Below are 142,555 nucleotides of genomic sequence, written 5' to 3' on the forward strand. Positions count from 1 at the left end.
TTGAAGGGAAATGGAAAAGTCTCCCCATTGTCTTTTCGTTCACAAACCCTATCTTAAGGGTATGTCTGTGTATGAATAGGTTGAGCCTGTGACCTGGCTCAGGAACTAAGTATTTATCATTGCAAAAGACTGGCCAGGCTCCCCAGGGTATCCAATCAAGTGACCATTAACAGGTAACCTGCCAGACAGGAGATAAACAATGCACTCAGATTTCTGTTGTAGACCGCCTTTTCTATGATGTAGGTATGATGTATCTGGGGGGTGGTCTTGGGCTACACCCCTCCTGTGATGTATGTATGATATTTCTGGGGGTGGTCTTGGACTGCAGGGTGGGCAATTTAAAAGGGCGGGCACACTTTTGTTCTGGGTCCTCCTCCGTCTTCCTGCGTGTGAGGGGAGCACCCTGTTGCAACACCTGTAATAAAGATCAGGCTTACTAGCTGCTTTGCTTCTCAATATTCTCTGGTTGGCCTCTGTTATTTTCTCCTACCGATAGGGAACCCACTTAAGGACTCTATAAGGTTTCTTGGATACCCCATAAGGGAAGGAGGGCAGATTTTGTTTACAACAGGGGTGTTATTGGGTTGTTGTTACTTGTTTTTTTATTATGTATTTTGTGATTTTATATATTCATTTTATTCTGTGAACTGCCCTGAGACCCCTGGGTATAGGGACTTATATAAATTCAATAAATCAATAAATAAAATAAGCTACAAAAAACCCCACACACAAATTAAAAAGGTAAAACAGCTAGAACAAACAATCAAAAAGTTAAAATGCTTAACATAGTATTAAACATTGTATTAAATATAGTATTAAACAATTTAGAAGTTTATTTAAAAAGCGTAATTAAAACATTCTGAAATCTATGTTGGAGCAACGTCTTTATTAGGTTAATGAAAATGTCACAAATTGGCATGCGAGCTTTTGAGCACTCCAGAATTCTGCACCAGCGAAGATGGTCAAGATCCATTGCAAAACTCCAGTTTCCATCAAAATCTGAAAAACTATTCACCTTAGTGAAGAAATTGAAACTTAAACTTCAGTTTGAAACTTTTGTTCAGTTTGCTGACCAGAAGTTTTAATTTTGCCAAATGGGACATGAAGTCAAAAGCAATCTTTTCATGATGGGATTTACCATTTCAGCAGAAACCACCTTTTCCATTTGAAAGCTTTTTTGATGAATGTTTTCCCTCAAAACAGGCCTAATTATGAGCACACAGAACATCCTCAGGGGAAGCAAGTACATCTTTTATTAACATTTTGTGTCAGATATTTTTCAGTCAGCTGCATAGTTAGTATTGTGTTAGCATTCGGGGATATACAGATTAAAAAAATGGAAGGTGAGGGAGAAATGGAAACTGATGAGGCATGCAGTGCATGTCAGAGAGGATGGAAATCAGAATAAAAAGGATAAGGCACTGTGCTGGCAAGAACCATCTCACAAATAAATGGGAGAGCAGTTGTTACAATAGACAGCATGTCTGATTTTAGAAGCCCTGTGTCATAGCACATGAGCAGCAAATGTGTAATACATCTCTGACACCAAGTGGCCAATCTGTAAAGTTGCATTTGCACACGGAATGTTTTGCATGTCCTCCAGCCATTCGTCGAAAATAATTGGCACAAAATCTGATCGCATTATGAAAGTGCCCATCATTTTTATGACAATTGCGGCCTGTGCCTCCAGGAATTAAGAGCTGCAAAGGCATTTACCTGGGAGTAAGCCCTAGTGAATTCAGTTGAGTTTACTTCTGATTAGACTATGCATCTATAATTGTCAGTGTGTGTGTGTGTTTCTTGTCACAACTGTTTTGCTAATTGGTTTAGGTTTTAGTCAAGCTCATGCTGAGGATTTGCAGCAGATAAACAATTTTTTAAAAATAGAACCAAATTGGAGAGAGGGGAAATGAGGGGGGTGGGGTGGAATCCAGTGAGATGTTAGAACACACTAGGAAAAGAATTATCCCTTATTGAGCTTCAGGATAACTTCAAACATTCTCCTGTATTTAAAGCTCTAATGATTTAGGTCCCCAAAATCCGAAAGACTGCCTCCATCGCTATGATCCCTCTCAGGTGTTAAGATAATTAGAAGGGAATGAGAAGTGTGAGTAAAGGTGAGCTTTCTCTGTAGCAGCCTTTAGATTGTGAACTCTTAACATTTTCATTGTATAGCTTTTAAAAAGGACTCCTGACCATTAGGTCCAGTCGCGACAGACCCTGGGGTTGCGGCGCTCATCTCACTTTATTGGCCGAGGGAGCCGGTGTACAGCTTCCAGGTCATGTGGCCAGCATGACTAAGCCGCTTCTGGCGAACCAGAGCAGCACATGGAAACGCCGTTTACCTTCCCGTCGGAGCGGTACCTATTTATCTACTTGCACTTTTACATGCTTTTGAACTGCTAGGTTGGCAGGAGCTGGGACTGAGCAACGGGAGTTCACCCCGTTGCGGGGATTCGAACCGCCGACCTTCTGATCAGCAAGTCCTAGGCTCTGTGGTTTAACCCATAGCGCCACCCGTGTCCCACTAGCTTTTGTCATATACCAAAAATGCACCTCTTTAGCCTAGCCAGTAACAGTTAAGGCAGTTTGTTCTGCGGGATCCACCTGTTTGCTGAATTTATACTTTTCTGTTCTGGCTTAATCAGTTTACACACACACAAATATAAAATTTTAACTTGTTTTCTTATAATAGGTTTTTGTTGTTGTTGTTGTTATCAATCAAAGTACAAACCAGTGGAAACGTAATTACAATAACAAAGAAGAGACACATGAATGATATAAAAATGCATACAGTAAACAAAAGTGATTCTGAGAATAACAAAAACATTCCAACAATACTGTTTACCTGAACAGAATACATAGCTACTGAAGTGACTCAGAACATCTCTAAAAGTATGCATAATTTTGCATTTTCTGTATGTTGCACTAATACATACTCCACTTTCCCACAAAGCAATTTTAAGGCTGCCTCCCTTCTTTTACTCTGGCGAGATCCATTAAGTTTATATTTACAACTTCCAAGTTTTGAATATCCAGTCTTCCACTGTATTATCCATTTCATAACTGTATATTATATCATTGCAGCCTGCCCAGAGATTTTATGGTGAAGTGCAGGTAGGAAACATTATAATGAAAAAATAAATAATCAGTTTGCTGCACACAAAAAACCTGTATGTGTAGGAAGAACTGTGAAAATTGTTCATAGTTCAACATGTGTTAAGCATGCACGTTCATCTATGTCACTATGCATGCTACAAAGTTGTGGGTTATGTGCATTCAGCAGACTAGATGGGCTAGATTAAGAGAATTTCACTTGCATAGTACAATGGGGCTTGATGTGCAATTGCAAAGATTTTTGACTCTCAATGGTTTTTTTAATAGCAAAACCAAAAAACACTCCACATCCTCAAACTTCTAGATGAAGCTGTTAGAATTCCCGATTCTTAGAAATTCACACGTAGATTTGTATCTGCAGCTCATCACCACACACACACAAGACACAAACACAAATAAAGAGTTTGTGTATATAGTTTGTGTATATTGACCCTGATGTTTCCCTCCCCTTATGGTTTTGACTTTTAAAATGAGGCTGCATTTATATTGCATTTAACTTGTATTTTAACTTGTTTTTCTTTTTTTTCTTATTATGTTTTTACTGAATTTTTTTTGCTGTTAGCCTCCCTGAGCATGGCTCTGGCCAGGGAGGGTGGGGTATAAATAAAAAATTTTATTATTATTATTATTTAGTCTGTGTATATAGTTTGTGAACTACACCTTCACATCTTATCATAGATCTCATATCTTTTGCCCCAAAGTAGGCAGTTAATTTATGTTCTGACCATGACAGGAATCTTTATCAGTTCAAATACTCATTACCAGTTGAGAAGAAAGTTTCCTAGCTTCACACATGTTAAGATATCACAGAATAGTTAATGATACTTTAAACTAGAGGGGTTAGGAAATCGTTCCAACACTGTGCAAGCCCCTTGTAAGAAGTGACTGAGCCATGTTTGCTGATGTGTGTGTGTGTAGGTTTATTTCCTGAAGCCAATTAGAAAGGGCAAGATATAGTGGGATTTTGTGCATTCCAAGTGGATGCTTCAAATATGGATCATTTAAATGGATTTCCCTCTAAGCAAATAATCTTATCTCTAATGCAATTTGTTTGAGGCATCCGAATACCGCCAAACATTCATCCGAGTCAGCTGAGCTTAATTATTGTACTCTTTTGTTTTATTTAAGTTAATTTTATTCACATGGTCTGGAGTAGCACTATTTTTAAAGCACAATATTTTGCCTTCATTTTGCTGTAGTTGTTCTCTTTAGTGTTCACTGCAAAGATCAACGAGTCCCTTTCACTGATAAAGTTTACACTGAATTGCCCCATATCTTTTTGACATTATCGTTCTGCAGCACTTTTTTAAACAGGAGTATTGGATAAGATCTCCAGAGGGCCAATCCAGGTCTTACTAAACAGATTCAGGAATGTGCATGCCGCACATAGCAAGCAGGACTCCAAGTCTCCTTGACGACAGGGGAGGAAAGCAGGATAATAAAATGCAGCAAGTTCGGAGTGGAAATGCCCATTTCTAGATAATATTCTTCTGGTCATGGAGGTCATGTTTCAGAGTAACTCTTATCAGAGTTACCGTAGATCAGATTGCAGATCCAGCAAGGCCCAAACAGAGAAATTTTGCTTCTGGGGTGAAGAAGCAAAAATGTTATTTCTCCCTCCCTAAAGAAACTGGCCGGAATGAGCATTGAATCTTAATTCATCACTGGCAAGAGGATTTTTCTCTACACTATATTTGCGTTCATTCATCACCACACTGGTGGCTGAGTGTGCATAGCAGGTGGGCAGCTCAGGCAAGTCTCCCCTCACCCCTAGTTGTTGCCGTCACCTCACCTCACCTTTTTAACTGGTTATACAAGTGTGTTTTAAGTGCATTATACAAACATGACACTAGATGGCAATGGTGAGCTTCTGGCAAATTCAATATATTTTTCAAAACATTTTTTAAAAAATCATTTTCACAGCGTTTTTTATATGTGTCTAGATTCCACCTGAGCTGTGAAAGGTGGGGAGGTGTGCCTGCCCTTTTAAATTTCCCTGCCCTGGAGCTCAAGACCACCCCTCCATAAATCATACATACATCACAGAAAAGGTGGTCTACAACAGAAATTTGAATGTTGTCATTTTTCCTGTCTGCTAGGTTATCTGATAATGCCTTTCCTGGTAGTCTGCCCATTCCTTTGAGATGGTGATTACCCAGTTCCTGAGAAAATGGGAAGGTTCCCTCACCCCCTCCCTCCTTGCAGAGAAAACATTTGGTCAGTTTGGCAGTCAAAATGGTTTCAGGGCGGTCTTCCTGTGCTGCTCCAGACATGTGGTCCACATATATGTACGTGCTTGGTTGGTACATTTTTAAAAAAATGCAATTCTTCCTAAAATAGACACAATATTGCAAGTAATTTCCACTAACACTGTACCATACATTTTTCTATTTTAAAAAATATATATCGTATTCTATTCAGACTTTCCCCATCAACACACATTTCTTTATGCGCTTGGGTTTTTTAAAAATGTATTTTTATTAAAGATTTCCTTGGTTTACAAAAGTCTGTGCAATGTCTCTCTCTCTCTTTTCTCCATGTAACATTTTTTACAGATCAGTTTCATTTGTTGAGACATTAGGAAGGGGGAAAGAGGTGGAGGGGGGGGAAAGGTGAGTGCGGGTGGTTGGTACATTGATGAACATTTATTATATATAGAAGACCTTAAATTTTTTATTACAGGGCAAAAGCCACACATTCTCCACGCAGAGAAGACCGAGGAGGGGAACGCCGAAGGGCTCCCATATAATATATAATAATAATTTATTATTTATACCCCACCCATCTGACTGGGTCTCCCCAGCCACTCTGGGCGGCTTCCAACCAAATATCAAAAACAATACAGCATCAGACATTAAAAACTTCCCTAAACAGGGCTGCCTTCAGGTGTCTTTTAAAAGTAAAATAGTTGTTTATTGCCTTGACATCTGCTGGGGAGGGCGTTCCACAGGGTAGGCGCCACTACCGAGAAGGCCCTCTGCCTGGTTCCCTGTAACCTCACTTCTCACAGTGAGGGAACCACCAGAAGGCCCTTGGCGCTGGACCGGGCAGAACGATGGGGGTGGAGACGCTCCCTCAGGTATACAGGACCGAGGCCGCTTAGGGCTTTAAAGGTCAGCACCAACACTTTGAATTGTGCTCGGAAACATACTGGGAGCCAATGAAGATCTTTCAGAACCGGTGTTATATGGTCTTGGCGGCCACTCCAAGTCACCAGTCTAGCTGCCGCGTTCTGGATTAATTGCAGTTTCCGAGTCACCTTCAAAGGTAGCCCCACGTAGAGCGCATTGCAGTAGTCCAATCGGGAGATAACTAGAGCATGCATCACTCTGGCGAGACAGTCCACGGGCAGATAGGGTCTTAACCTGCGTACCAGATGGAGCTGGTAAAGAGCTGCCCTGGACACAGAACTGACCTGCGCCTCCATGGACAGCTGTGCGTCCAGAATGACTCCCAGGCTGTGCACCTGGTCCTTCAGGGGCACAGTCACCCCATCCAGGACCAGGGAGTCCTCCACACCCGCACGCCCATTGTCCCCCAAAAACAGTACTTCTGTCTTGCCAGGATTCAACCTCAATCCATTAGCCGCCATCCATCCTCCAACCACCTCCAGACACTCACACAAGTCCTCCTAACGTGACGCCTAGCCATTTCTTGCGCCAGGAGAACTTAGTCTGTTTTGGCGCAGATGGGAACATGGCGAAGCGCCCCGATGGCTGCCCTCGCCTTCCCTTCCCTCCTCTGGGCGGAGTTCCCCAGCCCAAAACAAGGGAAGGAGTTCAGGCTCTCCGCCCCGGCCGGCCTCCCCCCTCCGCCTCCCTGCCCGGGGTCCCAGCATGGCGGGCCAGGGCGCCCCGGGGCCCCCGCTGCCCGTCACGCGCCAAGTGGGCGCCCGGGTTCGCCCCCTCGCCGATGCGCCCGTGGAGCTGCGAGACGCCGCCCGGCGCCTGGTGGTGGACGCGTCCGGGAAAGCGATTCCCTTCGGATCCCTGTACCGGGAGCGGAAGGCGATCGTGGTGTTTGTGCGGGTAAGGCGGAGGGGGAGATCCACCCCCCCAAAAGTGCTTCGTTTTTAAAGGGAACTTTAAAAAGCCTTGCGCTTTTTTGCAAGACTTTCGTTTCGTCTTGCAAACAGGAAATCGGAAGCTGCGATCGCGGTCCGGATTGCAGCCGAGGCCTTGGAAGAAAGCGGGCCGTCCGATGCATATTCGTTTTACGCAGGCATTCCTCACCCCATTTACCTGGGACTTATCCTTGTTGAATTCAGTAGGGCTTTTGTTTTCTTCGTAGACGCGTGGCAAGGATCGCGCTTCAATAGCGTTGCGCTCTTACGACATACTGCAGTGGAGTGGTTGATCACTAAAGGTTTCCCCAAGAGGAAAGGAATCTTATCTTGATCTCGCTTCCCGAGTTGTAATGGATCCAATCGCAACACGTTTGTTCATGACTGAAACAATAATTCTAAATAAGGGGTGGGACTTCTCTTTTCAACAGGGCTGTAGCCAAATTAAAGGAATTTTAATTCGCTCACCTGAGATTTTCTGCCGTTCCACCTAGTAAATAAAAGGACTTGCTGGTTTTGTTCTGGAAAAGAAAAGAAAAAAACATAATGGGCTGTGTACAAAACTCCTAGAAATCACACCATTATCTTTATCTCTTAGCCCTCCCCCCAAAAGAATATTTTTCTTCCTTTTAGTTTTTTGATGCTCTGACCTTTGAGTGAACAGGTATGAAATCATTAAAAGCAGTGTGATGGATCCAGACCTCCCAGCTGCCAACTCTACTATAGATGGCTTTCTGATCTATGCTATTTAAGCCTCAGCGTACTTACCTATGCCTCCCCCACCCCCCAATTTTGAGACCTCAACACTTTTATTACAGTTGTTCTGACACTCCTCATTGTCTCTCTTCAGCATTTCTTGTGTTACGCCTGTAAGGAATATGTGGAGGATCTGGGCAAAATTCCCAAGACATTTTTACAAGTAAGTTTAAAAAAAAAAAAGTATTATATTGTGAAGTCAATACAGTATTTACATATATCTTCAATTACTTTATAATGCATGCACTGATTAATTTGTTCTCCTTCATGCTTTCTGTCATTCTTTTTAAATATCCAGCTGAGCACTCTGGAAGCCAAAGAATCATCATCGCAAACATAGTTCCTTCTTGGTTTGCAAGAATACGTATGCACTAATTTGTTATATTAATAATAACAGAATAAAAAAGGCAGACAGGTGAGGTTTCAGAGGAAACTCCTGTGATAAATATGTAGACCACCATCAGCCCCCAACCTCTTCTGTAAAGAGGAAATTCCTTAAAAAGCTGAAAAGGCCTATGCTTCAGGAATCCTGCACGGGGCTCCACTGTACAGGGTTACAGAGAAATGGTGCCAATCAGCACTAAAAAGGTTATGTTCAAATAACCAGTCTAGAAAACTAATCACTACTGTAATTAATAACATTCCAGAATTGGCTGCACAATCCAAAAACATTTCTGCCGTCCTATCTGATTCTTGCACCGTTGTATCATCACTGTAAATTGCCATCGTATCATCCCATTTTAAGAGACACTGATGGCATAGCTGTTGTGAGGTCCATCTTAAGCGTTTATTATCTTGCCACAATGAACGTGTTGTAAGTACTAGCTGCAGTTTAAAGATTTATATATACTTTTGTGTGTTTCCCCCGACACCTTCCCCATGTAGGATGCAAATGTCAGACTTGTGGTTATTGGACAATCATCACACCATCACATTAAGGTAGGTCCATGTAAGTCGGAGTTATTCTACTGGCATATTCTGAACTCAGCTCATTTCACCTCTGAGCAGGCACAGGGAAGCAAACTGGTAAATGGAGTTTTGTGCATTTCCCTCTCTCTTCACAACCAGTGTGAAGCAGGTGCTGATGTAACTGGCATCATCTATACCTGGGAGCAGATTGAAATAAGGTCTGCATCAGAAGCCCTTCTCCAGGTGCCCACATCTTTGGAGGGCACCACAGAGAAGTGTTGTTGTTTTCAGGTGGCACCAAAGCTGTGGAATATTTTTTTTACTGCTTTTGCAATATTACGTTATTATTATTTTATTTTTTAATTGTGTTATTGAAAACTGCCTTCAAGTATTGGGCAATGAGGTGGGATTTAAAGTTTATAAATAATAGTGCCATCCCATGCATATCTACTAAGAAGTAAGTCTTGGTGGCTTTACAGTGGTACCTCGGGTTACATACGCTTCAGGTTACAGACTCTGCTAACCCAGAAATAATACATCGGGTTAAGAACTTTGCTTCAGGATGAGAACAGAAATCATGCTCCGGCGGCGCAGCAGCAGCAGGAGGCCTCATTAGCTAAAGTGGTGCTTCAGGTTAAGAACAGTTTCAGGTTAAGAACGGACCTCCGGAACGAATTAAGTACTTAACCCAAGGTACCACTGTATAGGTTTGCACTTAAATAAATAAAGAGAAAAGTTATATGAGCCATGTTCATATCTGCATGATACATTTAAAAGCGCTCTATGTCACTTGAACAGTTACAACTTCCTCCAAAGAATCATGGAAACTGTAGTTTGTTACGGGTGCTGGGAATAATAGTTTTTTGGGGTGTTCTAACAACCCCCAGTACCCTTAACAAACTACAGTTCCCAGTATCCTTTGGGAGGAAACCAAGACTGTTGGCACAAGTGTGCTTTAAATGTATAGCATGGATGCTACCACTTCTGTTTGTCTAAAATATACGTGAATAAGGATGATTGGTTTCCAGTGGACTTATTTGTAAGTGTCCTTGAGGGGAAACTGTAGAGTCCCACCAAAGAGGAACTTTTCCTTGAATACACACATCTAAGCCCACAGGGATAGCTGCATTTTAAGTGTGGAACTTGAAGGTTTTCAAAATCAGAATTACTCTCTGGTCCTAAATACACTGACCTGGAAATGAGTCCCACTCATTTTAGTGACAGTTATTTCCAAACATGTATGCCTAGGGCTACATCCATACAACATAATCTTAAACATGTTGACTTAGGACAGGGGTCGGCAACCCACGGCTCCGGAGCCGCATGCGGCTCTTTTACACCTTTGCCGCGGCTTCGCAGATCCTTGGGGACCCTGAGCAGAAAAGCAGAAGCGCCAGAAAGAGGAGGGGGATGGAGCTGGGCAGCCGAGCCGGGCAAAGCAAGGCGGCGGCAGCAGCGGAGCTCGAGAGGCGGCGGCTGCTGGGATGGAGGAGGAGGCGGAGGCCGGACAAGGGCTGCTGCTGCTGCTGCTGCTGCTGCTTCTGCCGCCGGAGGGAAGTTCTGCCAGGCGGCTTCATGGCTCATAGCTTCCCCCGGGGTAGGACGGGCAGCGGCAAGGGGAAACGCTCTCCCAGGCCACGCTCTCCTCAGCCCCGCGCGCGAGGCACCTGAGGCGAGAGAGAGAGAGCGCACGCTCGAGGGAAATGGCCGGGCGGGGTTTGTGTGTGGGGGGGGTGGCAGTGGTGCTTCAGGATCCTTTTCCGTGCCTTGCTTCTGAGTGGCCGCCGAGTTGAGGGAGAGCACCTGAGGTGAACCACAAAATGGGCCCGCCCTCCCTGTCAGGGAGGAAGGGGTGAATAACGTCAGTGACGAGGAGGGGGTCCAGAGGTAGCCAGCAGGTGCCGTGATGGAGCATCTCGGCCTCAGAGAGAGGCGGGGGAGCACGAGAGCAATTGCAGAGGGAGGGGGGCTGTTAGGCACCAAAATCCTGCATGCGGGATTTCCCCCGTTCTCTCGTGCCTATGCAATTCCTGCCCTTCTCCCTTCCCCCTCGAGATTTGCTGCAGAGACAAGCAAATGAAGAAGAAAGGGAAGAGTATTAGCTGACATGTCCCCGGATCCCATGGAAAGCACCACAGATTCCTTTGCTTACCAGCTCTTTTTATTTTAAGTTGGCTTCAAACCTGTAATTGTGTAAGTGTATGTATGTATACATATACACACATAAATATTCATATCTCTTCCCTCTCACCTTCCTTTCACCCAGTTTCTCTGGCACTGGTTTATAAATGCTGCTATGTAGAAATGATGAGAAAGTTGCACCAGCAGAAGGAATGGATATGTTCTGTTAGTAAAAAGAGAGGGAGTTGAACTGCAGGGAGGGACAGACACTTTTCTATGTATTAATTTGTATAATGCCCTCTATGCACATGGTGCTTTGCAAAAAATGGATATGAGAGGTGCCATACCCCTCTTTGCTATCTGAAATAGACTCAGGGAAAAGAGAGAGAATGGGGGAAGGGGAAGAATGTGTGGTTATTTACATTTGGCTTGTTTTGCGGCTCCCAGGTTTTTTTTTCTTCGGAAACGGGTCCAAGTGGCTCTTTTTGTCTTAAAGGTTGCAGACCCCTGACTTAGGAGAAAGTCCCACTGAATGTAATGAGACTGACACCCCCTCCCCCCAAATACGTGTGCAGCCTTTGTTTTCCTGGTAGTTAGTAATTTTTTATTATTATTATTATTATTATTATTATTATTATTATACCCCGCTGATCTGCCTGGGTTGCCCCAGCCACTCTGGGCAGCTTTCCAATGCATTATTTTGATATTTACATGTTTCTTGCAGCCATTTTGCACTTTGACAGGTTATTCTCATGAAATGTATGTGGATCCTGAAAGGGAAATCTACAGGACGCTTGGGATGAAAAGGGGTGAAGCATCCGCTACAACAGGTAAGCTGTGGTACCAACTGTAAACGCAGAGGTCACAGCACAAAATGTAGTCACGTAAGGAACTATAGATCACAAGCAATTTCCCCTCCATACTCACAGAAAAACATACAACTGGTTTATCACTTATGGCAATGAATAACTAAGGATTATACCCAGTGCTAGATCCCAGTCACCAGTCTAGGTGCCGCATTCTGGATTAGTTGTAGTTTCCGAGTCACCTTCAAAGGTAGCCCCACATAGAGCGCATTGCAATAGTCCAAGCGGGAGATAACCAGAGCATGCACCACTCTGGCGAGACAGTCTGCAGGCAGGTAGGATCTCAGCCTGCATAACAGATGGAGCTGGTAAACAGCTGCCCTGGACAAGGAATTGACCTGTGCCTTCATGGACAGCTGTGAGTCCAAAATGACTCCCAGGCTGCGCACCTGGTCCTTCAGGGGCACAGTTACCCCATTCAGGATCAGGGAGTCCTCCATACCCACCCGCCTCCTGTCCCCCAAAAACAGTACTTCTGTCTTGTCAGGATTCAACCTCAGTCCGTTAGCCGCCATCCATCCTCCAACCACCTGCATATGACACCATATCTAAAGCACATGGCTTCCCCCAAAAAATCCTGGGAACTGTAGTTTGTGGCTCCGTGGTAAGTAAACTACAGCTCCCAGATCTCTGTTAAAGTAGTATAAATGTGCTTTAACTATATGGTGTGGATTTGGGGCCAACCCAGCCATGAGGGGCTGAGGCAGTTGCCTCGGGTGGTGGAAGCCCATGAAGGCAGCACCCTGAACGACACCCCCCCCCACCAGCCCCACTGCCTCCCCTGGAGCAGCAGCCCTGGTTTCTTGTGAGAGCTCACTGCAATCCCCCCAAATCTTACTGAAATCTCACAAGAGATTTCAGTGACATATCGTGGATTTTGCCAGAACCTGCTATCGCTGCCATCTTACGGGTGCTGCTGTGCAACCCAGGTAAGGAGGAAAGCATAAAAGCAGTGTGATCCTTTGTTGATGGATTATATATCAACATGTGTGTAGAGGGCGTGTGTGTTTTAAGCTTGGACTTAAATGACAACTGAATAGAAAAAATACAGTCTGTGACAATCCAATTAGAGCTTAAATATATGCAAAATGACCCTTCATAGCTGCAGTGCTTTGCGATAACCTTGCATCTGGATTCGCTCCCCTTTGAATCATTGGGACTGTAGGGTTTACAGAGAAACAATTTACGTAATACTTTTTCTAGCAGTCTGCGTTAGATTCCTATTCTCGCATAAGTCACCCTACTTGAAAACTGAACAAGAGAGGAAGGCTGCAATCCTAAACAATTATTAGGTAGTAAGTCCCATTAGGTATTATTAGGTAGTAAGTCCCGGGACGCGGGTGGCGCTGTGGGTTAAACCACAGAGCCTAGGACTTGCTGATCAGAAGGTCAGCGGTTCGAATCCCCGCGACGGGGTGAGCTCCGGTTGCTCTGTCCCTGCTCCTGCCAACCTAGCAGTTCGAAAGCATGTCAAAGTGCAAGTAGATAAATAGGTACTGCTCCGGCGGGAAGGTAAACGGCGTTTCCGTGCACTGCTCTGGTTCACCAGAAGCGGCTTAGTCATGCTGACCACATGACCCAGAAGCTCCCTCGGCCAATAAAGCGAGATGAGCGCTGCAACCCCAGAGTCGGTCATGACTGGACCTAATGGTCAGGGGTCCCTTTACCTTTACCTTTAAGTCCCATTGGGACTTCGGAGTAAGCACAAAGACAGGTTTGCATTGTTAGGCTTGGGTGGGAAGGTAGCTGGCCTTAGAAGGAAAAGTCCATTGTTGTTGTTGGTTTATGAGTAGAGAAATTTCTGCTTTTCCTCCTCAGTCTGATCACTTCCGTTTTCTTATTGGATAGTCAAATGGCTTGCTCTTTCCTAAGCACATTTAGAGAACAACAACTACCAGACTTTTAGAAGACATCTGAAGGCAGCCCTATTTAGGGAAGCTTTTAATGTTTGATGGATTACTGTATTTTAATATTTTGTTGGAAGCCGCCCAGAATGGGCGAGGTATAAATAATAAATTATTATTATTATTATTATTATTATTATTATTATTATTATTAATTCCAGCTGACTGACTTGCACAAAACTGTGCATAGATTGTAGCCAGATATGCTTGCAAGATCTGCAGAGCAAACTTAATTTCTCATGCAAAGTACGCTTTCTCTTCTATATCATACCATTTCAGTGCAAAGTCCTCATGTAAAATCCAACCTGCTGTCAGGAAGCATCAAGAGCATGTGGAGAGCAATGATGAGCCCTGCATTTGATTTTCAAGGAGATCCAGCTCAGCAGGGGGGCACTTTGATTTTAGGTCCAGGTAAAGCTGTTTGTTAAAATTAACCTTTGCCTTGGTTATGCTTACATGATGCATTTGTGCTCCTGGATATACTGATGAAAAGTGTCCGAGCACTTGTCTCCTTTTCTTCATACTGTTGAGATTTCACACATGCACACACTTAAGGAACTTAGCAGATAAACATGCTACCACCAGATAGCATGGATTTAATGGGTGGAGGGAGAGCAGCCAATCTGTGCCCTCCAGTGTGATGTAGTGGTTAAGAGCGGTAGTCTCGTAATCTGGTGAACCGGGTTCGCTTCCCCACTCCTCCACATGCAGCTGCTGGGTGACCTTGGGCTAGTCACACTTCTCTGAAATCTCTCAGCCTCACTCACCTCACAGAGTGTTTGTTGTGGGGGAGGAAGGGAAAGGAGAATGTTAGCCGCTTTGAGACTCCTTAAAGGGAGTGAAAGGCAGGATATCAAATCCAAACTCTTCTTCTTCCCCACTTCACAACTATCAATGACGTTAATGGGTCTTCTTTCTGACTTGGCCCTGGTGCTATGTGGTTATTTTGTTGTGTGACCTCTCCTTCCTTTCCTTAATGTGCTATGCTCAAGAAATGATGCTAGATAGTTGGAAGTCCAAACCCCCCACTGTGCAGGAAAATACAGCTGTCCCTTGCATGGATCAGACCTGCAAGCTTGGAATTAATCCGCACTATGCTCGAACCAACTGAGCTCTCCAGCTGGGGGAGATGTGAACTTGCGGCAGTGGGAGGAAACCTCCTGTTTTGTGGTACAGGGAGTTGTGCTGGGGACATGCCTACATTGCTGCAAGTTCGTTGTTGTGAGTGGGTTGCATGTGGGTGTCATCAACAGCACAGTCCTTGATTGGTGGGCTTTGGTGGTGTTTCTGTGGTTATTGGGGGACGCGCGTGTTTTGTGCTGTTTGGAAGTTTTCTGGTTTCTCCCCTCTGCTCCTAGTTTGAGCACATTCAGTGGTACCTCGGGTTACAGACGCTTCAGGTTACAGACTCCGCTAATCCAGAAATAGTACCTCGGGTTAAGAACTTTGCTTCGGGATGAGAACAGAAATCATGCTCTGGTGGCAGCGGGAGGCCCCATTAGCTAAAGTAGTGCTTCAGGTTAAGAACAGTTTCAGGTTAAGAACAGACCTCCAGAACAAATTAAGTTCTTAACCCGAGGTACCACTGTATATGACCGTCATTGTGCTGATGTAGCAACACTTAATCTCAATTTCTCTTCCCCTGCAACATAATCGGAGTACAGTAATCAGTAAATGGGGCGTTTTGTCATCTGGAAAGTATTCCCCCCAAAATATATATATATATGCATAGCTGATATAGAATATGCAGGGCCATCTTTCACAGATGCGGCGCTGGGGTGCAAATAGCCACTCAGCGCCCACAAATTACCATGGATGGGGGGGTGAAGCTGAGCACTGCCAGCCATAGAGGGGCACGCAACTCTCCCCCATGCCGCTGTGAGAGAGCAATCCCCACAGAGGCTTGGGAGCCAAGCTGCACGCCCGCCAGCCATATGTTTGATGGGGCACAGCTGGCGGGCATGCAGGAGGGAAAGGGGAGGCCACCGGCAAAGCTGCACAGCTCCCCCACTCGCTGGGGCGCCCCTGAGAGACCAGCGCCCTGGTGCAACCAACCACTAAGCTATATGGGAAAGACGGCTCTGAGAATATGAACAACCAGCTGCCATATCCGACACCCAAGGCACCAGACCGCATTGGCTGAAAAGATAGGTGATTGTGAATATTGGTAGCAATATTTTGTAGATAGGCAGTAACAGGCTTATTTTTTTTTCACCCCCCAGGGAATGAAATCCACCATGTGCACCTTGACCAGAACAGGTTGGACCATGTTCCCATTAACACTGTTTTGCAACTTGCTGGAGTTCAAGCAGTAAACTTCGCCAACAGATCTCCAATTATTGATGTGTGACTTTGTCAAAAGGAGAAAAAATCCAGGAGGCGAGTTAAATGATACATGTCAACAGTGTGTTCAGCAAATAATTTTGGGTGAGGTTACTGTAACATTGGAAGATTCCAGGCTACTGAATAGTTCGGTTTCCGGTGGGTAAAAATGGACTTCACACTTTATTGTTTCATTGAACACAAAGTTAAGTTGTGATGTGTTTAACAACAAAAAAAGTGATGTTTAAACTTGCATAAATATATACTTGGCATACACAGTGTATAGGTTTTATTCCATCACAGCCTTTATTATTATTAGTGAGTTCTGTCTTCTGAACCCCTGTCTCACAATGACTTAATAAAAGGACATATTTTTCTACAGATTAAATAAAAATGTAAATTTCTACTGTCTGTAGAACAGCTTCTTCGATGAGTCAAAACAAAATGGTTATGATTTGGACCCAGTGGTGGAGACTCTGCAGTCCTCTTCAAATATATTGACATGGACTCAGTGGGTAGTAGACAACTAAGTTTTATTCAGAGTAAATTCTAAGAAATGAATTAATTTGTCTGCTCTGAATAAAACTTAATTGAATACCACCTGATAGGCTGGGAGGAACTGAAACATGCAAAGAAAAGTAATTTTGTGTCCTGTCCCCCAGAACTATGTAGGGAATTACAGTGGTGCTTCGCAAGACAAAATTAATTCGTTCCGCGAGTTTTGTCGTCTTGCGATTTTTTTCGTCTTGCGAAGCACGGTGTCGGGAAAGTTTTGGAAAAGCTTCAAAAATCACCAAAGTCTTTAAAAACCTCAAAAAAGGCTACACACCACGTTCTATGAGTTGCTCCTCGAAGTCAAGTCGCAACTGTATTAACGGTGTTAAGAAAAAGGAAACAAACTTGCAAGACGTTTCCGTCTTGCGAAGCAAGCCCATAGGGAAAATCGTCTTGCGAAGCAGCTCAAAAAACGAAAAACCCTTTCGTCTAGCGAGTTTTTCGTCTTGTGAGGCATTTGTCTTGCGGGGCACCACTGTACTTCCAGACCTTGAGTTAAAACCTCTGCATTGGGGGGTGGATAGGAAAACCTGTAATATCAAATATTGTACTCCCATGTAAGCATTTAGGGCTATGAACTTTCATACCTTTTGCCCAGTTTGTTCCCCAGAGGGTTCAATACAAAATAATGTGTGGATTCACCATGGAAAATACAAGGAAGGATAGCACAAAATATGCATGCCATGTGTGGAATAAATCTTGTTATTCAGTTTTTATTTGAGAGGGGTGGTCATTGAGACCTGAGGCCTGATTTTTCACTACATATTAAATAGCATTTCCCCTTCTATTTACATTGCTATCGGTAACGTGCAACAATAAGGCAGTGCCCTCTCTCACTACTTTGCATGAAGTGAAAATTGGGCACCCATACAGCAATACAGTAAAGTGATTGTTGCTGCTTGTAGAAAAGGATAATAATAAGAGTATGATTTATGATTTATATACCACCCATCTGACTGGGTTCCCCCAGCCACACTGGGCAGCTTCCAACGAATTAAAATACAATACACACAGGGGTCAGCAAACGTTTTCAGCAGGGGGCCGGTCCACTGTCCCTCAGACCTTGTGGGGGGCCGGACTATATTTTGGAGGACAAATGAACAAATTCCTATGCCCCACAAATAACCCAGAGATGCATTTTAAATAAAAGGACACATTCTACTCATGTAAAAACACGCTGATTCCCAGACCGTCCATGGGCCAGATTTAGAAGGCGATTGGGCCGCATCTGTCCCCCAGGCCTTAGGTTGCCTACCCATGCAAAACAACATCAAACATTAAAAACTTCCCTGAACAGGGCTGCCTTCTAAAAGTCAGATAGCGGTTTATCTGGCTAATTAACCCAATGGCACCATCTCATAGATCCAGCCTAAGAGGAATGGATCCACTGGAGCAAAATGTCTGCAGACATATATTTCTGATCCAGAAATAGGCCATGGTCAATGACATCAAAAGCCACTGACAGGTCCAGGATAACTGTCAGGGTTATGTTTCCTCCTGGAGTTGGTCATCTAACAGTGCAACAAACTTGTAGATGCCAGATGAGTGTGTGTGTGTGTGTGAGAGAGAGAGAGAGAGAGAGAGAAATGCCACCATGAGTGTACTGTGTGCGCACACGTACGCACATCTATTGATGTGTATCACAAACACTACATACCTTGCTGCAGATAATAATAATAAATTTTATTTATACCCCGCCCTCCCCGGCCAGAGCCGGGCTCAGGGCAGCTAACACCAGTAAAATTAAACTAAAAACATAATAGGAAATACAAGTTAAAATGCAATTTAAAATGCAGCCTCATTTTAAGAGTAGCCCATAAATCAAAACCAAAACCTTAAGGGGAGGGAAACATAAGGGTCAGACTGAGTCCAAACCAAAGACCAGGTGGAACAGCTCTGTCTTGCAGGCCCTGCGGAAAGATGTCAAGTCCTGCAGGGCCCTAGTCTCTTGTGACAGAGCGTTCCACCAAGTCGGGGCCAGTGCTGAAAAGGCCCTGGCCCTAGTTGAGACCAAACTAAGCACCTTGCGACCTGGGACCTCCAAAATGTTGTCATTTGTGGACCTTAAGGTCATCTGCGGGGCATACCAGGAGAGGCAGTCCTGTCGGTACATGGGTCCTAAAAAAAGTAAACAATAGGGTTAAATGTCTGACATTTCTCTGCAAACTCAAATGTTTGCAGTTATGCACAGGATATAGCACAGTGGCAGAGAACATGTTTGTATGATAAAGCCCCCAGGTCCAATCCATGCATCAGGTACGGCTGGAAAGAAAGACTCCTATCTGAACTCCCAGAGATCTGCAGCTGGTCACCCAGTGCAGCAGATCTATATGGACCAACAGCTTCACTTGGTCTAAGGCTGCTTCCTCTGTTCCAGAGGTGCTGCTTTGTTAAGTCCATTGCAGCAAAAGCCACAGGGTAATCTGGCACCAATAACGACCCCTAAAGCAACATAATTGGTATAATACTTTCTTCCTGACTAAGCTAGGGTGATTGTGGAATCACCAGATGCAGCTGTTGTGGATGGGCGCAAGAAAACACCGCTTGAATTTTGCATAGATATTCCAGAGAATTAGCGACTCCACATTAAGACTGGTTGGCCCCATTTTTTATGTCTTCATTGCTTTCTGTGTACCCATGAGGGCCTTTTATGCATCTGATGAAGTTTGCTCTGTTCCTTAAAGATGCCACAAAACTGCTTTTCCTTTTTATTTTTGCTGTAACAAACATAGTTATCCTTGCAGCATTTATGCTTGAATTTTTAAACTCTGATGCTTGAAAATGAGATGAAAACATAGCATTTTAATATCCAGCAGATGGCAGACATATCCTAAAAGGGAGCAGAGAGAGTAAGCATTATATGTTGATGTGCTTATGAATAGGAGGAATGGAGGGCGAGCTACAGACAATTCAGACTGATGCCTTGTTTGTGACATGAACGCCATGGAAATTATGAGGCATGCTTCCAGGCACCTGAGGGGAAACAGCACACTCCTCACATGTTAATTCCTAGAGATTCTTGCATTGCAGGGGGTTAGATTGGATGACCCTTGTGGGGTGGAGAACCCTTCCAACTCTACAATTATATATGATTTCTTTGGCTGCCAGGACGCCAGCCAATAGCTTTCTGTACCATGGGTAGGCAAACTAAGGCCCGGGGGCCAGATCAGGCCCAATTGCCTTCTAAATCTGGCTGGCGGATGGACCGGGAATCAGCTTGTTTTTACATGAGTAGAATGTGTGCTTTTATTTAAAACGCATCTCTGGGTTATTTGTGGGGCATAGGAATTCGTTTTTCTTTTTTCAAAATACAGTCCTGCCCCCCACAAGGTCTGAGGGACAGTGGACCGGCCCCCTGCTGAAAAAGGGGGAAACAATTTATAATGAATTGGAAAAAAATGTTGAAATATACATTTATAAAGAAACTGGAGGCCTTTCTTCTTGGAATAACAGGTTTGGAATTGCCCAAGAAAGATGTTAAATTATTTTTGTATGCCACAACTGCTGCTCGTATTCTGTTAGCTAAAAAGTGGAAAACGCAAGAATTACCAACGATAGACGAATGGCAGATAAAGATGATGGATTTTTCGGAGCTAGCCTATCTAACCGGAAGAGTCTGCGACCAGAAGGAGGAGTATCAGGAAGAGTGGATTAAATTTAATGATTACTTAGTTAAATATGTTAAGTTAAATTATTTGAAAAGAGCTTGCAGATACTTAATTGGCTTAGGGTTTTATTTATGTTAAATGATGAATTAATATGTTTAATTTCATAATGTGAAGATCTAAGGATGTTAATGTTCAAGTTAAATTTTATAAGAACTGTGATTTGGAAAACTGTTAAAAGGATATGCAATGAAATTCAACCAAGGGGAAGCGAGGAAGTCACTTAATAATGTTAATAAGTGTGATTTCCAATAAGGCTATGATTTATGTTTGTTTGTCTTATGTGTTTGTTTATAATGTTGTGAAAACCAATAAAAAAAATTTGGAAAAAAAGAAAGTTTGCTGACCCCTATTCTATACGAATGCGTGGACAGAAAAAGAGGAATGTCGAGGCCTTTGTCGCCTTGACCCCGCACCCCACCAGAGGCAGGTGCTCAGGCATCTCTCACTATGACATCACCGGGGCCGAGCCTGGGGGATTATGGCGTCACGCCGCCCGGCCCAATGAGCGCCGGGCTGGCGGAGGGAGCGCCCGAATGAGGCGGGAGCGGCGCCCGAGCGCGGGAGCGGCAGCAGCAGCAGCGGCCCGCGGCCGGTTGGGAGCCGAGCGGGGCGGCGCTTGTGGCCGCCGCGTCCCGCCGCCCGCCGCCTCCTGCTCCCGCTGGGCTGCGCGAGCCCCGCGAGGGGGGTAAGCGGCGGGGATGAGCGCCGGTGCGCTGCCGCCGCCGCCTCCTCTGCCGCCGCCGCCATGAAGCGGAAGACCTCGGCGGCGGGCGGGCGGCGAAACTCGGCCCCGGCCAGCCTGCCCGACACGCCGCCGCCGCAGCCGGCCGTCAAGAAGACGCGCAGCTCGGCCACGCTGCCCGCCGTCCTGGAGGCGGACGAGCCGGCGCCGCGGCCCCTCCGGAGAGAGCTCTACCTGCAGATCACAGGTAAGGGGGCGCGGATCGGGGGGGGCGTGTTGGGATGGATGGGGCGGCTGTTTTGGGGGGCGTGTTGGGATGGGTGCAACCGGGGCTGGGGACTCGCCGATCCGCCTCCCTCGCTTGGAAATCGGCCTCCCGAGTGACTTCGCGGCGCGGATTTCTCGCCCAGGCGCGCGGCGTCCGCGGCTCTGCTTTGCGTCCGCGCGCGTCGCCGAGGCGCGGGGTAAACAATGCCCGGGCTTCCCTCGCGTCTCCAAACGTTGCGCGCTACCCGCGATCCCTTGGGATGGAAAATCTGATGCACGAGGGAGCTCCTGATTCTCAATGTTGTTGGTGTTTTTTTGCCTCCGAATGCAAATTGGTCAGACGTTCTCCTCCACACACCCCCCCCGGTGTTATCCTGATTTCTTCTTTTCCCCCAAAAAATTTTATTGGTTTTCACAACAGTATAAACAAACAAACAAACAAACACATAAGACAAACAAACATAAATCATAGCCTCATTGAAAATGATTAACCTTGTTAAGTGACTTCCTCGCTTCCCCTTGGTTGAATTTCATTGCATGTCCTTTTGACGGTTTTCCAAATCACAGTTCTTATAAAATTTAACTTAAACATTAACATCCTTAGATCTTCACATTATGAAATTAAACATATTAATTCATCACTTAACATAAATAAAATCCTAAGCCAAGTAAGTATCTGCAAGCTGTTTTCAGTTAATTTAACTTAACATATTTAACTAAGTAATCATTCAATTTAATCCACTCTTCCTGGAGGAGGAGGAGTATCAGGAAGAGTGGGTGTTATCCTGATTTCTGATCAAATCTTAGAATTCTGTGCATTGCCTTTTGTATAGAGATGGGGGGGGGGATGTTTTTCCCCCTCCTGCCGCTAGTTATGAGCCCTTGGGGGAAATTGCTGCCTCCCCAGAGCCGGTGTGCCTGTGTGGGATAAACAAGACTTCTTTATTGTTGCCTGTTCAATGGGTGCTTGTTTTCCTCTCCACCTTTTGTACAGGAAGCTTAAAACTGTCCTGATGATACAAATCCTGAGCAAAAGGACCTCCAGGTTGCTTTGCCACTAGCTCGCTGCTTTATAGAATTTTAGAGTTGGAAGAGACCCCTGGGGTCATCTAGTCCACCCCCTGCAATGCAGGAATCTCAGCTAAAGCATCCATGACAGCTGGCCTCATTTAGTCGGAATCTCTTTTCTTATAATTTGCAGCCATTGGTTCGAGTCCTACCCTCCAGAGCAAGATAAAACAAGCTTGCTCCATCTTCCATGTGGCAGCCCTTTGGATATCTGAATATGGCTATTATATCTCCTCTCCGTCTCCTCTTTTCCAGGCTTACCATAGCCAGCTCCTTCAACCATTCCTCATAAGGCTTGCTTTCCAGACCCTTGTTCACCTTGGTGGTCATAACGGTGGAAAGCACTCTGTAGCACTCTTCCGAGTAATGCAGTAGTTCTAAGCTTCTCAATACAGTATATTTTAAAAAAGGTAAAGGACCCCTGACAGTTAAGTACAGTCACAGAAGACTCTGGGGTTGCGGCGCTCATCTCGCTTTACAGGCCGAGGGAGCCGGCGTTTGTCTGCAGACAGTTTTTTCGGGTCATGTGGCCAGCAACGGAACACCAAAACCAGAAACGCCGTTTACCTTCCCACTGGAGGGGTACCTATTTATCTATTTGTACTTTGATGTGCTTTCGAACTGCTAGGTTGGCAGGAGCTGGGACCGAGCAACAGGAGCTCACCCCGTCGCAGGGATTTGAACCGCCGACCTTCTGATCGGCAAGCCCAAGAGGCTCAGTGGTTTAGACCTAGACCACAGCGCCACCCGCATCCTTCCAATAGTATATTATTATTTATTCATTATTACATGTAAAGCTCATCTATCCTCCAAGAAGCTCAAAGTGGCATACATAGTCCTCCCTTCTCCCCATTTCATCTACTCAGCAACCCTGTCAGGTAGGTTAGTCTGAAACAATTGACTTGCTGAACATCACCCAGGGAGTTTCATGGCTGAGCAGAGAGATGCAAACCCAGGGACAGTATCCAGCTAAACAGTTCCGCTAGCACAAAGACTTTTGGGTGACCCCTAAGTCCGGTGGGTTGAAAGTGGGGGTGGGGAGGGGGACCCAGAACAGATTTAGGGGTTGCATGGAGAGAGGAGAGAAAAGGATCAGGAAGTTGCATTGCATAGCTAAATGTCCCTGCACTAGTTGTTTGTTGGGGCAGTATCCAGGTAAACATTTCCACTTGTAGATATATTATAGATATATTACAATATGGCACTACACAGGCTATCACATCAGCGTGAACATTCTAAAACAATGGTAGGCTGCAATTCCTCTTTTCTAGTTAAGAGATGCCTTAACCTTATGAATCACAACATGATTCTCCATCTGCATGTTTTAGATTTCAACATTTTATTGTGTGTATATATGTTTGTACATAAAATTATACCTACAGTATAATAATATAATACATCTACAAAAATTATAATCTGCAAGATGCCCTCCCTTATGTTCTTTTAGAAGCCAGGTAAACAAACACCTTTTTGCCGGGGCTTTTAGAGGCTGATAGATTGGAAGTCCCCTTTTCATAATGCTGTAAATTATGTAACTGATGAGGACTATTATTTTTTGTTTCTATTTCTTAGGCTTTATTGTTTTCATACTACCTTGTTTTTGTAAACCACCATACAGCCATTTTTGCTAAAGGGTAGTATAGAAAGCTTGTGATAAAAAAAATTTTTTGAATCTACATTCTGATCATGGTTACAAAACATATTTTAAGGAGGCAAACAAAGGCTTGGGCAGGGTTCTGGAGTTGAATAACACTCAAGGTTCTTTTGACTCACATGGTTGCTCTTCTGTCTCAGCCTGTCATGCTGGATAGATGGGGAATCATCAAAGGCCACCAGCAAACTACTACTGAACAGCATCTCTGCTTTATTTGATTGATCTGCTTTCTTTTTCCTCCAGCTTTTTCCTGGAAACGCTGTGTATTGTCCTGATCTGATGCATACATAATTTATCTGCACAAAATGGAGTGGATTTTTAAAAAATCAAAATAAAGAAGCTAATTTTAGTTTAAATTGGATGTTAACACACATTCAGCTGTATTGAGCCTTCAATTACAGTCATTTCAGTGAAACTCTGAAAGTAAGAAACATGTATGAAAGTTTAGACTCATGAGAACAGACCCAAAGGTCTGCTTGCATGAATCAATGGCAGTTTTCCACACACACAGGGGATTGCCTTGATTTCTGCAGCTTTCCCCTCTAGAACCTGATCCTGTGCCATTCTAAATAGGTTCCCCCAACCCTTAGGAGCAGCAGGGAGTTAAAGTAAGAAAGAGGTGGGAAAGCCCTGTTCTGGGTGCAGAATTATCTGGATCCAGCCCATGATATCTGAAAACTGAAGCCATGACCTATGTGGCAAGATTCCCAAGTGATCAGAAAAGCACTTTAAATAGCAATGTAGTTTGGGTCTTATTCTTCAAGTAGTGATCTTCCTTGCACCTATATGGGTGCAAGGAGAGCCAATTTCACCATTGTTCCTCTGTCTCTAAGCAAATATAAATTCTGCAGTGCAAAAGCCTAGAAGACTAATGTACCTAGAGATTTCAGATTATACTCCTTAGTAATTAAAAGGCTCTGCTTAGTTATAAATGGATACTGCTTTGATTATCATTTCAACCAATTATTGTGTGGGCTTGTTGAAGAAAAATATAAGTTGGAAAATTAGGCTGAAACCAGTGATTTGATGTAAACATTTTCCTTGGCAGTTTTAAATCAATGTTGCAATCATGAGTTCAGTTGACTCAATTTAACCCATCTAACATACAAAGCATTTAAATTCAGCATGTCTCTGCATCTTGGGTGGAATCTACACACATATAAAAAATGTTGTGAAAATGCTTTTTTGGGGGGAAATGATTTGAAAAATATATTGAATTTGCCTTAGCTCACCATTGCCATCTAGTGTCACATTTGTATAACGCACACACCCAAAACGTTTTATTTGCAGCTGTATAGCCGAGTCCTGGGTATAAAATGGAACACTTATATTGAGAAGGCTTCATCTGGATGATGAATAATTGCACAAGTTTTCACTACAGTTAAACTGAAAATCTTTTGAGTCCAGGAAATGTGCTTTATCAGCACCATGCACCTATTTGTTTTATCTTCTTGCAAGAAAGCAGTGAAGGATTGAATTCAATATAATATTGCATTGTGGATGTGGAAATCAAACATGAGGGGGAAATACAAAATATTAGGAATACAACATAACTAAGGATGTGGCATTAAAAGATCCCTTAAACTGCTGTTGTAGCTTTTATTTCCACCCAAAGTCTTAAAAGCCTTTTTCTATCTAAACTTTGGACTGCTTATAGCTGCTGAATCGAATTTGCTGTTGACAGCTAGCTTTGTGTTTTCTTATCCTTCCACTTTTATTGTTCTTTGAAAGAGGGTATAAATAATGTTTTGATTTTTATGAACAGCATGTAATCAATGGTACATGTAAATGCCCATATAAATATTGCAAGAGTTATGAACAGCAGACTCTAGCATATTGCTTAGAGCTGGATATTTTAAGGGCTTTTCAAGCCCCAGACTCCTTGGTGCTTTATTTTTTATTTAACAAAATGTTTATACTACTTGATTGTAATAAAACCTCTTGGTGGTTTGCAAGAGATATTAAAACTATCAATGAAAAACACTTAAAACAATTAGAAACATTTAAAACAATTAAGATTGAAAAGAGATCAATGTATGTCAACAACTGCATGTCTGGCTAGGCTTGTCTAAGGAAAAATGTTTGTAGCAATGGGTAAGCTGTATGGCAATTGTACCATAGTACTAGGCTCAGGGCTGGATAAGCAATAAGCTACTCATTCTAGTCCCAGTGTTCCTAGTGCCCAGTCTAATACTATTGGTTTTTAACATTTATCTCCCTTCATTTCCCCAGTTCTTTGTAAGCCCCCACTTTGCGGGATGGCATGATGGAGGAACATCTGATGGCTGTTTCATCTATTATGTTCTCAACATGCTCTTGTATTATGCACGCTAATAAACACAGGGCTTAGAAAATGCAGTTGGTTTCAGATCCCTGATATATGTTACATATACTGGAACCTTTTCAGAAAATTATAACCTGGTTGTAAACTCCGCCTTGGTCAGGTCTCTCCAGTTGTCCATCCATAGAACAGGAATGTTACTTTCTGAAAAGGGATGCAAGGCATATGGGAGATAATTGTAAAGCGCATTACCTCTTAAAAGTGATGCTGCACAAATGGTTAGTAACAATAAGTAACAGTCTGTGAATTAAATTCCCAAAACAATTTTTGAAAAAGCCCAGGCATTATTTACTCACAGCTCTCTCTCTCTCTCTTTACATTGCTTGGCTGGAAAGTTATGTTTTCATTTACAGGGCTTTGCATTGCTCGTTCATGGTAGTACAGTGTTTACTGTGGATATTTTCTGCATTGGATATTTACAGCACTCCTTCAAATGGGCGTACTGACACTTAAAAGTGACTTTGTCCTGTCCAAATAAAAAGGTCATTTGTTATGTCAGTCTGATCCTGTGACAGGCCTAGATATGTTGTGATCAACATGCCGCACAGCAGCCATGGGCTAGGTATGCCCATTATGCAGCTTATTTCACATCACACAAAAAAGAAAAAAAAGATTGTATGTCTGTGTGCCAAATCCTTTGGCAGGCCACAGTACATAGCTAGTGGTTTTTGTTCAGCTTGGGGGAGCCTAAGTCAGGGGTCGGCAAAGTTTTTGTGGCTTGGGCCCATTCACAGTCCAGCAGATGCCGCGGTGGGCCGGAGTGCGCGCAGGAGCGCACATGCATGCACTATTTTCTTTCCAGCGCGGAGGAGGCATGCGCAGTTTGGTCAGCGTCGCGGAAGGTGGTCCCTGCTCCGCTCTGCGCTGGTTTAGCGCAGTGCACGGGAGCCAACTGAACAGGCAGCGGGGGTCCATGGGCCAGTTAAAAGATCCCCATGGGCCACTTGTGGCCCATGGGCCTTAGGTTGCTGACCCCTGGCCTAAGCAATGCATGAGACTCTTATGTGTGTAAATTCACTCCGATTGTTGCTGTGTCAGAATAAATGTTACAAAAAAGCTCAGTATAGCTGGGACGTTGCACATGTCCTGAGAATATGTCTCTGATTTTTCTTGGTGTTGAGCTGGTAATAGAAGATTGCAATGATGGACAGGGAAAGCCCTAAAGTGTGTCTCCGTGATAATCCCAATACATGTCACTCAGCAGCATGCTCCCTGACGTGAGTTATTCCAGAATCCAATAACAAATCTGATGCAAAAGAAGAACTTTAATTTGGCTAGGAATCTTGCTCTGTAAATGAAACAGTACCCAACTGCCTAAATTTATCAATACTTATTTTGCTATTTTTGGAAAGTCAAGCTTTTTCCCTTTCAGCTGGGGGGGAAAGGGCATCTTGCTAATAGTCTATAAATAATCAGGGCATGAAGGTTCCCTTTTCACATTTATTTTAGAACTTCTAAGTTCAAACCCAAGTTCAGCTGTACCCCTAAGGCTGGGTTCTTGCCTGTAGCATCTGAGTTTATTAAATGAAGTCACAAGGTCATAGAATCATAGAATCTGTGAGTTGGAAGAGACCCAAGGCCCATCTAATCCAAACCCCTGCAATGCAGGAATCTCAGCTAAAGCATCCAAGACAGATGGCCATCCAACCTCTGTTAAAAAACCTCAAAGGAAGGTTCATGAACTGCTTCACCTATAACTTGGTGATGAAATGTCAGTTGTGTGCAACCCAGACATTCTCTGAAGAGATCCCTTTGACAATCAATCAATCAATCAATCAATCAATCGTTTTTCCTATAACAGGGTGCACAAAGCAACCCCAGTTGTTTAGCTTTTCAAGGGGATGCTTCTAAGAGGCTAATCTGCATCACTTGGCATCAAAACATGCTACTTTTGCTGCAGACAATGAAAGCTGGCTTCTGTATCCTATACGCTTTAGCTAGATGCCCTCCCTTGCTCCTCTATGATTCTCCCCTGTTCCTCTAAGTCAGGCTTCCTCAGCCTCAGCCCTCCAGCTGTTTTTGGCCTACAACTCCCATGATCACTAGCTAGCAGGACCAGTGGTCAGGGATGCTGGGAATTGTAGTCTCAAAACATCTGGAGGGCCGAGGTTGAGGAAGCCTTGTCTAAGTGTTTGTTGTTTTGATTTTGGGACCAGAAAGGGACCAGCCAGAGCATTTCTAAAGGGGGAGATTTGCAGCTTTTGCTCAAATTATTTCACGTCTGCTTTGTATGAAAGACCAGTATTATCCTTATACTATTGATAGGGAGAGGCTGAGAGTGGCCTTCCTAAATATGTAAACCATGTCAAGATTTGTACCAGAGGCATCTTGACTTGCACTGCCTGTTGGTAGCCACCCTGTGTCACCTACCAAAAGACTGCAGACAGCCACGCTGTGTCACAGACTGCAGACTGCTCTGAGCACTATCTTAAAGGCCTTTTAATATTGGATCAAATGCATTTTGCTCACTGCAGAGTTTGCCTCTGTCTTGGCCTCTTGCCTGATATGTTGAAGTAAGCTGTTAAGATGGGCTTTTGAAATGGTAACACAGCAAGATACTATTGCTCCCCTTGGTTTCTGTAGGATACACCACATGGTTCAGAGGAGATCAACATCAGTTTATAAAGGAATGTTCATGTGACCTCCTCAGGCATTCAAAGGACGTGTAAGGGGGTCATGGGGCTCCAAGGGCTAGCCCCCCCCCCCGACCTATGCACCCAGCAGCTATGCTCCACCTCTCACCATCTTTTTCTTCAACACACGAGAAAGGGCTCCACACACATATCAGCATGCCTTCATAAAGCTCCTCCACATGAGGGGAATCATCCTGGGCCTGTCAGAATTTACCTTTACTATGTAAGTACATGGTAGAGAGTCCTGTGACAAAAAAAATCACAGCTCCAACCTTCTAGCCCTGTAAGAATTCTTTGTCTGCCAAGGACTCGTACTTCCATAACAGCAACATGAGCAAATCATGCAATTCTGAGCTTTGCCTGAAGTACACAAGCACATCTGGCAGGAAAGGCAGAGAGGTATCTCCTCTGAAATCTGCTTCGGTGGACTAGGAATGTGCCAGGTATCATTATCCTACCTAGGCCATCCAGGCTGAAGCTGCAGCCTAGAGGGCATCTTTTCATCAACAGAGGCAAATGTACCTGGTTTGCAGAGGAACCAGAACTGGTGGCACAGAGGACAAGGGGGCTGGAGACCCTGATTTGATCAAATATACTTACAGCAAGTCACCCGAGTTGCAAAATAAGCACCATTTTGCTGAAATCAATGGGCAAATTTCCACTGACCTTTTAAAAATGGATGTAGATTGTAGAGGCTTGCCAAAAAAACTGGGCATTGCGGTGTAGAATGCTGAGTTATGTTGCAGCTGGTGGGGCTTTTTACAAGGGTTTGAAAATATATGTATGGAACAGGTAACATACAGAAAGAAAAGGAACATGACCTGTGTAGACCCTAACTAAACCTCAAGTGCACCAAAATATTTGGTGGTTCTTTCCCCCAAGAAGAGGGCTAAGAAGTCTTTTAATATTGACAGTCTTGCCCTTCCCGCAAAAAATGGAGCCTGATCCTATGCACCTTTACTCTGAAGTACATCTAATGTACTGAGTGAGGCTTATTGCTGAATTAAGTGTGCCCAGGTTTGGGTCAGAGTGCATTTCCCATTTGTGAATATTTACTTAGTACAAAGTGTTCCATAACTCAAGGATATTGCTCTTTAAATGTCTGTTCTGATTATTACAAGGCTTTCTCATGACACCCATTAGTCACTCTCTTAACTGCAGCACTTAACCCTGTAAATATTGATAACTGCTTTACAGAAGTGCTGAAGTCTCAAAGGCACAAAATGAGCTGGAGCTCTTCCCAAATGTGTAACGAAATTAAATAACTTTCAGAATTAGCTGTGGATGGATGCAAAATGAAGGAGTGACTAGTGAAATAAGGAATGTAACTATTTGTTCCTCTTAGGCTTCAGATGTGTTGCACTATGGAAGTAGAATGTATCTTAATGGGTAAAGGTAGGGTCATATACCATTTTATCAATGTTGTGATAGTTATCACAAACACTGTAGCTTACATCCACACTTCAGTAAATGCATTAAAGTCACTTACTTTTTTAATATGGACCCTGGATCCCTGAGTGGGGTGACATTACTTGGGAACAGAGACCTTGGGCAAGTTATCTTGGATAACTAAAATAGAAATGGTGATGTTACTCAGAGTAGTCATTAAGAAAGTGGTTGTAATGATGAAAGAGATTGTGATTGTGCCAAGCCTTTAGCTTATGGTATGGTGATATATAAAGCGAGTTGCAGTACTTTTCAGTTAGCATGCTAAAACAACTATTTGATATCTGAAGAAACTGTAAAACATTGACCCCCTCCTAAAGAAAAGTGTCCATTTTTGGCTCGCCCTTTGAAACTGTCCTCTGTGGACACATCTATTACGGAAGGGTTTAAATGTTATTATTTCTACATTTGGTTTCTTTCATAGTAATAGGTGTGGTAAGGAATTGTAAAAATGTTCTGCCATGAGCATTCCTTTAAAGTTAGCACCCTAAAACAACATCTCCACACCCTGCAATTAACGTCTTAAAATTGCTAATACTTCTTTCATAATATTCTGCCACTAGCTTGGGAAGAAGCAAATCCTCAGCTTACAAACAAATAAGCACACAATGCTTTCTTTTTACCCATGGATTTTCCCTTTGATGAGCAGCAAAATGAGGAAGAGTGTGTAACATGCAAAAGTGAAGAAAACTAAAAGATGTAATTCTAAAAAGGCTGTGCTTTCAGAACTGAGACATCTCACATGCATTTCTCCCCTAGTCCGCAAATGGTATACCCCTCCCCATAAAAAGTTTAGGAACATAGGCAAGTTTCTAAGTAAGACCACCAATCAGTTGAGCTTCTATCAATGCTGGCCACCAGCAGCTTCCCAGGTTTTAGACAGAAATATTTTCCAACCCTACCAGGAAATGCTGAGAATTGAAACTGGGATCTTCACCATGAGTTATGGGGAAGGGCAGATCCTGACAATACTCCATTCATCCGTGGTGAGTCTCACAGTAAAGTTCTATAGTGTGAAAGCTTCCCTGTGCCCCTCTGAGGTCACAATTTGCCACATCTTGCTGCATTATACTTCTATAGGTTTTCTCAGGATGTGTGCATCATTCTTTAATCTGAAATAACAACAGTTGTTGTTGTTTATACCCCACCTATCTGGCTGGGTTTCCCCAGCCACTCTGGGCAGCTCCCAGCAGAATAGTAAAAACACGAGATAAACACTTGACAGTCACTTGAGATAAAACACAAAGCATCACACAAGCCAGTTTCCCTGTTGCTGACAAAAAGCCAATTCATTTATTAGATTTCCTAGCTATGGAATCACACACCCCAGTGCCATTTTCTTTTCCAGGGGAATCCATGCACTGTAAATCTCAACATGCATTATCAATTCCCCTCCTTTCTACATTTAAAGGTGGGAGTCTGATTTATGGGAAAGCAGCTCACATGTGGAAGCTTTGATAGAGAGAGAATTGGACTAGGACACTAGTTCAAACGTCTGGGTGCGCTTAGCAAATTACTCCTTATGTTTTGGAAACGTTAGCAAGCCATACCATAAAACTCTTGAGGTTTGCATAGCACTTTGCTCATGCTGAGATGCCAAAGAGGTGATACTTAGTGTTTATACAGTGCTATGAAATGTTCAGAAGTTAACCATATTGTAACTGTTTCAGCAAACCTGTAACTTTGTTGTTGGCATACATCTGTCTCTAGAGACAATGGAGTGTGCTGGGGGGGTGAAGTAAAAAACGCTTCAGTGCCTACCCCAGAAGGAGTCATCACCCCAAAGGTACTACCCCTCCCCTAACACCCCATACGCCTGTAAATTAAATCAGGGTTCTTGCCCCCATTTTACAGAAGGGGCTGAGGTTGCGAGAGAGACTCTGTGTGGCTTCCAAGGAACCATACTAGGAATTGCACTGCCCCCCTTTTATTGTGCAAACCTGTGCATGGTTCCACAGAAGTGAATCTAAACTGTACTTGTGCATTGCAACTTTTGCCAAAGCTATGCTGGAGCATGTGAAAGTGAGAGTATTCTCAAACAATATACCCAAAGTATCAAATGTGGTGACAGTAATAATAATGCAACAAAACACCACCACCACAAACTGGCTTATAAGTATAAAACCAAATTTACTAGAATAATAGCTAGAATAGATTTGTAACCATTCAAGCAACAAGCATACCGTACTAAGGTGCCATGTGCAAAACAAAGCCTGGAGATACTGTAGATACAAGCTGTACGTTTATCCACTCCATGTTTACAGTATCTCCAGGCTTTGTTTTGCACATGGCACCTTAGTACGGTATGCTTGTTGCTTGAATGGTTACAAATCTATTCTAGCTATTATTCTAGTAAATTTGGTTTTATACTTATAAGCCAGTTTGTGGTGGCGGTGTTTTGTTGCATTATTCTCCAACAATGCCTTCCAGCTAAAATGTTTTAAGGGTACAGTGGTACCTCTGGTTACGTACTTAATTCGTTCCAGAGGTCCGTTCTTAACCTGAAACTGTTCTTAACCTGAAGCACCACTTTAGCTAATGGGGCCTCCTGCTGCTGCCGCGCCGCCGGAGCACGATTTCTGTTCTCATCCTGAAGCAAAGTTCTTAACCTGAAGCACTATTTCTGGGTTAGCAGAGTGTGTAACCTGAAGCGTATGTAACCTGAAGCGTATGTAACCCGAGGTACCACCGTATTTGGGAGCTGCCTTGAGCACCTCATATTGCATAAAGGTGGGATATGAGAACTCTTACTTCTTTTTTTATTATTATTTTAAAAACCCATTATTTTGTTAAAACACACCCAAGGTTTCCGCTTGTGAAACCTTAGCCATCTGTTGCGCTCCTGTTTCAGTCTGGAACAAACCATATCCCACCGATTTCTCTGAGGAGACTCAAGATGGCTACGGGGCTGCGATAAAAATGTCACAGACTCCCACAGCCGCTTACATTCAAATCAGCAAATCCCAGCAGCACAAAAGCAAGACAGAAGTTTCCAGAATGGCTGCCTAACTTAATTGAAATTCGCGTTAGTTTAGCACAGGCCAAGGAAAGCAAAGAGGCGGTGGCGGGGGACTGTTTTTGAGTTTCGTGGCTCCGTCCAAGGCCCCTTGAAAGCTGCCAGAGCCTGCCTCAGAGGTTTCTGGCCGGCGGTGAGGTTTCTGGCCGGCGGTGCGCAAGTCTGCGCGTCGCCTCAGGCGGCGAGGCAGAGCCACCGGGCGGCCGCCCACCAAGGAATGGAGCTCGGCCTGCCAAGTCCCTGGGCGAGCCCGGCTACTGCGTATCCCCCCGCGGGCCGGACCAGCTCTCCTGGCGGCGGCTGGGCTGAGGGAAGAAGGGCCGTGCCCCGCTCGGAACGCGAAGGGCGGCTGCTGCTGCCTCCGGCTAGCGGGAGCGGCTCTGCCCCGTTCGCCAGCCAATGGCAGCCGCGGGGAGGCCCCGCTTCACCGACGGGGGTGGCTTTTCTCCTCCAGTCGCCTGCGCTTCCCCGCGGCCGGGCGAGTCCCCCACCCCTCGGGCTTAGGACCGGGCGTGCAGCGGGAGTGGTGGGCGGCGGCGGCGGCGGCGGCGGCTCCGCAGCGTGTTTCTGAGGAAAACTTTCCGGAGAGCGGAGGGAGGAGCCCTTGGCTGTCTCCCCGCAGCCATTTCCAGCGCGCTCCGCCTCGGCTTCCCCAACCTCGACCGCCTTCGCTTCGCGCCTGTAAACAATGAGCGCCGGGAAGGACTTTCGCCTGTGCGCGGAGGTGGCGAAAGGTGAGGAGGGGGAAACAAGGCTCGGGAAACGGAGCCGAGCAGGGCGGGCGGCGGGCGGGTTTCTTTGGCTCGACTTTTGGGCCCTTTAAAGACACGCAGAAGTTTCCCCGGCGAGCGTGGGAACCCGGGACGCCGGGCAGCAAGCAGGGCGACTCCTCGGCCGCTGGTGGCTGCTGGTGGTGTGGATCAGGCCCCGCCGGGGTTTATTTTTTCCAAAAAAAATTATTGGTTTTCCAAGTTTGTAACATATCCACAAACATAAAAAAATCAGCAAATAAACAAACATATATCCTAACTGTAAAAATTCCACTTTTGTTATCATTGTTGGGTGACTTCCTTGAATCCCCATGACTGAGTTTCCATATAAATCATTGTAGCAGTTTTCCAAAACTAGTTTCACACAAAATTTACTTGATCCATTAACATCTTTCTTTCTTTTCATTTTGACTTTTATCATTCCACAACATCACATATTTAAATCCTAGGCCAATCTGTTACACGCAAGTAATTCTATTTAAGTTATCTTAACATATTAACGAAATAATTTTTCAATTTCTTCCATTCCTCTTGATACTCCTCCTCCTCCTCCTGGTCGCGGACTCTTCTGGTTAGGTCGGCGAGCTCTGATAAATCCATCATCTTCATAAACCCGCTGGGGTTTATACCCTGTTTGCAAGAAGTTTGGCGGGGGTGAAATACAAATGACAATCTGGCAGCAAGTGTCCTTGCGTAACAAAAGGGGCCCCGGACTTTCCTTTCCTCCAGCTTCGTCTTTTATATAAGCCGTTTAAATTTGGCGTCTTTGTTTGGCATTAAATGCAAGTGGTTTGTGGTTATTAGCTGCTTTGCAAAAGGATACAAACTGCAGGCTGCCGGCAGCTGTCTGTCTGCGCATGGGGGTGGCTGGCTGGGTAGACTGCGTTTGTAAATACTGTGCACACGTGAGCAAGCATATCTGCTGGTGCAACACCCCATTGCAGGGGAAATAAAAGATAAACCTCAAGAGAACAAAACGGATGAATCTGAGAATACAACCCAACCCTATTCAGGAGGGTTTTCTTCCCTGTTCTAAGGTTAGGATGTATAATTCAAGGCTTGTGACTCTTCCAAGTAAAACATGTTTATTGCTGTGTTGCACCACGGCCTTACAGGTATTTACTCGGAAGTAAGTCCCCTTGGAAATCGCTAGGGCTTCCTAGTGGGGCAAAGACTAGTTGATTTAAATAAATTTGTCAAAGAATCCACTGGGATCCTACAGGCTGGCATGCTCATCTGTTTGGTTTGGAAATGTTTTAGAGTGCTGCTTTTGTTAATCAAGAGGCTTTTGTGAAATGATTGCTTTTCATTCAAAAGAGAATTTAAAAAAACAAAAAACTTCTCATTCTTCCATTGCAGTTGCATTTCATACTTCCTTCAGTAATTTAGAGATAGCCGTAAGGGTATGATCAAAGCCAGACCTGTGCTCTGACCCAAGCAGACTTTTAAGTGAATAATAACATATTTTCTTTGTTTTCCCCTCCTCTTTGCCTTTAACAAAACAAAGCCCAAAGCACACATTTTAAGCAAGTTTGATTACATGTAAATGATGTGAAAGGGAATTGGCTAGACTAAGACTAGGGTTTCTAGACCCACCACAATGTCCACCTATTAGGTGTGGATATCTGCCAGGGAAAGTCTCTGCATGTAGTGGTATTGAGGCACAGAGGGAGGAAAAGCCTAGGCTTTTTCTTGCAAATGTCCATTCCTATAATGCGTGGATGCTGGAGTGGAGCCAGTGGCAATGCACAAGCACACAGCCTTGTTCTACACATTGTTCCCCTTAATAAAACGCATACTTGAGGGCGGCTTTAGTAATGTATTATTTCCTTCTCACAGTGAAACTAAGTGGTGGTCTGGTCTCTGAACCACACTGTGAAGTAGATTGGAAGAACTTTGCCTAAAACCGCCCATTGAGCGACATAGGTCAAAGTGGGTATGAGCCTGGGCTTCCTACATCCAAACACAGCATTTTGGTCACTTAATTCACCACCATGACCAGTTGTTAATGTTTTATGTTGCCTGGCACAAGAGCATATCCGGGGGGTTTTATATCTGCAGTTTTAACTCAGTTCAAATAGGATCAACATATTTGTATGCAGATATATTGGCTTTCATGACTACTAGTTTCATGCCTGTTTTTCAATTTCAGATCGTGTTTATTTTGCCATTCTCTTCCACAAACCAAAGAGTGGTAGCTCAAGCACACATTATTTCTGCGTAGATGATGAATTTGTATATGAGAAGTAAGTATAATATTATTCCCTTGTTCTTCAACACAGTGAAATAAAGCAGCATGAGGATGTAATAGGAATCTTTATCATAACAAGTATTATTATAATATCCCTGTCCCTGAAGGGAAAATATAATGGGAGAAATTCAGCAAAGCACTACGGCAATCATTCAGTCAGTGCAAGTGTTTCAGCTTGCCAGACAAACCATTTCCCCTCTCCTTCCCCTATACACTGTTCTGGGTGTTCTCCCACCCACCCTCTGAGTCAGTTGGGGGAGGCACAGGGGAAGAGACGAAGGAAAAGCCCCCTTGTACTAGAAGAAGTCCTTGGGTATGCTTCCTTCCACTAGCAGGACTCATTAGTTGAATCTGGCCCATAGGATCAAGTAAGATGGTTGAAGGTAACCAAACAATGTAAGAACATCTCTGCTGGACCTAACCAAAGGACTGTCTGGTCTAATATCCTGTTCCCCACAGCGGCCAACCAGATACCTATGAGAAGCCCATAAGCAGGATGTGAAGGCAAAAGCCCTCTCCCACTGTTATTCCACCGCAGTGGTATACTGCTGGGGAGCCATACTGCTTCTTAGCCTCTGTTGTCTCCACCATGACTAGTAACCATTGATTATTCCATTACACTGGTGCCTCTGGATGCAAACGGGATCCATTCCGGAGCCCCGTTCGCATCCTGAAGTGAACGCAACCCACGTCTGCATGTACGCGGGTCGCGATTCGCTGCTTCTGTGCATGCGCGTGACATCATTTTGAGCATCTGCGCATGTGCGAGCGGCGAAACCCAGAAGTAGCACATTCTGTTACTTCCGGGTCGCCGTGGAGTGCAACCTGAAAATGCTCAACCTGAAGCAACTTCAACCCAAGGTATGACTGTAATTAGTTTAACCAAGAAAGTAGCCATCACTAGGTCTTATAGCAGCAAATTGCATATCCCCAACTAAAAATTAGCAAGGTTCTTGAGGGACCACTTAATATTTTATACACACACACACACACACACACACACACACATAGTTCTCATCTCAATTTCTCCTCACAGCAACCCTGTGAAGTAGATTGGAGTGGGAGTCCCAGTAAATTTATTGGCTGAGTGGAGATTTGAACCCTGGTTTCCAGGTCCTAGTCCAGCACCCTAGCTACTATACCAAACAGGCCCTCAAAGCATATACATACCGTATTTTTCGCTCTGTAACATGCACCTAACCATAACACGCACATAGTTTTTAGAGGAGGAAAATCCGTAGGCATGCCACCCGTAGGCATTCCCTCCATAACACGCACAGATATTTCCCCTTACTTTTTAGGAGGAAAAAAGTGAGTGTTATGGTGCAAAAAATACGGTAGATCATATTTTAAATAGCCTTTAACTGGTACATTTCAGAAAACGATTGTAGATGATGCCAGTGCCATATTATGAAATTTGTTGTCCATGGACTATAAGTCAGGGCCTTGTTAGCTTGCTTTTTATAATATGGTCTTCATGAAAACAATTTCAGTTTCCCTTGTTAAAAAAAAAAGAAGCAGTCATGCAGACACAAGAACAGATGGTCTCAACTGCTCATCAGCCTTTCTGTGGATCACCTGAATAGGCCATAGTTTGAGGGGAAACTGTGTGTAGCCAGTATAAACTGCTTAATCAAGATTCTGTATCTTTGCTACGTCATTGCAAGCATCCTGTTTTCTGAAAGAAGACAGGCTCAGATCAGAGACTTGTTCAGCAAGAAATAGGCAGCATCCTTTGTGGGTTGCCTTTGGTAGATATTCCTGAATTAAACACCCACAGCAGAGACTGATTGGTAGGAGGCAAGGACAGAATAAGAATCATTCAGAGATTCAGTGGGCAACTTCCACATTATTCGTGGTAAGTTCTTGTCACCTTCAGTATATATTTTAATTTGCAACTGAAAGGTTTTGAAGGGTTTTAACAGGGTGCTAACAAGCTTTTGTAATTTCTGCATTGTTACCTTTCAGACTGACTTTTCTAAAAGCAATGTCTGCAAATTGCTTTACAGAAAATTCCCAAATTGTTTCAACACACACTGACATTGTAATCCAGTAGACACCGCAGAGCTGTTTTACAATGTGTATGAGGGTTACATAATTGTTTTTCCACCGATAATTGCAACATATTCGAACAGTAATCTAGAAGTGAATCTGAATAAGTGGTATGTCAGCTAGAATGCCTGCATATGTGGGCAGTGCTGGCAGAGTTGAGGAGGGATGTGGTTCTTTTGAACAGCCATTTCAACCGAAATATTTCAGTTTAAGCGAACTTCTTTTCTTCTTCACCCCTCTCTTTCCCACCCGCCCCCTTTCCCCAAGTTTCTATGCAGATTTTGGCCCACTCAATCTGGCAATGATTTACAGATACTGTTGCAAGCTAAATAAAAAATTGAAGGTAAAAATGAATTTGTACTCAATGGTTTGTATGTTATTATGTTCCCTTATAAAATGTTGCTGGGAGTGAACATTATTCACTTGAAGTTCATGTGTGCACTGTTTTTACTACTTTATATTCACTGGCAGAAAATATTTAAAGTGATAGGGATTTAGGTTGGTGTTCATATAGGTAGTCCAGAGAGTGGTGTGTGTGTGTGTGTGTGTGTGTGTGTGTGTGTGTTTGTTTGGCAAAAGGGTGGGGAAGAATAATGTGGTAGAACTTGCCTGCTTTTATTTTGGAGTACAAATAACAGGGAATTCATTCTGTGGTTAATGGATAAAGGCAGAAGGCAAGAAACTGAAAACCATAGAACTTAAAAGTCCTCATGGTATCACAGACAAAACAAACTTACTAGGAAACACTATTTGGAGTGGAAGTGCCCCCTCCCCCAAGGAATTCATTGTTTCTGGCAACCTGCCAATGTCTGAAGATAATATGTATTTCAGTGGGATTTATCTTTTTAATTAAAAAAAAAATCTTAACAATGCTTGCCAGCACCTCTTGACAATTAAAATACTGGTTCTTTATAATAAACATACCCTGTTGTTTTTAACATTTTAAGGAAAATGTATCTTGTACTGTAACAAAATGGGTGGGATTCTAACCTAAGGGCCCCCATAGATGATGTGCGGCACCCACACAAGGGATGAAGTTGTAGCTCCTTGTGGACCATCATTCAGCATTACGCAAGAGGCAAGCAAAATATATATATGACAAAAGCTCTGAGGCACTCTGCCCTAGTCTATTCAGCGGCATGATATTTAATCTTTTGATCAATATAAAATTGAAAATTACTTAGTTAATGGACTTTCCCCACACTCAACTCTCCTTGTGCATCCTGTGCTCTCCCCCCCCCCCCAAAAAAAAATGTTTCAGAGAGTTGGGGCGGGGGACCCAGAGCAAATTTAGGAGGTGTGTGAGGAAAGGAGGGGGAGGGAAAATTATGTTGCACAGCCAAAAGTCCTAGCAGACGCGCTTCTTGGATTACCCCCCTAAGACCCCCAGAGGTAGGCTGTGGTCTCCCCTTTAAAATAATTAGGAAACCAACTCCCCAAACTCCACCTCTGCTGTAATGTTGGAACAAATAACTAGAAGAAGTAAATCTAGTTTTGTTCCTCATGGATTCTGTGAAGGTTAAATACATCTAGTTGCTGTTCCTCCCTGCTACAGATCGGTAGACACCACAAGCTTGTAATCTGTTTTCTTTTTCCTTTATGATCAGATGGAACAGTGTACAAGGCAATCTGTTATTTTCAAGTTTTTACAAAAATAATACCCTCGGGTGTTTTATAGAACTGTAGTAGTATATAATGGCAATTAAGCCTTAAAACTGTACTATGTAGTAGTGTGAGGGATCTTGGGACAGCCAGCATGCTGAAGAAATGGCTCGTCTAGTCAAACAAGTCATGCTATTTCCCAGGCTTTCCCACATTTTTTCAAGTTATTTAGTGCAAGAATTTCTGATAGTAGATGGGGGGAAATGCCTATTGGGAAGACACTGCAGAATAAAAAAAAAAACAGAAGCTGCAAATACATTTTCATTCAGCCTTTGAAATGCGGTTGCAAAGTTAAACAGTGAAAACTGAAGTTTGTGACTCAGCAGTTACACACAGCTGCAAGACTTAAAGTGATGTTTGCTGTGGAGATCTGATAAATTGTAAGTTTGGAATTTGAAGTATTATGTGGAGGAGCTGGTTATGGGATTACTGTTGGATCTTCACATTCCAATTACTCTGCTTGGGCTACATTAACACCATACATTTAAAGTGCTGTGAAAACACTTTTAACAGTCATTGCACCATTAACAAACGAAGCATCCCAGGTTTCTTTGGGGAAAGCCATGATAGTTTAAAGTGGTATCGCAGTGCTTTAAAAGTATGGTGTGAATGTGGCCTTGTAGTAATTATTTTTCAGTGAACAGGGAAGCTGTGTGCTCAGGAGCTAGAGGTTTATAAGAGCATGTCTAGAGAAGGACAGCACACTATAGGTTCAAATTTATGTTAGGGTGTGTATTTTTTATTGCTCTTCTATAAATGACTAATGAATCTCTTGAGGTGTGTAAATAAATTTCACATTGTCTGGTACAATTAAAGTTTACAAAAGACCCTTTAAAACAGCAAAGTTAAGGAAATTGCTTCTCATAATAACCTCATGTTTACACAGGCTCTTTTGTTCCTGACTCAAACACTTATGTTATATTGTGGACTTCAGAATTGTTTCATTAAATTATATTTTTGCTTTGGATATTTGATCTTCTAGCTCATTTAATTTTCTTCTTCTTACCATTTCAACCTTCATTACTATGTATGCTGTGTCCCAATGTCCCTCTTTGTTGTAGAAAGGCTTTGACAAAGAAGTAATCATTTGAATTATGTCTTAAATAAAATGTAACAGTGTAACTACGTGTTACCAAATGAGGCTGTTTTCTAGGTGTGCTAATATGACTCAAATACAACTTTTTATAATACGAGGAGTTGGATTATAACTCCATTGTTTATTTCCTTGGTACAGTCCTTTACCATGTTAAGAAAGAAGATTGTTCATTATACTGGCTTTGATCAGAAAAAGCAAGTCAACGCAGCCTTCCTCATAGGCTGTTACGCAGTAAGTATTCTAATGTTTAACTTTAAACTGTCAAAGACCCACAAGCCTGTGTCGTCCCTGCCCCCTCATGTCTAGTGATCAAGTAACTTGTGGTTCATGTCCTTTTGCCCCCAATTTAGGAAAAGGAATGCATTCACAGGATAAAACTGCTTTACATTTTCTTTCACCATTACCCCCTCATTTGTTGCTGCTGTTACTCTTATTACTAGATATATGGATTTATTTATTGCCAGACCATTTTGGCAAGCTCACCTGCCTTACTAAACCAGATGTCATATATGATACAGTGTGAGACAGGTGAAGATGTCACTGGACCTACAAAGCCTCAAGTGCAGTTCTTTGCAAGCCCCAGTGCTCAGCTGATCTGTCCTGGCTTCCATGCACAGATCAATGCAAAAACTAGTCACCTTATGGTCATTGTGATGTCAGGTGATTGACAGATGAGTCAGGGGCATCAACCTGACAAGCGGGGTTGTGAGGAAGATGAGGATCAGGCCCAGTGCTTTTTTTCTAGAAAAAAAGGTGCCAGTACTGTGTACATTTGAGTACCCCCAGGAAAAAAAACACTGATCAGGCCCACTGGTAGATCTAGTTATACCCTATTATAAACAGTCCAGGGTTTTGAAGTTTCGAAGAAGATGAAAGACTTTTTAGAACATTAATTGAATTGGGACAGCTGGGAATTGAGTGGGGCTACTTTTAGGGAGCAGTGGTAAAATACAATGGAGGAAAAACCATGCCCGTGAGGAATAGTTGTGTTTTTACTTCTAATTTATTTTTGTTGGCACATTTCAAATACAAAAACGTAAAGTGAGCATAACGAAAAACATAACCCACAAAGCACACAGGTGTAGATTTGGGAAGGCGGAATAACTTTGACACATATCCATGGCACCAGACCAAAGCATTCTTCTAGAATGAACCCTGTATGACAGGAAGCGTAATCCCACATGCATCAGTATTAATGAAGGAAAAAGAATGGGAACCATGTAATAAACCAAACTCTGTTCAAGGAAATCCTGGTACATTTCACATTAACACTCCCATCCTAAACATGCTTTCTTTGAAATAAGTCTTGCTGATCGGCATGTTGTTAACATTCAAGTAAACGTGCTGAGAATTGCAGCCTTAGTGTAATTTCTAGTACTGTATATGATTCAGTTAAGATTTGTATGTGGAAAGTACATTTCCTTCAAGTAACCACAGAGGTCCAGCAATGGGTACATGGGGAGCTTCAGACTTGGGACTAAATGTGGCCCTCTGTGCCTCTCTGGCCCTTGGAACCATGCTCTCTCCCTCTTCCCCAGACCACATCCATTATTGGCACTGCTGTACATACTCCTCAAGTCCGGAATATGAACTTGAACTGTGTAACCATGTCTCTTGCTTGCTTGGATGAAGGGAGGGGAAATTAGGTTGAACACTTTGAGTTTTGAATGGATGGAATGGACCACACTTTTACCTCTGACCCTGCCCATCACAAAAGATTCTCCACAAGGGACTCCAGCTGTTAGGCTGAAGAATGTTCTTCACCCCTGGGGTAGAGAGCAAGTTATTTGTGTGGGAGCCGATTGAAACTAAATCCTTCGAAGACAAGAGGTCCTATGGCTGGGTCGTGATGGCATGGGGATGAGGGACCAACTCCCTTCTCTTGCGGGGGCCCAATTAGTGCCATTGCCTTCCGTTAAGAGTTTGGGTGTAATCCTTGACGCCTCCCTTTCCATGGTAGCGCAAGTTACAGCAACAGCCAAGGCGACCTTCGCCGCATCGAGCAGTTGGTCCCTTACCTTTCCCGCCCCAACCTGGCCACAGTGATCCATGCGACGGTCATCTCCAGGCTTGACTACTGTAATTCGCTCTACGCGGGTCTGCCCTTGAAGCTGACCCAGAAACTCCAGAGGGTGCAGAATGCTGCAGCGAGGCTCCTCACGGGGTCTCTGCCATGGGAGCATATTCACCCAGTGCTTTTCAAGCTGCACTGGCTCCCAGTGGAGTACAGGGTCAGATTTAAGGTGCTGCTTTTGACCTTTAAAGCCCTTCACGGCCTAGGACCCTCGTACCTATGAGACCGCCTCTCCCGGTATGCCCCACGGAGAGCCTCAAGGTCCATAAATAGCAACACCCTAGTGGTCCCGGGCCCTAAGGAAGTTAGATTGGCTTCAACCAGAGCCAAGGCCTTTTCAACTCTGGCTCCGGCCTGGTGGAACGCTCTGGCTCATGAGACCAGGCCCCTGCAGGATCTGATTTCTTTCCGCAGGGCCTGTGAGACAGAGTTGTTCCGCCTGGCCTTTGGCTTGGAGCCAATTTGATTCCCTCCCTCTCTTTCTTTCTTCTTTTTCCTTTCTCCTCCTGCGAGGAGGCTACATTTTAATATTTTAATGTTTCAATATTTTAATATATTTTAATTTTGTTATCATTCAACTTGTTTTTATTATTGCTTGTAAGCCACTCTGAGCCTGGCCTTGGCTGGGGAGGGCGGGGTATAAATAAAAATTATTATTATTGGGCTGTACTTTTAGTCCAAAACGTAAGGAGGAGGCACCAGGTTGGGGACAACTTCCTTCTCTACAGCATACTCTAGAATCCCTTGCAATGTGCCGAACTGCTTAAATGGGCATGCCAATCTCAAAAAAGTTCTGTGCTGAAGGTAGAAAGTTGGAAAATAATTTTTCTCAACAATAATCCTCCTTCTGATATGTCCAGGCTGCACAAAGCTTAAATTGCTTCAAAAGCTTCTTGAATTGTAACTTTACTTTTTTTCATACCAAAGATACCTTTTGTAGACAATATGTTTGGATCCTTCTTTCTCCACTCTTCAAAGGGATATAAGCTGCTCTGTACAGTGTGGCTTGGTTTGCTAACTGTTTCTGAAAGTCGCATGGTGTGTCCAGAATTCTTCTCCAGCTGAGTGGAAGTTCAGCTTCAGCAGGATTTCTGTTCAAAGAGCTGCACGATTCATCCCCTCTTAAGCAATGATCACACGTTGGCATGGATATGGTTCTTGATTGTCCAACTTACAGCAACAAACCCTGCCTACACTGGTGCATTATGCAGTTGTCACAAAGGAGAAGTTAGAGCTAGAAGGGGATGTGAATGTTTGGTCCTCTCCTTCCAGAGCTATCCTTGCAATTGCTATATTGCAGGCAGCCCCAAACTCAGCCCTCCAGATGTTTTGGGACTACAACTCCCATCATCCCTAGCTAACAGGGCCAGTAGTCAGGGATGATGGGAATTGTAGTCCCAAAAGCATCTGGAGGGCTGAGTTTGGGGGTGCCTGCTATATTGTATTCTTGAACATAGTTTCCCCATGCGATTCTTTGATTTTATTTGCCTTTAGATTTCTTAAATGTTTGGTCAATTGGTTAGATTATTTGCTAAACACATTTTGACTAATTAAAAACGTGTCTTCAATTAATTGCAACACTTTTTTTAATGTTAATTAATATAAAAGCTTCACATAGGTGTAATTAAAAAAAGAGGTATTCCTTCTTGACTCCTTTGGTGATTCCTGCTGCAGTACATACATACACCATCTAAGACAAAACAAATCAAAACAAAAAGGTTGTTTTCTTTGGGCAGGATTCAATTTATGAGTCGTGTCAGTGGAAGCCTTTCCTCTTTCTCCTCCTCTTTCGTGTTCCCCAAAATTGGCTCAGGGAGCTCGGAAGAACCCCCAGAACGGTGTGTAGGGGGAGAAGAGGGTGACCATGCAGCCTGGCAAACTGAATTGCTTGCCCTGTTGGAACGATCACATGTTGAACAACTCCCCTAATTCATACGAAAATATGTATCCATTAACTAGCTAATTACGCTACATCCATTTATCAATAAAGTGCTGTCTTTTAAATTAAGTGACAGCAGTAATGCTTTTCTGTACTTCTTAAAGCAGCCGTTGTTGTTACTGCCAAAACTACACCAACACTTAAAGGGAGAGATTCTTTATCAGCTACTGAAAATTAGCTCACTGTTCTTTAAAAAAATACAGAAAATACAAGAGCCAGTGCTTTCGAGGCTTGCCTTGTCATATAGAAGCCTTGCCAGTGTTTCCATTTTGTGGGAGTAATTATAACAAATTCAGGAAGGAGTAGCATTTGTATTCAATGTAGGAAATGTGTCGTTTTAGTGCTGAATCACTGCTACCTAGTGGAGCTTTGTATTCCTAAGCTGTTTTCACTGTTTGGCTTTAAACTTTTGCTTGATGTTTATAGAGGACAACTTGAATGTTTTCAGTGGGACTGGGATTTTAACCAGAAAGTAGTAAATCTGTTGTGCTAATTGTCCTGTCATTGTGGCTGTTCTTCTAGACATTGTGTGGTGTCCTTTACGCACAGAGAATTTGACAATTCTTAATATGGCAAGTTTTACTCACTTCCTATTATTGATTTCGATGACTGCAGCTGTATGAAACTAATAGTAATTGAATAGAAATTTAATAAATAAACACTGTAGAGTTATTTATTTATTATCACCAGAATGTTAATGCTTTCGAGTATACTCTCTAATGGTAAAAGGAGTTACAATAAAATATTTGTTGTTGTTTTTCAATGTTTTGTAGGTGGTTGTATTAACCTTCTGATACCTTGACATCCCCCCTTCAAAAAAAGAAATGACATATTTGACATACCCCTGCATCAATGTATTAAATGCATTTTTAGATGTTAATCTGGGGCTGTTGATTTCAGATACATCTAAGAATAATACATAATTATGCAAGTGACTACAGCACTGCAAATAGTGCTATTCCCACAAGTTTTATTTTGGAAATAAACATAGAACCATAGAACTGAAGGATAGTGAGAGTGTTATTGAGAAAATATTAGACATGCCTTGAAATCAGTGGTCCTTGAATGCTCCAGTGAGAATTGGGTTTACAATTCAAATTACCACATATAACCTTAAGCCAAATAAGGTAAAATCTCAAATTAAGAAAACTGTTTGTCATACCTGTTGTATCTAGAATGTTTTCAGAAAATGAATCTGAATGTGGTGTTCCTTCATTTCATGAAGATCATGAATCATTAATGGCATTTTCATTTATGTTTTCAGTGTTTGTAGGTGATGTAGTTTCTTCCGTTTGTCTTTTCCTATCAGGCCATTTGCTCTCTTGGATCTTTCAATAAGAATTTCTTGTGGTATACCGTATCAAAAACTGGGTTATTTGGGGACCTGAACTTTAGAAACAGAAGAAAGAAGCATTTCAAATAATGAGCAAAAACTCAAAATAATAAATGGGCGGTTAAACAATCTGTTAGTGCCTTGAACATGATTTTCGGGTAGGTTTCGTCACTAACCATCTGTATGTAATTGTGACATATATTAAATTGAGCAGCATGTGTGTGCTGCTGGAAAAGGATGTGACAACCTTCACTGACCTGGTGCTCTTCAGGTGTTTAACAGCCCCATCACCCCTGACCATTGGTCATCATGATGGCTGGGACTGAGAGGAGCTGTAGTCTGAAACATCCTAAGGCCGTCGCATTGAGGGAGGCTGATACATGGAATATTTGGTAGCAAAGTAATGATAAGTGTTGTGAAATAAGACGTCATAGCTTTCGTTTTGCTCAGTTAAAATACCAAGCTGTTCATACTTAGAAGGCAGAACTGCATTAGCTAGAGAGGTTTATAGTACTTTGTTAGCAGATGGAAATATACTTTGAGATTACTTCAGAAGTGGGTGCTTTTGATCTCTATTATTTCACGGGTTAATATCCTTTCTTCTGACTCTCTTTGTCTGTTTTAATTCAGAAATAGCTCCTGTGTGTCCTGTCCTCCTCCTTTGTCTCCTGCCTCCATCTCAGCTCTGTATCCCAAATCCTGCATTAACTTAGTAACAGTGTTTCTTTTTCTCAGGCTTGGCACTAATTATGTCCTTTTGGAGGGCTACCCTTCTTGGGTCCTACCCTCAAGAATTGCTGTAATTCAGGTCATCTCCAGGACTCATCTCTGTGTACTTTATTTTCTCATCTTCTTCCTTCAGGGTAAGCAGTTTCCTTCACCTCTTGTGTTCTTTGTTTTTTTCCCTTAATCCTTCCTAGGTTCAGTTTGCCAACTTTTCTAGATATAACCTTATTTTAGATGGCGCTGCCGAAGCAGAATCATCACTGCTGATGTACCATTCAAATATCTAACCTTTCCATTAGTACTTCCAGTAGTACCTGAAATTAAATTAAAAATTTCTACGTTAATGCATGGGGATTTGATACCAACAGGGTTTCTTGTGTATCTTGTGTTGGCTTTCATAGCCTTCTCTACATTTAAGCAAACAGGCGTGAGTGTATTTGTGTCCTGTCTCTTTTCTAAAACCTGTATTGGGTTGTGCTGGGTTTTTCCCCCTTACAATGTTTTCTCCCCCTCTAAGGGTGCATATTTCACCAGTGTGGTTGTGTCTCATTTCCCCAAGGAATAATATGCAATCTTCTTCTTTGATCTCTGCAAGGTCTCAATGTTTGCCTGCTCCTGTGACTTTTCATTTTTATACCTGTTTACAGAAGCTGTCTCTTGGTAGAGTGCAGCTGCTACTCTAGCTTCCTGGCAGGTGGGTTGCTGTTGTCTACCAAGAGGCATTAGGCAGCTGGGAGGTCAGTGCAGTGCAAACACACTGGCAGGAGTGCCAGATTGGTTCTATGAGTGGATTTGCACTGCGCTGACCTCCCCATTGTATCAACCCTCCCAGAAAGCAATAGTAACCCACTGCCAGAAAGCCAGGGTACTGGTTCTGCCGACTAGGCAAGTTGCTTCTGTAGTCTGTTTTTACACAGTGTTATTATTGTAAACAGTTTATGACTTATGTTTGTGCCTTGGCTTAGGAAAGTCATTTCTGCTGTATTTATTTATTTTCTGTCCTTCTGTGATGCTTTCTTTCCCACTCTTTTGTAAAGCTGATGAAGAGTTGCTATTTAAAAAACAAAACAAAATCTATAGAATACAAGGGCTTAAAGTTCTACTTTTTCTAAAAATAAAAATATGCACTTAACTTCCACAGGTTTCTCTCTCACACACACTTGACCACAAGTCAACTGTTTTAACTTTAACTCAGATCAGTTGTATATTATAATTCCCCAGAATATTGCATGACTGATAGGGTATAGAAATGCCAATTCAGTTATACTTCCTGTGACAGGAGCAGATGAACTGCTACCCATTTCTTAACCATGGTTAAGGAATCTGGAATGGACGTTCCCTCTTGCACTTGAATCTCTGTGCCTGCCTATGCAATGATTCGGTATCTGTACCAATGATCTAGTGAGGAGAAGGAATACACACCGAAGCAGGGAAGGGCTGGGGCAGGGATTATGAAGTCTGATGAACCACTCTTAATCCTTTAACCAGGGTTACAGCCAGCTAGTGTTGTCTGCACGGTACCTTGGGCTGAGTTTTGAAGAAAATAAAGCTATTGGTTGATGATACATTCACAAGCTTGCGCGCACTTGCATCCAGAACCATTTAAAACAAAAACATAACCTGTTCTGAAGATTTGTAATGTTTTTACATGCTTGTGTCTAACTGGGAAAAGTAATGACAGTAAATAGGCTCATGTCACTGGGCCATTGAATGATCTGGGAGATTGTTTTGCTGAAGTACTGTTGAAAATAAGTAGTTGTGGACTCGGTGCCTGGTAGGGAGGTTGTTATTAGACTTAGAATCGTATTATCATAGAATTGTAGAGTTAGAAGGGACCCCGAGGGTCATCTAGTCCAACCCCCTGCAATGTAGGAATATCATCTAAAGGATCTATGACAGATGGCCATCCAACCTTTGCTTAAAAACTGGAGTCCACTACCTCCCAAGGGAGTCTCTTCCCCTGTTGAACAGCTCTTACTGTCAGGAAGTTCTTCCTGATGTTTCGTCAGAATCTCCTTTCTTGTAACTTGAATCCATTGGTTCAGCTGACCCTGTCAGTGTTTGAAAAAGAAAAAGGTTCTGACCTCCTTTGCCTCCTTTGCCTGGTCCTCAGACCCTAGTTGGCACAAAGAGTCCTTAAGAAAGAGTATTTTGCAGAATGCTGCTTTTATTCTTAGAAAGTCATCTTCTCCAACCACGACCAACAGCTTTTACCCACACCAAACGCAACTAGCTTTCTACCATCCAACCAACCCACACCCAACACTAACATTGGCCACTCTATATATACAGGTGCAATTTGGTGAAGGGTTGCATGAGTCATTGTAGGCCACTGACTCATGCTGACTTAGTTCTTTTAGCATTAAAGAAACAGTGGCCAATTTTTAGCCGTGACAGACCCACTGTGGCAGGTGGAGAGGTCTGCTTCACCAACACATTTCCTACAAAGAAGGCAGTGGGAAAGCAACAACCCAGCAGGATTGGCCCCACACCATCTGCGGACACCACCTAGTGTTGTCAGCTGATGGATAGGTGGGTGTGGCTTGTGAAGGGAAATGACCTGGCAGACCAAGATGGGCTGGAGGTTTCTCACCCCTGTCTTAGAGCAAGGTGAGGAGACAGCTCTGGCAGATAAATCATGGTGAATAATAATAATAATTATAAAATTTATTTATACCCTGCTCTCCCCAGCCAGAGCCAGGCTCAGGGCGGCTAACACCAATAAAATCACAGTAAAAACATAATAGGGGGAAACGGGGGGGGGGGGGGTCAATTTAAAATACAGGTTAAAATGCAATTTAAAATGCAGCCTCATTTTAAAGTAGCTGATAAATCAAGACCATAAGGGGAGGGAAACATAAGGGTCAGACCGAGTCTAAACCAAAGGCCAGGTGGAACAGCTCTGTCTTGCAGGCCCTGCAGAAAGATGTCAAGTCCCGCATGGCCCTAGTCTCTTGTGACAGAGCGTTCCACCAAGTCGGGGCCAGTACTGAAAAGGCCCTGGCCCTAGTTGAGACCAATCTAACCACCTTGAGGCTCGGGACCTCCAAAGTGTTGTTATTTGTGGACCTTAAGGTCCTCCGCGGGGCATACCAGGAGAGGCAGTCCCGTAGGCATGTGGGTCCTAGGCCGCATAGGGCTTTAAAGGTCAAAACCAGCACCTTAAACCTGACCCTGTACTCCACCGGGAGTGACCTTAACAATTTATGTGTCCCCCATTAGAAAAGTGCTTTCTTCCACTGATTCCCCCCACCCTCACCTTATGATACCATTGCAACATCCTTACGGAAGAGATGGTCTTTGTTAGGACATGGTTTTAATAGGTTATCACTTACGAAGTATACCAGAACTTCCAGCCTGACTGTCCAGAGCTCTCACCCAGCAGATGCAGATGTACATGAATTGAGACTGGGAGGTTTTACATCAGATGTTCTGTCCCACTTTACGTAGAAGCAACTCCCGAAGAACCTGAACATTTCTGCAATAGTATTTTACTTGTTTATAGGACAGCATTGTGTTCAAAGCAATTTGAAGCTGCATTTCTTGAAAAGAAATTTAAGCAAGGTAGTTTTCCAAGTGCAGTGCTTCTAATTTCCAAGCCCTTGTAGGGGTGGGGTGGGGGTCCTGTTATTCACTTCATTGGTGCATATAGCCAGCAAAGCTCTCCTTCAAGCTTAACAGTAATAGATTGTGCTGTTGAACGTACAAGCCACTGGGGGTGTTGTGACACGATTCCAGCACCCTACTAATCAGAATGTGCAGGAGGGCCCCCATGTGCAACAATGCTCATTCCCCCCCCCCTTTTGAAGTAACTGAATACAGATTGCCATGTAAGCAGGGGTCCCCTCTTAAGACCAGTAACTCCAGAGACTAAAACTACTCAGCTGTGCTACTTTGTGTAGCATCTGTTCATCAAAACAGGACTTGAATGTTATTGAAACATGACGTGTCTCTTCAGTCCATGCAATGGATAATTGCTTTGTGTACAGCCATATTGTATTGGGAATGCTAATTGGATAATCAAGAATTGCAGCTGCTGAATTATCTTTTGCCTATAATTTTATCCTTTGTTTTGTCTACTAGGAGAGCACAGTTGTTTAGGAAGGCTGATTGCAAAATTGTATCACCTAGCATTTTTAATATTTTAAGGATTAAAAACTGGGGCGGGTGAAACATGATAGAAGCGTGTACAGTTGTTAAACTTTGCTTATGCTATATTTTCTGTTTTCATTTTTAATGAAGCATAGTTCTATAAATTTTCATTGCAAACTGTTTAGTATTTAAAATAATGATTAAATAGGCGGTTTGAGAACAGTCACAGTTCGTGTCTTGTGCTGATGGAGGCTTAAAATAATTTGCATTTCCTGTATGACAAAGTTAGGTGTATGATTCCAGAGGTTATTTGTTTACCACACTATAAAAATAAGTAGTACATATAGGAGTCTCACCCTTGCAAGCAGGTGTAGGCTGGTTGTGAGAGTCAGGCCTAGCTTATATATTGTGGACATGGTGTGGATTCCACCAGAGTTGTCAAATCACGTGGGTGCTGTGCTCCTTGGTAAAAGCAGTTTGTGTGAATTGGTTCCAACATGGTTGTACCAGTAGTAACCATAACACTGGGCTTGGGTTGCTTACATGCCAGACTGCTGTGCAGGCAAAGTCTTCTGTAGCCAATCCTGTTAGTTTAAAAAATGACCCATTTGATGGTTCTGAAAATTTCTTGGGACATGCTAATGGCTCATGAAGAAAACGTTGCAATGTTTTGAACTGGAATCTAATTCTGATCTGCAATTCTACTGCAGTAACACTTTCTGGAGCTTGAACAGCATTTATGTATGCAGAATGGTTATTGGTTCTATTTGCCTTTTTTCTGGCTTTGTATTGACCGCCATGTTACTTTATAGCCAGTTCTCTGTATCACTGTATGCACACTATCCTTTGTCCTACTGTATGCCTTGCTTTGGTGGGTGGGAGAATTGCAGAGAATATTATCTTGTAGTTAACTTAAAAGTACCATATGAATGTTTTTTTCCCCTTTTTCTCCTCTCTGTTTCCAAAATAGATAATATATCTGAGGGAATCTCCAGAAAACATATACAGGCATTTAGTGTCTGAAAATGTGACATATCTTCCTTTCAGGTAAATGAAAGCATGTATTAAAACCACCCATCCTTTAAAAATATTCATTTTACCCTTTCTTGGCAGGGAGAGAAACTGATCCCCTGCCCATTTGGAATTCCTACCTCAGCCTTCACTAACTTAGTGCTTTCCAGATGCTGTTAGAATCCAACTTCCATCAGCCCCAAAGAATACGGTCAGTGGTTAGGAAGGATGGGAGTTAAACTCCAAAACCTCTGGAGAGCACCTGATTGGTGAAGACTTTTCTAGATCTTTTTTACATGCGTGCTCAAGACTTACTATCCTTAAACAAAAATAAACCAGATAGGGGAGCCCCATGCAATTTGCTATGGCAAAATGTGTTAAGGAAGCAATTTTTAACACTGTTGTTTAGTTACTGATCCCTAAAATATAGTTTTGTGTTTACACCAGCCGAACACTTCTCGAACATGTAGACACAAACACAGTGCAATCCTATTCATGTCAGGTAAGGTGCACTGAGTTCAGCAAGGCTCCCCCCCCCCCCGCCAATAAGTGTTTATTGGATTGCAGCTGCAGGCTTCAAGGTTGATGGGGGGGGGGGGTCAAGCTAACTACTTACTTAAGTGGCTAGTGGATTTTGCCCCCATGACAACACATCTTCCAAGTGCAGCAAATTAGTTTCCCACCTGTGGCCGACTAATGTCTAGCATAGCAAATGAACCCAGAGCTGAGAATTCAACACACATGCAGGGCAGATCATTCCAGAAAACGAATCGAGCAGTTGGGACTTAGCTTGGCACAGGATGCTCCCCGCATTGACATGAATACTCCTCTCATCTCATCATGGTGGTCAGCATGAGCCTCAGTGAAGCTTGTAGCATCTGCTAGCTGGAGAGCTCTCAAGAAAGGGGCAGGTTGGCCGTGGGCAGCAAGGATGGACAGACTCCAGCTAGTGGAGTGAGCCAGCCTGACCTCTCTGCCATTTCTCTCGCATTTGCTGTTGACCCAAGAGAGCAAGGCAACCAGCCACAACAAGTTCCTTCCTTGCCATGGCACTGCTCCACTGGTGTGGCTTAGGGAACCAGCGCCCATACATTGAGACCATTTGGCTTTTGCTGGAAAAGCAGTAATTGTGTGCCACAAAACTTGGAAACGGTTCAAATGTCCTTTTGACACGTATTTATCTGCTTGCTGTTAACTACAGTGGTACCTCTAGATACAAACGGGATCCGTTCCGGAGCCCTGTTCGCATCTAGAGGTAAACATAACTAGCGACGGCACGTCTGCGCATGTGCGTGACGTCCTTTTGAGCGTCTGCGCATGCGCAAGCGGTGAAACCCAGAAGTAACGAGCTCCGTTATTTCTGGGTTGCCGAGGAGCACAACTCGAATGCGCTCAACTCAAAGCATATTTAACCCGAGGTATGACTCTAATAGAAATCACTAGCTAGAGTGTGTTGTAGCCAAGTCAGGAAGCCTACAAAATTTTCCTTAGGAAAGTTGGCCAACATTGAGTTCACACTTGTGTGCCTTGCAGGGATGCTGCGTTTGGTACCTGCAGTTTTCATCTAACGCTGCTCGACTGCTTTCAGGCGATAAATAAGGTTAGTAAAATAAATTCCATGTGTGATCTGGAACCCTGTACTTTGATCAGAACCTTATGGGATTCTGGGCAGTTTGAAATATGAAAGATTACTCTTCCAAAAGATTGGATAATTAAGAAGAGGAGAAAATAAGCCAAACCACAATTATGGTTTGGATCCATAGTGAGATCAGACTGCACTTCCGTGTTTGTATGATGTCTCCCACTCCCCAAATTCTATCAATCCCCCTCTTCTTGCAGCCTCTCATTCCAAACAATGCATCATTCTAGAGGGTCCTCTGACCCTCAGGAGTGGGCTTTCACTGGTCAGTAAGCAAGCTGTTGTCTATTTTTATTAGCTTTGTGGTGACCCATGATTTTAAATAAGTACATTAAACTGAAGTGACTGGATTTGGGGGAGGCTGCAATGAGGAGGAGGGGGAGAAGAAGGAGAAGAAAATATTATTATTATTATTATTATTATTATTATTACAGTGGTGCCTCGCAAGACGAAATTACCGTATTTTTCGCTCTATAACACGCACCAGACCATAACACGCACATAGTTTTTAGAGGAGGAAAACAAGAAAAAAAATATTCTAAACAAAACAGTGGCTGTATGATTTTTGTGGTTCATGCTGTGGCCACAGACATGTGATCTGACAGTGAGTTTGGAGTAGCCCAATGCAAAAATCCTGAGGATCCATGTGGATCCATGCTTTGTAACCACGTTTGTGCACCACTGCGACCCCAGGCAACAGTGGGTACGTGATTTTTTTGGTGCAAGATGTAGCCATGGACATGCTATGTGATCTGATGGTGAATTTGGGGTGACCCAGTGCAAAAATCCTTAGGATCCATGTGGATCCGTGCTTTGTAACCACGTTTTAAGTGGGGAGGGAAGGAAAAGCACTCAAGGGACAAGGAGCACGCATGGGGTGTGTGGAGAAGGATGATGCTAATAATGCTATTTAGCGAGCTGAGTGGGGAGGAGAGAGGGACAGAGAGCCTGCTTGCTTTAAAGGAGCCAACCGGACTCTCCTCTCCCGCTTTACTCCTTTTAAAGCAAGCAGGCTCTCTGTCCCTCTCTCCTCCCCACTCAGCGGCTCTTCTCCCGCTTTGCTGTTTCAAAGCGAGCCACGGAGGAGGGAAGGAAGGGGAACCATGGATCCTCTGCTCACAACTGCAGCAGATCCCCCCCCCCCGCCACCCGTAGGCATTCGCTCCATAACACGCACAGACATTTCCCCTTACTTTCTAGGAGGAAAAAAGTGAGTGTTATGGTGCAAAAAATACGGTAATTCGTTCCGCAAGTTTTTTCTTCTTGCGAGTTTTTCGTCTTGCGATGCACAGTTTCCCATAGGAATGCATTGAAAATCAATTAATGCGTTCCTAGGGAAACCGCTTGCCAGGCTGGCAGTGCGGAGAAGGGCTTTTCTCCCCACCGCAAGCCTTCAGGACAGGTACGGGAACAGAGGGGAAGGCGCGCAGCGCTTTCCCTCTGTTCCCGGGGCTTGCGTGGGAGGAGGGTTTTTCCTCCCCACCGCCAACATTCAGAACAGCATTCTGAATGTTGGCAGTGGGAAGGAAAACCCTCCTCCCACCCCAAGTCTTCAGGAAAGCCATCTGATGCCGGGCGGCGGGAGAAGGTGTGTCCCCCCGCATCGGAGCTTCGTTCCGATGCCGGGCGGGGGGAGGAGGCGTTCCCCCCCCGCCCGGCATCGGAGCTTTGTTCTGATGCCGGGCGGGGGGGGAGGAGGCGTCCCCCCCCCCGCCCGGCATCGGAGCTTCGTTCCGATGCCGGGCGGCGGGAGGAGGCATTTCCCCCCCCCCCGCCCGGCATCGGAGCTTCGTTCCGATGCCGGGCGGCGGGAGGAGGCATTTCCCCCCCCCCCCGCCCGGCATCGGAGCTTTGTTCCGATGCTGGGCGGGGGGAGGAGGTCCGAGGACAGTGGGGAAGACGCGCTGCGCTTCCCCGCTGTCCCGGAGATTTCCCTATGGGCTTTCGTCTTGCGAAGCAAGCCCATAGGGAAATTCGTTTTGCGAAGCGCCTCCAAAACGGAAAACCCTTTCGTCTAGCGGGTTTTCCGTCTTGCGAGGCGTTCGTCTTGCGGGGTACCACTGTATTATTATTATTATTATTATGTGTTGGGAAAGTTCCATTGTGTGAGCAGGAATGGTAGTCATAATTACACTTACATAGCAATTTCTGAGTGCTTTGCATATATCATTTACATAAGTAAAGTTTTAGTTCAGACAATGTAGATAATATGGAATGGTAAAAGAGACAGACTAAAAGTGATCATTTATGGTCCATTCTACAAGGCTTATGTTGTTGTTTTTAAAGTTGCTCTCTTGCAAATTTTAGGCTTTGCGGTATGGCTTCCTTGATTTCAATTCATTTGATGTAGATGAATATGAACACTATGAGGTAAGCATCATTCTGTTTACTGATGTCTACTTATAATTACTGCTGAGACTGTCTTTGCTTAAAATTGGCATGCATTACTTATAGCTCTTGATTTTTTCTGTTTTCAAGATAGTCTATATCTAAGTATGTGGAGTCAAGGAAAGTAAGGTAAATAACAAAAAGATGTTTCAATACACTTAAGGCTGTCGCATGACAGTGTGAGAGCATGTGGTCTATAATCCCAGATGAAATCGGAATTACACATTCTTATTCTGCAAAACCTTACATCAGCATTCCTCGTCATCCTCACTATGTTCACCGAAGCAAATGTGACTAATGTCAGGGATGTTTTAGGGATGAAGTAAACAATTCTTATGTTTTCTTAACAGAGGGCTGAAAATGGAGACTTTAACTGGATAATACCAAAAAAATTCATTGCCTTCAGTGGCCCACACTCAAGAAGTAAAATTGAAAATGGTATGTTTAAAAGATAGAGGCACTTGCGGCGGAAACAATACATTACTCTGTTACTTTCTGCATTACCAACTACAGCAGCCACGTCCAACTCCCAAGAGACTGTGATCTACTCCCAGTATAAAAAAACTGGCAATGATCTACCCATTGTCACTGGAGGGAGGAGGAACTTATTTTAGGAGGGAAAGGCCAGAGTTGTTGAGATTTTTTTGGGGGGGGGAGAGGCTAACCATTAACTACAACACTAACAAGCACACAAAACAATAAAGCCAACTAATGTCAGCAGCAGACTAGAAACGATCGCCCTTTTGAAGCTACGTAGGAACGGGGCAGGGGGCGCAAACATTCATTATACATTGCTTTAAATCCCGCGATCGATAACGATCCTGCAACCAGCTGCGATCTTCCTGGGATCTACCTGTCGATCGCGGTCACCTGATTGGACATTGCTGAACTATAGAAATCAGTATTTGAAAACGGGCTGGGTTGATAGGTTTTGGTGGGGTATTTGGGTGGCTTGCTTGATATTTTGTTCTACACTGCCGTAAATGTTCATTCGTTCCTTTCTTCCAGGTTACCCACACCACGCCCCCGAGGCCTATTTTCCCTACTTCAGAAGACATAATGTTACCACTATAATCCGTCTAAACAAGAGAGTGTATGATGCAAGGAGATTTAAAGATGCAGGGTTTGAGCATTATGAACTCTTCTTTGCTGATGGAAGTATACCTAATGATGCCATCATCAGAACATTCCTAAGTATTTGTGAAAATGCCGAAGGTGCTATAGCAGTTCATTGCAAAGGTACAGGAATCATGAGTTAAAGTAATCGACACTAACTTTTTGGGATAGCATTCACTGCATGCATTATTAACCATCACTTAGTTCAGCCATTACACAGCATTTTTTTTAGCAGTTTGACCGAAATCACCAGTTTCTCTTAAAAATCATTTGTACTGCAAGGATTCTGACATCTCTTTCACTAGAATGTTGGAAGTCTCCTTTTTCTTCCATCTCATCCCTAAGTGCTGTGGCCTCTTGCTAGGTTACTACTTCCAACTTCCATGTGGAATCTTGCTAATCATACATAGTTTAAATAGAGTCTGAGAAATGGAAGCAGTAAGCCTCTAAAGATTCTGTTTTCGGCCTGTGTTCCAGTGGATTCCACTAAACTGTAACAAGCACAAATGTGAAATAAATAAGTTACCTGCATAAATGTGTAGTAAATAAAGAGCATCCCAGCGAGGCCAGCTGCTACACGTAAGCCTCATCATAAGTCACCCAGGAGGTAGTGATAACTTATGAAAGTTTTTTATGGTAGAAAAGTGACAATGTGCAGCTCAAGCCTTTAGAAGTAATAATTAAGGTGCACATCCTTACAGAATAACATATGGATATATTTCAGTTTGCTTTTTTGTGTATTACAAATCTGGGTATCGAAAGCTAAGCTCACTTTGAAAGATCCCTTCCAGAACAAACTTTTGACTGCCACCTTATGTCCAGGTATGCCTTCGGTGCAATTTAGAAAGTTTTGATTACAGATACAGTGTGTTGAATCCAAACAGGTTGGAGAGCACTTCCTGAATGGGGTGAGCTGTGAGCAACTTGGGTTTAGGAGGGAGCATAGTTGTTGAAAATTGGGTACCCCCCCCCCCGCCATTTCCCCAGAGGGCCACAGGTGGCTCAGCTCTGGAGCATCTCCATACCATTTGAAGAGATTGATGAAAGCTGAGGAGCTTCATCCAGGGTTGGATCTGCTCAAGCATTTGCTGTTTAAATTTGTTTATAAAATACATCAACAGGGCACTCTGAGCTGACCACAGAGAATACTGTCAGTTACAGAAAAGAGTATTATCTCAAGCCAGAATAGGAACATAGGTAACTGCCTCATAGCAAGTCTGACTATTAGTGCATCTAGCCCAGGGCTGTCTGCTCTGACTGGCAGTGGCTGGAAGGGGCAACCTCATTATCTGCATCCTGATGGATCCTATTAACTGGAAATGCTGGAGATTTAACCTGGGACCTTTTGCATGTAGAGCATGTGATGTATGACTGAGCTATATCGTGTGTCCCACACACACACACACACACACACACATACACAATACATGGCCTGATGTGTTTGGGGTTCCTTTTTGTGAAGGCCTGGCCTAAGAAATGTAGGGCCCAAGCAATTGTGGTTTGCAGAGGGAGCATACAAGCATGATAAAGCCTGACTGAGGATCTGCTTGCAAAAGCCAGAAAAAAGAACGAGCTTATTTGTGTTCCACACAGCTGGACTTGGCAGAACTGGCACACTTATAGCCTGTTACATTATGAAGCATTACAGGATGACTGCTGCTGAAGCTATTGCCTGGATTAGAATCTGCAGACCTGGCTCTGTGATTGGAGCACAGCAGCACTTCCTGTTAGAGTAAGTAAGCCTTTAAACCCATTTCCCCCCCCCCCTCCAGAAGATTGAATCAGTGCTGAAGCTATTTAATTATTTGCATGCTGTGACCGGGACCTGGCCTCACACAAATTGGTAATGACCATTCTGCCTTCTGATATATTAAATATAGGTTAAAGGAGGTTAGGACCATAAAACAGCAGTTACCCACATAGAGAGCAGGGATTGGCAGTGTGCCTTCTGAAGACACTGGTAATTCTGACCGCTGGCTTGGTCTGCTGCTTGCTGCTTTACACATAAATCAGAAACTGCAGTATAAGCAGCCTACAATCACCGGCATCTGGTTAGAGCTGTGTGTCTTTGACTTGCTTTCCCATCAGTAGCAAACCTTCCAACACTATGAAGCCCAAATCAGGGATGCCTTCTTTACAGACACCATCTTCCCATTTTTGTGTGTGAGAGCACACCAGCCAGTTTGGTTGCTGTGATCTCATGTGATTTTGTGCTGCAGCCCCCCCCCAAAAAAACTGCTTTCTTCAGGCACAGCGCCCCAAAATCCATGTTTTGGGGCACCATGCGATATTGCGGCCCCCCCAAAAGTGCTTTTTTCAGGGAGAAATTGCACCATGAAATTGCACAACATCGCAGCAACCCAAATGGCCACTGTTATATCGTGAGAAAAAATGGGATGTCCCTTTTTCCCCCCTGAGACACTTGCGGGGTATGCAGTAGAATTCAGCAGCTGAATGTGCATTACTGACAGAAGCTGAAATCACAGAGCCTGTACAGTTGCGCACACATTCTGCCTGGACTAAGCCTTAAAGAAAAGGGAAGGAAAACAGAAAACTCAACCTCAAAATTATAGACTATGGTACAGAATTGGGTAGAAACATCAATATATATGAATTACTACTGAAGTGTATACAAAAATGAAATGAAACTATTGTTTTTTAAGGTGAAGAACATGCACAAGACATAGCAATGAAATGTCTAAAATGCAGTGATTAAAATATCGATATTGATTGATGCCTTAGCATCAGATTAGTATGACAAAACAAGTACACTGCAAGACTTCACTCGGCACTCATTAAGCCTGCCAGCAGACTGAAAGCAACTTTTTCATCTACTAATACATCTAATTGTTTTAAACAAACGACAGCAATAGCTCTCTGAAATGTTTGTCTCCTGCCTTTCAGTAAAACTTTCAAGGTGGAAATAAAATTGTAACTCTGGTTTGCATCCATCTGTTCACAAAAGGGCTTTTGATTCAGCTGAGATCCACTCCTCTAATGTAAGGGAGACAATTTTTAATTGTTCCTCCGGTATCCCTCCACACTACTTCCCATGCTGTTCCAAAGATTCTACCAATCCTCCAGAGCAGATTGCTTTTTTTGTTGGTGGGGAGGGTGTTGCAGAGAAGAGGAGGAGGAATTGGCAAAAATAACCTCATTTTCCAATTACTGGAAACCACTGCTAGGTCAAAGCAATTCTGCAAATGGAAGGGCATAGTTGGATGCAATGCGATAAATATTTTACATGACTATATTGAGACCATTTTGTACCACATTAGAGGGTGGCACACCTGCTACTGGACTCTGCTTAACCTATGAATTTGGATTTATAAATGTAGTCAAAAATTGATATTGGCAATTTCTACTGTATTTTTTCTCCGTAACAGGAAACAGTCAGAACTTTGGTTGGAAGGTGATATTCTCCGTGCAAAGCTAAGGAAGACAGCAAAATACACTGTTACAAAAATTCTTTCAGGAGTAGATGACATTTCAATTCATGATTCCAAAAGTCAGATTGGCAGCAGTAAAGATTCTGAACCGGTAATCACCCGAACGTTGTGCTGTTGTAAATCTTAGGGCATTGCTAAATGTGGGTATAATAAAGCAAAAGTGGTTGGATTCTTTTTGTATGCTCTTCTGTATTCCTATTCCTGAAAAGCATCCTAAGAGTAGGGGAAAATGTGTGACGAATGAGCAAGATTGAAAGGACATTCTACAGGTGAGGTATGGGCATAATATAGTTGAATTTAGATACTCTTTTTTGAGTAGCAGAAGAGAGATACACACACAAGTTTCTGTTGCTGGGGAGAGGGCGTTCCTCCTGTGGGTTTTTATGCCTGTGTTAACAAGAAAATAAACAGATACACACCAAAATGCTAAAGAAATGTTTTTGTGAGATCTGTTGCAACTTTAGGTGAAAAGTTCATTAGTTCACTGAGGGTCTGGTATGCATGAAGTTTTATGCTTCAGCCTCAAGACTTTGAAGTATACTATAAATTATTCCAATGACTTGCCATTTATTTACAGTACAGTGATGATGAAGAAGAAATGCACTCAGTTACACAAGGAGATAAGCTTCGTGCCCTGAAAAGTAAACGGCAGTCAAAAGGAAACTCAGTTCCACTAACGTAAGTTAATTTCATTTTGCATCTGTAAATGCAAAAGCCTCTTTCTTAAAGACTGACTTCTTCAGTATGTTTTTAGGTACTCTAAAAGTTGCACACAATTAATTCATTGCCACTAGCTGTCACCTTGATGTCCAAATCTTCTCATTTCCTTATCATCAGTAAATTCTCCTCTCTGCCGCATCTCCTAACATATTAGGCTTATTGGCTAAATCACAAAACACTTACTAAACCGAACATTACATCAATGCCTAAAAGCTTCTTTGTTTCAGTGTATTTTTTAAAACAAAACAAGGCCCTTCCAGGATTGGTTTTCCTACCCATAACTTAGAAGTTTCTTGTTTTCTGCTTTTAGGGAAACTGCTGCTGGGGCAGGTCCCTGTGTTTGTGTGTGTGAGTGTGAAGGCTTTTGGCCAAAAGAAATTCCTTTGCATGTGCATTGTGGTTAGAAAAAAAGCATATTGGGTAAAAAGTATGCAATACTTTAAAAATATAATTTTAATGTAGAAAAGCAGCACATCTCTCTCTGTGTTTTGTTTGAAGTGTGTATGTATGTATGTTTTGATGCTGATGTTGCTGTTAGATCAGGCAGACCAATATTAGTGAAGCAGATGTAGCCTAATTGATGCATAGCTGTCAACTTTTCCCTTTTCTTGCGAGGAATCCTATTTGGAATAAGGAAATTTCTCTTTTAATAATAATAATAAATTTTATTTATATCCCGCCCTCCCCAGCCGAAGCCGGGCTCAGGGCGGCTAACAACAATAAAACAGTACAAAAGTACAGCATAAACAACAGTCTAAAATCATTCGTTATAAAATTAATTAATTCAAGCCACTGGCAACCATTGGGCCAGAGCTCTGCGAAGATTGCCGAGGGAGGGAGTCAGGCTGTGCCCTGGCCAAAGGCCTGGTGGAACAGCTCTGTCTTGCAGGCCCTGCGGAAAGATGTCAAGTCCCGCAGGGCCCTGGTCTCTTGTGACAGAGTGTTCCACCAGATCGGAGCCACAGCCGAAAAAGCCCTGGCTCTAGTTGAGGCCAGCCTAACTTCTCTGGGGCCTGGGACCTTCAAGATGTTTTTATTCGAAGACCGTAAGTTTCTCTGTGGGGCATACCAGGAGAGGCGGTCCCGTAGGTACGAGGGTCCTAGGCCGTATAGGGCTTTAAAGGTTAAAACCAGCACCTTAAACCTGATCCTGTACTCCACCGGGAGCCAGTGCAGCTGGTATAGCACCGGGTGAATGTGATCTCGCAGCGAAGACCTCGTAAGGAGTCTCGCTGCAGCATTCTGCACCCGCTGGAGTTTCTGGGTCAGTCTCAGGGGCAGCCCCACGTAGAGCGAGTTACAATAATCCAGTCTGGAGGTGACCGTCGCGTGGATCACAGTGGCTAGGTCAGGGCGAGAGAGGTAAACGGAAACATTGACAGCTATGAATTGATGGACCCTCCCACAGAGAGCATTTAATATTGGTACGCTATATTATGAACAAGGTTTTGTGTCTGTGTGTTTTTAAGGGCAGAGATTGCACTCAGGTCCTGCTTTTTAGCTTCCCACAAGTACCTGGTTACCACTGTGAAGATGCTAGACTAAATGGACCCTGATGCAGCAGGCTCTTAAATTGTATTCTTAAATGGCATTTGGACAAATCTGTCAGTTAATTTCCAGCTAAGACAGGGTTTGGGGTATTTGAGGTGAAAAGTGATTTTCAGAATCCTTCCTAGATTCACCCTGTAAATCAAACAAAGGTTAAAATAATCTCCCTAAAAATACAGCATGGCCTTTGAACAGGGAAGGGATTTCCCCCCACAGCATCAAAGAACACGCATAGAGCTTTTTTCCTTTTTTCAACTGGCTGAAATATACCACTCATTTCTTAAAAAAAAAAAAAAAAAAAAAGAGTTCCTGATTTCCCCCTTTAATTTCATATCCATCTCTTCCTCCCCACCCTCACCCCTTTTTAGATGTCTCCTAGCTATGCTGGTGTCTGTCCTGAGTAGCATTGTCATCTGGTGGATTGTGTGTGACTCCCTTCTTCCCAACCTCCTATTCTGTCTAGATGGGTTAAGAACCTAGGTCCAGCAGGACCTCCCTTGACAGAGTCATAGTGTAAGTGTGTCCCTATTACATTCTTTACAGAAGTTCACCTTCTCGCCTCCTTCATAAATGCATGCACCAAGCTTTTACAGCCTTCTTCTTTTTCCCTTCCCCCTTTTTTTTGCAAGGCATCATGGAACTTGGGCTACTTGCTTTTACAAGAAAAACTGATTGTGATTTGTGTGCTTTAGAATTGCCCATCGAAAACTGCCAGGCATTTGCAGGATGGTGTTCTTTTCTTGTCTGGTGTTCCCTTTTATCAGCATATGAAAGGTCGTTTGGGGTTTCTTCATCTCCTAGTTCTGGACTAGGTTTGAATACCTACCTTGCCTCAGTAATCTGTGCTGGATTTTGATTCTCAGATTATGGATTTGAAAAGATGCAGACAGTGCTTTGTCAGGGCAGTACAGGTCAGACACTGAAACTTGCAATCCTATGCGTGCTTCCCTGTGAACAAGGCTGCATAGGATTGTGCTGTAAGTGAAGGAATGTAAAAGGGGAAAACTATTTTTTGGATTGCAGGTATTCTGGATTTTTTCGCGTATGAAAATCTTAAATCCCACCTTTCTGTCTGATTTAGGATGGAAACGTAAAATAGTTTATGAAAAAGGAAAGTTTGTTGTGTCTTGGATTGTACTGGGCCGATTTAAGGAACAAGACCTTATGCCCCCTAGTGATACTTTGGAATATTTCACATTTTCCTGTATCTCTAACAAGAAGGTCTTGTGTTGAGCAGCTTGTGCTTCATTGCAACTTTCAGTCCTTAACTCTGCTCACGCTTACTAGCTTAATAGGTTATATGCTCTGGTGGAATGCTGCTATGATGGAGATGGAGGTGTACCAGTGAGAAGACACTTAGATCTCCACTGGCATAGACCTTCCACCAGTGGTGTTGGGTGGAGGAGGTAAGAAGGGGACTTATCGGGGCTGGCTGTGGATACACCAGAACCATAGGCCCTTTGTTTTCCTCACATGCTCACAGAATCACTGAAACTGAATGCCTGTCATGGGGTGGCCATAGTTAATTCCCTCCTATTGCAGCCCTTGGCAGGGGGATGAAATCTGTTGTCCCCCACCTCCTGCTCTGGTTACTGTGAAATAGCCGAGCAGTGGATCTGGTTCCCATTGTACTAGCTGATCACTCTTCCCCAATTCTGGTGTAAAGGTAAGTTAGGATTGATCTGTTAATTGTCATCTCAATGACTGGTTCATACCCTTTGTGCAGGAAAATGTTTTTTTAATAGCTGACCTGAATTTTTACTGTACTTTTAAAGTTTTCAGGAATGCCTTTTTATATCTCTAAAGTGGCTAAGAATGGAATAAATAGAAATAAACTGAAAGCATATCAATAATATAAGCACTAATATTTATTTATTTTTAAAAAAGTAAGAATAAAGAAATCCATAGTCACCTAGCCATTGTCCCTCCTGGAAAGTTTCACTGAACAGAACTATTATTGCAGCCCACTTAATTGCTTACAGGAACAGATGGGGGCAAATTCTTCTACAGTATCAGAGCTGAATCTTGCTTCATGCAGATACGGGATTTATTTGTTTAAATTTGTATACCGCCCTTCATCTGCTCACAACATAAAAATACCAAATGAAATGAAAACACAAAATGCATAATAAAAACAAGAACAAAAAAAGAGCAAACCAATAACCCCCCCCCAAAAAAACACATTTAAAAGGACATAGAATTGTTAATCAGCCAAAGGCTTGGTAGAAGAGAAGACCTGATGCCCTTAGATGTATAATGAAGGTGCCAGACGAGCCTCCCTGGGGAGAGCATTCCACAAACTGGGAGCCACTGCAGAAAATGCCTCTTCTCATGTTGCTACCCCCTGGACCTCTCGTGGACGAGACACACGAAGAATGGCCTCAGATGATGATTGCAGGGTCCAGGGTGGTTCAAATAGGTGGTCTTTGAGGCATTGTGGTCCTGGGTCACTTAAGGCTTTGTAGGTCAAAACCAGTACTTTGAATCAGCAGCCAGTACTTTGAAACTAATCGGCAGCCAGTGCTGTCCGGCCAGGATTGTCGTAATGTGCTCAAACCGTCCTGCCCCAGTGAGCAGCCTGGATGCCAAATTCTGCACCAGCTGAAGTTTCCAAACCATCCTCAGAGGCAGCCCTACATATATCACATTGCAGTAATCCAACCTAGAGATTACCAGAACATAGAAGTTAGGTCATCCCTGTTCAGATAGAGGTGCAGCTGGGTCAACAGCCAAAACTGATGGAAGGCACTCCACACCACTGAGGCCACCTGAGCCTCCAGCGAAAGCAAAGGATCCAGGAGTTACCCCCAAGCTATCCAACCGCTCCTTCCGAGGGAGTGTAATTCCATCAAGAGCAGGCATCCAGTCTAGGGAGCCGCCCACTGACATGCCTTGGTCTTACCTGGATTGAGCTTCAGTCCATGACCGAGGCAAGACAGTGGTCCTGTCCATCCACTGCCTCACCTGCAGATGTAAAGGAGAAATTGTTGTGTGTCATCAGCTCATTGCTGACAACGTACTCTAAAACTCTGAATAATAACCTCACTCAGCGGTTTCATGTAGATGTTAAATAGCATAGAGGATAAAATTGAACCTTGAGGAACCCTACGTTGAAGGCTCCACAGGGCCAAAGACCACTCCCCAAGCATCACCCTCTGGAAATGATTATCCAAGATGCTGTGTGAGCATGCACCAGCTAGGAGGGGAGGGAATACAGTTGGGTAATGTATGCTGATGAAATCTCTCCCCTTTCCAGTAATAACTGAGCAGTGAAGTGGAGGAATTTAAGGAGAAGTTTGTTCCTGTTTCACCGCCTATGGAAAGCATGAAATCAAAACAAGGACATTAGGAGAACAGGATAGCAACAAAGCAGAAATTATCTTGTTTTTTTAAAAATTGTTGGTTCACATAACTTTTTGAAAACTAGAGTTCATTTCAAATTCTGAGCCCCAATGAAGGGATTCACAGTTGGTTTTTCTGTGTGTATAAAAACCAATTTCTTTGGTTATAAACTCCAGTGGTCAAGCTTAGGCAATGACTTCTCCTTTATAATATTTAGATATTTCTTAGTATCAGTTCATATGTTGGATTGTGTGGTCACCCGTGCCTTGTCTGGGACATTCAGGAGTAATGCAGAGATGTTTGTATGGTAGGATCCATAAAGGCACTTTTGTTGCACTTGAAAGAAAGAAAGAACCCTTTGCTTCTCTGTTTTGGAAGTAAAAACTTGAGCCCAAAATGGTTGGCTGTATTAATACTCTGAATGAAAAGTTTTAGTGGATTTAAAACAGAGCCGATATCTGAATACTACCACACACTCAATGAGGAAAGATCAAAAACAGTTGTCCACAAAATCCAGTCTTTTAGGCATCTTAGGTAGGCGTTTTTAGGTAGAAAACTATATGCCATATTTATCTTCGTACATTATGTACATTTCAGTTTACTTTTAAGTAATTTCTTTCTCCTACTCCTTTCAGGGTAATTCTGCAGTCCAGTGTTCAGAAAAGTAAACAGCCTGAAACTAGCAATTCTGACAGTTCAGGCCATTCTAAAAGAACAACCAGGTCTACTGCAAGAAAAGGCAGTTTTAAAAGGTGAGAACTACTGTGCTGCCCTGCAGACACTGTCAATTAATGAAGGCTGAACTTTAAATAAAATTCAGGCTTCTGCTGCTTGAATTAAATGCTGCTTTCAGACAAACACTGAACCCTAGTTTTAGTGCAAGTAGCAGTGAGCTTTGAGTTCACAGATTCCCCCTTCCCTCCTTCAGCACAGCCATGAGGTCAGAAGCATCCTCTTTAAGTTTTGAACTAACCTGTTTCTTTTTGTATCTGAATTTGAGGGGTGAGAGGAACTACGTTTAGCTTTTGAGAGGCGGGGGTCCCCTTTTCAAATAAGCCCACGTCAAATTGTGGTTTGTGATCCTGGCATACTTAAAACTATAGTCAGAGCTCTTGCCAGTTAGTTTAAAAGTAGAAGTGGATGCTGATGATGTTCTCCTTACGGCATGACTCGTAAGAGGAGAGAGGAAGGGGGAGCATGTGAGACCAGGACTCCACGGCTGCTCACACACATAAAGCTAAAATGTGGTTTGGTGTTGCATCCAGCCTGGGCCCAAGTATCCTTTGCTAATGTATTGGAAAACTGTATTTAAGACAGAACTACTTGAGTTAAATGTGGATGTTTTGAATAACATGTATCATGAAGGCACATGAAGCCTCCATCTTTGTGAAGCTAAGCAGGTCCAACTCTGGCCACTGCCTGGATGGGTGACAACCTCAGAAGCCACGTATGAAGGTTGAATGTAAGCTGAAGTAAATCAGTAAAAGAATGCTTTTATACCATCAGCCTCCCCTTGTAAAACAAGTTTAAAAGACTTCTGTGTGGGTGAGAGAGTCTCTTAGTTATAAGAATATGAAAATTACATAAATGCCTCCTCTACTTAGGTGCAAAGGCCTTAAAGAACTGAGCAGGAGGCATGGTGTTTATAGAAAGCGATGGGGCGGGGGGGAGACTTGGACATACAGGATTGCAAGATTTTGTTGCTTAATTAGTGTATTTAAGATATATTTTGAATGACTGAAAGATACCCAGGTTTAATCAGTCACCAATTTGAAAAACATACAGGTGCTAATTTTTTGAAAAAAGAACTGTAGATGGCAAGCACCATTTTGGTATTGTCCTGTGTGAGAAGGGAAGGGGAATACGTTTCTTGTAAGATGATGGCTGCTGGTGCATAAGTGCACATCATCAAAAACAAAACAAACACTCAAGTAGCTATGCCGTTGTTAATTTTAGAACTATTGGAGGGGTTTGTTTTTTTTATAACAAAGCACTTTATATTAAACTGGCCATTAGTTTAACAGAAGGAAATAGAAATCGTATTACATCAGAATTTGAAAAAATGCATGTTATTTTTGGGGGGTGTAAATTTGGTGGTTGTTGGTGCATTTTGAAACGTATTCTTGCAGTAGAGATACTAGTCTGGGTTTCCATGCTCCCCCTCCCCCTCTAACCACACAAACTAGTTCCAAGGCAGCAGGGTTGTCCTGTCTTGGCAAAGATTTACGTTCCTCCTTGGAAGTATTTGGTGAGAGTCCTTTTGCTGAGAAGCTTTATCCCCTCTATCCAGCATTTCATTCCCCTTCTCCAGCTGTTCTTTTCTTCTGTTTCCTACTAGCCCTTCACCTGAATCCATTTGCTGCAGCATATTGTTTTGTGCTATCAAGGCACATGGCCTTACTCTTGTGTAGTGAATGAAACACCTTATGACCGTAACAGCCACCCATCCTAACAATGTCAATGAAATTTTATCTGGACAATACTTATTTTTCTAAACAGCTTCAGCAGAAATAATTCCTGCTTTTACTTTTAATATTTGCTTGTTTCAAAATTATTCGTATTTCCACTACTTTCACAGTCCACTAACTATTTATTCAGCTTGTTGAAGCAGAATGAACAATGAACCAGTTTCTCAAAACCTGCTGATTTTGCTGGCTCCTTTCTGCATAGTCTTGCTATTATCTTTGTTATGCCTTTATCTGAACTTCTTCGTCTTCAAATATCCCTAACGTTCTATTTTCATTGCACTCTAATAGATCTCTGCCTTCAATCTCCACACTTTTTACTTGACCAGATTCAGATATTACATCTTGCCTTATTAAGACAAGATATGCAGAAACCATATACACAAACTGCCCCCCCTTCCCTTCTCTTTTCTCTCTGAGGACCCTTTGAAGAAAATAGGGAGGCTGCAGGGGGAGAAGAGAAAGTGAAGTCTCTTACTTGAGCAGATTTCTGCTGTGCAACAAGGATTCTGCCCTATAGGTTTGGTTAACCAAGAAAGTCTTCAATCTTGATGTGCCAAGGAGAGAAAAAGTGGTGCAAGAACAGAACATGCAGGCACAAAGCTCAAGCCTAGTTGCATCTGAACAGGCCCTTTCCTTAGAAGATATCTTGGGTCAGTAGATTAAGGGTCCACAGGCTAAATCTTTGCATGAATTGGATATTTTAGGCATTGGATAATTGTGATTTAAATAGTACACAGTAGGGCCAGGCAATATCTGGTTTTCACCATCACCGGCTAAACATTGCGATATACTGATAAATCACAACATCTGAAATAAGGATGGAGCTATGTAGAGGCATTGGCCAGCTTCATGTTTTCTCCCGCATTGTAATTTTTGCTGGCCCCTGCTCTTGTGATTTGCTGCCTCCTGCAGGAAGCTGAGCAGGCAGAGTTAACGGGCTGCAGGAATCGAGAGCATTGGCTGGCTTCATGGTTTTTCCCACATTATGATTTTTGCTTAGCGCACACCCAAACACACACACACATCGTGATTCGCGATATATTCCCAGGTCAAAAATTATGAAACCGCTAGCAAGATATGGACTTCAAACCAGTTTTGGATAATATATCAATATACAGTTTGCTGTAGTTTTGTGGTAGCCATATTTCTTTCGACTTTAGTGGAACCGAGGTTAGAGAGGAATTGTATGCTGGTGTTTGAGTAGCAGAAATTAGTCATTTACATCAGGAGTGAGGAGCCTCAGGCCTAGGCATAAATGTGGCTTTCTGGACCTCTTTCTTTGGCCCTCAAGACATGCCCCCCTCCAGCTGCCCTCCTCCAACAGGTCACCCTCTTCCTAAGTGCTTTACCAAGAAGGTGTGCTCAAACTGTGATAATGCCTCTTGTTTGGCTCAAATTTGAATGGACAGGTGTATGTGTAGAAACCTGATTTTTTGCGCAGCTGGACTGTAATCTGTTGCACAGTGGTAAGACTCGCATGAATATTACCCCTGGCTGCCTGTGAGGGTGTAACCTTCGGACCTAAAATGATTCCCCACCTCAATTTTCTGCATCACCTTTAATAGTGATGGACGCTCCCCTTGTTCAGCCTTTTGCACAATTGTTTCACTCAAATAATATCAAACATTTAATAGAGAATGGAAATCCAGGAACCAGCCAAGGCACCAAGGCACACTTGTGATGTGGCTCATCCTATCTTGTGAAATTTTAGAAATGATATGTTAAGTGAGAAGATAACAAAAACGAATCTGTTATGCTTCACTGCGTTAAAAAGAATAAAATCAGTTTGGAAGATTATGGGTTGCAAAATCATGCCCTCTGTCTTCCGTTTCCAGGTTTCCCCCAACAATAGTTTGCCAAGCTGTCCAAATTCCTGAATAGAAGGACTATTTTCTCTTTGCAGAGGGGATATCAGTGGGTGTTCTCTGAGTAGAACTGGCATTGGCTACAGCCCATACTCTGGAATTCTAAACTAGGGTATACAACTTAGTGGTGATCACACCTACCTTCAGTAAAGGGTGAAGACCAGTAATTCTATAACTTGTTTTCTCAAGTCCTATGTACAGTGGGGGATTTGGCACACTGTATTCCCCACACAGAAGTAAGTAAGGCACACAGAAGTGAATTCTGGAGTTGTGGGAAAAGTCAGAACAAACCCTAGAAACATACAGGTGACCCAAATGGGGCATGGAGGGAGTTGTTTTTAAAAGCAACTTGCAATGTTGGCCACACAGCAGTTTTATGTAGCCCTTGGTCCAGTGCTGTGGTGCATAAACAGAAAAGCAAATGCCCCTGGGGGGGAAAATAAGTGTGTTTCCTTTGGAAGCCTTGCCTCCTTCCATACCCAAGTCTCATAATCTGCATTGTGCCACAGTCCTTGGTCTGGTCAGTAGATTGAACTTCTAAGGACACTGATCTGTTGTACATACGCAAGACAGATTGTGTGACCGATCTTGCAAGGTAGGCTTAGGCCACATTTATCAGCCTTAGCAGGTGCTCTGTGTAAGGTCCTTCGATGCCCTACAGAGAAAGCCCTATACTACCACCAGGCATTTTGTGGGTCATGACAGCATAGAAATTCTATTGCAGGGGAAACAACCATTGTTAGAAAAGCACTTTACATATATGTAGAACTGCTTCTATATTGGGGTTGTTCACAAGCGCTTATACGGAGCGGGTGCATCTTATTGCATCAGCCAGTTCAGGAAAAAAAACCCCGGATCTTAAGCTCCTACGCAGTTTTCAAGAGTGCTTAAGTAACTCCTTCCCCTCTTTCTCTTGAAAATGGCTGGAAACCTTTGCTACAAATGAAAGAGTCGTCCCATGTTGCTACAGATAGCAGTTTAGGGAGCAAGATATTGTGTTGACACGATGAGTGGAGAGAGAATGGATTTTAAAAGGCACTTGAAGAATAGGATCAAATACGCTGTAAGTCCTACACTATTCATTAAATAGTAAGAAATACTTTTATTTCAGGGATAGTTTAACCATTTAACCATGAAAAACGGGCGGGGGGGCAGGGGGTGGGACACACACACACTTTGTTTTAAAAGATCTCCATCTACTTTTAATATCATTAGTTGCATTTGGTCCTCCTTGTTTAAACTGAAAGCTGAATTACACGATTGTACTTCATGCATGGTCTCTGGCTGGTCTTGAAAGAACTGTTTTCCCTTTACCTTTTCTTTCTCTACTTTTCCTACAGTCTGGTGCCTCAGAGGGAAAGGAGGAAAAGGGATGCTTTACAACAAATGCGCTTATGGTACTTTCTTCCCACTGCTATCCCTTTATAGACTGAACTCTCCCTGCCCCCCCTTCCCTGCTTCACAGTTTGTAATCTGAGTTGCTTGGCCTGTGCTTTCGTTTACTACAGATGTTGCATCGCTTTCAAAAATGCCGTCTGTGAGTGGTCCTTTCCCTCCCCGAGCCCCTTTTTTGTTTGCTTTCTTAGTTTTATATTGGCTAGCAATGCTTGCTGGTTTGTGTTTTGCCATGTGTATCTAACCTCTTGCACACCTCATTTTTATCATTTCAGCAGTGCTCCCAACCCAAGAACCAGAACTGTGTTGCGTTAAAAGCAATCAGAGTGGAAGAGGATTCAAGGGAAACAACAGGACATTGCTGCAATTAAAACAATTGGAAGAAACTGTTTTGTATATATATAAAAAGCAGTGGTCTATTTTTTATATTTAGTTGGAAGACGTTTTAGTTTTGTGAAGAGAACTTTTGTGTGAGGACCCTAAATTACTGTAAACTGTACCATTTTTACTTTTAATGCTAGGAAATTATTCCCAAATATAAAAAGCAGCGTGTAAATTTTAGCCTTCGGTCTGAATAACTCTTGTTATCAAAAGAGCTTTCTTTTCCGTACAGCGCTCATGTATAAAATGTGATGGCAATCATCTAGCTTCTGTCAACCACCAAGACGACTGTGGCATTTTAGCTATTTGGAATGACATATGTAAGTTATCAATGTAATTTCTCTCCCTAGGCGGAGAGAAGTGATGCTTCATTCCCCCCCGCCCCCATAAACAGCTCCATAAAAGTTTGACTATCCTAATTTTAGTAGGATTTTTATAAAGCGGTAACAGACTACTAAACTAGCATCCATCAAATTGTGATTTATTTTCATGTTTTTGTTTTCTGGGGTTTCTATTTTTTTCTCTTCAAGTTACACCACCGTCTGTTGTGTTATTTACTGCTTCTAATTTAAATGTAAAGATTGTATGTGCCGTATTTTAGGGCCACTTTGGAAAGTTGTTCTCCTGTGCGGGTAGAGAAAAACTATCCTAACACTACTGGTTTGGGCCAAAATGCAGGAGGCAAGGTGAGCTTCCTAGTAACTTTTCTTTCTTTGCAGATATTTACACACACCACCTCATGTCTATAAAAGCAATGCTAGGAAAGTCTCTCTCCAAGCAGGCATGGCCAAACTTGGCTCTCCAGCTGTTTTGGGACTACAATTCCCATCATCCCTGACCACTGGTCCTGCTGGCTAGGGACGATGGGAGTTGTAGTCCCAAAACAGCTGGAGAGCCAAGTTTGGCCATGCCTGGCCTACCTAGGGGTTCAGACAGGAGTCTATACGCCAGCCCTACCTGGGGAAGCCAGAGATTGAACTGGACTTTCTGAATAGAAATGCACGGGCTCTAGCACTGAGCTCTGACTGGAGTTGCAATAGCCTCTTTGTCCCCTTGTCTGACACGCTGCATCTTTAAATTACTTTTTTAATGGAGAAGCAGTAGTAGCAGCCCTGGAGGCAAGTGTACCTGGAGCATCCTAAGCTAATTTTCATTTGTGGCTTTAAAAAGTTGGAAGAATGGGGCCAAAGCACCATGATGCTGCTTTCTGTCCTTTGTTATTGGACATAGCACTTTGACAGCTGCATTGGCCACCTTGTTAGATCTTAAAGGGACAGGAGGCGCGGTACAATCCTGCTCCAGGAATGCTGCCTTTCTTCCACTCTGCTCTTTCCTGCCTAGGGAAAAATTGCTGTGGGAGCCAGAAATTGGCACAAGAACACCTATCTACTTAAGGGCAGTTGCTACTACTTTTTAAGTAGGGCGTTGGCTTTGTGCCTTAGGATTTGGCTGGGGGGGGGGTATCTGCCCCTGTGGGGCTAGCAAAAAGAAATCTGCTAAGAGACTGCTAGCCACTTGACATTGAGCAAGCTGCTAACCATCATAGTTTCCATGAAGAAGTTGCTGCTAACAGTTGCCAAGAAATGCAGCTATAGTTTCATGAATGTTATGATTGAATTCTCACTGCCACAATGGACACATTCGGTAAAATTGGTTCCCTTATTCATGGCCTGTAACTTCCAGCATTCTACTTTAAATCACTGTGCTGCTTCATGTTACTACAAAATTTCTCCATGGTGTAGCGGCTTTCATTTAAGAATTTGCAGACTTCATGCGTGGAGATTATTTGAAAGAATGTGATGTTTCTACATCATGCTGGACTGATAGAGCCAATATTTGGTTTCACAGCCTGTGTACATGGTACCAAATACTAGAATTACAAAAAGGTGAGCTACAGTCCCCATCCCTTACTCTGCAAAGGTGATTTATGAGTAAGGACTTTGTAATGTCTCTGTCGCCCTCCAATGCTTGGGTTACAACTCTCATCATCCCCAGCTATTTGGTCATGGGACCAAGCCACCTTCTGCCCAATGGATCTACAGCAAGTAACTGGGAAGCTTCCCAAAGTCTAGTCGCCTGCTGCTACTCATTTCATATTGGGCATTTATCTTGTCCAGTATAGCTAGGTGAGTAAGAGGATCCAAATAGATACAGTCTGCTAAAAGTAATGAGAAAACGTTAATCTTGAGCATGGGTAGGCAACCTAAGGCCCAGGGGCCGGATGCAGCCCAATCGCCTTCTCAATCTGGTCTGCGGACAGTCTGGGAATCTCTGTGTTTTTACATGAGTAGAATGTATCCTTTTATTTAAAATGCATCTCTGGGTAATTTGTGGGGCCTGCCTGGTATTTTTACATGAGTAGAATGTGTGCTTTTATTTAAAATGCATCTCTGGGTTATTTGTGGGGCAGAGGAATTTGTTCATTTCCCCTCCAAAATATAGTCCGGCCCCCCACAAGGTCTGAGGGACAGTGGACCGGCCCCCTGCTGAAAAAGTTTGCCAACCCCTGATCGTGTCAAATGGACTGATACTCAAGATCAGTATATACATACATAGGGGCCTGAATTTTAGGATGTGAGAAGGTAGTTTATTTGGAACCATAACTTACTTTATATAAAAAAAACTAAGCCCAGTTCCTTCATGGGAATATAATTTGCTTTTAGAACAGCAACTCTGGCCTTTCCTTACAATGGGCGTTGCTACCAGAGAGTTATGGTCAGTACATGGACTAGAAGAGCCTTGGGGTCCCTTCCAACTCTGTCATTCCATGTTAATTACCTTTGAGTTCCAAAATGTAAGCCTATTGAATCCCATTAGGCAGGGGATAAAGATTAGCCGAGATCTCAGCCTACTAGATATATAGCCTTGGCTTGTCAATTCTCTGAGTTGCTGGGGGGAAAGAAACGATTGTCTACTAATCGGTTTTGGGCAAATTCAGATCTTACAGGACTGCAAAAGGCATAGGGATGATATTCATCTTCAAAAGAGATAATCAATCCCTCCCCCCCATTTTACTTAGTGGGGTTTTTCCTTCAGTGACATAAATATTCCCTTGAAGTTTGGGACTGCAATTCCTCTCTACAACATAACTGCAAAAGAGTTCCTCCTGTTGTCTTTGAAAATATTGCACTAATTTACGGGATAGCCAATGTAGAAAATACAAATACTACTAAAAACAGACAAGCAACAATATTTCAGTTATCCGAGGCCTGAACATAAGGGCTATTTGGTAGCTTCTTGCAGTGTAGGGTAGACAGAGTCCATGTCAGCTTTTTGCTTTAACTTGAGAGGAAATGCTTAAGATGTCCCATGGGAGAAGATAGACTGATCCTGGGAGGTTGACACCCAAGACAGAATTGCTTGAGCCTTCACTTAACTAAATTAGCAGCAAGGCCTTGATAGAAGGAAAGATTACTTAACAGTCCACAACTGTTGTTAGTCCACAAAGCTTACTGTTTTACTAGCTGGCTTCTCTCCAAATTTTGTTCAGCCACACTTCCACTCCCCACACTCAAAACCTTAAATGTTGGCCTATAAAGATTAGAAGACCTTTAAATTGCATGGAGGGACGCGGGTGGCGCTGTGGGTAAAACCTCAGCGCCTAGGACTTGCCGATCGCATGGTCGGCGGTTCAAATCCCCACGGCGGGGTGAGCTCCTGTCTTTCGGTCCCAGCGCCTGCCAACCTAGCAGTTCGAAAGCACCTCCGGGTGCAAGTAGATAAATAGGGACCGCTTACCAGTGGGAAGGTAAACGGCGTTCCGTGTGCTGCACTGGCTCACCAGATGCAGCTTGTCACACTGGCCACGTGACCCGGAAGTGTCTGCGGACAGCGCTCGCTCCCAGCCTATAGAGTGAGATGAGCGCACAACCCTAGAGTCTGGCAAGACTGGGTACCTTTACCTTTAAGTTGCATGGAGAAGCTCAATCATTAACAGCCGAATCCTAGGCATGTTTGCTTTAGAAGCCCCACTGTTTTCAGCGGTATTTACTGCCATGTGTGTACAGAATTGCATTTGCTATTAGCCACCAAACTTTGGAGAGATGACTTCTCTTAAGCCTTGAACATTTTACTATACACACTTCTCACACACACAATTCTCCTGTTCCTTAATAACGCAAATATAAATAATGGGAGCGCCATTGCAACAACAGCCACTTGAAAACCACTGCTCTTACTTCATGTAAAGTTTGGTAGTTTTTGTGGAACTCTAGTTCCAGGTCTTAGACATCTCAAACCATCTTTGAGGGACACAGTCTGGTAAGTCAGCTGGAAAAATATATTCTTGTGTTTCTCAGTCCTTTCTCATGCCTAAAGTGGGGTTTGTTGCATTTTCCAGGCTTGTAAACTAAAGAGGGTTCACAATTCTTCTGCATCATTTGATTTAGTTTGGGCTTTTATAGAGCTATTTAAATGAATGCCATTTCAGCTACTGGTTTTGCCTTCTACGTACACACAAACCCCACCCCCTGAAATTATTCCAAGTCAGTACTGGTTTATCACAACTGCAGCACAATTTTCAAACTTGCCAACTTAGGGCAAGGTCATGCTCAAACATCCACCTGCTATGACAACAGCTGTGCTGTTTCAGAACTGGACAAAAACATAGCCTTCCCCCACCCCACCCACAGTTGCCACTTGTATTTCCAATATATGTTGCCCTGCAGTTTTTATATGTATTGCCTTGGAAACTCTTGTACAGATCATTTGTTCCAAATATGTGGTGTAATCAATACTGCTCATCTTTTTTTAAAGCAAAAAAATATTTTTTAAAGAAATCAAGAAAGGAAGTTTATTTTGCTAAAGGTATTTTAAGGGTAAATTAATACTATCTTGGAAATTTGATCTGATAGTGTGTGTTTCTTATTAAACCAGTGTAATTTGATTATATAAATACTGACATATAAGAGAACTGTATACAAATAAAATATATTGCTTATATCAGGCTCTGCAATGTGTAGTGTTGGTATAAAAAGGCACTGGTCCTTTCCATACAAGGGGAAACAATTTCTTGGTAGACTGTCTCGCTCTGGAGGAATTTGTATCCATGCCTTAGCTGCAAGGGAGCCATAATTAAATTCACATGCATTACAGAATAACCCTTTTACCTGGGGCTACTTGAGGGATTCTGTATTTCAAAGCGAATGCCCAAGTACAACACTCACAGGTACCCACACCTAAATTAGCTACAGTGATTAGTGTAACTCCTGCAAAATAAGATGGGCATTTTTTCATTAATTAGGCAAGGAAGCTGCAAAGCCTTCAAGCCTAGTCCCAAACTGGATGAACACAACCCGGTGCAATTTCAGAAGGGTCAACAAAGCACATGGAGGCTGTTACAATTGTAGATGAAATGCCAACGAGTAGTGATGTATTGATTAATCCTGTATAAAACTTTCATATGTCAGTAGCCTCACTGAAGTGGTATAAAGTTGTCTAAGGCCAGATAGCTTCAAGTATGGTTTCACAGGAAGGAACACACTGCCATACCCCAAAAAAGCAGCCTCCGCAGAGAACAAGAGTTCTAACCTGGACTCACTTATCTAGTTAAGTTTCTGCGTGTATGAATGTTTATTGATGGAGGGAACATTCCCGCATTGCGGGACCTCGCCAGCAGTCTGCAGGGATCCAGCCCACCCACAGGGCTTCTCAGTTATTTCTCTGGTCACCCTTCACTCCCAAGAAACCCACTCTCCAAACTGGAAATGAAACCGTAAACACAGCAGCTTGCAAGCGTTATGGAGTAAGAAGAGTTATCGCTGTGAAAATACCACCTCACACCCCGACCAATGAGCAGGCTTTTGTTTATTTGCTAACCTCTCAAAATTGTGCAATTGCTTTGCATAGGCGAAGGTACATTTCACTCAGGTCAGAAAAACAGCTGCCAAGTGCCTATGGGGTTTTGCCATCAAAACAATCCTCTTTTTTCAAAAAAAAACAACCACCCAAAAACCACCCAATCTGGTTTAGCTTACATTTGTGACACCATGGACAAAGAGTACTTGTTTTGACACCATCACCTTGAACCTTTATTTGAAAGCCCTCACGTATGATACCATAAGCCTTCACAAAGCTAATCCCCAAACAGTGGTGGCTCAACCTTGCCTCCTAGCCCACAGGATAGGTCGAGGCGCTTAACACAATAGAAGTGCAAAATTCACACACATAAGTCATCTCTCTCTGTAGGCTTGGATGATATTCTTCCACAGCAACATAGAGCTGTTATCGTCACAGCTACTTTTGAGGCGCCATTATTCAGTTCTTTCAAGCTAAAGCAGGGAAATCCTCGGGGTCATCGGGGTTTGGAGCAGTGACGTGCATCTAAAAGGAAGAAGAGCACATCTCAAAACCTGGCAGATGAAGGTGATGGACTACATGGAATTGGCGGAAATGACTGGCAGAATCCGAGACCGGGGAGAAGAGTCGGTGGAAGACGATTGGAAGAAATTTAAAGACTACTTACAGAAATATTGTAAAATTAATGAATGTTAGAATGATGTCGGATTGAAGTTAAGTGGTTTCTAGCTGTAATGGTATAAAAGAATATGGAAAAATTGGTTTTTAATATGTAAAAATTTAATGTTATAATATATCAAGATTAAAGATCAGGATTAAAAAGGAGGGAAAGGAATTGCTGGACTAACAAATTGAATTGGAATACAAAAGAGGGAGGTATGAGGAGGTCCGGGAAACAAGTAAATGTAAGAGAAGTGATGAAAAGATGGAATTGTTTTTAACTGTTTTTTCTTTTTTGTACTTTGTATTTTTCCTTTTTATTGTTAATTTTCTTATTAATGTAATCTTTTTCTTTTGAAATTTTAATAAATATTTTTTTAAAAAAAACCTTTCTGCTAGTTAGATAATAACTGGCGGTGTTATCTAGACCCTGAGATGCCCATAAAATTTGACTCTTGTTCATCTCAGTTTCCATTTTGGCACCGCAACCTTCAGACCCAAGTATTATTTACTGTAAACCTCTATTAAACAATGGATGGACAGTGTCTGTGTACATTAGGCATATAGGATTTCTCCTGCATGCTCAGCTGATTATTATTTTTAATAAAAATATTTGTAAAGCCCAAGTTCTTAAATTCTGAAGAGTCTGAAAATTCACAACTATAGCATTTCAATTTGAATTAGAATTCAAAGTGACCACAATTCAACCACAAGAAGTTCAACTGGGCGTCCTTAGGTCAATCACTCTTGGCCTACCTCAACAGCTGTGGGAATAAAAGTGGGGGGGGGGGGGGAGATCTATGGCCAAACTTTTGCAATGGCAGGATAGAAGTGGAATTAGTCATTCATTTTATTCTAAATTCGGCCTCCTTTATTGCTCTTTCCGCCCACCAACAGTGCACGTTATGGCATCCTCCCAACCAGAACTCCTAATTTCCACCCACACAGGTGAGCCCATCAGGTGGTTGTGGTCCTGAAGCAGCAGTGGGCTCATAAATTTAGATTTCCTTGCCTCTTGAGTCTACAGACAGGTCTCAAGCGCTCTATTTTCTCCAAACTACTAGAGAACTCAGATGAATTCCTAACCTATTTTATTCCAGATGGTTTTTAAAAAGTAGAAGTTCCTGAGAATTTGACAAATCTACATAATCGAGTTCTAGTGATCTGTCTAAACCAGGGGTCAGCAACCTAAGGCCCATGGGCCACAAGCAGCCCACGGGGTCGTTTAACCGGCCCACGAGCCGTCCCCAAACCGAGTTGCCCACTCGGCGAGTCCGTGCGCGCTGTATTAAACCGGCGCAGCGCAGCACAGCACAGGGACTCACTTCTGTGATGCCGGAAATCGCGTCTGCGCAGATGCCAGAAATCACATCTGTCAGAAATGACACGTGGACACATGCGATTCGGCCCACGGAGAGATCTCTGCTGGAGTGAACCAGCCCAGGTGAGGTAAACCTTGCCAACCCCTGGTCTAAACTATGGTGAAGCACTCAGTCTTCATTCGCTAGATCTGGGAAGGAGGGCTTAGCACAACACACTAATAATTACCATCACTTCCGGCCTGTGTCCTCCTGAGTCCTCAACTCTCCGGACACGCCCGCGACCTCCCCGGGCTCCTCTAGTTCCACGCCCCGGACGAGGCAGGTTCCCAAAATTAATGTCCAGCTGAGAAGTGATGTCGTTTGCTGCTTTCCGGAAAAAGTGAGCATCATCCTCAAAATCCTCCTTCAGAACCTAGAACAGAATTTATCTAGATTATAAACACACAACCTGAATTCTTCCCCCCCCCCCCAAAAAAGGAGCAGCCACCAGACGCTTCCTAGGAGCTGTGAAAGGGGGACATGAAAAGGAAACGGTTGCAGCTTTTTAAACAAAAACAAAAAAGCCCAACCCAAAAATTGCTACAATGTTCTCACATCTTTTGACCCAGTGGAGACCTATAATGGGGTTTAGAGCAGGCATAGGGAAACTCGGCCCTCCAGAAGTTTTGGGACTACAACTCCCATCATCCCTAGCTAACAGGACCAGTGGGTCAGGGATGATGGGAGTTGTAGTCCCAAAACATCTGGAGGGCCAAGTCTGCCTATGCCTGCTGTAAGGTATGTGAGAGAAGACAGCTCTTTTATTTAAATTGCCACTAATGACAAGTTGCTCTCAAAAGTGTACTAATACTGTTAAACATTTTATAGTCGTACCTTGGAAGCCAAACAAAATGGCTCCCGAACTATCGAAACCCGGAAGTGAGTGTTCCGGTTTTCAAACGATTTTCAGAAGCCGAACATCCAGTGCAGCTTCCGATTGGCTGCAGGACGCTCCTTACTAACACAATAATTTGTCTCTATGTTATAGAGATGACAACATGCCTATTATCTTGACATTTTAATAGCCAACTTTTTGTCCTTTGCAAAAAGGGTAGTCAATGTGCTCTGCCGAAGATGCTACACTGTAAATACTTTTAACCATGGTTTGTACAACACAGAAATGAATGTTGATAAGTTGTTGGTTGTCTCCAAGCTCAATACAAGCAAATGGCAAAGTCGCCTAAAATCAAAGTGTTGGGGTTTATCAGGTGTTGCAGAGGAGGTTGCCTGGGTCTTATAAGCTTAAATCTTGGTGCTTTTGAAAAGAATCTGCCTATCATCTAATCCTCAATGCAACTATGAAGAAGTTAAAAAAACTTGAGCAATTCTGAAGACATGCAAGATATTCTAATAATGTTTCATCTGTTCAGACTATCTCTCAGTATGATTCAGCATAATAAAGCGATTTTTAAAAAACATAGGGTTGAAAGGAATAACCCTCTAAAATCTAAGTTTTTGCTTACATCATCTCTATATTTTGACTTGTGAATCACCACTGCTTTAGAAGGAACAGTGGTTTCAGGCTTCCGGATGTTGAATTCAGGCTTTGGTCGACTTTGCTCCTGAAGATTTTTCCACTCATCCAACGTCATCTCTTGAACTACTTCTTCCACAGGCTCTCCTTCAGCAACTCTGAGGGTTTAAGTAAAAACCATTAGCCTCTAGGATGGCAAGAAGGGAAAGGCAGAGTAAAATTGAAGGCACAGAGCGCTGAAATTGAAGATTCCCTTTCTAAGCTACGGTATGCAGAGCTTGCATCAGTGAGAGGAAGCTGCTACAAACTATTGCAGTATGGAATGCTCCTGTTCCAGCCAGCCATTCCCCCTTCCAGGCTACTCCATTCCACCACAACAGACTGCACTCCATTGAGTATACAGAGAACTCATAGGGTAACTGAAACAGAGTCCTGAAGATTTTTCTTTTCAACTCCTGCAGACCTTGATGTTCCCCATAGCATGTCAATACTTCCCTCATGCGTTCAAACTTCTGGAACTCAAAATTTCCAATACAGTGGTACCTTGGTTCTCAAACAACTTGGAACCCAAACACTGCAAACCCGGAAGTAAGTGTTCCAGTTTGTGAACTTTTTTCAGAAGCCGAATGTGCTCCGTTTTGAGTGCCATGCTTCCATTTTGAATGTTATGCTGAGGTCTGTTTTTGCTATTTATTTTGCGTTTTCATTTTTGCAGCTCTTTTGTTTTTGTGACTGTGTGGAACCCAGTTCAGCTACTAATTGATTGCTTGTGTGACTGCAGTACATTGACTATTGCTTTCATTTTATGGATCAATGGTTTCGCGTTAGATCTTAAAATTCATGTTAAACTGCTGTTTTAGGGGTTGTTTTTAGAAGTCTGGAACAGATTAATCCATCTTTGCATTACTTTCTATAGGAAAGCATGCCTTGGTTTTGGAACGCTTTGGTTTTGGAACAGAATTTATTTATTTATTTGCTTGTTTTATTATTTATTTATAAAAATCATTGATTTTTATCCACCCTGGTTTCTACCCACATGTGCCTGTATGTTTGTGTGAGTGCTCACATCCACAAACTTTTGACCACGCCCACTATTGCTTCTGCCCACTGCTGCCAAGAGGCCCTCAGAAAGTTGGCCAAAAGCAAATATGGCTCTCAGGCCCCAAAAAGGTTAGCCACTCATGATCTATAGGATTCCACCACTATTGTTAACCATTACATAAGTCAATGATACACATGAACCTTACTTTTTCCATATTGTAACAGCAGCAGATGCCTATCATTTCACCAGTTTCTAAAACACTGACTTTTGCTGTTCAGTATTGCGATAGCGAGTCCAAGATCAAAACCGTTATAAGTACATTAGGTTTACTAGCTGTACGCAAGCACACCCAAGAAACATCTGAGATATCTATCTAACCCACAAACCGCTTTAAGAGCTTGCATGCTCATATATACCTATTTCAAGCATTTGTCACTGGAAAGAGAAACACATAATAGTTCTTATTCCCTGCAGGGAATTAGCCCGACATATGCTACTGGATGGGTATATTTTGCAGAACAATATATACAGGTATTTGATAGAATACTTGGATGCAATAGAACATGGATACGTTATGGCTGTGGCAATAATTCAGCTGCTAGTTACACAACGGAAATAGCTAACTGGGAGAATAGTCTTGCCAAATGTGACACTAAATGCAATCTTCACCAACCAGAGAAGAGTGGCTGGGGCATATTGATTGATTGATTGATTGATTGATTGATTGATGATGCATTATCTGCCTTAACGGTTTCAAGAGAACTCAGTTATCAGAAAAGCTTTAAAACAGAAAATTAGGTTTAGCTGCCAAGGAAAGAAATGCAAGTCTTATAAAGTCAGAATTTGCACCAGAAATTATATGCACCAAGGTTTGTATCTAACTTAAGTCATACTCAAGCCAGGTCCATTAGAATTAATAAACCTACATTACTCATATCCATTAATTTCAAGGGGTCCAAATAGGACTAAGATCAGCTACAAATGTAACATTGCCAGGTACTTATCACATAGCCTGCCCCAAGTTTTTTTAATGAAGTCGCCCAGCATGGGTCACAGCTTGGGCAAGCCTGTTGCAGAATGTTGCATTGACACGCTATGTAAGGTACAGCTTGCCCAAATTTGATCTGCACCACTTGCATGATGCTAGACAATGGGCAGTGTTTTCCAATAATGACTTAATAACAAGAGCAAGATGTTCAAAACCAGCCCATACTTGGTTGGAGATTCTCCTTCAGGTGCTCCAGGGTTTTCTTCTGTTTCTGCGGTCTCTTCCATAGGAGCAGTCTGTTCCAGCTCACTGCAGAAACATGAAGTGCACCAAGTGAACTCGTCGGAAACAAAAAACTATACTTTGCAGTGTACTCATACAGGCTGTTCAGAATAACTACACCTTAGTGTCTCACTGGAGAGATGGGATCATCCTCAAACAATATCAGTCTTGGCAACTAGCACATTGTGTGCCAGTAACTTGATGACAGAAATATCACAATACTTTTAGCAGAGATTTTAGGAACGTTCAACAGAATCCAAAAACTTAGCAAAGAGACACTAGCATCAAGATTCCGGAATTTTTGCCAGTTTCTTAGATGCAAGATCTGAAAGCTGGGAGGCGGCATTCGTAAATGATAGATTATGACCATACAGCTTGGAAACCATGTTCCAACAAGACTACAATCCAGGATATAACTACTAAAACACTGTCATACCTCACATCATCCTTAACTGCTCCCCAGTTGCGAGGTCCACTTCCACCCCTTTTGTCTTCTGCTCGGACTCCTCTAGAGACATAAATCGTATTCTTTTTAGTCCCCGTTTTTGGAAATTAAAAATATTTGTATAAAACGGTTGTCCAAAAGGTTGGTTACAGATGCAAATTCACAACACCCCCCCCCCCCCAGTATTACTAAGATGCTGTTAAGGTACTAAACCAGCACACTTACGTTTTGTCGCTTCCACTCTGTCGGTCAAATTCCCGTTTCCCTCTTTGATCAAAGCCGTTGAAAGTCCTGTTCATTCCACCACCTCTTCCTCTGCCTCTCATTCCACCTCTTCCTCCCCCACGACCTCTCATTGGCCTTTCCCGATCAAATCGGTCTATTGGTCTGAAATACAATTCACCTTAGCTTGACCCAACGTATCTTCAATAGGTTAACACCGTTGAGATGCAATAGAAAAGCAAAGCATTACATGCAAGACATTTAACTGCGTTAAAATTATACACGGCGTAGACTGAAAAAGCGGATAGGGCCTCATAATACAGTCAAACATCGGTTGTCGAACGTAATCCGTTCTGGAAGACCGTTCGACTTCTGAAACGTTCGACAACCAAGACGCCGCTTCTGATTGGTTACAATAGTTTCTTGCATTCAAGCGGAAGCAGCGTCAGGCATTTGAGTTCCAAGGAACATTTGAAAACCGGAGCATTAACTTCCGGGTTTTCAGCATTCGGGCGCTGAAACGTTCAAAAACGGAGCCGTTCCGAGAACCGAGGTTTGACTATACTCAAATTCAGGGACATCCAATGAAATTGGATGATTCAGGACAGACAGTGGCTGCCAACCTGGGTGGCTTGAAAGGGGTATTATTAAACAAACCCAAGGAAAAGATGGCCATCATTGGTATGCTTCTGAGTAACAGCTGCTACCACAAAGCAGCGTTGGTCCCAGTTCCTGCTTGCAGGTTTCTCATTGGTTGACCACTGCAAAAACAGGATGTTGAACTAGATGGGCCTTTGCCCCAATCCAGCAGGGTTTAACCTTACAGCTCTGATGTTTTCCCCATGGAAATGAAAGGAAGTTTATTGCGGTCCCAGACCCGATTCACATACCATACTAAACGAACATAAAACACAATAGAATTAAGTTTGAATTTACAATCAAATGTAACAATAAACAATACGAATATGACGGCCATTAGAAATGTGGTTTAGGTCTTAGTCTCTAAAATATTATCCAGGGTTTGCATCTGAGGCCTTAGTCTTTGTAACAGCAAGGCTTGTTCCCTGAGTTTTATGGCAGCTACGCAAAATCTGGCCACCCGCAGCGTGATCTCTGGATCCTTATACTCTATCGGGGATTTTAAGCATTGAGGTTCAGACCCACTTGGAATTTTCTGTATAACAGGGGTGATAAAGACCGAGTGTAAATCCTCATAAAAACAATATCGTAGCAAGACATGGGAGACGGTTTCCACCTCTATCAGGCCGCAGGGACAAACTCGCTCCGCATATGGTTTACCCACAGATCTGCCCTGCAATAAGGCAGATTGCAGCACGTTGATTTCCTAATGAAAGTTCACAAAACTAAATCAAAGCTGCAACTGCATTCCTTTTGTCCAATGTGGTAATGAGCAGATTTCATTTTGCTGCTATTACCTAGAAAACATAAGCAATTGTGAAGATTTCTTCCCAAGGCCACAATCTTAAGAAGTGGAATTCTGCCTGTGACGTTTATCCTTTAACGTCACAGGCAGAATTCCACTTCTTAATCTGCTCTCAGAATTCCACTTCTGTAATCTGCTCTCAAAGGTTAAGGAACCCTCTGGAACAGAAAGTGATGGGGGCATGAAGGCCTGCAGGGATACAAGTAAATTGAGAGGTCTTGATGCGTGCAGCTGCAGCCAAGTCCTTTCTTCTCACACAAGACAACTCTGGTTCTGAGCTGCTATTTGAATTCTTTTCTAATGAGCAGCCAATGGTTCAGAGGGGTTGCGGAACATTTCACTCCCCTCCCACTAGAGTTCAACAAGCTGTAAGATGTGCTTTACACAGAAACAAAACCAACCCACAAATCTAGGTGCGGTCCCAACACCACAAAGTATGATAGAGCAATTCAGAAAGCCAAGAGCTTTCTCTTTGTTTTTTACATACTGCTGTGATAAAACAACCGCCTGAATTTATTGTCTTTTCAAGAGAACATTCTGCTCCAGATACGTAAACCAGAATCACATTTACAAGAAAAAGCGAGTCCAGGTCACGTAAGCAATCAATTTAGCTGAAAGCAAGTTTGAAGCACGAAAAGGAATAATGCAGTCTAGAATTCCAAGACTCAGGCACGTGGGGATACCCAACCAAGAACAGAATGAAAACAAAGACTTGGCTTTGTGGTGGAACATCTCTAGGAACCATCAGTCACAGGTCTAGCCAACTGGTGGCTTGAAAAATGAACCCGGAAAGTCCTTTTGGGTGCCATTTTTATACCTCCTCCAACAGCGCATACCTTTCTAGTGTTAACTCCGCTTGTCTTTCCATTTCATGAGGACGGTACTCCCTGAAAGAAGGTCTCCACTCAGCTTTATCTTGCTTTACCTCTGTGCCTCGGTTTTCATTCCATCCCTGCTGTTCTCCCCTTTTTGGAGCTCGCTTCTGGCCTGTGGGTACAGAACAAACATGATTTTATTAGGTAAATGAACTATGAGAATCACACAATACTACTAGCTGTTAACTAAGACACCTAGATTCCAATCAGATTTGAAAGCAGTCTTCATCACCCTAGGGCCCTCCTATACCCTGGATCACAAACCCCATCAGCGGCAGTCAGTATGGAGGCTTGAGCCCAACACAATGGGAAGGCAACAGGTTAGTGAAGGCTGTTGTAATGTACAGTAGTTTGAACTGTGTCTGCTAGTTTGTTTTCTACCATCTGTTAACACCTAATATTTAATAAATACTTTACGAAGTAAAATAAATAAAATATGTAGAATATTGATTTGTTTTAATACATTTTTAGTTCAGTGCTAATTTAAATTAATAATTTTGAATTATTTTAAATAACCACTTTATATTGTTACTACCAATAATTTTGTTTCATTCTTTTTGTAAACCATACTGAGGTGGGCTTTTTTAAAAAAACTATCAAGTGGCATATAGATTGTATGAAATAAATAAGTGCACTTTTCTAATGCCCAGCTATTTTTATCTTTGTCTTTGTATTTATGCTGCTCACTTGAATTTCTTGATGTACTTTTTATTTGTTTTATTTTACTTAACTAGATGTCTTCTGTGAGTGGTTCAAATTTAGTCCTACACAGAGTAAGCCTACTGAAATTGGTTCAGTTCAGTTACTCGTAAGTAACTTAAACCACTGTTGTAAATGGGTCCACTCTGAGTATGACTTCTATTTTTATTTTGCAAGCCACTTTGAAAACCTTTGGTCAAAATTCAAGGTACAAATAATAAACTAAGCTAAACAAAACTTCAAAATGTATAGAAAAAAGTGATTGTTCAGCTTCATTTCACAGCCTGTTGTTAAGTGTTACAATTTTCAGTGTACAGCATAAAGCTTGACAGTATGCAACTGATAATAAAAAAAAAGGAAAATTATTTTCAAGCCCAAATCTGGTTCAAAGGTACCACTGACAGCAAACAGACATTCACAATTGTTGACTGGGCTTTACAAATTCAATACAAGCAACTCGGCAAGAAAGCTCAGCTATCAAAGGGGGCAGGTTTTGTGCAATTTATATGAAAATAACAGAGGAAGCTTTCCAGTATTCAGAATGAGGGACTCCCAACTAAAATATACAAACTGCAGATATCACAACTAGTAGGGTCAACCGTGAAAACCCCTGTAAAATTCATACTCCCAGAGATGCATGAAACTATTCCATCAATTCCAACAAGCAATATTAAACGCCTATTAGGAAATACAAATACTATTGGTGTATAGCAAAAATCTTAGCAAGAAGATGAGGAGAGTTTGCAGATTACAAGGAAGATGTGCTAGTGATTACGCAGGAAACACCGTATTTTTCGCTCTATTGGACGCAGTTTTTCCCCTCCAAAAATTGAGGGGAAATGTGTGTGCGTCCTATGGAGCGAATGCAGGCTTGTGCCATAGCCGCGCACAACCCCTCCGGCAGGGAGAGGCTGAACAGGGCTATGGCTTCTTTAGCCCCACCAGCCTCTCCCGGGAGAGAGAGGCTGCACGGGGCTAAAGGGGAAGCCAAAACAGCAAGCGGGATCCATCCCGTTCACTGCCTTGGATTGCTCCATAGCTGCGCGCAACCCCTCCGGCAAGGAGAGGCTGCACGGGGCTATGCTTCTTTAGCCCTGCGCTGCGTCTCCCGGCAAGGAGAGGTTGCGCGGGGCTAAAGAGGAAGCCAAAACAGCGAGCGGGATCCATCCTGCTCGCTGCCTTGGCTTGTGCCATAGCTGCGCGCAACCCCTCCGGCAGGAAGAGGTTGTGCGCAGCCTGTACGCTGCTCTTTGGGGCTGGGGGGGAAAGATTTTTTTCTTGATTTCCCCCCCTAAAAACAGGGTGCGCCCTATAATCCGGTGCGCCCTATGGTGCGAAAAATACGGTAAATCTGTACTTTTAATGGGCAAGCCAAGAATGGTTAAACAGGCCCTAAAGGATCTTCACCAGCTCCCAGTACGTTTCCGAGCACAATTCAACATGTCGGTGCTGAACTTTAAAGCCCTAAATGGCCTTGGCTTGATATACCTGAAGGAGCATCTCCACTGCCATCATTCAGCCCTGAGGTCCATCTCTGAGAGTCTTTTGGCAGTTCCCTCACTGTCACTGTGAGAAGTGAGGTTACAGAGAACTAGGCAGAGGGCCTTCTCAGTAGTGGCACCCTCCCTGTGGAATGCCCTCCCATCAGATGTCAAGGAGATAAAGAACTACACAACTTTTAGAAGACATCTGAAGGCAGCCCTCTATCAGAAAGTTTTTAATGTCTGATGTTTTATTATGTTTTTATATGTGCTGGAAGCTGCCCAGTGGCTGATGAAACCCAGCCAGATGGGAAGGGTATAAAGAAAATAATAATAATAATAATAATAATAATAATAATAATAATAACAATAATAATAACTACTCAATCAGTGCCCTGAGCCGGCTGCTATGAATGATTTCTTATGGATCATGCATCAGAAGTTACAGCATCACCACTCAGCCAGCTAAGTATCACATCCTATTTATTTATTTATTTATTTATTTGCTTGGTAGTTAAAGAGTCATAAAACAACTGGAAGGACATAATGAGACACTGTGCTGAAAGAGACCTGTTCCCAGTGAACTTGGAGCTTTCAATATATGGAAAAAAATAATGGGAATGGCTGTTGGGAGACATTACCTCATCTTGGCCTCTCTGCATAATTTGTTAGATCTCTCATCTTCTGTGACTACCTACAAGCCTTCAATGTGAGGAAGAAAAACTTGTTCTTCCAGAGATGTTTCATAAAGGAATCCTGCCATGCTACCAATGACCACAATCCAAGCAGCAGCATGTATAAAGGCTTATTCCACAGTGCTAACATTTTCTGTAGCCCAGCAATTTTCTGGAATGAAGACATCTAAAGTGCCATTTCACAGAATCAACAACTGATGACCAAGCAGAGCCAAGCCGTTTTTTCTAGAATCCAAAAGAACCCATTTTATTTCAATGGCTGGTCAGCTGCAATAGTCCAAAGGATGTCAAGACCCAGTGCCGGCCCACCCACAAGGCAAGGTGAGGCAACTGCCTCAGGAAGCAGGATCCACTGGGACAGCAGATCCAAATGTCAACCTTTCTTTCCCCTTGTTCCTGATTTTGATTTTCCCTTGCCCTTTCTTCCCTAGTGAGGAGAGGGGCCATTTTGAGGTCCACCTCAGGCACCAAAATGCCTTGGGCAAGCCCTGCTAAGACCTGCAAATTGTCTAAAGAAATTAAGGACATAGCATGTGTATGTTTACTATAAATATGTTCTGGCAAACAATTCATTCAAAGTCTTCGGTATGTATTATACCCACTATAATATTGCATTATATAATCATGTAGGAAGCTGCATTTTAAGCCATAAAGAATAAACGTTTTAATGAACTAAGAGCTCTTTAGCGAGCAAAGGGCTCTTCTACAACCCAAGAGGTTTACTTTTATAATTATATGGTTTCCTATTTGAGTTAGCTGAATCTCATACATATTAAAAGGCTTGTGTACACACACCCTAAGATAATTACACAGAGCTATGTTTTAAAGACTGTAATTTTTACAAGTAAAATAAGCCTGTGCTTATGACTACACAGCTGAAATTGAATGTGTAACCAATTCTACAACCCTGAAAAAGGATTGTAGTTTTTATCATTAATTTAAGTTAGCATCTCAACTACTGGCAAGAAAGAAACCTAAGCAGTCCTAGATTTCAAATGTTTACCACCCTCCACATGGAGAATGCAAAGTAGCAAAAACAAGAGGGGGGAAGGAGAAATCAGCAATGATGTCTGGATTAAAGTTGCATGTGACCAGGTAAACTGCATTCACAAAGAAAAGACCCCCCTGAATTTGCCATTATATTGAGAGATGATTTGAAGCAAATTTCTCCCAAATCTCTTTCAGACCACTGTTCAGGCTAGGGCCCAAACCTATTATTTATCTGTTGAATTTTTAGACAATTCTTCTTCATCCAACAGAGCACATGGTAGTTCACAAAACAAAAACCCAATATTAACCCAGCCATTTCTAAGGAGAGGATTCTATCCCAGTAAACCAGTATAAAAGTCTTGTTACACTATGAGGCTTTAATATATCCCACGCTTTCCACATTCTGATGAACACTGCAGCTGGAAGGAAGTGTTGCGCTACCTAAACAGTCCTAGTTGCATGATTTTTCAAACCTGTATGTAAATGTATTGATAGCAGAAAGAGATAGTTCAGATGATGACAGCATCTGAAAGAATCAAAACAGGACAGAGCTACTAATTCCCAGGGGGAAAACCGACCCAGGGAAACAGACAAAAAGTTAACAAATTAAACGTGAAAACAAGCTAACAGCTACCAAAGACTGTTGATATGACGGGAGAAGATATAAGGGAACTTATTAGTAAAGAAGCACTAACAGAGAATGGGCAAAGTTCTAAAATGACTAAATCCCAACTGCTTTTTAGCCAATAACTATTCAAAGCCCTTTTCACCATGTCAACATTTCAAGAGGGGGGGAAATGAACATAGTGTGACTTAAGAGGTATCAACCTAACCTAAAGTGGAATGTGATTTGCATAGAGATCTGCTTCCAAGGTTCATTCCAGTGTGGTGTCATGGTTACTGAGTGTCAGGACCTAGGAGACCACGGTTTTAATTCCCACTCGTTTGAGAAACTCACTGGATGATCTTGGGCCTCTTGGCCTAACCTACCTCACCAGGCTGTTGTGGGGATAAAATGAGGAAGGGGACTAAGTACCATGTATGTCACCTTGTGTGCTCAGTGGGGGGAGGGGAGGTGTGCTATAAATGCAATCAATCAATCAATCTTCAGTTCAACAGTCTTGTGTAGAAAGTCTCAGAAACATGCTCTTCCAGGGATTCTCAACAGCAGCTGCCAATCAGAGTCAGCTGTGCTAGGCAGTTCCATAGCCAACGTTAGCACGTATATGACGCAATTAGTAATAGGGTCACACATTGTGGAAAGGGGAAGAGCAGATCGTAATCCTGCAGATTTTGGACAAGGCATGTCCAAAGTCCTTTTCAGGGGCCTAATCTGGCCCTCCGGTCAGTTTAATCCGGCCCCTGTGGCAGTTTATTTCCTGGGGTAAAATCCTAAAAAACACCTCAACAACTTCAATCCAAAAAGAAACTCAACAACTTTGGGGTAAAATCCTAAAAAAGGTCAACAATTTTGGTGGGCCCCCATGGCCCTTCACTTCATCAAATCTGGCCCTCTTTGAAAAAAGTTTGGACACCACTGATTTAGGCTAAGGGTGAATGTGGCCCTTCAGGCATCTCTCTCCAGCCCTTTTGGAAACTCTGCAGAACCACATTACCTTATAAGCAACCTATGCATTTTTTTGTTTTGCCTGGCTAAAAGGTGTCCTTGCAGTCTGATAACACCTACTGCTTGCCTGAAAGCCCTTCACTTGTGGGGGGTGGGATTGTAACTCACTGAACAAATATTAAGAGTTGCATCAGCTGCTCACCACCAGCCTCCAGACCCCCCAAAAATGTTAACTACAAGGGAATGTGATCCTTGGCCTCTAGTTTACACCTGGACAGTTTAGGCATTCAAATCTCTAAAGAGGAGTCTGTATACTTTCCCCTTTGCTCTTCTGTGTGAACAGTAAATTTAATGAAGAATGAAGGAAGGACACTTCAGACATGATAAAATGTTCTCCATCTGATCTACCCCAGTTGTCCCGGGTTCAGATTTCCACAGGGAACAATCAGCACACTACCATAGCCAGATGCAGCAACTCATGTTATTGTGTGTCAGAAAAACTGTGCTGCTGTGATGAAACAATTGCCGTAGTCCATGGATATCCCATCTCTCTGCATATATGGGTCTGTAGGGAGAGACATGGCATATGAAGATTTTGGGCAGTCCCAAGTACAAATTGGTTAAATTGAAGAGTCAGGATATAGAAAGCGAGAGACTGGGGACAGCCAGCAAAAATATATATTGCGTACATAATTTGATCCAATACATTCAAGAAGTATTCCGAAGCACAAATGAATTTGTCTCACACCCAATTTTACATTTAAGTGACCTGCTAAACCATTCTGCAGTTCTTTTTTTTTTTTACCTAAATCTTTACATCATGAAATTTTATATTAAGCTGTGTGCAGTAAAAATGCGTATTAGGTTTTACTACGCTAGTTATCCCAAGCTGCAATGTTTTTCAAGTGATTGACAAGGCACACATTTTCTTTCTGGATTAAAATTGGAGACAGGCTCACAGAAATACATGTATTTTGTTTATCAGCAGTACTTGAGGGAGCACCTACATTTGCTTGCCTGGGTCTTGAGATCTATGGCAAAGGCCCTCTGCATGGTTCCACCAACGGCTACAGCCTTTGTGGCAACACAGGATAGCATGTTCTGAGGCGACACCCTGCCTGTGGAACTCCTTCCCTACAGGGATACGGCCATCTCCTCATGAATGATTTTCTGATGCCAGCTTAAGACATCCCCTCTGCCCAATCACTTGGAATGGCCAAACTTTTGTGGGCAATGACAACGCAGGCTACATCAAAGAACCTGATGCATCTTTCCCTTGGAATAATGCCATTATTCATAAATTGGCAAGTGGGGGTGGAAAACACAACAATGTTTCATGACTCAGCCCTGCTCTAGGAACTGTCAGGTTTTAGCTTAGTTTCTCAGCACAATCCAGACTTCCTAGTGGCACATGGGTTAGATACAACTGCCCCCACTGACTCATACGTGCTCTTGCACAAACTGAGTTGTTCACAAATCACAGAAGCCAACTCTTAGGGGCAGAGGTCCCTTCAGCCCCTCCAATAAAATATCTGAGGGGGGTTGCCCCCCCAAGTTGATGGGCATTGTGGCCTCGGTTCAGTATACCTGAAGGAGCATCTCCACCCCCATCTTTCTGCCCGGACACTGAGATCCAGCGCCGAGGGCCTTCTAGCGATTCCCTTGCTGCAAGAAGTGAGGTTACAGGGAACCAGGCACAGGGCCTTCTCGGTAGTGGCACCTGCCCTCTGGAATGCCCTCCCATCAGATATCAAAGAGAAAAACTACCAGACTTTTAGAAGACATCTGAAGGCAGCCCTGTTTAGGGAAGCTTTTAATGTTTGACGGACTATTGCATTTTAATATTTTGTTGGAAGCCGCCCAGAGTGGCTGGGGAAACCCAGCCAGATAGGCAGGGTATAAATAATAAATTATTATTATTATTATTATTATTATTATTATTATTATAGCATTACCATTCAACTGGTGTGTGTGCGCACCACCTTGTCATCTGCCCCTTCCCCCATTTTTTATTCAAGTTGGCACTCCTGCCACACGTGCAGTCTGGCATGCAAAGAGCAGGCGACAAAAACTTGATTGGAGCCTGTTCCAAAACCTTCAGCTCAAGAGCAGCAAAGAAAGCTCTCTAGCACGAGCACCCCTCGTTCCGGGCACTGCTGAGCTCAGGGCTTGGGAGATCGGCTTGATCCCCAAGGAATCAAGGAGCCCTGAAGGCTGCCCAGCGAGTCCTTTCTGACAGCTCGGCGTCAAGCGACTTTCCCCCGACGGAATTAATCGGGGACAAAGCCGGGCGGGGGAAAGACTCGCCGCCTCTTGGCGCCGGCCAGCCCGCGGGACCAGAACGGGAAGGCGGAGCCCAGGCAACTTTGCGCCCTCGTCCCAAGCGCCGCTCTCCCCGCCCGACGCCACAATCGCCTTGCACGCAGGCGGCGGCCCGGCCCTGCCCTGCCCTTCCGCAGCCGGCAAGACTCGCCCACGGCCCGCGCAGGGAGGAGTCGGAAGCCGGCCACGAGGCGAGCGCGGAAGCAGCCCTCCTGCGCGGAAGGCGCGCGCTGGCAGCCGCCGGGGGATCGCTGCTGCGCGTCCATTAATCCGAACCGCCCCCGCCCCGTCCAATGTCATTCGCAGTGGCGAATCCGGATTCTCCTTCCCCCGCCCCGGCCAATTCATTCCCAAGGGCTCCCTCGTCCAAAGGGCGTCGCGGGCAGCGCAGCCGACCCGAAGCCCGAGCCTAGGCGCGCTTCCCCACCCCCCGCTCCGGGTCCCTTCCCTACCGGGCGCTGCTGAGGGGCTCTCCGGCTGCGGGAAAGAGGCGCCGCCTTTGCGCTCCTTCTGGGATTCCCTTTTGGCGGCGGCGGCGGCGGCGGCGGCTCCTCCCGGGCCGGGCTTCCTCCCGGCCGGGGGGGCGGCGGCGGCAGCGGCGGCCGCCTCTTCGCGCTTCTTGCTCTGCTGTTTGCGCCGCTCCGCCTCGCGGAGGATGTCGAAAGGGTCGGACTCGTCGTCGAGCAGCTGGTGGAAGCGGTTGGCGACGGCGCAGCCGAAAGTCTCCTGCATGGCTGTGGCGGCGGCCACGGGGCTGGCCAGCGCGCCCTTCATCATTGCCCTGGCGGCGGCGGCGGCGGCGGCACCGACGGCCGCCCCTTCCCCGAATGCGACAGAAAGAAGCGAGCCGGGCTCAGCGCGGCCCAAGTAACCACGCCATGGCCGCTCGCCCGCCCCGTCCGACTGCACTGCCCAATCGGCGCGCAGGCGTCGGCCCCTTCCCCCTCCCCAGGCGCTGGCCGCCGACCAATCCGCGCCCTCCGTCCCTCATGGCCCTACCCAATAATGCACCTCGACGACGTTCAGAGCCTCCGGCCAATCAGGGAGCTCGGGCCCTCCCCGGCCGGCCAATGAAAAGGCGGGATCCCCCTTCCGCTCTCACAATTTCCCACGCCGCTGGCTTATGACGGAGAGCGTCTGTGGCGTCACGTGCCCGGCTTTGGAAGCAAAAGCAGTGAGGGCGGGGCGGGGGGGGTTAATGTCATGGATGGGATTACACGGGGAGGGGGCGGGGGGAGATGTCTCAGTAATTAGTAACTGTTAATTACTGTACATGATCAAATGAACTAGAATGGCCCCACTAGAGATAATGCATAAAAATCTATTAGAAATCCTCCATGTGGTCTATGAAACATTTTTCAGTAACTGTAGGTGACAGCTTGGGTATTAAAGTGCTAGTGTAGCAAATGATAGGATTATGTTGTTTAGTCGTTTAGTCGTGTCCGACTCTTCGTGACCCCCTGGACCAGAGCACACCAGGCACTCCTGTCTTCCACTGCCTCCCGCAGTTTGGTCAGACTCATGCTGGTAGCTTTGAGAACACTGTCCCACCATCTCGTCCTCTGTCGTCCCCTTCTCCTTGTGCCCTCCATCTTTCCCAGCATCAGGGTCTTTTCCAGGGAGTCTCCTCTTCTCATGAGGTGGCCAAAGCACTGGAGCCTCAGCTTCAGGATCTGTCCTTCCAGTGAGCACTCAGGGCTGATTTCCTTAAGAATGGAGAGGTTTGATCTTCTTGCAGTCCATGGGACTCTCAAGAGTCTCCTCCAGCACCATAATTCAAAAGCATCAATTCTTCAGCGATCAGCCTTTATGGTCCAGCTCTCACTTCCACACATCACTACTGGGAAAACTATAGCTTTAACTATACGGACCTTTGTTGGCAAGGTGATGTCTCTGCTTTTTTAGGATTATAACTAAGTTGATTTCCCTGAAGACCAAAGGCCATTGTGAATAGGAAAATACTATAAATACCATTCATTTATTTTGGTGTTGTCTACACTGACTGACAGCAGCTCTCTGTGCTGTCATGCTGGAGTCTTTTCTCAGGCCTACTTGTAAATGAAAGAGGGAATGTACCTGGAACCTTTCTCACACAAAACTTGTGCTCTGCTGTTGAGCTACGGCCCATCCCCTCATGCCTGAGTGGGGCTTTGAACTTAGACGTTCCCAGTCCTAGCGCTTCTATACTGTCTAAGTTAGTATAAACACTTAGTATAACCACTTCAAAGGAAGTCTCTAATGAAAAATTGCTGGACTAGAGTTTATCAGTAACTTTTAATTATATTTGTTTAGCCCTGGCTCACGATAATTGCTTCCCATCCATTTCAGATGTTAAATTAACATTAAAAAGCTATGAAAAATTATATTACAAATGAATGCCGTTGTAAATAGACACTGTGTTTTACTTATATACACTTTTACATTGAATATCACAAACTGTAGCTCTTGCATTTCATAGACACATGGCTTCATGGCTTACAGTCCCCCCCCCCACTATGTCTATTTAACTGCCTACTAAGGAAAACCTCCTGTCATCTGATAAAGACTCTGATCTGAAAAAACAGATACCACAATAAATTTGTTAATGCCACAAGACTTGTTTTTGCTGCAGAAGACTAGGGATTCCTCCAAGGCTTGGTCCCTGAGGTCTAGTTAGTATTTCATAGACTCTAGTTTGCTGTAAAACTTGGTATATACCAATACTTGACATTGGCATTGGCTGTGTGGTTAAAGTGAAATAAAAACGTGAGTTCCTAGGTTCAGTTTCAGCTAATGGTAAGTAAGGTCTCTGTTATAATATATGGAAGGGAGACTACGGCCGGATCTACACTGATCTGGAAAACGCTATTAAAAAAACGCTATTAAAAAATATAGCTTCCAGTGCAATTTCCCATTGGCCACAGATCGCTGCTCTACAGCACTCTGGTGTCACATTTTAATCTACACACCAGTGTAGATTAATCCTACAATCTAGGGTAAAAAAATCTGCCTCTCCTCCTTATTGCTCCATATACTTGAACTGCTTCCCAGAACACCTGTGCAATACTATGTTTCTTACTTCCGTCCAGTCGCATTTCGGAACCCATCTTTTCTATGATGCCTTTTCCTTACTCTTCTAGTTCTTATGCCCAACATGTATAAGCCAATATAGGACTTGTCTCCAACAGTGGCTTTGCATTAGAAGCGCTTCCACTTCTGCACCTGATTGTTACTGTCCCCACCTACCGGCGCATCTGCTCATGCTCCCTGAAACCTACTCCTAAATATTTGGTAGATATGACACGGAGGACAGCAAATGGAAAAAGGAGGATTAGTAAAAGTGTTGTGTTAGCAGAAGTGCTTCTACTAGTACAAAGCCCTCAATGGATGCCACACTGTGCAAATAAGTAGGCTAGAGTGCATTTATAAGAAATATGAACTTAACCAACACACTCCATACTATTTATTTGATGCAGAGCATGTTTTGTAACTTGGGGTGAAAAGAGTACAATTTCCTTTCAGTCAGGGAGAGGGGAAAATCCTTCCCTAAAGGTGTGGAGGATGACAGCATGTGTGAGGCAATGTATTGTTACTAAGGCTGCATGTCACCCCCAAACTCTGCAACAGGGTTGTGTTGGGAAATCGAGGCACAGCATAGCAATGTTAAAAACTGAGATATGAAAGCTAGAAGCTAAATGGCACCTTAAACCTAGGTTATGGGTGAAACAACGGAATGTCTAGACATACTTTCTTTACAAGAATACAAAGCTGAAAATGAATGAACTGCAGCTAAAACCTTATATTCATTTTATATTCATAGACTAGTCCTCATATGAAGACTGCAAAAACAAAGCCATGCTTCCCCTGCCTGCCCCCCTAATATTCTTAAGAGGGTCTCTTCTCCAGTTTTCAGAGAGTGGCTTGGAGTGGGGAGGCAGAAAAAGCTCCTCCCTTCCTTCCACTCTGCAGTTTTAATCTGAAATCATAGGCGCAGTACTGTGCTCAGAGCTCAGAAACTGCTCTCGCTAATGAAATTCCTTGTCTCAAAACACGCCTAGAACAATGGGAGTTTTGAACACTGCAGCATAGACTAGTGCCTTTAAGAAATACGGTTTATTTTAAAGATATTTACACCTAAAGCCTTCAATGGATGGGACACAGAATATTGCATCCCAAGCGTGTCCCTCATTGCTCCTCTCATAGCTTCGGTGAGCTTGGGTCCAAAGCAAAAGGCAGTCATGGCCTGCAGTCTCTTGCGGAACCTCCTCCTCCAGCGCATGAAATTCTTTCTACTTCCTCCTCCTTGTTCCCAGAACACCTTGCAAAGTGCAACACCTCCCCTTCAGTTTCTTTGTTCCCCTTCTCGAGACCTGTTTTCCAAAAAGGACACATTTTTCCTGTGTGACATCAAGCCTCCTGCAGCCTCTTCCAACTGTGCTATAAGTAACACACAGCTGAGGTGGAAGGACAGCAGCTGGGTAGTTCTTTAACGGCCTACTACTTAGTTCTTCTTGTTTTCTTAATGTCATCGCTAACAGCAATCTCCTGAACAGGAGAACTAGTTTGGCCTGTATTTTGAATCTAGTGTCTGGCACTGTTGCTTCCTACTCCAAAAATCAGCTAAATTCTACCCTTTTACTGATTTCTAACATTCACTAACTCTAGCAGTTCTGGGTGCCCTTGCACCCTCAAACTCTGGCATCCCAGATCTGTAACAGTATGAATGTTGCCTGTCCAACTAAGTGCTGCCAGATGTAGTAATAAATCATAGGCCAGTAATTGTTATAGGTTTGGGAGGTATGCCTGAGCCCCTCTTCCAATTCCTGGATCCAGCATGGATTGCTGCAGTAGCCAGGCCAGCCAGATAGCCTGATAATAGACTGCTAAAGATAATTTGTTACTGTTAAGGGAACAAAGGGAGTGGTTCTGTGCAAGAGGACAAATTGGGGGCCTCCCCCACTTAGCTGTCTGTTAGTTAGAAATGCAAAAGGTCAGAGCTGTATCAGCTAGAAATTGAATGCAAAAGCTGCCGGCTGGAAAGGCAGAGAGAGCTGTGGCTATGGAAGAAGCTGGGCTTTATTTGGGTATTAATGCTGTGAACCCCTCCACTGTTGGTTCAGATTGTATATAACCCGAGGTACCACTGTATATATATATATGTGTGTGTGTGTGTGTGTGTGTGTGTGTGTGTCAGATATATCCCGACAGAAATTTAGAAGTTGCAGCTTTCAAAACAACTTCCTTACATACATAGGAACATATGTATGTTAATGATAGTGGGGGGGGGGTAGCAGTGTCAGACTAGGATTTGGGAGACGGGGTTTCAAATTCCCACTCAATCATGAAGCTCACCTTGGACCAGTCACAATTTAAGAATGTCAAAGCCTACTAGATCACGTTAGTGGCCCATTTAGTCCAGTATCTTGTTCTCATGGTGTCCAACCAGGTGCCTATGGGAAACCCACTAGTAAGACCCGAACACAATAGCACTCTCTCCTCCTGTGCTTTTCAGCCACTGGAATTCAAAAGCGTACTAAAAGCTGAGCACAGCCATGGCAAATAATGATTGTCTAACCTACCTCACAGGACTTTTCAGCGTATAAAATGGGGTGTGGGAGAAACATGCCTGTCACCTTGAATTCCTTGGAAGAAATGTAAATATAAATGTGGTGATTTTAAACAGATACATATTTAATGAATTTCTGCTTGGCTTATCCACAGAAAGGAAATGCAATAAATATCCGGACAATATTGTCTTCACCGCTGTTTTTCTAGAAAAAGAGGTGCAGGAACTCATCACGAATGCCTCCCTTGTTCTCTTATAATGGAGTCCGGTTGAGAGGTGCTGGAACTGAGTTCTGGTGAGTTCCAGATGAAAAAAACCTATGACTGTATTCATTAAAAAAAAAAAAACTTTACAAATGTGCTACATAAATCCTAAGTTCAACTTTCTTATACAGTACATGACTATGAGAGTGCATTGTCCCAGAAGCGTATAACAAAGAGCTGACAGAATCGTGGCTGAGCATGCTAGCAAATCCCTGGCTGCACTAGATAGGCCTTTGGTTTGATCCAGCTGGGCTGCTATCTCGCCTCTGCGATGAATGTACAGTGGTACCTCGGGTTAAGTACTTAATTCGTTCCGGAGGTCCGTTCTTAACCTGAAACTGTTCTTAACCTGAAGCACCACTTTAGCTAATGGGGCATCCTGCTGCCGCCGCGTCACTGGAGCACGATTTCTGTTCTCATTCTGAAGCAAAGTTCTTAACCTGAAGTATTATTTCTGGGTTAGTGGAGTCTGTAACCTGAAGCGTATGTAACCCGAGGTACCACTGTACTTTGGCACACTATTTTTGTTATGTACTGAAGTTCTCAACCAGGGCCATCAGGGGGATACTGTAGATAGTTTTCACTCAGGTCCACATATGCAAATAAGGGATTGAAAGTGACATTCAGTGATTGGATAGTTACAGAAAGTGTTACAGTTGCGTTCTAGTGGAGCTCTATATAACCAGGTTGGCTGAACCCTTCAGTTCAGTTCTGTTCTGGCCTGTGAATAAATAAGAGCTGTGTCGTCGGATATGTTCACCCACAACAATTTTCTTCTAGGTTTGGGGAATAATTCCATTCTATTGAGAACCAGGGCTTTAAAGCCCAATATATTAGACTGGCACAACATCTTTTCTTGTTTATCACAGTTTTAGCTAATAACATAAGCGTGTTTCCGTCCAACTGCACATTTTCCTATTCTGATTCATTAAAGGTACCCCTGCCCGTACGGGCCAGTCTTGACAGACTCTAGGGTTGTGCGCCCATCTCACTTAAGAGGCCGGGGGCCAGCGCTGTCCGGAGACACTTCCAGGTCACGTGGCCAGCGTGACAAAGCTGCATCTGGCGAGCCAGTGCAGCACACGGAAACGCCGTTTACCTTCCCGCCAGTAAGCGGTCCCTATTTATCTACTTGCACCCGGGGGGTGCTTTCGAACTGCTAGGTGGGCAGGCGCTGGGACCGAATGGCAGGAGCGCACCCCGCCGCGGGGAGTCGAACCGCCGACCTTTCGATCGGCAAGTCCTAGGCGCTGAGGCTTTTACCCACAGCGCCACCCGCGTCCCTATTCTGATTCATTAATTACATTTAAATAGAGATTGTCACGTGATAAGCGCTCAGGTGGCCTCTTGCTTAGCGCGCCTAGAGAGCTGCGTCGGCAGTTGTGATTGGCCAGACGCCTGGGACTAAATAACGCGCCAAACGCGCCCAAAGCCTGTTTACTGCGCATTTAACCGCCAGCGACAGAACCCGCCTCTTTCCTGCCCACAGCCAATCAGCACCAAGCACAATTCTTCACATGAGGACAGCCGGGGGCGGGCCTTGGTGGGATGCCGGCGGCCCACCCACCCTAGGAGATTTTCGAATTCTGTTGGCCAGAGACGGCCAAGCGCCAGCCAATGGCTGAGCTCCGCTACGGCTAAGTCCCACCTTTTCCCAGCCACCCGCCTTTGAAGTGAGGGAGCTGGGCGCTTTCTCCGCGCGCCATTGGCCGCGGCAGCCCGCCACTCTCCTGACGTCCGCGCTCGACTTGGTGATTGGTTCCGCCCAGGCGCGAAATGTAACGCGGGAAAGTCTTGGATTCGGTGGCGGCGGCGGCGGTCAGGGTTGCGGCCGCTGCTGGGTGACAAGCCGCGTGTGGGAAGAGGCCGCGGCTGCTTCGGGGTTGGCGGCGTCCCTGAGGGGAAAAGCTCTGCCTGCTTCGCGGCCATGCGCCCCTGAGGCGTCCCCTCAGGCACCGGAGAAGAGCCGAGGGCGGCGGCGGCGGCGGCGGCGGAGCGGAGCGTGCGAGAGGGCGACTCCCGGCGCAGGATGTCGGAGCGGCCGGGCCTCCCCGCGCCCGCCCTCCTGTGCCCGGGCGACTCCCCGAAGCGCGTCCTGGTCTCGGTCATCAAGACCACCCCCGTCAAGCCGCCCCGCGGAGCCGACGGCCGCGCGCCCCCGCCGCCGCCCATCCCCACCAGCCCGGGCTTCAGCGACTTCATGGTCTACCCGTGGCGCTGGGGGGAGAACGCGCACAACGTCACCCTCAGCCCCCCGCCGGCCACGCCGCAGCCTCTCCGCGATGGCGGAGGAGGTGGAGGAGGAGGAGCAGGGGGCGGCGGCGTCCGTGGAGCCGCGGGGCGCTCGGGCGGAGAGGACGAGGAGGCGGGCAGCCCGGACAGCGGCATCGGGGGCGGCGGGCACTTGAGGGTGAGTGCGGCGCCGAAGGGGTTAAGAGCCCCTGGAGGGGGCGGGGCAGGGAAAGGCGCGCGGCGGCGGCGGTTGAGGGGAAAGGGATCCCGGATCCTTTTCTTTTTAAAGGGTTCTGGCCAACGTCCGGCCGGCCCCGCCCCCTCGGGTGCTCTGTTTTTTTTTGGTGTGTGTTTGAGTGCAGTTAAGTCACTTCCGCGAGTGATTCACGCGCTGGGTGACGACACCTCCGCGCGCCAAAAGCGGGTGTGTGTGTATTGAGAGGTTCCGCGCGCGCGCGCCTCCGCTTTTTCCCGCGTGGTAGCGCGCGCGCACGCACGCTCGAAATTCGCGGCTGGGCGCGCAGGAGCAGCTCCCTTTGGCACCTGCGGTGCTTAAGAGGGCGCGCGCGCTCTCTCTGCGCCCTTTAAATAACAACAACGACGGTAGCAACCTCCCCTCCTTATGTCCCCCCTTTTCCCCAATTTTTTAAAATTGATTTTTACAACCTTATAAACAAACAAACATAAATAAATCATAACCCTATTAAAAATTACACTTATTAACATTGTTAAGTGACTTCCTCGCGTCCCCTTTGTTGAATTTCATTGCATGTCCTTTTAACGGTTTTCCAAATCATAGTTCTTAAAATAATTTAACTTAAACATTAACATCCTTAGAACTTCATATTATGAAATTAAACCTATTAATTCATCACTTAACTTAAATAAAATCCTAAGCCAATTAAGTATCTGCAAGCTGTTTTCAGTTAGTTTAACTTAACATGTTTAACTAAGTAATCATTAAATTTGATCCAATCTTCCTGATACTCCTCCTCCTTCTGGTCGCGGACTCTTCCGGTTAGGTCAGCTAGCTCAAAAAAATCCATCATCTTCATCTGCCATTCTTCGCCTCCTTATGTCCGGTTGATACAACTCTTAAATAAACGGCAATCTTCTGCTTCCTGAATATTTGGCATACACGTTTTGTTTCTTTTTACATTTCTAACCCACCTGAGTCTGGGTTTGAACCTGGACCTCCCAGGTCCCAGCCGGAGGCTCACTTCTTTCTCCTTTGGCGATCTGAGTAATAATAATAACAATAATTTATTATTTGTACCCTGCCCATCTGGCTGGGCTTCCCCAGACACTCTAGGCGGCTTCCAACAAAGATCAAAAATACATTAAAATGTCACACATTAACAACTTCCCTTCAGATGTCTTCTAAAAGTTAGGTAGTTGTTTTTCTCTTTGACATCTGGTGGGAGGGCGTTTCACAGGGCAGGTGCCACTACCGAGAAGGCCCTTTGCCTGGTTTCCTGTAGCTTTGCTTCTCGCAGTGAGGGCACCACCAGAAGGCCCTCAGCACAGGACCTCAGTGTCTGGGCAGAAGGATGGGGGTGGAGACGCTCCTTCAGGTATATTGGATCGAGGCCATTTAGGGCTTTATAGGTCAGCACCAACACTTTGAATTGTGCTTGGAAACGTACTGGGAGCCAATGTAGGTCTTTCAAGACCGGTGTTATGTGGTCTCGGCGGCCGCCCCCAGTCACCAGTCTAGCTGCTGCATTCTTCCATTGCCACAGTCTTAACAATGAGTCCGTAAGTGATTGTGGAAGCCAATTCTGGATCCACACGTCCTTCCACAGTGGGGACATTGGTTTCCAGGCGGGAGTTGATCACGGTGAGGGTTTGCTAAGCATGCCTTCCTCTTAGTACGTTTCGAGTGTCTTCAAAGCCCATGACACCTTTGGTCCAGGCTGTTCTCCAATTGGAGCACTCGCAGGCCAGTGTTTCCCAGTTGTTGGTGTTTATACTACATTTTTATTAGATATGCCATGAGGCTTTAAACCTCTTTTGTTGACCACCAGCATTACGCTTTCCATTTTTAAGTTCAGAATAGAGTACTGTAGTTGCTTTGGAAGACAATAATCAGGCATTTGCACAACATGACCAGTCCACCGTATTTGATGTTGAAGAATCATTGCTTCAACAGTGATGATCTTTGCTTCTTCCAGTACGCTGGAATTAGTTCGCCTGTCTTCCCAAGTAATGTGTAAAAATTACGCCACACCAGCTTGGTAGAGAACACATTTCCTGAATAAGTGGCACACACATACCCCCAGACAGTGGCTGCGAACACTGCTGCAATTTAACATCGTTCTTCGCTCTTTTTCTTTTGAGACTCGCAGAAAGGCAGGGATAAGGGAGCCACACGCTGACCTAGGCGCGAGCATCTTCACAATGCCAGTCCCTCCAAGTGCCCTTGTGTTGGAGGGTATGGAGATATGTGATCCCCGAACTAAGGAGATACAATTCAAGGCCAGCATTTAAATAAGGGGATAAGTAATACAATCTTTAGAAGAAATCGAAAGGCAGCCCTGTATAGGGAAGTTTTTAAATGTTTAATGTTTTATTTGGTTTTTATTTATGTTGGAAGCCACCCAGAGTGGCTGAGCCTACCCTGTCAGATGGTTGTGGTATAAATAATAAAATCATTGGCATTATTATAGAATAAGATGGCCCTGTTTTCATTGGAGAAATGTTGGACGGTATGCAGTGCGATGTCAGACTGGCATTGTGCAAATTGTCCAGTAAGATACCAAGCACAATAAGATATAATTAGTTATGTACGTATTAAATGTATTGATCGCACATTCAGCAAACAGGTGCTGACAAAAATGCCAGTGTTTTGGGCTCTAGCAAGTTGTGACTGTAGTTTTGTGCCAGGAAATGCCTGCAACAGCTCCACTGGCCTATGAACTGAGGTCTAATGCCCCACCACCTTTTATATAGTAGTTCTTGGGAAGCATTTGATAATGGCCTGTTTATTTACCAGGATGGGACTAGAAGAGGTCGACCAAGAGCAGACACCGTCCGAGATCTAATAAGCGAGGGAGAGCACTCTTCAAGCAGGATTCGTTGTAGTGTTTGCAACAGAGTATTCCCACGAGAAAAGTCTTTACAGGCCCACAAAAGAACTCACACTGGTAAGTGGAACAAGTCAATAAGGGGGGAAATCAAGCATGGATATTCTGTCAAAGCATGGGTCCTGGAGAAAAATAGGCTAAAGTGTTTGTTATGAACTAATTGGAATTTGTGATAGGGTGGAATTTCATAACATGATACCGTCTGTTTGTAATAGTACAACAATGGCATTGCAGCTACAATCTGAAGTCCAGGTGAATAATAAAAATAATAATAATAATAATAATGATAAAAAATTTTATTTATATCCCGCCCTCCCCAGCCAAAGCCGGGCTCAGGGCGGCTAACAACAATCAAATAATCAAACAATCAAATAATCCAACATTCTAAAACATTTCATTATAAAAATTAATTAAAATGAAATTAATGGCAATTAATGAAGTAGTCTTGGAAGTATTCATTCCAAGGGTGTCAACTGGGATAGATCAGTTGGGAGTGGATGAGACTCTTAATCTCAGGGTTGTGGGTTCGAGCCCCACAATGGGCAAATGATTCCTGCACTGTGAGGGGTTGGACTAGATAACCCTTGTGGTCCCTTTCCAGCTCTATAATCGCTGACACTTAAAGAAATGAGAGGAAGTATTTCACACATTTAATCATGTAATAGAGGCTTCTTTAGTTTCTTCCTTGCTTATAACTTTTTGTGAGAGATGCATTTACGGTAATTTGTGGGGAGGCTCAAACAATTCCCCTGAACTGCAACTGCATGTGTTCCATATTTCCTTGTTGCTCTTCTGTAAACCTGTCTCTTAATAAACACTGTAGCTTCACCAAAGTATGGAATAATAATAATAATAATAATAATATTTATACCCCGCCTATCTGGCTGGGCTTCCCCAGCCACTCTGGGCGGCTTCCAACAAAATATTAAAATATAGTAATGAAATACTGTGATAGTCTTTTAATTACATTTATACTGGGCTGGGTCTTGCTTCCAAGTGAACAAACACAAGACATCATTTGGGGTGGGAAGTAGGTGGTTGGTTTGCATCTTCTGTTTTTTTCTCTTTCCTTAAACTCCTAAGTTGGTCACAAGGATTCTGCTTCTTCAAGTTTATCCAGGCAGAAGGCGACAACAAGACACTCTGAAGCTTTTGACACTTGCTTTGGAATTAGGGCCACTAGCCAGCTAAAATTTGGGAGTGAACCTAAGGCAGTTCAGGTGCCCGATACAAAGGCTTGCTAGGTTCAACCCAGGAGAGCAGAAGTGAAGGAGGAATGATTTTGCATTCTGCAGTTTCTCGTTTCTCCCCTGGCATCCCCCCAAACAAGCCCCATATCGGGCCTACAGCATCAAAGTTCTGACATATGTTGGACTAACACACTTCAGATTTCAGGGTTGATGCGGAAGGGAAATCCAACAGCAGAACTCCCTGCTGTGTAATCTCTGGCACCCTCCAAAGGGCTATAGCAGGGATCAGCAAACTTTTTCTGCAGGGGGCTGGTCCACTGTCCCTCAGACCTTGTGGGGGGCCGGACTATATTTTGAAGGGGGGGGGAATGAACGAATTCTTATGCCCCACAAATAACCCAGAGATTCATGTTAATTAAAAAGGCACATTCTACTCATGTAAAAACACGCTGATTCCCGGACCGTCCATGGGCCAGATTTAGAAGGCGATTGGGCCAGATCCAGCCCCCAGGCCTTAGTTTGCCTACCCATGGGCTATAGGATTTTCCTTTCAATGCGAGAACTTTAAACCAATGGGACTTCAAAGAATCTTAACTTTGAATAATGCCCATTCTGTTGAATTGTTTGAATGAGGAAATATAGGGTGCATGGGCATAGCCAGCCTGGGGGGTGGGGGGCAAAGAAGGGCAGCTGCTCCCCAGCAATAAAAATAGCAAACTGAGGTTCTGCCCCCCCCCAACAAAAATCCTGCCTACGTCCGTGATAGGATGTACCTTTTGCAGTAACTTGGAAGCAGAGAATGTATATCAGAGATTAATTAAAGGTGTGTGGTCAAGTAGCATGCCAGCTAGAGCATCAGCACTTGATCCATTCTGAATTTTATGTACATCTTGGTTGTTGTCCCTTAATTATATTTCAAAGTAACTAAAAACATTTTAAAATTTGACGGCTTTACAATACTAACAAAAGTAACACACTTTTCAGAATGAGTTTTCAGTGCTTTTATTTCTACAAATACCCTTTTCAACCCCATGATTGTTTTTTCCCCAGGTGAAAGGCCTTATTTGTGTGACTACCCAGAGTGTGGGAAAGCTTTTGTTCAGAGTGGGCAACTTAAAACGCACCAACGTCTCCATACAGGGGAAAAACCTTTTGTGTGCGCCGAAAATGGTGAGCCAAGACAGAATTAACTTTTGTTCAAATAAACTGCTGTGAATACAATTGGGAATAAGACGTGCCTGCTTCTAATATGTATTATACGAGAGGGAAGGAAGATTATGTGTACTACTAGTTTGAAAAAATAACAGTATTAACAGTAAAATAAAGTGCTTAAAAAATCCATTGAAATCTATGGGAGGGTGTTCAACTAATATTTAATTCCTCAGCTAAAACTGGTGATACTGAGTGCTTTACTTTGCCTGGAATGTGTGAAAAGAAAGCATTTTTGAAAGAATGCATCATGTAGTGAAGCACTAAGACTGGGCGTGGGGGGTTTGGGATCGCTGAAAATGGTGAAAGCTGAAGCTGTGTGCTTGAATATGGAGGAGGGGAGTATTTTGTGTAGGCCCCTTGCTTCCTTAGAAGGAAGGACCTATGGGGATTATGTAGCTTGAACGGGGGAGAGCCATTTCATGGCCAGTCAGCATGTGTGGCCATAGGGCAATATATCTTTGGAATAAGTGGGGAGGGGCATGCAACAGAAATTTGGAAAGCTAAAGGGGCCCAGAACCCGAGAGTTTTATACACTGATTGGAACACGTAAGCCAGAATTTTGGTTGCCAAGCACTAGTGTCTACTTTGTAACACTAACTACAGAAAAACTCCACTTGGTGTATGTTTTGAATATTATGTTTTCTGGGCCGAGCAGTGTTTGCGTTTTAAACATGGAAAGATAGTAGAATGTCTTTGTTTAAATTATTGGTATGTCTGTCTTGTCTTTTTAATAAGGATGCGTAAGCAGATTCACGCATGCAAACCGTCATTGTCCCAAACATCCATATGCAAAGCTGAGGAGAGAAGAACCAACAGACAGACTGAATAAAAAGCAAACTGCAGAGAACAAAGCTGTTGCTGAATGGCTGGCAAAGTAAGTTCTTTCATATAAAATGCAAAGCTGCTTCTTCTTCTTCTTCTTCTTATTTAAAAAATACTTTGCAATGTTTAAAAGCAATTCATAAATTAAATAAGTTTAAAAGCATTGAGAATTGAGAACATTTTGTCATGTCACTTTGGATGTATTGTAAGTATGGCATTTCAAACCACACTCGGCAAGTCTTATTTTTTAAAGGCTTCTTATTCCTTCTTACTTCACAGTCTTTGCTTTGAATGAACCAATCCTTTCCTTAGCTTAATCCAAGGGACTATCAGGCTACAGTGTTTTCAGTTGCTATTTATAATGCTAACATTCATCTTTACTGACAGGTACTGGGAGATGAGAGAACAGCGCACTCCTATGTTGAAAAGCAAAACTACCCATAAGCCTGACCAGGAGCAGCAGGATCCCATGGAATATCTTCAGTCTGAAGATGAGGAGGAGGAGGAAAAAAATACTACCCATTCAGTTTCCTGTAGCCGCCTCCAAGAACAGCGCGAACGCTTGCATGGAGCACTGGCACTAATTGAGCTTGCCAACTTGGCTGGGGCACCATTACGACAGTAATAGACGAACTGGACCTGCTGATAAAAAGTACTGCATTTGGTACTTAAAACCAGTTAGCTCCTGGGCATAAGCTAAGCACCTTATTTGCTTCTATAGGCTGCTATTCTGTAGAATTTATGAAGAATGTTGTTGCCCCAGGAAATGGGGTAAGAGAATTGCACTTTTTTTTTGTATGAGAAAGTCAGATGTAAAGCTTTTTAAAGTATTTTGTAAATAGGAGACTGTATAATGCAGAGTGGGAAATGCTCATGTTATGGAAAGCTAGATTTGCAAAGTTAGGGCTTTGCTCTTAATCACAATTATGTGGAAGTAAGTCACTGCAATCAGTGGGGCTTGCCTCTATGTAAAAGTGTGTAAAGTCAGAATTCCTGTCATTCTTTGATAAAGTTTTCACAGGAAGCACTTTCTGAACTTATTAGATTAGAATAATGGTACGTACGTTCAAAGAAAATAGTTGAAACATTTTTTTTTTTAAATTGGATGTAAACAGTGATGCAACCATGGTTTTTCAAACATCAATATTTTACCTAGCATTGCTCGCAAGAATGCTAGAAATCGCTGTTGTAACCTTGTAGCAGCATAGAATAACTGGGTAGTATGTCGTTCAGATTCTTCGCTGTGACTACTGACATGGAGACTGACTTTCCTTTTAGTAGGCTGAGGTCTTGGCAGTCTTTTGGTTGAGTAGCACTTCTTGTTCCCAACAGAATATTGGGAACATTTGCACATTGTTGGACTCACCTATAACTGAGTGATACATCTTGCAAATTCTAGGCATCATGGTAACATTCCATCAGTTGAGGATTTCTTTCAGATTTAAACCCTAGAGCAATGGGATTTGTTTTTGGTAATGGGGATATTTACAGGGTAGCATTTTAGTAAAAGACAGCAAACACTAATACTGCTTCAGAAGATTTTAATTGCAGATAGATATTTCTTGCATAACGCCACCTTATTGCTTCCATTTGAAACGTCACATACCAAGTTTTGTGTTCACTAGCTAGTACAGTTATTGATAAAAGTATTTGCTATACAATTAGTAAATTAGGCTTCCGGAAGTAGTTGCAAGTGTGAGATGTATGGATTAGTATTTTTTTCCCTTTCCCCCCAAATTAAGATATAGGGATAGCATTTAGTGCTCTTGAGCACTCAACGGGGAAAAAAGGTATAGCCTTAATAGTTTTAAGTTATCATATGCCAGGCATGTGCCTTTTATAGCGATTTGTGATCAAATTGAGTAGAGGTGCATAATAGACTAAGAGAATTTTATGCTCCTGTTTTTAGAAAAAAATTAAGGCTATTGGCATAAAAATATAAACTATGTGATACTTGTCCTAACAACCACCTATTATTTAAGAATTTGTTGGACTTCATTCCTTCTGACCACAACAAATGAGCAAAGAATGTTATTTCCCAATATAAAGTTTAATTACAGATGTCTTGTCATTGGCAAGATAAAGATACATTTCCAGGGTTATACTTATATAGTGTCAAAGTCATTTTTGTATATCCTTAAGAATTATGTATTAATGCTGGCAAACAGCTAGAAGGGGGAAGGTAGTGCAGTAGATGGATTTAAATTACACTGTCACTTTTGGGCTTGTTAATTTCTTATGTTTGTTTGCCACCTCTGATTCTTTAAAGCAAAGCACTTCAATCTGGATTTTTCGAGCACATAACAATTGACATGAAGTCCTTGGGAAAAAAGGCTAAGGACCCTCAAATGCCAACTTTGATGCTTTCCCCGAAAGGGGAAAAACATTTTGCACTTCATGGAATCCAACTGATAACTTAAAGGTAAACTTACGACTGCAACATCTGGTATTGCGAGCAAGACCTAGTTCATTGTTGGTACACACAAACACATCCCCTTTTTTCAGTCTATATTTACACAGAATGCATATTGAAAATATGCATTTAATTATTTTTTTTAAAAGAAAACCCTGCATACTGACTAGCTCTAGGCTAGTTGAGCTGCTTTACCAATTATGTATAAAATACATCTTTGGGAAAACTCCAGAATAAGTTACATTTGTGAAAAAGATTGGCTTTTTGAAATGGTGGTTCAAGAATTCTCTGCTTCATATGATTAAGCTGTACTTTTGGCATGAATTAAAATGCTGTAATTCTAATAAGCTTTGAATAAAAAGTTGCCTGAGTTTTAAAACTGTTTATGATGATACTGTTGCTTTGCATTGTATCCTTGAGATCCTATGCTACATTCAGAAGTTCTGGTGCATGCACAATAGTTCTGTGTCTCTGACTCTTGTACACTGAAGAACTGGTTGGTACAGTTCTCTCTCTGATTTATTTAACAGGAAATGCAAAGCACCTTGTGTGCATTTGAAACCTTGACTAATAAGCCTGTTTTTGTTCATATGCTTTCTTAAGGGCTGGCTTATTCTATCACTGGAAAATATTTTTATTAAACTGTGAGTGAGGAGAAGGAGCTACAAATACAGCCGTGGGAAAAAGAAAGTGCTCTTTGAATTCTGTGGTTTTGCATATCAGTATCAGGACATAAAAGCAATCATTTGTTCCTTAGCAGGTCATAAAATGGGATACATACAACCTCAGATAAACAACAACACATATTACATCATGTCATGATTTATTTAAGAGAAATAAAGTCAAGGTGGAGAAATCATGTGTGACAATCGAAGTACACCCTGACTGCTTCCGTAGGAATTAAGAGGCTAAGTAGCAAACGGGTTACTAATCAAATGCCCTTGCTTAATTGATCATCAGCAAGTGTACCACTTGTCATTGTTCTATATATTTGATCTGTTTGTAGTTATCATTCTTGAGCTCTTAGAATATTCATCCAAACTTCTTTAGCAATTCAGTGCCAGGTGTGTTGATGTTGAGTCACTTGTGCCAGCTTCGAATAATATAAATAAATAAATAATTGATACCCCGCCCACCTGGCTGGGCTTCCCCAGCTACTCTAGGCGGCTTCCAACAAAATATTAAAATACAGTAATGCATCAAACATTAAAAGCTTCCATAAACATGCTCCCCTCCCTCACAGGGAGAAGATTGGGAACTGTCTTGAATGTTTTCCATTTTTGAATAGCCTTCCTTTCCCACGGTAGAATGATGGACGTAAAATTGGTTGGAGGTGGCCCAGTTTCATGAAAAGCACTTGCTTCTCTAAGAGCCTTGTCGTCTTTCCTCCTTGGCATTGTGTTAAAACACACCTGAATGTTCCAGTCCAGCAAACTGATAAAACTTCAGCTTTTATAGAAGAGGGCAAACTTGCTCCCATACAGTTTGAATTCCTGTATATGCAGTGTTGACTGTATTAGTGTATGGTTAGGAGAATGTTTTTAACATGCTATTATAGGTTCATAAGTATACATTCAAAATAAGATGTCGAGATCCTGATCTCTCAAGAAAGAATGTGAATATCAATCCTGCTGCTGTGAAGGGCTGAGAAAGTTAAATATGGATTGGTTGTGAAATAGAATGAGAAATGGGTTCTAGGATTTGCTGAAGGGGAAATATGTGTAGGTCATACAAAGGCTGTTATGGCTGAGTAATGTTTGTCACTTCAATTTGCCATTCTCATGGCAGTGTGCAAAAGCATTTGATCTCCAGGACTATTGGCATCCATCAGTCTCGAGACAATGGAGTTCGCCTCTGAGGGTGAAGTCAAACCGCTGCGTTAATAGCACCAAAGTGACCTTCCTTGGGTGCAAACCTGGGCAGTGTGTATTGAGGTCCTGGGCTCCCCAGATGACAAGACCCCACTCGCGGCCTTGCTGATGGGGTCTCCAGGAATGAACCTTTAATAACGGGTGTTGCTGTGCTTCATAATGGATTAGGAATAGAAGATCTCTCAGAAAACCAATTGTAACAGGTAAGAAAGCAACCTGAGTTCTTGAACAACAAAGGCACCAAAATGCAATAATAATAATAATGGATTATAAACACATTGGCATATGGCAACAACATAAGTTCCTTTAGAAACACAATTTACAAAGACTCATAATCTAGTCCAGGGGTCAGCAAACTCAGCAGGGGGCTGGTCCACTGTCCCTCAGACCTTGTGGGGGGGCCGGACTATATTTTGAAAAGAAAAAAAATAAACAAATAGCAGAATGTCGGCACCCTATATATAGAAATGAGCAAACCGGTGATATTTTAGGGAGCAGGCTAGCAGGCGAGGCCCATTACTTACATCATAGGAGCCTACTCAACACAAAACACTTGCTGTATGCAAGTTTTATTTGTTTTTTATCTTATATTTTGGAAATGCACATCCAGGTGTTCCCCCCCCTTTAAATTTCGTGGGGGGGGGGGCCAAGAGAGTTAAATATGTCAAGTTAAATTAATTGGAAACAGCTTGCAGATACTTAATCGGCTTAGGATTTTATATAAGTTAAGTGATGAATTTATATGTATAATTTCAAAATGAAAAGATCTAAGGATGTTAATGTTCAAGTTAAATTTTATAAGAACTGTGACTTGGAAAGCCGTTGAAAGGATATGCACTGAAATTCAACCAAGGGGAAGCGAGGAAGTCACTTAACCATGTTAATAAGTGTACTTTTTAATAAGGTTATGATTTATGTTTGTTTTATGTGTTTGTTTATAATTTTGTGAAAACCAATAAAAAATATTTGGAAAAAAAGAGAGAGGGTGGGGCCATAAGCGCTTGTTTAGCTTATCTGTAAATCCGGCAGAGACATCACCTTGCCAACAAAGGTCCGTATAGTAAAAGCTATGGTTTTCCCAGTAGTGATGTATGGAAGTGAAAGTTGGACCATAAACAAGGCTGATCACCGAAGAATTGATGCTTTTGAATTATGGTGCTGGAGGAGACGCTTGAGAGTCCCATGGACAGCAAGAAGATCAAACCTAGCCACTCTTAAGGAAATCAGCCCTGAGTGCTCACTGGAAGGACAGATCCTGAAGCTGAGGCTCCAGTACTTTGACCACCTCATGAGAAGAGAAGACTCCCTGGAAAAGACCCTGATGTTGGGAAAGATGGAGGGCACAAGGAGAAGGGGACAACAGAGGACGAGATGGCTGGACAGTGTTCTCGAAGCTACCAGCATGAGTTTGACCAAACTGCGGGAGGCAGTGGAAGACAGGAGTGCCTGGCGTTCTCTGGTCCAGGGGGTCACGAAGAGTCGGACACAACTAAACAACTAAACAACAACAAAGCAGTACCACTCCCGGGTTTCGGATGAGAGTCTCTCCCAGCTATACCTGGAATTGCCGGAGACTCCCGCGTGCAAGGTTCTACCACCGAGCTTCAGTCCTTTCCCACCCAAAGTTACAGAATTGCATGAATTAAACCTTAAAACCTTAATCGGAAGTCATTCAACACTGATATCCCAAGCCACTGACATCAACAAAACCCACATTTTGGAACGAGCCTTAAGCTACCTGTCATTTAGAACCTTTTAATCTTTGAACATACTGTGCCTGTCCTACTCCAAGGAACACTGGAGATGGGAATCTAGAAAGAAAAGAAAACTGTATCAGATGCAATTTAAAAACAAAACAAGATTTAGACAACTCTTTTTTGTGTGGGGTCACGAAGAGTCGGACACAACTAAACGACTAAACAACAACAAGACCTCAAAATTCCTATCACAGTCCCCATAACTCTTGCGCGGGGCATGGGTCGCGCTTAAATGCCAGCGCGCCCTAACCCGAGCGGCCTGCGCTCTGCGCTGCCTGGAGAGGCCAAAGCGGCACCAGAGGGCGCCCCAAACTCAGCGCTGGCGAGAAGTTTCCGCGGGAGCGCAAGAGGGCGCGTTGCCGCCGCCGCTGCCAAGTGGGTGGGGACGGGCAGGCTGGCTGGCTGGCTGGCCGGCCGCGATCTCCTTCCTGTTTGGCTCGGCTTCCTCCGGCGGCGGCGGCGGTGGGGATGCCGCGCGGAATGGCCGGGCGCCCGGGTCTCGCCAAGAGATGAAAGGCAGCCAAGAGGAGAAGCCGGAGCCGGCCGCTTCTGCCGCCGCCGCCGCCGCCGCCCCTTCCCCTCTGCTCCGGCTGCTTTCCGCCCTCTTCTACGGGATCTGCTCTTTCTGCATCGTCCTGGTCAACAAGGCGGTGCTGACGGCTTACAGGTGAGGAGGAGGACGAGCACCTGGACGGCTGGCGATCCCGCGCACCGTCGGAGGAGGTGGGGGGACAAACCCCCAACTTCCCCCTCCGATCGTGGTTGTGAGATCCGCTTCCTGCCCCTGCCCCATTCAAAAGCTACTTTTCTACCCAAGACTTCCTTGCAGCGTCCGTCCCCGCTGCCTCTGGGCACCGATCCTACTAACTCGACGGCAAGCCACCCACCCCATTTGTCCCGTAGTTTCCTGGCTGGGCCACAAACCTCCTTCATCGGTGCTTCTCTTTCACCCCTCTGTAAATAATGCCACCCCCCATCTCTTCTTGAACTCACACTTGCATTTTGCAAGGTGTTTGGTGACTGGGAAGCTCAGTGTGAGAGCATCAGGTTTCCTGTTCAAGTCTCTTTGGGGAGACAGTGTGGTGTAGTGGTTAGAGTGTTGGGCTAGGCGCTGGAAGAGACCTGGGTTCAAATCCCTGCTGGGCCATGAAGCTCTGGGGTGACCTTGGGCCAGTTACTCTATCTAAGCCTCACAGGGTTATTGTAGGGATTAATGAGGAGGCAGAGAACAATGTGTTCCCTCCTTAGAGGAAAAAATGAGATATAGAATTCAATAAATATTGTTCGAAATTTGGACAGCTTTGGCTTTGGTGGCAAAGGTTGAACTGAGCTCCAGAGCTTCTCAGTCCAAAGTTCTTGCTCAGCTGTTGCTTTTTCTGGTGGTTAGCCAGCTTGGGAGAGTGGAAATGCAGGAATGTGTTTCATGAATCATACACATACAGTCAAAACTAAGAGCTTTCATGGTTCAAGAATGCATTCTTCAAGAATTTCTCTTTTTTACTTTATTTATCCACACATTTCTAAACCCTTAAATCAAATGCAAAAAAAAAGAAAAAAAGAAAAAGCTTCTCAAAGCAGTGTACGCAGGCCACATGGCAAGGTAAGCTTGTGCAAATAAAAATGTTTTAAGCTGGTATCTAAAACTAAGCACAGAAGACACCTCTTTTAATATGTGAATTCCTCAATGCAGGCAGTACTACATTACAAACTCCCATTTCTTTTAGCTGTCAAACTCAGATATCACACAGGTCAGTTAGCAGTGCTTCTCCAGCAGATCACAAAGGACAGACAGACATGTATTAGGGCTGCCGTACATTCTGATTTTCCCGGACTTTACTGGGATTTCAAAGGTGGAATTGACGTCCGAGGAGAATTTCTGAAAGGTGGCACTTTGTCCTTGATCTTAGACAAGTCAATAGGAAAACCACTTTTTTGGGGGTGGGTCTTAAAAAAGCTCAGCAAGTTTGGGGTGTCCTGGTTTTTACTTTTTGAAACATGGCAGCCCTAATGTATGGATAAAGGTGGTCCTTCAAGTTGGCTGGGCTTTATATGTGAATAGTTACCTCTTAAATTTGGCCTGAGAGCATATTGACTGCCAGCGGAGATCTTTAACCAGCAGTGTCTGGACCACTATGGCCTTGGTCCAGGAACAGCTGCAGCCATAGCTGTCAACTTTCCCCCTTTTTAAAGGGAAATTCCCTTATTCCAAATAGGATTCCTCGCAAGAAAAGGGAAAAGTTGACAGCTATGGCTGCAGCTGTTGCATCAGCTGGAACTGATAATGGGCATTCCTAGCCTCAGGGGGCACCTGCACCCGAGGCGACAAAAGATGGATCAAGAAGCACCCCCAGAATGTGGAGCTCACCTACAAAGAGAGTGCAGCCCCATCTAAAACCAGCAACAGGCCTATCTCCCGGACATAGGAGCCACTCAACCATAGATCCTCCATCTTGAGCTGTGTGGAGAGGGAGCTCTTTGAAAACTAGAACTTCCCATAGGGCAAGATGGCTGTTGAGTGGTCCTGTGGTTGCAGTTGATGGGGGGTGGGGGTGGGGAAGAGTCCATCTCACACAGAACAGCAAGAGCTAGATGGGGGGCAGCTTTCCCCATAGGGCCAGCTGGTCCTCAGAAAGCCCTGTGGTGGCTGCTGGGAGAGGAAAAGGCCTCCTCAGTTGGGATATGGGAGCTGGATGTGAGAGATCGCCAGATTCATGATTAAACTCCCATCAGCTCCAGCAAGCATGGTCAATGGTCAAGGAAGATGGGAGTTGCAGTTCATCATCATCTGAAGGATCAAAGGTTCCCTACTCCTTCTGTAACATGTAAAGTCCACTGGATCACAGTCTTGAGCCTGTACAAGCAAATTAACTCCTGGCTTTGGGGTCACCTTCCATGTGCAAAACTCTTCCCTCGAGTCAGAAATAGCCCTTTTGTGAGTGGTAGAGACTTTCTGCTTGTGGAAGGGCATCTTTGCGTCCCACCATGTAACATTTTATTTTTTTATTTCTAAGTAATGATAAATAGTTTTACAGCTGTGGTTTCTTCCCAAGGCTTGCTGGGAACTATAAAGTTCTATGAGAAGACCACATCTCTGTAGCAGGAAATGTTCAATGCGATCACAAAAGTACGATTCCAAGCAGCTTGTCAAAACAATGGAAGTTTTAGTCTGTAGCTTCAGAATCAGGCAGCTTTTCATCTTTCTTTGCCAAAGGAAAAATAAAGTCCTGCCAGATTAGAGAAATAGGTTCATATGCTGTTGATGAGAATTGCATAGAAAAATTGCCAAGTAATCTGTACTGGCAACTTTTGCCTGTCTCGTCTTTCAATTGTCATGAAAATATTGTATTGAAAAGCTAACTCCCCCCCCCCCCAATTTGCACTAACCTTCTTTGAAAGGGGATAAGCCAATTTTATTTTCCTTCAAGCAATATCAGAACCTAACTTGAAGAGCTGTTATATTTTCTTTCGTTTTATCAACATCTTCAAGAGCTTTGTTTCTTTCTGAAATAAATAAAGAATTGTCTAAATCTTGTTTTGTTTTGTTTTTAAATTGCATCTGATACAGTTTTCTTTTCTTTCTAGATTCCCATCTCCAGTGTTTCTTGGAGTAGGACAGGTATGTTCAAAGATTAAGGTGAAGGGACCCCTGACCATTAGGTCCAGTCGTGGCCGACTCGGGGGTAGCGGTGCGCATCTCGCTTTATTGACCGAGGGAGCCAGCGTACAGCTTCCGGGTCATGTGGCCAGCATGACTAAGCCGCTTCTGGTGAACCAGAGCAGCGCACGGAAACACCGTTTACCTTCCCGCTGGAGTGGTACCTATTTATCTACTTACACTTTGATGTGCTTTCAAACTGCTAGATTGGCAGGAGCAGGGACCAAACAACGGGAGCTCACCCCGTTGCAGGGATTCGAACCGCTGACCTTCTGATCGGCAAGTCCTAGGCTCTGTGGTTTAACCCACAGCGCCACCCGTGTCCCTTATGTTCAAAGATTAAAAGGTTCTAAATGACAGATAGCTTAAAGCTAGTTCCAAAATATGGGTTTTGTTGATGTCAGTGGCTTGGGATATCAGTGTTGAATGACTTCCGATTAAGGTTTAAGGCCTATTCATGCAATTCTGTAACTTTGGGTGGGAAAGGGCTGAAGCTCAGTGGTAGAGCCTTGGACACGGGAGATCTCATGTTAAAGTCTCTGGCATCTCCACGTATAGCTGGGAGAGACTCTCATCCGAAACCCTGGAGTGGTACTGCTTTTTTGTTGTTGTTTAGTCATTTTGTCGTGTCCGACTCTTCGTGACCCCATGGACCAGAGCATGCCAGGCCCTCCTGTCTTCCACTGCCTCCCGCAGTTTGGTCAAACTCATGCTGGTAGCTTCGAGAACACTGTCCAACCATCTCGTCCTTTGTCGTCTCCTTCTCCTTGTGCCCTCCATCTTTCCCAACACCAGGGTCTTTTCCAGGGAGTCTTCTCTTCTCATGAGGTGGCCAAAGTATTGGAGCCTCAGCTTCACGATCTGTCCTTCCAGTGAGCACTCAGGGCTGATTTCCTTCAGAATGGAGAGGTTTGATCTTGTAGACCATGGGACTCTCAAGAGTCACCTCCAGCACCATAATGCTAGTCAGTGTCAATACTGAGCTACGTTGACCAATGGTCTGACTCAGGACGTGGTAGATTCATATGTCCCATCATGTGAGATGGGAGAGTCCAGACAGGACCCCTGGAGCTTCCCCTATATTGCACCACCATCTCTGGCTTCATCACCTGATCAGGATCTTGAATCACATGTCACATTTCATGTGTCGAGGAGATGCATGTCTGTAGCAGGGGCGTTCTCTACTCTTGAAGGTTTCCTGCCACAGACATGCACCTTCTTGACACATGAAATGTGACAGTAATGTGGCAGAGGGGACAGGGCCAAAAATAGTGCCCCAGCTCTCCGCACTTACATGACTGAAATTGTGTGAGGGGAACACCTGAGTAGTATGTTTATTCACCTTCGTCTCAAAATGGATGAAATGCAGATTGGTTGCTTCCTTTTGAGTACAGTCGTACCTTGGAAGTCGAATGAAATCCATTCTGGAAGTCCATTCGACTTCCAAAATGTTTGGAAACCAAAGCACAGCTTCTGATTGGCTGCAGGAAGCTCCTGCAGCCAATTGGAAGCTATGGAAGCCCCGTCAGACATTTGGCTTCCAAAAATACAGTGGACGCTCGGGTTGTGAACGTGGGTTGCAATTCGGCACTTCTGTGCATGCGCAATGCGCGGTTTAGTGCTTCTTCGCAAGCGTGACCCCTGAAACCCGGAAGTAACCCATTCCGGTACTTCCGTGTTTCAGGGGGTCAGTAACCTAAAAATACGCAACCTGAAACGTCTGTAACCCGAAGTATGACTGTAGTTTGCAAACCGGAAAAGTCACTTCCAAGTTTGCGGCGTTTAGGAGCCAAAACGTTTGAGAACTAGGCTGTTCGAAAACCAAGGTAGGACCGTACAGCCTAGTCACTAATGTACAACGTGAGGTGTGCTCCAGCCATAAAGCTGGGATACAGTGACCATGGTGGCATGTAACACTGAACCGTGGTTTAGCGCTGCATGCACGAGCTAGAATGAGCACAACCAGAATCTTGGACTTGCACTTCTGCATAGCCAGGAAAAGGACTTCTGCAATGTTTAGTTTCACTTTCAAGGAATGCTGACTTAGTGCTGAATATGAACCATGGTCTAAAACAAACCCCATTTTCTTTCTAAACAAGCCAATTTCAATCCATAGCCTTGTTGAGTCACAAGAGTTTTCAACCGTGATTTCCCTTTAACTGGAGATTCTTTGAAAGCAAAACTAAACACCGCAGAATTCAGGCCATATGGAGGAAGGGCAGGCCGACAGAGCACAAGCCCAGTGCTTTGCTCGGACTCATTCTAGCTTGTTACAGTGGTACCTCGGGTTAAGTACTTAATTCGTTCCGGAAGTCCATACTTAACCTGAAACTGTTCTTAACCTGAAGCATCACATTAGCTAATGGGGCCTCCTGCTGCTGCCGCGCCGCTGGAACACAATTTCTGTTCTCATCCTGAAGCAAAGTTCTTAACCTGAAGCACTATTTCTGGGTTAGTGGAGTCTGTAACCTGAAGCGTATGTAACCCGAGCTACCACTGTACAGTACATTCAAAGCTTCCCAGTGGCACTGCCGTTCTGGATGTGCAGTGCAGACTGTGACCAGTTTGCACGGTGGTTATGTTCTGGACCCCCATGCGTGTAGGTGGGCCCGCTTAAGGCCACTCTGCCTCGTTCTTCCCCCTTTCCTTTTTTTTAATACATTTTTATTTTTTTTTAAACATATTTCCAACATTCATATAACATAACTTCTTATCTTATACAATGTTTTAGACTTCCGCCAACACCTCTGATGATTTTTCGTTCTTTATCACTTACTCTGCATTTCTTAATTTCTCTATTACTCTTAATTATCATTAACTAATAATTCTCCTCATAGTCTTTCTTGCAATATTTCAAATAGTCCTTAGAAAACTTCTTGCTGTCCTACTAGCGTAGTCTGTTCATTACAGTTACTTTTCAAATAGTTTGTATATTTACTCCAGTCTTCTAAGAATCTCTGGTCCTGCAGGTTGCCTGTTAGTTTATCAAATTCTGCATAGTCCATCAATTTCATCTGCCATTCTTCTTTTGTCAGTAATTCTTCTTGCTTCCATTTTTGTGCCAGTAATATTCCTGCTGCTGTCATTGCATATAAAAACAACTTACAATCCTGTCTATTAATATCATCTCCTACAATGCCAAGTAAAAATGCATCTGGTTTCTTAATAAATGTATATTTCAACATCTTTTTCATCTCATTATATATTATTTCCCAGAAGTTTTTCACTTTTTTACATCCCCACCACATGTGATAGAAAGTTCCTTCCTTTTCTTTACATTTCCAACATTTATTACTTGTTTTATACATTCTAGCTAATTTCACAGGTGTAATATACCACCTATACATCATTTCCATCACATTTTCTTTCAAAGCATTGCATGCAGTAAATTTTAATCCTTCTTTCCATTGTTTTCCCCAATCTTTTAACTGTATATTATACCCACAATCTTTGGCCCAGTGTATCATAACCGACTTTACCTCTTCATCTTTCAAATGCCATTCAAGCAGCAATTTATACATTTTGGACAAAATTTTATACTTGTTATTCAATACTTCTATTTCAAATTTTGATTTATTATCATCAAATCCTTTCTCCCCGTTCCTCCCCCTTCCAGCTCTGCCCCATTCTGCCCCTTTTAGCAATGTTTTTGTGACATTTTGCGGTCACTTCCAGGTTTGGCGCAGTGCAAATGTGCGCGGTCACACACATATCTGACACGCCTAAAATGGTTGCTGCCATTGGTTAGGATCTGCCTCTACTGGTGAAGTCTGCAAACATGGAATGCCTGTTAGAATCACTGTGCAGCAATGTAGCTTTTCTGCAGACTAACAGAGAGTGTTTTGTGATTCACCCACCCGCATATTTGAAATAGTATTTTGCTGTTGCGTACATGACAATTATTATTTTGCTTTTTAGATGGTAACCACTATCCTGATCTTATATGTGTCAAAACTGAATAGAATCATTCACTTCCCCGATTTTGATAAGAGTATTCCTATGAAGGTAAGACAAAGTGCATAACTTTAGAAAGTGAAAATCCTAATCTGATGCTATGTTATAGGTTGCATAATATAATCAGTGCTTTAGAGCTTTTTTGCCCCATGCTTGTCTAGGCGCCATAGGGAGTACTGAGTTTTCTCTCCAACAAAGTATGTAATGCTAAACCATGGTTTACTGCAGGCATGATGATGATGTTGATGATGATGATGATGATGATGATAATAATAATAATAATAATAATAATAATTTATTTATACCCCCGCCCATCTGGCTGGGTTTCCCCAGCCACTCTGGGAGGCTTCCAACTGAATATTAAAAACAATACAGCATCAGACATTAAAAACTTCCCTAAACAGGGCTGCCTTCAGTTGTCTTTTAAAAGTAAAATAGTTGTTTATTGCCTTGACATCTGATGGGAGGGTGTTCCACAGGGCTGCTTAGGGAAGTTTTTTAAGTTTGACGTTTTATTGCGCTTATTCTGTTGGGAGCCGTCCAGAGTGGCTGGGGAAACCCAGCCAGATGGGTGGGGTATAAACAAAATTTTTTATTTTATTTTAATTTTTTTAAGTCGAACGGACTTCTGGAACGGATTCTGTTTAACTTCCAAGGTCCAACTGTATATGAATAGCATCCTTGCTTCTCCCTGCACCAGTTCTTATATAGCCAAAAAGGCAGGAGTCGCTTGCAAGAGCAAAGGGTAACAGCAGGCTTGGGGTGGCTTCTCCTCTCTCGCACTCCTATTCATTCAATTAAAGAGTGGACTTTGTGTTCAATGCTGCCTCTGAATTGGCTCCCACCTGGCAAATTGTGTGTTGTGTAGATCCATATTTTTCAGCCCAGATGTTGGGCTGGAAACATTAGAACAAACATAGGCTGCAATTCTCTACAGTCATCTGGAAATGAGCCCCATTAAACACGAAGTGCTCCAAGTAAACATCCATTAGATTTTTAATCTTTCAACTTGGCCCATGTTTATTGAGTCTTTACAGCAGGGGTGTGGAACCTTTGGACCTCCAGATGGTGTTTGACTCCAACTCCCATCAGCCCTAGTCAGCGTGGGATGATAGGATTTGGAGTCCCAACAAATTCTCCACCCCTACTTTATAATGTGAAATGGTTGCCTTCCGCTGCCCTCTTGTTAGGCTTAAAGGTAAAGGGACCCCTGACTGTTAGGTCCAGTTGCAGACAACTCTGGGGTTGCAGCGCTCATCTTGCTCTATGGGCCGAGGGAGCCGGCGTTTGTCCACAGACAGCTTCCAGGTCATGTGGCCAGCATGACTAAGCCGCTTCTGGCGAACCAGAGCAGCGCACGGAAACGCTGTTTACCTTCCCACCAGAGTGGTACCTATTTATCTACTTGCACCTTGACGTGCTTTCGAACTGCTAGGTTGGCAGGAGCAGGGACCAAGCAACGGGAGCTCACCCCGTCACGGGGATTCAAACCGCCAACCTTCTGATCGGCAAGCCCTAGGCTCTGTAGTTTAGACCACAACGCCACCCGCATCCCTTTGTTAGGCTTAGTGGGGTCAAAATTGTGGTTGGTGTAAACATGACGTGTTGATTTTTTCCTTTATTTTATTTTCATGGTTCCTGGTAATCTTCATTTTTGTGAGATCAAACTTCTTTTATTGAAATAAGCAGGGCCTGTAATGTTGTATAAAACATTGCCAAAGTTCAAAAGTGGCAATCATTTACAAAGTTTGCCGTTTGCTGTATTTACTTTTTTCTCTCTGTGCTGGAGTGTATGAACTAACTTGAATAGATTTCTTCCACAGTTTCAGGAAAAAAACTGGTTTCATTCTAAATGGTACCCTCATTTTGTTGCAGCTGTTTCCACTTCCTCTCATTTACGTCGGGAATCACATAAGTGGATTATCAAGTACAAGCAAGTTAAGGTACAGCATAAATTGGGTTGTTGCCGGGCAGTTTGGTTTTTATTTAGCCCCTGTAAGTGAAAATGTTTTGAGACTATTAGAGCCGTGCTGTAGCTACATGTTGATTGAATGAGAGCCATATTGCCACATCCGCAGATTATTTTGGACAACACACACTGGGTAAAATTGCTCTTATGTGCTGCGTGAGGCAGTTAGAAAGGATTAGTACATACCTTCCGTTGATTTATTTTATTTTATTTATTATTTATTTATTTAAAAAAATATTTATGTACCTTCCACTCAAAATATCAAGGTGCTGTTCAACAATATATAGAAATGCAATAAAACATAAGCTATATAAAGCAATAAAAATAATAATAAGGGGGGGGAATCTAAACCACTGAATACGCCTATCAGTATAGCGCAGTTGGTAGAGCATGAGAGTCTTAATCTCAGGGTCAAGGGTTCGAAAGATTCCTTCCAACTGCATGATTCTGTGAAAAGCATTGAAAAATCTTCAAGAGACGCCTGAAAGTTAACAGCAAGGAGGCCTGCAGAGAGAGGGCAGGGAGAGTATTCTCTGCATGCGAGTAGCAACATTAAAGACCTGACTTCTGGTTGAAGCCCGTCAGGCTTCTGAAACATGGGGAACTAGCCGCGCTCTTCCTGATGAACTCATTGAGTGCGCTGGGATATAAAGGCTTTGTTTATCAATGCAAGAGCCTTGAACCTGGCCTTGTGGCATATGTGTAACCAGCTGTATGTCCACCATCTGTGTGAAGTTAGGGTTGCCATATTTTGAAGAGCAAAAAAAAAAAAAAAAAAAAGGACGCTATGACGGCCATTCCAAGCAAATAAATGCAATTTGTCTCAAATTTTACCCCTGAAAAAGAGGGCGGGTCCTGGAAAAAGAGGAACCCTACCCAAAGTACAGCTCTGAGAGGAATTGAATCTTTTATTTGGAGTCATTGCGCACCCCCCTTGAACCTTATGCCCAGTAAAGAAATTCACGCACCAGGATGTAGAGGAAGATGGGTTTATTGCACGAAAAATAAAAGAGGCTGAACACACAGATGCTCCTTCGGGCTGCTAGGTAGCAAAACACCCAGGCAGCAAATTGCACAATGCACACACACAGCTTAATTGTAAAGATACCTCAGCCTGGAAGTGGGTGTACAGTGGTACCTCGGGTTACATATGCTTCAGGTTGAAGACTCCGCTAACCCAGAAATAATACCTCGGGTTAAGAACTTTGCTTCATGATAAGAACAGAAATTGTGCTCCGGCGGCGCGGCGGCAGCGGGAGGCCCCATTAGCTAAAGTGGTGCTTCAGGTTAAGAACAGTTTCAGGTTAAGAACGGACCTCCAGAACGAATTAAGTACTTAACCCGAGGTACCACTGTATCGATGTGGCACAGGCCCATGCTAAAAGAAAACGGGGAGGCTGTCTGTACTCGGTCTTGAAGCAAGCCGAGTGCAAGTCAGGGATAGAGATCTATGCTTTCCGTGTGAGTTGAGCTCTCCGCTTCCGTTTCCTATGCCAGCAAGGCAGCAGAATCTCACCCCCATTCTTTGATTTGCGGTCTAGTGAAGTGCTGGGATAATTCTTGAGATCATAGAGCAAAGAGGGAGGAAGACGAGGGAGGGAGGGAAGGGGGAGTAAGAGACCAAAATATGACCTCCAGTAAGGGAACCTAGATAATCAGCTACGGGGATCCCGCTGGAGCTGTGAGCTACCTGACCATTGGAAATTTGGTGTTTAATTATAGTTTAGGTTCCACCAGTGCTTTTTTTTCTAAGAAAAATGTTTAGGGGTACAGTGGTACCTTGGGTTACATACGCTTCAGGTTACATATGCTTCAGGTTACAGACTCTGCTAACCCAGAAATAGTACCTCGGGTGAAGAACTTTGCTTCAGGATGAGAACAGAAACCGTGCAGCAGCAGGCCCCATTAGCTAAAGTGGTGCTTCAGGTTAAGAACAGTTTCAGGTTAAGAACGGACCTCCGGAACGAATTAAGTACTTAACCCGAGGTACCACTGTACTCTCATTTTCCTACTCAGATTGAAATACTGCCCCTCAATGAGGCCAAACTTAGATTCACAAAATACAGTGGTACCTCTGGTTGCAAACAGGATCCGTTCCTGAGGCCTGTTCGCAACATGAGCAGAACGCAACCCGCGCCTGTGGGTCAAGATTTGCTGCTTCTGCGCATGCGTGTGACATCATTTTGAGTATCTGTGCATGTGCGAGCAGCGAAACCCGGAAGTAACCCTTTCCGGTACTTCCGCGGGACACAACCTGAAAACGCTCAACCTGAAGCAAACGTAACATGAGGTATGACTGCATTTAGGGGTATGCGTACCCCTGCGTACCCCCAGGAAAAAAGCAATGGGTTCTACTGTAATCTGTGGAGAGGGGAGGGGACTTCCTGGCTGAGCGAATATCGCAATACTTTAGTCATTTGAACCATTGTATATTCCTGTTTGCTGAGATATATTTGAAGCAGAAGGGACACAACCTTAATCTCAGGAAGACCGTATGCTTCCCGAATCATAATTTTACCCTTGAAAGAGGATTTTATTGTGTGTGTGTGAAGCCTGGTTCCTACGTACAGGAGGGTGATGATTAACTTTCTGGTGACTTCAAGTTTAGTGTGCTGATGTTTTCCGTAAGCATTAACGATCATGATGTTTGCTGTACCTTCCCGGCTATGTTTCAGGTAAAAGCTAGTGTTTTATATTTGATTCATGCTAGCTCCATGATCTCCAGAAAGGAAGCATGTAAAAAATTGAGACTAGCCCCCATCGTTACACGTGGGCAACTGGTGCAGATGCTTTAGCAGAGATGTCACATGCTGTCAGCCGCCTGAACAGTGTTTATGGGAACCAATGCCCACAGAGCCTCCATCTTTCCAGAGTTCTGACTCCATTTACTGGAGCTCAGCGCACTCACAACTGCATTTGGGCTTGGGCAGCCACTCCTGAATCAGATGAGAAATAAAGCTTAGGTGTCACCAGTGTACTGATGCCATCATGCTCCAAAACTCCTAGGGACCATATCCAATGTTGTCTTGATATGGGTTTGTTGTTTTTGTAGAAGTCCTTCAGACAGTGTAGGCCTTTGGTTTTCCAGGTTTTTATCGGGAGGTTTTGTGCTGCGTGTTGGAATAGTGGGTGATAGGCCAGGGGGATGGGGATAGTTTGCCTACTTTTCCCTGTGTGAACCTGTTCAGAGTTGTGGGGATTTTTTTTAGATTGTGTTGGAGGAATGGGTATGCTGTTGTGGGGGATGTTTTTGATGGCGTCTCTCTCCAAATAGACCCATTGTTTCGCCTCGTCTTCTAGAATATGCCGGATTATGTGGTGTACTTGGCTGGCAATGTAATATGATTCTGCGCCGGGCATTTCCCATCCTCCTCCTGGGAGGAGGAGGTACAGGTATCTGGGGCTTATTCTCAGCTTTTTGTGTGAGAAAATAAACGAGTGTGGGTTTTTCCTGCCACTTCTGCAGTTGGGTTCGGGGAGAGCCTACCCAATGTTGATGTTTGTCCTCAGGGACAAAATGGCGCCTTGTGGAATCTGCTGCTCTCCGGACTGTTCAGTGCAAGGAGGAATGAAATCACTGAAATACAGTGTCTCCGGTACCCATCCTGAGCACTCAGCCCAGGAGGTTACCATAGTCAGTGGTCTCAAAAGTGGCTGAAAGACGTGAGTGGCACACCGTCTCTCAATAAAAATCATCCATTCAAGCAACCAAGGCTGATTCAGCCCCAATACCTTTGACAGTGACTGCCCTGATGCCTTGGCCTATAGCTAGTGATTGTTGGGAGACATTATATCATTTATTTATTTAACAAGAAGCATAAATTAATTTTTTTTTTTTTAAAAAAACCTCTTCTTAAATGGTTTGCACAAAACCTTAATTGACTCATTGCTTCTTATTTCTTGCTTATAATTTGCTCTTTCTCTGAGCAGAGCCAAGAGTGGCTAACAATGGATGCAATAAACAGCACAATATTAAAATGAATTAGTTGGCATGAAATACAGTTGCCGCAGTCCAAAGCAGGCGGTGGCACAATAAAACATTGCAACAAAGCCATCCTCGTGGTGCTCCAAAAGCCATTGAAAATAAATAAATTCGGACTTCCGGGTTGGCGCCATCGCCGAATGGCGGACTCCCTCCGAGCTCCGGAGGGAGCCTGCTCGGCAGGGGCTGGGTCCTACCGCACCGGCGATGCGGGGACCCTTAAAAACCACGGCCACGAGGGCCGTGGACATGGAGACTCGGCTGGCACCGTCAGCGCCCTCCCGACTCGTGAAGGAGCCTTTTTAAAGGCTACGGATCGGGTGCCAGGGAGAAGCGTGGTGCTTTGAGTCCTCTGCTATCCCTGCCGAGCGCAGCCGCATGCCATCCGGCGGAGAGCGCTGACTTCTTCCATTGAAAATTCGGACTTTTTAACAACAACCCGTGAGTAATTTGGAAACTGGGTTTAAAAGGAGGGAAAAAAAAGAATTTCCTTTCGATTTGGACACGAGCGGGGGGGGATCCAAAAAGGAAGTCAGTCCCCCCCCCCCTATTGTAAACCTTCTAAGACAAGGACGGGGAAACCAAGGTCCAAAAAGATTTGTATTGCTGATAAAAACTAAGAATTCCACGATGGGAAATTATAAGAACTGTGCTGGAGGACGAATTGAGGGAGAAGAAACGTAACCCCCCCCCCCCTGGGAACCGGGGTGATTGAAGAGAGAGCCTGGTGAAAAGAGTCGGAGATTTTGACAGCTGTCAAAGTAGCTGTCAAAGTCGGAAAGCAGAGAGGATTTTATTATGAGAACTTTGCTGGCTAAATTTGTTACAATTTGCTACAACTTTTTAAAACTTGGATACAAAATGGCGAAAACATGGATAACAATCGGACTTTTGGACTAGAGAAAACAAAGTTACAACAATCCCCCTAGAGGAGTTTCGGGACATTACAAAGATGGTCGTAAGTGGAAAAATACCATTGGAATTTTATAGAACTGGTTATCTTCTGGGAAAGCTGCAAAACGGAAATAATATTTTGTCTACAGGGTGTACAGCTAAAGGAGACAATAGAATTTTCTATTGAAGAAAGGAAGGGGCTGAACGCAAGTTTTTGTTCCTGAATAACAATAATCCCTGCAGACTTACTAAGCTTCTGAATTAGAACGTTTCAGCAGCGGAACAAGAGGAAACTGGACTACAATTTGGAAAGAACAATGGGGGGAGCTTTATTAAAGATCTGAAGCTAAGTGTTTTAAAAAATAATTATGAAAGGAAAAAAACAAAAAAAAAACCAGCAAGGAGTCGGGGGAAAATAGGCGATTTATGGATTGTAAGAATTCCAGGCGGATAACATGGTTTGGTGGTCAGGGGGAAATTAAACCGGGGACAGAGGGGGAGAACTAAAATCCAAAGGCTTGTCAATTTCTTTTTTTGAACTGGTTTTGTTTCATCTATCATATCTTTTATTTCTTATTTTTGATATTTCTATTATGTGGGGTGTCTTTATTATTAAAAAAAAAAGGGAAATTGTGGAATAAAAATGGGGTGGGCCCTGGGAAAGAAATTTTTGGCTTTTTATTAAGGGTATTGATGAGGAGTGTAGAAATTTTAAATTCGAACAATGGTCTAAACAAATTAAGTTTTTAATCAGAATTGAGAGCTTGTGGAGCCAACAATATGAAACAGGAATATGATAGGGGTGGGGGAAGGGGGGAGTCCCAGAAAGTGGATATATGAAAATAAGGTTCTGAATGTATTTTAACTTTTTACTTTCTGTATTTTCGAAAATTTTAATAAACATTATTTAAAAAAAAAAAAAAAGAAAATAAATAAATTCACTTTAACTCGGTGCCTGACATCCATAGAATGTGAGGGACAATTGGAGATGTGTACTGGGAGGGAATTCCCTAAGTGGGGTACAGCCACTAAGAATTATTCTGCTGCATGTTATGAGCATCCCCAGCTGATCTTAAAGCCCTCATTGGTTGATACTATGACTTTTTCTTCATTGAATATTGTGCTGTGCAGAGTTTTGCTTTATTTTTTGAATTGTCACTTCCAACTATTCTGTTGTGTATTAGGCCTGTGGTGTCAGACTGACATTTGACCATGACAGAGGCTGAGAATTTGTTCAGGCCCGTTTCTTAATGCAGGATGATATCATTAGCAGAGACAAAGAAGCATTAATTGTAATAAAAAAACCTTGAAACTGACATGACAAGGATATTTTTCCCCTCTCTTTCTATTTTAAACAATCCAGTTTGCCAATGTTTACAGTCCTTAGGAAGTTTACCATTCCTCTTACATTACTGCTGGAAGTGATTGTTCTTGGGTGAGTATTTGCCTCCCATTTTTAAAATACCACTGCAATCTATCAGATAGGCTATCTGGCCAGAATGCATGGATGAGTAGTTCCTGTTGGCTAATTGAATTTTGACGATGATATTCGGGCTTCTCAGAACACTATGCACTGGGTACAAAACAGACACCAGTTAATCTACGAGCACTAGAAACTTGCAGCAAAAGAATTGGCTTGTTAGTTTGACTCAGTATGTGAAGTTCAGCCCTCCACCCCATAATACCCCGCTGGTTTCTCGGCCCAACAGTAGAATGACAGCAGAAGCCACATCTTCTACAAAACTCTCAAAGGTACTGTGCACATCTGGACCTCATAACCTTGTCCTCCCAGACTTCCCTTATCTTCTCCTTCTCTTTGGCTCCTGATATATCCATGCCCCAATCACATATTGTTTTCCAGATTTTTTTAGCACACGGCTTTCTTTGTTTCATTTCCTTTTCTTACCTTGACCTCCTTGTATTCCATCTTCTCGAACTTTCTTCAGGTTCCTGTTCTCAGTTCATTGCCAACATGACACCCTTCCTTCATCTTTCCTTTCCAGTCAGTAGCCTGCCTATCGTGCTTTTCCTGTTCCTAGGGCCGGGGAGAGATGATCCCAATGAAACTGACAGCTGTTCTCCACCTCACAGAATTTGGATCACAAAGATTCCTTGCTTCCAGAGCATTTGGAATATTTGTGAACATTATAACATCACACCATCTCAGCCAGGCTGTGTCACAATACAGTAAAGATTGCAATATGCCTTTGAGTCAGGCTCCTTAATGATTGGGTCATAAAGGGGTTTTCTCCTATTAATGTCCCAAATCGAATTTATTTCACTCACACATGAAAGGAAAAGGATTTCCCTTTTCTGTGGAGCATCAGGCACTGCCACATGCATGATGTTAGAGCTGCAATGCTTTGCATTTTTGCCGAAATCAGATGAATCATGTACAAGTTTGGAATGTAGATTATTGGGATTTAATATGGGTGTTCCCAAATGCTTTCATAGTGGAGAGGGAGGATGTAATCCCAACTCAAAGTTAGCACTGAGCTTTTGCAAGAAGCCCAGTGCATTGCAAGAAGTTCATCGTAAAACCAATTAGCAATTTGCATAGAGTATTTTCAGGATTCTACATATACTCTTACTGCAGGGGCCAGCAAACTTTTTCAGCTGGGGGCCGGTCCACTGTCCCTCAGACCTTGGGGGGGGGGACTATATTTTGAAGTAAAAAAATAAATGAATTCCTATGCCCCACAAATAACCCAGAGAAGCATTTTAAATAAAAGCACACATTCGACTCATGTAAAAACTCGCTGATTCCCGGACCGTCCGTGGGCCGGATTTAGAAGGCCCCCGGGCCTTAATTTGCCTACCCATGTCTTACTGTAACTGTCTCTTGTCACTGAATCATTAAGTATACACTCCTATACACAATTGTCTGGAACTATGTACCACGGGACAAAATTGTGAGTAGACCTGTCTCAGATTTGCATTGTAAGATACAGATGACTCTGTCTGGAGATGCATTTGCATTTGTTTGTGTGAGATACTTCATTACCCCTTTCCATGGCTGGAGTTTCCCTCTTCTTTGAGCTATCCCCTGCAAGTTCCACTAAGCCACTGGAGCTTGTGCATCAGAAACAAATCCCTGGAAAGGCATCACAAATGATCCCTGGCTTTGACTGACCTACAGTGGTACCTCGCAAGACGAATGCCTCGCAAGACGGAAAACTCGCAAAACGAAAGGGTTTTTGGTTTTTTGAGTTGCTTCGCAAGACGATTTTCCCTATGGGCTTGCTTCGCAAGACAGAAACGTCTTGCAAGTTTGTTTCCTTTTTCTTAAAACCGTTAATACAGTTGCGACTTGACTTCGAGGAGCAACTCATAGCACGCGGTGTGGTAGCCTTTTTTGAGGTTTTTGAAGACTTTGGTGATTTTTGAAGCTTTCCCAAAACTTTTCCGACAGCGTGCTTCGCAAGACGAAAAAAAACGCAAGACGAAAAAACTCGCGGAACGAATTAATTTCGTCTTGCGAGGCACCACTGTATTTGTAAGACAGAATGGGAGCATAGGCCTTTCACTGAGCCAGACCATTACTCTATCTAGCTCAGCATTTTTTGCTCTGTTATCCAGGGTTTCAGGTGGTAATATTTCCCAGCTCTTCCTGAAGATCCCAGGGATTGAAACTGGGATCTACAACCCTTTTTAAAGGAAGCTTCACAATATTTTCGAATGGGGAAAAATTGGAATCTTGTCAGCCTGCAGGTGCTGTATGATTAAAAGAAATAAACCTAATTCTTTTGTTTCGTTCTGCTGTATCATAAACCACTTTCTGAGAGGCATAATACTGGTTCAGATAAGTGTTTAGTTTGATTAGTGTTCATCCTAATTATAAACTGAATAGGATCAACCATGCGGTTTCTCTTTACAGGAAGCGCTATTCACTGAGCGTTGTAATTAGTGTGTTCGCAATCATCTTTGGAGCTTTCATAGCAGCAGGGTAAGATTTTAAAGTCCTTTCCTTCTGTGTTGGATCGTTGTTTCTTGAGTGTACCGCAAGAATGAAACCATTTCGTCAGGAACTGTCAGAAGAATTAGTACAGGAGATGGCTGGTGCAAAATGCTTTTATTCCGTAGTCCTTTACATCCCATAATGTACGAGCCGCATGCGACCCTTTGGCTGATGTCCATGTGGCCTGCAGTCTCGCTTCCCAGCTGGTTCTTTCCCCACCCTGCTGCCCTCAGTGGTGGACATTGGGCTCTCAAATTTCAGCAGCCCTAAAATTTGGCACACCTCCAACTCTGGTGCTCAGTTCTGCAGCACTGTTTTGCTGCCCTCCGCAGCACGGAGCCCAGTGCGGCCACACCAGTTGTGCTGCCCTAAAACCGCCTCTGTTTCCCTGCTGATTGGTGCTGGAGACAGCAGAGCAATGCACTGATCTGCACTTGCCTCAGCTGCTCTCAACACTGGTCCATTGATTTCCTCTCCTTTGACAGCGCACTGCCTTTTCCATACCATAAAAACTACAACTAAATCTCTCTTCAGTTCCAAAAGATGGGCTGTTGTTGGAAAAACACAAGTCCAAGGCCTTCCTTGAGTGCTTGGAATTATTTGCACTGTTCTTTGGATCTGGGGCTATGAAATATGAAAATCACAACTAGCTTCAGCTGAGTCAGTACTGCATTTCGTGTTTCTGCTAAACATAAAAAGTGCTTGCTCTCCTAAGCAAAGTCATTTCTTCACTTCACTCTCATTTACGAACCTTGTACTTCTGCTGGGAATTGCCCCAAGACACAGTAGGTGATGCGGGTGGTGCTGTGGTCTAAACCACTGACACTTGGGCTTGCCAATTGGAAGGTCAGCGGTTTGAATCCCCGCAATGGGGTGAGCTCCTGTTGCTCGGTCCCAGCTCCTGACAACCTAGCAGTTCGAAAGCACGTCAAAGTGCAAGTAGATAAATAGGAACCGCTCCGGCAGGAAGGCAAACGGCGTTTCCGTGCACTGCTCTGGTTTGCCAGAAGCGGCTTAGTCATGCTAGTAAAGCGAGATGAGCGCCGCAACCCCAGAGTCGTTTGTGACTGGACCTAATGGTCAGGGGTACCTTTACCTTTTTACAGTAGGCAAATGGTTTTCCTGCATCACCACAAAAAAAGAAGGGTACCACATTAAGCAAAAGATTTCTGCATCGCAGGGAGTTGAACGAGATCAGGGTTTTCAAAACTTGGGTCACCAGTTGCTTTTGAACTACAACTCCCATCATCCCTAGTTAGCAGAACCAGTAGTCAGGGGTGATGGGAATTGTAGTCCAGCTGGAGACCCAAGTTTGGGAAACCCTGGACTAGCTGATATTTGTGGTCCCTTACAACCCAACAATTCTATGAGTCTGTGATAGTTATATAGGTGGGGAAATGGTCTCAGACCTAAGGGAAGATTCAAACCCTAGTCATGACCCACCAATAAACTGCTACCAACTTGTTTGGGAGGTTTGCACCGCACAAGCTCTGTTGAAATGAACAGGGGATATTTAGCTGTAGCACTTGTTGACGTCCACTCATGGCTATTTCCTGCCCATCTCTTTTGAGAATTAGTCTGATTTTGGCTGATTTTTGCATAGATCAGCTAAGTCACCATTAGATTTTTGCATAGATCAGCTAAGTCACCATTAGAGAAGTTGCCAGGAATGAATCGGAGCGATTTCTGAGTGAAATGCTATCTGGAACAGTCCAGCTGTTTCGTTTCATTTGCTGTTGTCTTTACTACTACGGACTTCTGAACCTGCTGTTATAATCAGGTTTTATAATATGGAACTGATTTGGGAAGCCAGCAACGCACAACACTGTTCAAAGGATGCCTTTTAAATGCCTTCATCTCTGTATTCTCTCTTCCAGATCAGATCTAGCTTTCAGCATGGAAGGCTATGCCTCTGTGTTGCTGAACGATGTCTTCACAGCAGCAAATGGTGTTTACACAAAACAAAAAATTGACCCCAAGGTAACTATGTGGGGATTTCATTTCCGCGGAAAACCAAGGAATGATTATCTTTGTTCTAAGAATTTATGAATATGTTCATAGACAGCCTTAATTAGGACTTGAGTAAGATTGTGAAAGTCAACTTCAATTTTGTACATACTGTCCCTGCTAAGAGGTTGACGGTACAGCAGTTAAATATTTAGGTATTTAGTTAATCGTTTTCAAGCTTTGGCCTTCACACTGATGTCATGATTCTAAAAGGATGTGTCATCTTTCTAAGAAGCCAGAAACATCTCAGAAAAGGAAATCTAAGATTGGCTAGCTGCTAGATCAAGAAGGAAACTGATCTTTATGCAAACATAGACACAGGGAGCTTTGTAAATCTGGGCTAAAGTCTTGGAAAAGCTGGGCTGCATTGGGCCCAAGGAGTTGCTGCTAGGTTGACCAGCCCATGATTCAACTATCAGCAAAATTCAGTTATCTCATTAGCTTCTCTTGCCTTTACACTCCCTGTATCCTTCATTAGACTAATTCAAGAGATCTTCACATAACTGTTACGAGATCTTTTTGGATTAAAAAAAAATGCACAGTGTATGGCAGCCATGCAATTTTTTTGGAATCTTATTCCTGAAATCCTTGCTGAACTCACTTTGGGAAGATTTTTAACGGCCCTGGTGTGTTGCAGTTTGGAGATGGTTAGAACAGGCACATAACCACTAGATAGTAAAATTCAGGCCATGTTTCTTCATGAGAAAAAATGAGCAGAGCATAGTAGCATGTAAATGGGCTTTTACTGGCAGTTTCTTCCCCACCTGCTTGTAACATATTTCTCTTCCATCCTCCCGCCTACTTCTCAAATATTGATCTTCTGCTTCCTAGGAAATCTACTTCTGTGTTTGCTATCTTAGCCATTTGCTGTCACCACCTTTGCTGGGTTCAGCTTGTTTTGGGGGAGGGAGGGTAGAAAGGAAGTTCACATCATATATGATAGACAGAGCACCGGCTAGACAAAGCACGATTGTTGGCAGGAGTGAGACCTTCTCGCCATATCACACGTGCTTCAGAGACCTGCACTGGTTTGATTATTTGCTACCAGGCCAGGTTCAAAACGTTACTATTAGTATGCAGAGCACTTAGGAACTTGGGACCAGTTTACCTGACATAATGTTTTACTCCATATATTCCCACTTGACTGCTTCTATCTGCAGAACTTTTCCTATGATAAAGGTAAAGGGACCCCTGTCAGTTAGGTCCAGTCGCAGACAACTCTGGGGTTGCGGTGCTCATCTCACTTTACTGGCCAATGGAGCCGGCGTTTGTCCGCAGACAGTTTTTCTGGGTCATGTGGCCAGCATGACTAAGCCAGCATGGCCAGCATGGCAAACCAGAGCAGGGCACAAAAACGCCATTTACCTTCCCGGTACCTATTTATCTACTTGCACTTTTCGGCATGCTTTCGAACTGCTATGTTGGCAGGAGCAGGGACCGAGAAACGGGAGCTCACCCCATTGTGGGGATTCGAACCACCAACCTTCTGATTGGCAAGCCTTCGGCTCTGTGGTTTAGACTACAGTGCCACCCATGTCCCTTTTCCTATGATAGGTGCCACATAATCCCTGTTCAGCATTTGCCAAAAAATCAACCTTTTAGTATGTCACCAACCACACTTTGCCTATTGATATTAGGCAAGCAGCGTTTTGACGCCTGCAAAAACATTTTGTTTAGACAAACCTGCCTAGATGCCTGGAATGATGATGCAATTTTTAGTTTATTGCAGGGTTTAATTTTTTTATGTTTTAAATCATGTGTTTTAATTGTTTTTACCAATAAGTTGTGTTTGTGTGTGTGTGTGTGTGTGTGAGAGAGAGAGAGAGAGAGAGAGAGAGAGAGAGATTCTCTATGTAAACCACTTTGAGGTCGCCATCTGACCCCACCCCCACCCATCTTCCCTCCCTCCACCTCCCCCCCCTTTTTCCCCTTCTCCCCCTAATGTCTCAACAAATGAAATGGATTTGTAAAAATGTTACATGGAAAAAATACGAGGCATTACACTTACTTCTGTAAAACAAGAAAATCTTTAATAATAATAAAAAAAGATGGTAAGATGTTTGAGTGTCTACTCCAATTTTGGTCAGTTTTAACCAGGCCTACACAAGCATTTCATAGGTAGGACTTCACTGAGTTGATTATTTAGGAAGAAACCTCTTCTTACAGAAGCGTATATTACATAAACTGCAAGCATATATTAAATGGATGAATTGCTTTCTTGCTAGAGTGCCATTAGATCTTTAAATACAAAATTCCCCCGTGGCTATTGTGATCTTTAACTAGCTTGTCAAACAGGTGTGTCTGTTTTATACAGGAGCTGGGAAAATATGGAGTCATTTTTTATAATGCCTGTTTTATGGTAATTCCTACAGTTCTCATAAGCTTCTTCAGTGGAGACTTCCAACAGGTAAGCTGTGCTTGCAAACCACTTAAGTCATTGTAATACATCCATTGTCTTGGATCCTCATTTCTGTTCTCAGAATGGTAGGAGTTTCTCTTCAGCTCATGGAAAGAAGATAACTTAGGAAAGTTTTGAGTAAAAAAATTCAGGGAGAGAGGGTTTCCGGTGACCATGTGCAGCTGGTCAACAAAGCCCAGGGTCAGCATTATGGAACGGTTCCCTAAAATTCATCAAGGCAGGCATAATTCTGACAGTGAAGGGGCACTATAACCACTGGAAATTAGAAGCATGATTGCAAATAACAATTGGCAACAAAAAATGTAAATTAGCAGTCTTTCTGCCCAATCGAGAACAAGTGTGTTTTAAATAGGGAAATATTTTATGCAGATGGTTTCAGGGGTTGCGTAGCAACACTTTTTGAAAGAAGAAGGGGTTAATCCTTTGAATCTTGCAGAATCAAAGTCTTCCTGAAAATGGCCATTAAAGCCAAATGTAAATGGAAAGAATTGATTCAAATTTACAAGAGGAGGGAGTTCCCCAACTGCAGAGCGGCCAACAGCAAACAAGTCCTTATTATGCAAACTTGGTGCAACAGGTTTGAGAAATTAGAGAGATCGCAAGTTAACATGGGGCACAACTTAAATTTCCTTTATTTTATCTTCTCTGCACATTCTAAATGCATGTCTGGGTTTGAAACTGACATGAAAACAGCACATATCTAACCTTTTGTGGGGGTCGTAAGGAATAGGTCTTTAGATCCATCTTGATTGCAAGATGATTCAAAAAATGCTGGCGGTTAAATTTAGAGCAGACATCTTGGTACAATTCTCAAGCATCAGATATATCAACCTTTCTGTTTATTTAACTGGGTTATTAGAATATCTATTTACCATAAAACATACCTAAAACATGTCCTTCTTTATTTTTATAGGCCACCAACTTCAAGGAGTGGACAAATGTTTTATTTATCTTTCAATTTCTTCTTTCCTGTGTACTGGGGTAAGGTGTCTTTGACAAGTAATTGCTGGCTGGGTTTTTTGTTTTTGTTTTTGTTTTTTCATCCGGCAAATCTGCTATTGACCTTTATATAGTCAGCAGGTTGGGATTACAGCTAATAACTACAGCAAAACCCTAGGAAGATGAAGAAACCCGATTGGTTCAAATAGGGTTTTAATTCCCCATCTTTAGGGCAACGCCCCAGTTTATTTGCCAGGAAATTCAGAACCATGTATTCTGAAGCACAAGGAAGGTTGTGAAGGCGGTGGACTCTTTGTTGGAGGTTGGGTGGTTATCTATCAGGGATCCATTAGCTGTGACTCCTACATGGGACTAGATGATCTTGGGGTCCCTTCCAACTCAACAGTTTTATGACTCTGTGATTATATGATGCAGTGGCCCTCATTTCATTTGTCTCTGACTGAGCAAGCTTCAGGCTTCTGGGAATTCTATCCCTTCCCCAGTGGCAACAAGATGCAAAGAAAACAAAGAAGAGTTCTGACTAATGAGTTTATTCAATCATCACAACGAGACAAAAGAATGCAGTCTGTCTCCCATTAATGGCATTGCTCCAACTGAGCTCGTTCCCTGTCCTTTCCTAGCAACAGCACTTTCCCTTATGGTGGCCGACAGGGACTAATTGTCTCTTGAGTCCTTTGCTCTTGTACTCTCAATGGGTGCCGGGTTCTGGGAGAAGAGGGGTCAGAAATACTCTCCAGTTATAACATGTCAGCAGGCTGCTCTGACTCTGTCTCCCCTTCCTCTTCTCCCAACACCTCCCAACTCTTCTGTTCGCCTGTCTCTGAGCTGTGACCTTCCTCAAACCGCCGCTCTAATTCAATACAGTCGTACCTTGGTTCTCGAACGGAATCCGTTCCAGAAGCCCGTTCGACTTCCGAAAAAGTTCGAAAACCAAGGTGCAGCTTCCAATTGGCTGCAGGAGCTTCTCGCAGTCAATTGGAAGCCGCATCAGATATTCAGCTTCCAAAAAACGTTTGCAAACTGGAACACTCACTTCCGGGTTTGCGTCGTTCGGGAGCCAAAACATTTGAGTCGCAAGATGTTCCAGAACCAAGGTATGACTGTACTGCCTTCCTATTCCCTGGAAGCTTCAGGAGAAGGCGGGGGGTGATCTCCATTCCTCCTCAATCTCGTCCCCTTCAGTCCAGTCCCTGACAGCAAGTTTTGGATAGCCCACATCAGGGTGGATTTGATTTAAATCAAATTGATTTAAATCACAATTTAGATCACAATTTAAATCACTAGTCACTAAGGCTTGATTTACATCATTTTTTTTACAGAAAGACTCATTCTTGCTGGTATAATCTTAATATTTACAACCAGATGAAGGTTTCATTTTTGGCATAATAAATTTTCAGAGTATGTAGTTTTTACAGTTATACCAAAAATTACTGATTTGGTTATACTATTAGAAATATGTAGACAGATAATTATGAAATTACTGTGAGGTTTAGTAAATTAACTGTTTATATCTGTACAACTTTTCTGCTGTACTTTATTGGAAGGAGGAAAATAAGAACAATTCAAACAATTTATTTAACTAAATCGAAAACATTATAGCATTATGTATCCATGTTTGTTAACTGATGTAGTTAAACAGTTTTTTAAAAAAGAAAACTTAGACTGAGTTTTGGCGCACATTAAAAGCTTAAAACAAACCCTTATTTCCTGATGAATAGCCTTTGGACCATAATGTAACTTAAATAGAAAACTATCTTTAGTAAGATTTTTCCCCCAAAAGCATTTTATTTTGAAAATCCTATATATATATATATATATATATATATATATATATATATCGGATTTTAATTTTAAAAAAATCGGATTTAAATAAAAGAAGTCAGATTTTTAAAAATTATTATTTTTTAAATCATTTATTTTTATCCACTCTGGCCTACATGGAACGATGTAAAAATTGTATAGTCAAACATGGGTGGTGAAGTCCACACAAGCACAGGTTTTTATTTAATCATCTTATACATAAGTCTCCCAGCTCAACTTCTTTTATATCACACTATAGGTGTTAAAAATATATACAGCCCTGTTTAAGAGGAGCAATGAAATGATGGTATCATAAGTTTGCAATCCTGTGCATGCTTGCTTCTGGGAAAAGGTGCACATGATCAAGATATATATATATATTTTAACTTTAGGTTCCTTCTGATGTATTCTACAGTCCTCTGCAGCCATTATAATTCTGCCCTCACAACCACAGTGGTTGGTGCTATAAAGGTAAGCGAAACCAACAGGACCTGTTGATGAATGACAGCATCAGAACTAGCTATGGAATCCATTCAGATTTCATTTCGTCTTCCGATAGGGAAACTTAATTTGTTTGAAGGACGGTGCATTTGCTAAAGAGAAATGGATTCGGCAGGAAACGCCACAGATGATTCTTTTTGTGGGCGCGTGATTTTATTTTGGTTAGCTCGTAAAATGGCAGAGACAAATTGTTCCTGAGCCTATATTATCATGATAGGCAAACAGGCATCTTGAATCAGTAAAACAAACACCTAAGAGGTCCTGTTTCTATACAATAGGAGAAATACAAGACGTATGAAGGCTAGGTCTGGTCTGAGTAATCTTATACAGGGAATAAATTGGAAGGGAGTGGAATTACTGCTTAAGATTCCATAGGATTTCTCCAGACATGATTGCTGAAGGGGAAACCATATTAGGACTCTTAATCCTAATGTCTGTGCTTATCTGTACTATGTGATGCTATGCTCTATTGACATTGTACTGCGGCAGTTCTTACCATTTTTGCTTTCTTCGCCTCTCTTCTATTTTTGGTATTGTTATTTTTGAAAATCAAAATTTAGAAATATGATAAAGGTTTATTTATTTTGGGGAAGAAAAGCAAACCCTGAGAGGTGAACAAAGACGTATTCATTAATTGCCCTTAAAAAAAAACCTTTATCATGAGAACTGGGGGCTTATAAATACTGTGGACATTCCTAGGATTCTAAAGGATGTGGACAGTGCCATCTTGAAGGCCAAATACTTCTTATCTGCAGTTTGTGCAGTTCATAGCCTGATGAGATGTTACTCACTGAACAAATATCTCTTGTTTCCCCTGGAGGGCAACACAATGTACCAAATGAAGGGAGATTGCTGTGTGTATTAAAAAACAGAACAGCATTGGGGAATCTTTTTATTCTCCTGCCATGGATCCCACATATTATTATTATTTCGAAGTTTTATTGAGATATACAGTGGTACCTCGGGTTAAGTACTTAATTCGTTCCGGAGGTCTGTTCTTAACCTGAAACTGTTCTT

At 43.4% G+C, this 142,555-nt stretch overlaps 5 protein-coding genes and 2 long non-coding RNA genes across 14 annotated transcripts in view; 5 read left to right on the plus strand and 2 right to left on the minus strand.

The window, feature by feature from the left end:
* Nucleotides 1-6,938: 6,938 nt before the first annotated feature.
* PRXL2C (peroxiredoxin like 2C) lies at nucleotides 6,939-16,469 on the plus strand. The gene is made up of 6 exons (XM_080973202.1): nucleotides 6,939-7,145; nucleotides 8,031-8,099; nucleotides 8,822-8,875; nucleotides 11,691-11,796; nucleotides 14,016-14,147; nucleotides 15,959-16,469. The coding sequence occupies exons 1-6, from the start codon at nucleotides 6,954-6,956 to the stop codon at nucleotides 16,084-16,086; spliced, it is 681 nt and encodes a 226-aa protein (XP_080829328.1). The 5' UTR covers nucleotides 6,939-6,953; the 3' UTR covers nucleotides 16,087-16,469.
* A 4,542-nt stretch (nucleotides 16,470-21,011) lies between these two features.
* On the plus strand, nucleotides 21,012-72,885 carry CDC14B (cell division cycle 14B). 8 transcript variants are annotated; one of them, XR_013977177.1, is made up of 16 exons: nucleotides 21,012-21,210; nucleotides 36,311-36,404; nucleotides 38,729-38,804; nucleotides 41,358-41,450; nucleotides 52,354-52,430; nucleotides 53,928-53,994; nucleotides 56,341-56,403; nucleotides 56,772-56,859; nucleotides 57,430-57,660; nucleotides 59,131-59,269; nucleotides 60,924-61,077; nucleotides 61,564-61,664; nucleotides 67,232-67,348; nucleotides 71,879-71,992; nucleotides 72,270-72,326; nucleotides 72,600-72,885. XR_013977177.1 is itself a non-coding variant. In XM_080972812.1 (15 exons), the coding sequence occupies exons 1-15, from the start codon at nucleotides 21,027-21,029 to the stop codon at nucleotides 72,637-72,639; spliced, it is 1,581 nt and encodes a 526-aa protein (XP_080828938.1). In that variant the 5' UTR covers nucleotides 21,012-21,026; the 3' UTR covers nucleotides 72,640-72,885. The 8 variants fall into 8 exon arrangements, 6 of the variants coding, with proteins under 6 accessions (XP_080828938.1, XP_080828939.1, XP_080828940.1 ...); XR_013977178.1 differs by having other exon boundaries at nucleotides 72,603-72,885; XM_080972812.1 differs by lacking the exon at nucleotides 71,879-71,992.
* Nucleotides 65,138-67,224, minus strand: LOC308458448. The gene is made up of 2 exons (XR_013977424.1): nucleotides 66,874-67,224; nucleotides 65,138-66,795 (listed from the first exon to the last, which is right to left on the minus strand). It is a non-coding gene; the product is annotated as an uncharacterized lncRNA (long non-coding RNA).
* A 3,722-nt stretch (nucleotides 72,886-76,607) lies between the features above and the next one.
* LOC308458348 lies at nucleotides 76,608-77,646 on the plus strand. The gene is made up of 2 exons (XR_013977247.1): nucleotides 76,608-76,969; nucleotides 77,004-77,646. It is a non-coding gene; the product is annotated as an uncharacterized lncRNA (long non-coding RNA).
* Nucleotides 77,647-78,707: 1,061 nt separating this feature from the next.
* On the minus strand, nucleotides 78,708-95,965 carry HABP4 (hyaluronan binding protein 4). The gene is made up of 8 exons (XM_080972971.1): nucleotides 95,501-95,965; nucleotides 87,256-87,406; nucleotides 84,979-85,140; nucleotides 84,745-84,816; nucleotides 84,252-84,335; nucleotides 81,986-82,154; nucleotides 80,710-80,895; nucleotides 78,708-79,026 (listed from the first exon to the last, which is right to left on the minus strand). The coding sequence occupies exons 1-8, from the start codon at nucleotides 95,823-95,825 to the stop codon at nucleotides 78,970-78,972; spliced, it is 1,206 nt and encodes a 401-aa protein (XP_080829097.1). The 5' UTR covers nucleotides 95,826-95,965; the 3' UTR covers nucleotides 78,708-78,969.
* A 6,716-nt stretch (nucleotides 95,966-102,681) lies between these two features.
* On the plus strand, nucleotides 102,682-110,492 carry ZNF367 (zinc finger protein 367). The gene is made up of 5 exons (XM_080973050.1): nucleotides 102,682-103,266; nucleotides 106,084-106,234; nucleotides 108,415-108,534; nucleotides 109,312-109,450; nucleotides 109,786-110,492. Exons 1-5 carry the CDS (start codon nucleotides 102,886-102,888, stop codon nucleotides 110,021-110,023), a joined length of 1,029 nt encoding a protein of 342 aa, XP_080829176.1. The 5' UTR covers nucleotides 102,682-102,885; the 3' UTR covers nucleotides 110,024-110,492.
* A 5,379-nt stretch (nucleotides 110,493-115,871) lies between these two features.
* The window catches only part of SLC35D2 (solute carrier family 35 member D2), a 30,643-nt gene continuing 3,959 nt past the window's right edge, over nucleotides 115,872-142,555 (plus strand). The window contains exons 1-10 of the mRNA XM_080973063.1: nucleotides 115,872-116,106; nucleotides 119,022-119,055; nucleotides 123,013-123,099; nucleotides 124,924-124,991; nucleotides 131,257-131,328; nucleotides 133,771-133,839; nucleotides 135,729-135,831; nucleotides 138,173-138,265; nucleotides 139,191-139,258; nucleotides 141,430-141,508. Of these exons, the coding sequence (XP_080829189.1) occupies nucleotides 115,949-116,106; nucleotides 119,022-119,055; nucleotides 123,013-123,099; nucleotides 124,924-124,991; nucleotides 131,257-131,328; nucleotides 133,771-133,839; nucleotides 135,729-135,831; nucleotides 138,173-138,265; nucleotides 139,191-139,258; nucleotides 141,430-141,508 (831 nt within the window). The 5' untranslated portion in view covers nucleotides 115,872-115,948. The remainder of the gene's footprint in view (nucleotides 116,107-119,021; nucleotides 119,056-123,012; nucleotides 123,100-124,923; nucleotides 124,992-131,256; nucleotides 131,329-133,770; nucleotides 133,840-135,728; nucleotides 135,832-138,172; nucleotides 138,266-139,190; nucleotides 139,259-141,429; nucleotides 141,509-142,555) is intronic.

The sequence above is a fragment of the Podarcis pityusensis genome, assembly GCF_964106645.2.
Source record: "Podarcis pityusensis genome assembly, chromosome: 11".
In the NCBI taxonomy this organism is placed as follows: Eukaryota; Metazoa; Chordata; class Lepidosauria; order Squamata; family Lacertidae; genus Podarcis; species Podarcis pityusensis.

What these genes read in the sequence shown, in the direction of transcription:
- PRXL2C (XM_080973202.1), top strand. Translation starts at nt 6,954, where the DNA reads ATGGCGGGCCAGGGCGCCCCGGGGCCCCCGCTGCCCGTCACGCGCCAA. An exon ending in CGATCGTGGTGTTTGTGCGG is followed by an intron (nt 7,146 to 8,030) that starts GTAAGGCGGAGG and finishes GTCTCTCTTCAG; the next exon opens with CATTTCTTGTGTTACGCCTG. An exon ending in TTCCCAAGACATTTTTACAA is followed by an intron (nt 8,100 to 8,821) that starts GTAAGTTTAAAA and finishes TTCCCCATGTAG; the next exon opens with GATGCAAATGTCAGACTTGT.
- CDC14B (XM_080972812.1), top strand. Translation starts at nt 21,027, where the DNA reads ATGAAGCGGAAGACCTCGGCGGCGGGCGGGCGGCGAAACTCGGCCCCG. An exon ending in AGAAAAGGCAGTTTTAAAAG is followed by an intron (nt 67,349 to 72,269) that starts GTGAGAACTACT and finishes CTTTTCCTACAG; the next exon opens with TCTGGTGCCTCAGAGGGAAA. An exon ending in TTACAACAAATGCGCTTATG is followed by an intron (nt 72,327 to 72,599) that starts GTACTTTCTTCC and finishes TTATCATTTCAG; the next exon opens with CAGTGCTCCCAACCCAAGAA.
- HABP4 (XM_080972971.1), bottom strand. Translation starts at nt 95,825, where the DNA reads ATGATGAAGGGCGCGCTGGCCAGCCCCGTGGCCGCCGCCACAGCCATG. An exon ending in CAGAGTGGAAGCGACAAAAC is followed by an intron (nt 84,817 to 84,978) that starts GTAAGTGTGCTG and finishes TTATGTCTCTAG; the next exon opens with AGGAGTCCGAGCAGAAGACA. An exon ending in GACACAGGCCGGAAGTGATG is followed by an intron (nt 79,027 to 80,709) that starts GTAATTATTAGT and finishes TCTTCCTTTTAG; the next exon opens with ATGCACGTCACTGCTCCAAA.
- ZNF367 (XM_080973050.1), top strand. Translation starts at nt 102,886, where the DNA reads ATGTCGGAGCGGCCGGGCCTCCCCGCGCCCGCCCTCCTGTGCCCGGGC. An exon ending in GGGGCGGCGGGCACTTGAGG is followed by an intron (nt 103,267 to 106,083) that starts GTGAGTGCGGCG and finishes TTTATTTACCAG; the next exon opens with GATGGGACTAGAAGAGGTCG. An exon ending in CCACAAAAGAACTCACACTG is followed by an intron (nt 106,235 to 108,414) that starts GTAAGTGGAACA and finishes TTTTTTCCCCAG; the next exon opens with GTGAAAGGCCTTATTTGTGT.